This window comes from Amblyomma americanum, chromosome 10 (genome assembly GCF_052857255.1).
Source record: "Amblyomma americanum isolate KBUSLIRL-KWMA chromosome 10, ASM5285725v1, whole genome shotgun sequence".
Taxonomy (NCBI): domain Eukaryota; kingdom Metazoa; phylum Arthropoda; class Arachnida; order Ixodida; family Ixodidae; genus Amblyomma; species Amblyomma americanum.
The window spans coordinates 103,145,448-103,289,626 of record NC_135506.1 but is presented as its reverse complement, the minus strand read 5'-3'; the positions used below and the strand labels follow the sequence as shown (position 1 = coordinate 103,289,626).

Here is a 144,179-nt window from a genome sequence, read left to right as displayed (position 1 = left end):
TAATCTCATCCGCCCACCTAACCTTCTGCCGCCCCTGCTACTTTTGCCTTCTCTTGGAATCCACTCGGTTACCCTCAAGGACTAGCGGTTATCTTGCCTTGGCATTACATGCTTTACTGAAGCCCATCTCTTCCCGTTGATTTCAACTAGGATGTCATTAACACGCGTCTGTTCCCTCACCCGCTAGGCCCGCTTCCAATCTGCTAACGTTGCACCTATCATCTTTTTTTTTCCATAGCTCGTTGTGTTGTCCTTAAGTTGAACCCTTTTCGTTAGCCTCGACGTATCTGCCCTGTAGGCGAGGACCAGTAAGATACAGTTGTATACTTTTCTCTTGAGGGATACTGGTAAATTTGATCTGAGAGAACCTGCCATATGCACTTCACTCCATTCTTATTCCAGTTATTTCCTTCTCATGATCATGAGCGGCCACTACCTGCCAAAAGTAGACGTATTCCTTTACCACTTCCAGCACCTTACTACCAATTGTGAGCTGCTCTTCCCTTGCTACACTGGTGAACATTACTTTGGTTATCTCCATGTTAGCTTTAAGAGGTACCATTGTGCTGTAATTGAACAAACCATTTTGTTTATTTTCAATGCCCTCATGTGCCAAGGCATTACAGAGGGTAGTGGGGAACAACAACAAAAATGTTCAAAAGTGGCAAAACTAAGTAGGTAAAATAAATGTAAGATAGTACAACATTCTAAGACAGCAAGGAAATAAACCACAGAAACAACAGCAAAAAAGTATACAACATTCCAAGAAAGCACAGAAACAACAAAAAGTATACATTACAAGAAAGCAAAGAAATAAAGCACAGAAACAGCAAAAAAGTAACGCATAATACTGAAGGACAACAGCACTGGAAAAAAAAATGAGAAATGATGAAGTGAAAATAACTAGTGGTGTCACGCATCAGCCTCATCAGAGACTGAAGATAAACAACATAGTCATTTATGCCAGCCACGGCTGCAGGAAGGTGGTTCCACTGTTTTGATGTGTGAGTTAGTACGAACAGCCCTATTTAAATCACAACATGATAGTCGTGATCACCAGCTTCTGTTGGACAGGAAAGCCTGGCAGCTAGGTCATTCCTGAATTGTGAGGAATTCTGTTCATTAGACGTTTCGTTTACATCATCATCTGGGGTGTCTGGCTCCGTATCATAGTCTGAGAGCTCGTCTGGAGCTTCATCATGCATTCTCATGCACACATTGTGCATTGCAGCGCAGGCAGCCACAACATCTGGCACCTTTCGCACCGAGACTTCCAGTGCCTTGGTGAATACGGATCTCCAGCGACCCTTCAATAAACCAAAAGCCCGCTCAACAATGCAGCGTGCTTTTGCATGAGCCTTGTTGAAGCGGATCTCAACAGGGCTGCGTGTGTCTTTGAAGGGTGTTGTAATGGTGATGGGTGCAGTTAAATTCGGATAACCAGAGTCTCCCAAGATGGCATATCCCACAGGTGGGTAAAGGCTGCCAACGTATATCGGACTGTTTCTGAGTACTCTGGCATCATGGACACTGCCAGGGTACCCAGTGAAAATATCTAAGAATATGCCACGATGGTCACACACTGCCTGTAGCTGAATAGAATAAAACTGTTTCCGGCAGAAATAATCTTGGGACAATGACTCGGGTGCTTGGATTCTCACGTGACAGCCGTCAGTTGCTCCCACAAAGCCGTCAAAGCGGTCATTCCCGGAGAGGGCTTTAAATCCTGCCTCAATTTGTGGGAGTTCATTTTGTTTTGGAAAGTAGACCATTTTGTCCAGCTGCCTGATCATGAAGTTGAGTGCAGAGGTGACCATTCGGAAAGTGGTGGTCCTTGGTACGTTAAAACAGGCCCCCACCACACGGTACGAAGTTCTGCACGCAAGCCAGAACAAGAAGACCAGGAGGTGCGCCTCTCTACTCCATCCGTGGGTCCTTGCAGGTTGGTCGGCCCAAAGCTGATTCATCAGTTCCCGGAAGGACTCTATTGTGATCCAAAAGTTATGCTTGAAATCAAGCTCCTGACTGTGGAGGTACTCAAGGAGTATTGAACGCTGTGTCAGGCAGCAGTAGGGACCTCTGCCCTGTAAAATAAAGCTGCCACAATGCTGAATTACAAAGACAACTTTCACAACAACATTGTCAAGCAAAGTTTCAAACCAAGTGCACAATTGCATTTTAATAATTCAGTAAGATGTGTTGCTCGTGATTATCATTCTCACAAGTACACTGGACAAACCTTTATATTTTAGCTATCTGTACGGCAGGAACAACTGGTACTAGTCTCTCCATGTCGGCTACCGCTAAGCAAGCAGCCAAAAATACTGTACTTGCACAAGTTGCGATCCCTCGTAATGTCTGTACAGCAATATTTCCATATGTGCTCCGGCACCGAAACTCAAATTCCTCTTTTCCTCACCAGTATTGCATCTAACTTCCCCAACGGCGGAGGGAACAGTTAACTGGAGCACGGAAAAGCGCACGCACGTCGAACGAATACCACCAGCCACTTAACGCAGGAAAAGAAGTACTTACCCCTCGGTTGCTTCGAGATAGGACCATCTGGACGAGCATGTTCGAGGAGAATGATACATTTAGCATCAATAATAGAAGCAGAATCGCGTCGTCTTCGGATAGCGGGAACATTGCGCGGGACAAGCAGACTGCAGCGATGTGCGCGCGAAACGGTCTGCAGCGTCTACAGAGGCACTGCCACCTATCATGTAATTTGCACAATTGAAATAAAACGCACACATTTAATGCAGTAAAAATAACCAAACTGTTAAAAACGCGTTTTTAACTTGTTCTGTTGACAAACCTTATAAATATAACAGTGAAACTATTCGTAAGTTTTAGTTTAATTTGTAGGCCGCAAGGCGGCGCATGGAGTAGCCTTGTTCCAATATGTAGACAGGTAGACGGCTTCCTAGATGTCACACTAGACGTCTAGAGTATTGGAACGCAGCCAAGATCACGACGTCGTGCGCACAGACCGAGTCTTTCTGTAAGGGCTTCACCCTACAGTGGAAAGCAGTGGGGCTGATTTATCCAAGACATTGAGGTTTAAAGACAGTGAAGAGAAAGTAGATTTAAAGCAGGTAGAAGTAACCAAGCGAAGGTTATCTGGTTGGTGGCTAAAATAAAGACAAGAGTAAAATTTCATAAGTCAAGGCTAGTTGGCTTGAGCCACTGCCCGATTTAAAGGGTTCAGCCGTGATACGGCTATGGATAAATCCATCCATCCTGCCCCCCCCCCCCCCCCCCCCTTTCCTCTTTTTTTGCGCAGACTCGGGGCTGCGGCGCGTGTAATGAAATATGGTGCGAATGATGTTTGTCTTGTTATTGTTCCTGATTACTGTCCTTTTTGTGCTCCGCTGCACCTTTCGATGCTTTTTCTGGGTGCTGTTAATACTAACGAACCATAAAATGGCTTATGTTCAGAGAGAGGCATCCCTGCGGTGCCTTCGAACCTTCCCTTGCAATGAGCATCATTTCGGTAAGTGCAGCAAGACAATTGGCAATCTTGCCAGTTTTGCGGAAGGTAGTGTTTGTTAATACTGATTTCTCGAATCTCAACGTGCTTGAGTGCCATTGTGGCAAGTACGGTGCATGCGCTAGAAGGTACCGTACATGCGGTCACGTTTCGTCCGCAAATCGCTGTGTGAAAATAAGCCGGAACGATTTGCTTCGAAACGTTGAACTCCACGTAACTTAGCAACTAAAAAAATATTTTGTGGGTGCATATGAGCTTGTTTGCGCGAAACTTATGCCAGAGATGCTTTGACTTGAATTTAGTGCGAACATGATGCACGCGGCTTTCAGTGGCAGTTCTAGGATCATCGAAACCAACAGCTGGTTTACACTCGCAACTGACTACAGAGGCAACCTTTTATGCTCGTATTGTTAGTTTACTGCGTGGTCAATTTATGGTAATAGCTTGCCGACTAATTGAAAGTGTATGTTTGAAATCTGCTGGCCACTTTCCTTTGTGGGGTGGAATACTAGTTGGACTAGGAAGGAAGCTTTTGCACAAATGGGAAGCTTTGCTTAAGTGCTGCACTGTAGAGCAAAAAAGGAAAGAATGATTACTTGTTAGCTGATGGGGTTACATACTAGTTAATGTGAGTTTTTAGGGAAAGCACTGAAACATTACTGAAAGAGATGGCATGGGGTCTTCCTCTGTTCCTGCTCAAGTCTAAAGGCACTAAATTTCATTTGGCAACTAGATTTTAGCTTAATTCACTTGCTTAAGAATATAGTGAATAGCCATTTGGCTTCCCAGTGCTTGTCCCTCTGCCTGTTAAGAGCTATGTTGGTGGACGAGAGCATGGAGGAAGCCTCTTCGTCTATCTAATCCGCTGATAGCTGCCTGCCCCGTGGAAATTCTCAATTCCGCTTTCCTTATAACGACTATGGCTAGCGGGGCCTGAGAAACACTGCTGTTGAAGGCTCGGAACAATCTTCCCCAAGGTATTGTGCCTACATTTTATAAATTAAACACAACAGCATCGAAGAAATACTTTTGGCACAGGTTTCTTGATCATTGTGTTAAAATGCAATGATTAAAATAAATCTACGTGGTCACAGGTTATGTCGACACAGTTGTTAACACATGCGCAATGTATTTTATTCTTATTGTTGTTGCTCTAAGAAGTTTATTATTGTTGCTTATAGTTGTGAAAATGTTATCTTTGCAAATGATTTGCATGAAATATGTAATATTTTTCTTTTTTTTCTTATTTGTGTTTATTTGTTCGTACATGCTAGCACCTCTTCTGCCCCACTTAATACTCAGGCGAATTGGATCCGAAACTAGCCTTCAGCTATGGATCCGTTCGACATAGATGTACCTTCAGATGACAATAAATTGAAACGATGCATGGTTTAAAGTTTAGTTTATTTCTTAAAATAAATGAGAAATGCATGCATACACTGATCGGTCATACAGACAGAGGTCCCAGAGCAATATGATGCAATGGGTCCCTCCACCATCATGTACGAGTCATCACATGTTGCTTTTATGCAGTCCAGCTTCATGCACTTTGATGCAATACTCTTTCATGCTTCTCAGAAAGGGCAGTATCTATTCTGTTCTGGCATCTTTTATGGAGATCACTCTTGCATTTTTGTGTTGTTCAGATTATAGATATCTGAAAACTGTAAGGAATCTCCAGGATTCATGCAATGCATTCAACTCACGGTGCAGTGTGTATGCAGTCAGTAAAAGTACCGTTATTTTTGAGTGTACAAAATAAATTTCTACCTTTTGCATGTTGGCTTTTATTGTCCAGAACGTATTAACTGCTGCTAGGAAAGGCTGCAGTTTAGAAGAGGCTTTTGAATGCCTCTTTGCTGTTTTATGTGCCTGGTTATTACTGTCTGGCATGCTAAACTTTGCAGCTGTGTGCAAGATATGAGAACATATTTACTTATCACCAGAAAAAAAAAACAGGAAAACGATGCGCTTCAGTCCGCCAAGATGTCTAATTCTGTACACCAGTGTGATACGTCGCTTCTCTGCTTCTTAATATAAAACTGAACTAAACCAAGCTAAGGAATCATTTTTCAATCACACTTTGCCATTGATGCTAATTAATAACCAACAATTTCAGACCATTGATAAAGAAACCAATAAATTTACAAATAGTCTAAAAACGTGAGGTGGCCAGGTAATTCCGAATTAAATGTACGCGGGTGTTCTTAACGATGATGAAGGCTGCTTTTACAAACAATTTAAATATCACATATCCTTGTTATCCACCCTTATAGACCCCATTCTTATAGATCCTGCTGGGGTCGGAAAAATCGAGATGTCACCTCCATTTGGTGTGGAAAACATCAACTCTAAACTTCTAATATGAAAGCTTAGAGTACTGTCATTCTTTTCTAAACTATTTGAGGAATCTCTTGAGCCTGGTTGTGTCCCTAATGAGTGGAAGGTGGGCAAGATGGTTTCCTTGCACAAGTCTGGAGACATTCTTCTAATAACTGCTGACTCATTTCATTCACTACCATCCCCTGTAAGATATCTGCTCTCTCCTTGCAAGCTTTTTAAAGTCAAATTCCTTTCTCATTCATTGCCAGCAAGGGTTTCACAAAATATTTTCATGTAAGATACAGCTTTTTTGTGCTACACACAAAGGGCATTTTATCTTGGCCAGTGGCACACTGCATATTCCTTGATTTCTCAAAGGTCTTTGACAAAGTTTCGCAACAATTACTTCTTTTCAAATTAACTAATCTCAATCTTGACACTAAAGTTATTTCATGGCTACAGTCTTTCCTCACTAATCATTCTCAATTTGTGACTGCAGATCAAACTACCTCCTGTTCCTCTCCTGTGGGCTCAGGCATTCCCAGGGTTCAGTCTTGGGCCCTTACTTTTTGTCATTTATATAAATGACTTTGCTAATAGCGTTGCTTCTTTGTCCTTTTGATGTTTACTGTGTTATTTACCGTGAAATTAATAGTGACTCTTACACTTCTGTTCTACAATCTGATATTAACTAAGTTTTGAAATGCTTAACACATGGCACTAAACATGAATAAGTGTAAACACATGTTTCTCAATGTCGCATCATAACAGCCACCTAAACTTCATATTACACCCCTGGAAACTGTCTTTGTACAAATACCTCAGTAAGCATATAACTCCTCACTTCTCTGAGAAATTGCATTTTGGATTTACTGCTAACAATGCTGCCTCACTGTATGTTAGGTTATCTACATCGGAATGTTGCCTTTCCTCTAGTTCAGTAAAATTGCTTCTTTATAAAACATTTGTTCGATCTAACTTGGAATATACACCTTCAGTCTGGGGCAGATCACTATCATTTGAATTTGTACAAAACCAAGTGTTGCAATTCATACTTTCCAGTTATCACTACAGCTGCAGTGTTACCACTACGAAGACAACATTGTTATTGCCACTGCTTTCATACCACAGAAAAATTTCTCGCTTATATCTGTTTCACAAGATCTACTATACCAGTCCTCTCCTTAAGAGGTGCCACTGCTGAAGCTCAGTGGTTAAGGCACTCGGCTGCTGAACCGAAAGACGCGAGTTCGATCTTGGCCGTGGCGGTCGAATTTCGAGGCGAAATTCTGGAGGCCCGTGTACTGTGTGATGTCACTGTATGTTAAGTACCCCAGGTGATCAAAATTTCTGGAGCCCTTCACCACAGCGTCCCTCATAGCCTGGTTCACTTTGGGACGTTGAACCCCCATAATCCGTAAACCATCCTAAAAACTGGCTGCGAACGACCGCCACACGTTTTAGACAGCAGCGATCATCTCCACAAAATAGGTGTTTCTTCATGTTGTACTGACCATTTTTTTATTCATTTGTCCCCAGTGCCTCTGCAAGCTGGAACCACCTCCCCACCATGTAGTTGACATTACTGACTTTAATACTGCTGCATGTAGTTTGCCTCTAGAAATTTGTCTATTTTCTTTGAATTTGTTTCACTGTCTTATTTTCCACAACAATTATCTCTCTGTCACATTTGTTCTTGCTGTTTTCTTTTTTGCCACCTCAAACCACCTTTTTTCTTTTGCTGCACTTTATGGTATTTACTGTATGTTGTCCCCCCCCTGTAATGCCTTCAGGCCCTGAGGGTAAATAAATAACATGAATAACGGTGGCGCACACAGGCTGTTGTTTTTGGTAAGCTTTCATCAGCGTCATACTTGATATGTGGTTTTAGGCAAGGTTCAATCTAGTTATGTGCCAATATTACTACTCGATGTAAAGAGCCCGTATCCACGTTTAGAACTTCGCTCATGAACAGTGGTTATGTGGTGTCCATTTTCAGCTAATGTATTCTATTTCAGCATGGCCATGTTACTGCTACGAGTTCTGCCATGTTTATATTTTAACAGTGTTGTTTACTGCCACCAGCGGACAGCCTTATCCAGTTTTTTTCACCACGATGCAAGAGCTGTCTGGCATGCGTATGGCTGTTAAACAATACCGGATGGTTTGCGAAGATTTGCGATCATGTGTGGCCAGTTATGCACCATTTAGGCCTCCTCATGAAGATGCGTGCCTGTCACCAGAAAGGTTCTCAATTGTGCTTAACTAAAGTATGGCTGACAGACTAAGCCATTTCATTCCTGACAACTGTTTTACAATACAGCTGTTTTCAATTCTTTGTGAACAATCATCCCACCAAAGAACTTGAGTTCTGTACTTCCTGCATGCTCGTCATCTCTGTTGGTGTCCCTGCCTCTTGCTATGTGATGGCATGTTTGCCAAGGACACTTGCACATGTTGTCAAGCTTAATTTAAGAAACCATATGCTGTATTTTTTCCGGAGGGGAAAAGAAAACCTGCTGTGAAGATCCCATATTCACTGTAATCTCTGGCTTAATAAACAATGAAGGAGTCAGGAACCAGAAGTCTTAATGAACTAATATTGGTTCATGCACTTTATAGTTACTGGTCTTGAGGCCAAAAATGCAATGGTAGGTACAAAGGAGGTTAACTTGACCACCTTACGTGATCTTTAACCATTCTTGATATATTTGTCAGCAGTCTTGAAATGCATTTTTTTCTGCCATTCATGAAAGAAGGGACGAGGAGAATGACACACAATGTATACCAGACCAGTCACCGTCTAGTGTAGTGACATGTATTAAAGGAGTGGAGGCACCAAATTTTTCTGTGTATGCTTTTGCCCTCGAATGATGTACTAGACATTAGTAAACACTGATCATCGCATGGATTTCAGTACTGAATAAATAATTTAACTTCTTCCACTATAGTTTCAGTTGCCAGATGAGTCGCCACATCACAGGTAGGTATGAGATCATGTAAGGCATACAGAAACTGCAAAATAACCACTGCTCTATAGTTGTAATTATTTCATGCTCCTGCACTAAACTGTTTCCGATGCCGGTATGGCCGCAAATGAACAAGAGCTATTATATTTCACATTTTGTATGCCTTGTGTGATCCGATGCTTACTTGTAATGTCGCTGCTGAAACCGAAACTGCATGGAAGAATAAATTAAATAAGTAGAGGTTGGACTTGTCGGTTTAAACAAAAAAAAGTACACTGAATTCAGCTTTCAAAATTTGGTTTTAACCGAAAAAGGATGGTCAGTAATCCTTAATATACACGCCACAACTAGCTGGCTATCGATGGGAGTTACACACACTCGGGCAAAGAAGAAAACTGATGCGCAGTCATGCGTTTCGACGTATTGCTCCGCTATTTTACACACCCCTGCGAATCGGGAGGCTCGAAGCAGTCTAAAATGGTGGACTGTAGTGCAGATGGTCATAAAGCAGCCAATACCTGGACGTCGTTAGCTTGTTGTTATACAATAGATGGCGGGCATAATTTCTCGGTTTGGTTTAGTTTATGGGAGTTTAACGTCTCAAATCGACCCAGGCATAATTTTTCAAAAACAAAAAAACAACGGCATAGAACGGCAAAGTGTTAGAGCATGAGAGAGAACACAAAAGACATCAGATACTGATGGGCAATGAATAGATGCAGAGATTATACAAACAAAAGCGGAAACAAGTCAAAATAATCAAGGTGAGGAACAATTTGACTGTTTACTATTGGAGTGGGAAACAGAAAATGAGATTATGGCATGCAGCTTAATGAGTCTATAAACGTGTTGGTTTGACAGCTAGCGGTAATGAATTCCAAGTTTTTATGGAAAAGAAAAAGGCAGTTTGTGTTCCATAATTTGTGTTAACTTTTTGTGGTTGCATATCGTTTTGTTCAGAGAATCGAGTGTTACTATTAGCGAGGAAAAGATGCAGAGAAATAGAGAAGTTGATTATTATCATTGCGAGTGCAGGAAATTAGGAGCCCTAGCCTAAGATTAAGGAGGCATTTTAACGGTAGAATGTGTAGGTGAGAGTAAAGAGGTGAACCAGAGGTTGTGTAGGGGCTGAAAGGTACATTTTGAAGCACTTGATTTTAAAGATGAGAAAAAAACAGTACTTGACAAATGGGGTGAATAGGTATTACCCATGATGGTATGCAACAATTAAGTGTGACTGTTAATGAACTCATAATAGAGAGATAAGAGAACATGGCATTGAAAGAAATGTCTAGTTTTTATTAACACCCTTATTCCAAATGAAATTTTTTTACTCATATATTTGGAGTGTAGATTAAATTTTAGATGACAGTCAAGCGTGATGCCGAGAAATGTAACGGATTTCGAAGGCAGGGATATTATGATCTCCCAGATAAATGTGCGAGCTTGTGATAATTGCTTTTGGTGAGAGCAGAATATCGTCAAAGTGGTTTTGTCGGGTTAAGTTGTAGCAAATTATTTTCACACCATAAAACAGTACTCTGTAAATCCATGTTTAATTTGTTTATTAGGCATGCGAAATTGCTATCCTGAGTGAATATTGTCATCTCATATGTGTAAAGTATACATCTTGTGTTAGGTAGAGACAAAGGTGTAAATCGAAATTGGATGTAAATGAGAAAAAGAAGTGGACCTAAAATGGAACCTTGGGGCATTCCTAAATTTATAGCAAAAGGGCAAGAGAGCGTTTCGTGTAACTGAACAACTTGTATACGGTTAGTGAGTTAACTGCGTAAAAAGCTAACACAGGTCCACAAATGCCGAGGGATTCTAATTTAGTGTAAAATATAGTGTGGCTTCAAATGCTTTCTTGATATCTAAGAAAACAGCACCAGCAAAAGCCAATTATCTATGTATTGTTCAATTCTGTCTGTGAATTCAATTAACTCTAGCTCTGGATTAATTAAGGCAGAATCCAAATAGCTCGTCTGCTAGCAGTTGATTTTAAGGAGGTAGTTAATTATATGATTAACTATTAGCTTTTCTATTTTTACTAAAGAAAGGTAATATAGTTATTGGACGGTACTTGGTTAGGTACTCTTTGTCGCCTTTCTTGGTTGGTATCACCTTGCCCATATAAAGTTCAGTGGGAAAAACACCAGCCCTAAATACTAAATTAGTAATGTGACTAAGAACATTGAACAGCTCACAACCAACCAGCTTTATTTTAAAACAAGTAATTTCATCGATCCCAGAAGCGATATATTTTAGACTATAAATTACCTGAAAGACTTCGTCTGGAGAAGTAGGGCGTAAGTAAATGTAAAAAGAATGAGGACATCATCAAGGGCCACAGAAACTGCTTGGAGGCAAGAAACCAGAGCGAGAAAAAGGAATTAAATGCATTAGCAATGTCGATTTGATTAGTTAAAGTACTCCTGCCATCAGAAACTTTTGTTATCCTTGTTTTATTTTCACCTAGACTCAAGAATTCCTTAATTGTTACCCAATTCTTACGAGTGTGATTTCCATTTCTAAGTATTTCATTTTGGTAGTACTCTTGTTTAGAGCGTTTAAGTACTGCGGAGAAAATATCAGAGTAATTTTAAAAGTGCTATTTTAGGCGAACATTAAATGGCTGTGTTCTAACCTTTATGGAAGGTTATTTTTTTATTTATGCAGTTTAGAAGGATTGTGGTGATCCATGGGATCCAGGGAACTGAATATCAATGAGTCATCGGATTTACTGATGCGCATGAGCTAAATATTTCTTTGAGCTTCGCAGAAAATTTACTGAACGCAATATTGGCGTATGTTTCTTTTAGTATACTATCCCAGTTAGTCTCAGTTACTGTCTCAACAAACCAGTTTCTATCAGTAGTAGTAGTGGTGGTTTACTAAAAAATAATGAAAAGGAAGGAAAAGATTTTTGCTAGCCCCGGCATCTGCCATCGATACTGAAGCACCTGAGCTGGGGCATCAGAAATAAAGTATAGCAGGCAGAATGGAGAAATGAAATGAAAGAGGTGAGGGGACAGGAAGAGAGGATAGGGGGAGAAGTAATATGTACAAACTATTTACACAATAAGAAATGTGTCCAGGTTGGGCGCGTGATTAGTTAATAAATGGTTGCTTATAGCGTTTTTTGGGGATCACATTGTTAGGGCGTCTGATTAACAGGAAAATGGAGTAATGGTCCGTCATATCAAAATTGATGACTCCTGCAATCAGAGGCGTAATAACATTAGATAATACATGATCAATGAGGGTGCTAGAACCTTGATGAACAATTCGTGTAGGTGACACTAATAGTGACTCCAATCTGTAGCCGAGCAAGCAGTTTGTGCATAACGAACAAGAGCTATCACAAATGTCTGTTATGTAAGTATTAATGTCATCTAAGACGACGATGTTCTTATTTTCACGATTCAAAATTTGGAAGATGACTTCTAGTTCATGAAAAAAGTGCTTGTAAGATGCGGAAGGTGAGCGATAGATAGTACCAATGATAGTTTTTCTGTTTGAAGCAAAATGGATTTGTCAAATTCGAGCTAGACTGATTCGCACTTTTTTTGTTTTGAAATGTGATATCGCGTTTGTATGATGTAGCATTAGAAATAAAGATTGCAGATCCACCATGTCAATAAGTTGACCTATAACAGCATCTATTTTTGATAGCCAGGTAAAGCAAATAGCCTATCATAATCAAATGACAGCCATGTCTCTAAAAGACAAATAGTGAAAAGGCATGATCAGTTAACTAAAAAGTTAGTTAAAAAGTTAACTAAGTCATCGTGATGCCTTGGTAAACAGCGAGAATTAAAATTGATAATAGACGTACGGGTATCAGCTGAATTAAAAAGGGGGCTTTAAGGTGATCTAGTGACTAGTGCATGATGATTATCGATGTGTGGTGCTTGGTTTACGTGAAAACAGACAGACCATCAGCTCCGGAGATACAGTAAATGTCGCTTTCCTTAATCTTCCTTGCCTTGATATGGCCATTGTCTACCCACACAAAATCCCCGGTCAAACCTGTGACGCAGTGGAAGGTGCTAGAATCTGGCTCTGGACAGGTCGCCATTGGAGAACTGCAAAACACGGTCAATGAGTTAAGCAAATGGAGCATTTCGTGGGTCTAAAAATTAATATGCAGAAACAGTCTCTGAAGGCAACAGTAGTTTACTGTTGGTAGCGAGATGCTGGAAGTGGTAAGGGAATACGTCTACATAGGGCAAGTAGTGACCGCAGATCCGAATCACGAGAGTGAAATAACTAGAAGGATAAGATTAGGGTGGAACGCATTTGGCAGCTCCTCTCAGGTCATGAATGGCAGTTTACCAATATTCCTCAGGAGAAAAGTATACAACAGCAGTATCTTACCAGTACCTATGGGGCAGAAATGTGGAGGATTATGAAAAGGGTTCAGCTTAAGAACAACGCAGCGAGCTGTGGAAAGAAAAATGATAAGTGTAATGTTAAGTGAGTGGAAGAGGGTGGAGTGGACAAGGAATCAAATATAGGTTAATGACATCCTCGTCGAAATCAAGAGGAAGAAATGGGCTTGGGCAGGGTATGTAATGTGTAGGCAAGATAACTGATGGTCCTTAAGAGTAACGCACTGAATTCCAAGAGAAGGCAAGCATAGCAGGGGTCAGCGGAAAGTTGGGTGGATGAGATAAGAAGCTTGTGGGGATAGGGTGGCCGCAGCTGGTACAGGACAGGGTTAATTGGAGAAGCCTTTGTCCTGCAGTGGGCGTAGTCAGGTGGATGATGATGATGATGAAAACTCACCGAGACATATGCGAGTGTGCTGTACTGTTTTTCAAAGCAGAGAGGCAAATTGATGCTGCAATGATCCAAGTATTGTCTGGATGGCTAGGGCTGCATCGGTTTCTGATTCCTCAGTTTTGCCAGTGTGCAATTGCTACTGCATTCATCATTCATTGCTTCCAAGATTGGGGTACGAATGGAGAGAGTGTGCGGTGATCAAAAATTTACCCGTAATATGCTATGATTCTAACAAAACCATTGTCGAATCGGGCATCTTATACACTAAAGATTACATTGCGCCAAAAAATCTGTATCTCACGTTCAGTCCGCAGTCCTTCTAAAGAAACAGAATTAGGTGGTTGAAGAAAACAAAGACACTCATTATTAATGCTGTGCAATGAAATATGGCTGTGACAGCTCTTAAATGGACAAGGAAGACAAACTGAATGGCCTGTATCGATGGATTTAGCACACTAACAAAGACGCTAGTTTCACTGAAAACTGAAAAGAGGCTAAAAGACGAAATACCGGTGTCACTATCACCGACCAATTTTGAAAGCAACCTGCATGCATCGACACCCAATTTTCCGTAGATCCCGGAGGCGAGGCTACAGCTCCATTTACTTGAAAACAGCAGCAACCAGTCCTCCACGGTGCAAATGTTGCAAATTTTAACTGAGTGGCGGCAACTTTCTCAGCAATGAATACGTATTTTGCTGCTGGACAAACATCAACATACGAGAAAAATTAAATCAGCCAAAAGAGACACACACAGGAAAACTGAGAAAAAGAGGGGGCCTCTTAATTCCCTGCCTTCCCCTTCTTCTCAGTTTTCCTGTGCAAGTATTGTTGGCTGGTTTAATTTCTTGATGCAGTGTACCAACTAGCCCAACAGCGTGTTTTACTGAATACAAGGAAAATCGATGTATCCATCTTAAAAGGCTTAATGTGTCGAGTCTCTAGTTGAGCCCTGTGCCTTGCTCTCCCACTCCTCCTGAAACCAGAAAGAAGGCAGGTGTCGTCCAGTCAGAAAACAGCGGAACTGTTCTGAGGGGATTGTTGACGGCACTCTTTTCTTCAGTGTCCTAGGATCCACTGAAACACTATAAAGTGGCCTTTTTTAGTATTAATCCAGAAAAATAAAAGAAAACAGTGCAGAAGTGATGTGAACGGAGAGTGAGACAAAAATTTAAGGGCGACTGGGCAGTGCCGAGACTATGTTTGGTGAGAATGTGGAACCTCCTAATGTGCACTGGCCAATCTTGTACATATTACAGAAAATAAGTAACTGATTGCAATTACTCTATTTGAAATGTAACTGATTACAGTGGTTAATTACAGCCCCAGAAAAGTAATCAATTACTATTGCATTATTTGCCTTCCAGCTTTTATTGACATAATACAAATTTAATCAGAGTACAATAAACTGCAGCCTTTTATTACTTGATGTTTTGTTTCATGCTGTTAATTTGCAAGAGGACTTGTTCCAAGTTGTCACCAAAGATCAGCGACGACAGTTAACACTCTCTCAATGTATGCGCTGGAGGGAAGGGCAGCATTATAATGGATGAAAATCTTGCGCACCAGCACATAGTTGCGTAACCATGCCAGCCACTGGCACTTTCATGCCCCGTAGCTTGTACCGCAACAGACAGCAACCTGCTTATTAAGAGCTGCACCAGCGTGCCGGGTTTATTTTGTCACTTCACGAGGTGAAACCAGCTCACCGAGTTTAACTGAAGCTTGACCTTGAAGGTGACCTTGGACAAACCAAAAATAAATACTGCCTCAACTGAGATTCGAGCCTGCGGTGGCACGAACAGATCAGCTTCGCTGGCCACTGCACGAGAGCACCACGCTATCGCCGCAGCAGAACACGCCTCGTGTTAAACTGCAACAGACTCTCGCGCTGTGCATTGCACATCGTCATCTTCATTAACTAATACTACTTGCATGTCGTCATCTTCATTAACTAATACTACTAGAACGAAGAAGGTGATCATGCGCTGACACAAATGACAATAAAGCTCATGGTTGAGAACTGCTCCTTGTGACCCTGCCTATCACCCTGCTGCTTCATCGATTACTTCTGGAAGAGTTTTTGTCACCGGCACTTCTCAAGTCCCAATAAAACACCCTTCACTATTATCAACTAATATTGTCGCCAGACATGCCGACGACCCAGCAAAGCAAAACAAAAGTGTCTAGCCAACCAGGCTAGACGCTTTGGCAAGTCTGCTTGATTTAACTATATTAAAACCCTACCACATTTTTTTCTTGCTTAACTGCCACTACCGCCACTGACACTGCAGGGTACTCAATGTTGCCATAATGCCGCCTGCCAACGTCCCTTTGCACCTGTGTTCACCTGGGTTTGGATGATTGTGGTAGATTGTGGGCATGTGCTTCACGTGTTTTAATGGTGTGGGCTGCGGCCAACATGCCCTGAACTTGTGAAGGAGCTTGCAATATTAGTGCGCTAGCACTAGATGCCTCGCTAGCGAAAAAGCTGTCCAGTCTGCGAATGAAGCCTGAGAAGCAAGCAGATGGCCAACCTGCCACCTAGGTCACAAGACCTTGTGCACAACCTGCCCATCGTGGAAGGTGGGAAACTGCCTATCAGATTTCAAGCAAACTACTCACTGTGGCAGGCGAATGTTAAATTAATGACTGCACGCGAGAGGTTGCTAGGGGGGGCAACCTGGGTCGCGCAAGCCCCGCCAGTGGCTGTGTTCGAAATAGTCACCTCCCTGGGAAGGGGCGCATCGCTTAACTGCTGCACCACTGCACCAGGAGTGGTACAATGACCCCCTGGAATCTATGAATGTAAAGTAGAGAATAACCGATTCCGCTTATATGGGCATGTTGGCAGAACCTAGGCGAATTTACACACGGAAATGGCTAAACTAAGCTAAACAAAGGAAAACGTGCTCGTACATCTAAGTCCTGCTAACCTTACCCACGTAAATCGGAAGCCAATTTTTTCTTAAAATAGTTGCGTGAAATGTGATATTTTGCAGCTGAGTTCCCCTCTGCAAGCCAAACACCCATACACATAGTTGCTAAATATTACCTAGAGGGAAAGCTGGCGCCAACCTCTATGAGTTTCTGAAGGAGCCACGAAAGAGCACTTCATCCACCGTGGGAATGCCGCGAAGACAGCAAGGTGCACTTGGCTTGGCCCTAAAACATGAATATGACTGCAGAAATACAAATTTTTGCAACTTATATATTGCAAGAAAACGTTGGTTTGCAATCAATATGTCCTATAATAAAATATGCTTACTGTACATTGCAATAAATGAGCAGGAAAGCAAACGATAACCAAATTTTCTCATGGCTTGATCATGACTTTCTCTTCATGCCGCCAAATGTAGCTAAGCATGCAAAATAATTTTTTCGTTTAAGAGACGCACTTTTCAGAGTCAGTATTCTTTCAAAAAAAAATTGCTAGCACTTAAAATACTATGTTCTAGAATCTTCTGTTTTTGTATTGTGAAAAATTGAAACGTTTCATTGGTGAAGTATGCTTTTGCTGGACGTGCCCTACGTCCATGCATAGGATATGTTCGTTCCGCGAGAAACTTACCCGAGCCCCCACTTTTCTACGGCAGACTAGTTTGCACGCACTAATAAAGTGCCGGTTCTCGGCATGTCCTGGCCGCTGCATTTACGGATTTGCCAAGAAAAACATGAATTAGGAACCGAAACCTCTCTTATGACAAGTAAGTGACGGCCGTATTCATGCTAAGTGCAACATGCGAGTAGTTCATCATCATCATCATCATCAGCCTTACCACGCCCACTGCAGGGCAAAGGCCTCTCCCATGTCTCTCCAATTAACCCTGTCCTTTGCCAGCCGCATCCACCCTTTGCCTACAAACTTCTTAATCTCATCCGCCCACCTAACCTTCTGCCGACCCCTGCTATGCTTACTTTCTCTTGGAATCCACTCCGTTACCCTTAAGGACCAGCAGTTATCTTGCCTTCGCATTACATGGCCTGCCCAAGCCCAATTCTTCCTCTTGATTTCGACTAGGATGTCATTAACGTGCGTTTGTTCCCTCACCCACTCTGGCCGCTTCCGGTCTCTTAACGTTCCACCTATCAATTTTCTTTCCATTGCTCGCTACGTTGTCCTTAACTTAAGCTGAACTCTTTCCGTTAGCCTCCACGTTTCTGCCCCGTAGGTGAGTACCGGTAAGATGCAGCTGTTGTACACTCTTCTCTTGAGGGAAATTGGTAAACTGCCATTCATGATCTGAGTGAACCTGCTATATGCGCTCCACCCCATTGTTATCCTTGTAGTTATTTCCCTCTCCTGATCAGGACCAGCTGTCACTACCTGCCCTAAGTAGATGTATTCCTTTACCACTTAGAGGCCCTCGCTGCTAATTGTGAACTGCTGTTCCTTTGCTAGACTGTTGAACATTACTTTGGTTTTCTGCATGTTAATTTTTAGACCCAACATTCTGCTCTGCCTAACTCATTGATCATGATTTGCAGTTCACCTCCTGAGTGACTCAGCAAGGCAATGTCATCAGCAAATCGCAGATTATTTAGGTATTCTCCATTTACTCTTATTCCCAACTGTTCCCAATTCAGGCCTTGGAATACCTCCTGTAAACAGGCGGTGAATAGCATTGGCGAGATCGTGTCTGCTAACTAACGCCTGCCACCCTTTCTTATTGGAATTTTATTTCTGAATTTATGGAGAACTATGGTAGATGTGCAGTTGCTATATATATCTTCCTGTATTTTTACATGGGGTTCTTCTACACCCTGATTATGCATTGCCTGTATGACTCGTATCAATGAAGGCTATATATAGAGGTTGGTTATAATCTGCACATTTCTCTATCACCTGATTGACAGTGTGAATATGATCTATTAAGAAATATCCTTTACGAAAACCTGCCTGATCATTTAGTTGATTAAAGTCTAAGGTTGCCTTGACTCTATTAGCGATTACCTTAGTAGATACTTTGTACGCAATAGATAGCTGATCGGCCTGTAATTTTTCAAGTCCTTGGTGTCTCCCTCCTTATGAATTAAGATAATGCTCGCATTCTTCCAAGCTTCCGATACGGTCAAGGTCATAAGGCATTGCATATACAGGGTGGCTAGTTTTTCTAGCACGATCTCCCCTCCATTCTTCAACAGATCTGCTATTACCTGATCTCCTCCCCAGCTGCTTTTCCCCTTTCCATTGCTCCTAAGGCTTTCTTGACTTCTTTCGTTACTGGCGGGATGACGCAATGCTCTGCGCTACTGTCCCTCTCATTAACGCTATGATTACATTGGCTACTGTACAGATTTGTGTAGAACTCTTCGGCTACTTTAACTATCTTATCCATATTGCTAATGACATTGCCCTCCTTGTCTCTTAATGCATACATCTGGTTTTTACCTATGCCTGGTTTCCTCTTCATCGCTTTTAGGCTACCTCCGTTCTTTAGAGCATGCTCGATTCTCTCCATAATATTCTGTCGGTAGGGTTAGATGCCCTCATGTTTTGATGTCTCTTAATGAGATCTTTCGTCACCTGAGATAGCTTTCCGGTATCCTGTCGAACTGTCCTACCGCCTACTTCTATTGCACACTCCGTAATGATGGCTGCCAGATTATCGTTCTGTATGAACATCAAGATAGTCTTCCTCAGTTAAAGCCGAATATCTGTTTCGCAGCAATATCCTGAATTCCTGTACTTCCCCTCTTACCGCTAACTAACTCATTAATGGACTTCCTCTTCACTAGCTTCTTCCGTTCCCTCTTCAAGTCTAAGCTAATTCGAGACCTTACGATTCTGTGGTTGCTACAGCACACCTTTCCGAGGACGGCCACATCCTGAACGATGCCAGGCTGAGCGCATAATATGAAGTCGATTTCATTTTTAGTCTCACCATTGGGGCTCTTCCAGGTCCACTTCTTGCTCTCTCGTTTGCGGAAGAAGGTTTTCATGATCCGTAAATTATTTCTATCTGCGAATTCTACTAATAACTCTCCCCTGCTATTTCTAGAACCTATCCCATAGTTGCCTACCGCATGTTCGTCAGCCTGCTTCTCGCCAACCTTCGCATTGAAGTCGCCCATCAGTACAGTGTACCGAGATTTTACTTTATTCATTGCCGATTCTACGTCCTCATAGAAACTTTCAACGGTCTGGTCATCATGGCTTGATGTAGGCGCATAGGCCTGTACCACTTTCAGCTTATACCTCCTATTGTGTCTAATTACAATAGCTGCTACCCTCTTGTTAATGCAATCGAGCTCCTCTACGCTGCCAGCTATATCCCGGTTAATAAGGAATCCCACACCTAGTTCTCGTCTATCCACTAATCCGCGATACCACAGTATGTGTCCGTCCTTTAGTACTGTATACACCTCACCTGTCCTAATATTCACTAAGCCCTATGACATCTTATTTAATTCCCGCTCGTTCTTTGAACAGCACTGCTAAGCTAGCCTCACTGGATAAAGTTCTCGCGTTAAGCGTTGCCAGGTTCAGAATCCAATGGCGGCCTGTTCGGAGCCAGAAATTCTTAGCACCCTCCGCTGCGTCACAGGTCTGACCGCTGCCGTGGTCAGTTGCTCCGCAGCCGCTAAGGACTGAGGGTCGAGGGTTAATTGGTTTGTTCATAGAAGGTTGTGGCCAGGTACTAAACCAGGGTGGCCTAATCTTGTTCTGGTGAGGGAGTGCGCTGTCGGTTCTGGTCACCGAGATCAGGCTGCACCTCAGGCCTGGTTATGCAATTCCGTTGACACGCGGATTTTTTTTTTCAGACCTGATGAAGAATTGCGCGGCGCCAGGATTCGAACCCCAGTCCTCTTGCACGTGAGGCGGATGCTCTACCTCTATGCCATCGCTGCTCCTATTTGTGTGAATTAATTCATGAAATGGAAGTCGTTCCTGCATGTAATGCGCGGCCACCGCCAGTCTTGGAAATGAATCAAACGCAATCCTCTGTGAGTACGGTTATCATTGTGCTGGTGAAAGTACTTAATTTTGCGCTTTTCAATTGTCTCTGAAACTTCTACGAGAAATGTGCAGAGCGATTACAGCAGCGGACTGTTGCGCTGTCAGTTCACACAAAACAAACTTGTTCCCTTCTTTCACATTTCAATGCACAGCTAGCACAGGTTTCCGCTGAGCAAAACTCAGCTTGCTGCATAAATGGCTCCCAGTGAGGGGGCAAATGGACTTTAGCCGTAGCAGGCACCAGACACTGTGCTCAGCTCACTTCGAGTCAAGTGCCTTCGGATGTTTGATTTCAAATGAACTGCGTGAGTAGCTGCAGTACACAACCACAAAGCTCACAAAACATCAGCGAAAACTACAGTAGTGACAGCGAGACCGAACAAACACAAAAATCCAATGCATAGCACAGTCAACAAGATACTAGATGTCACTCCAGTTTGCTGTCTTCCCAGCTTTGCCTCGGGCGTCCATGGTGGATGAAGTGAAAAGCCGCCAGCTTTCCCTCTAGAGTACCCTAAGGAACTCTATGCCCATACACTACTGCGACTCCAGCCCAATCAGATGTTTGATAGGACATGTTGAGAAGCAGACATTGAGCCAGCAACTGAAACATCCATGAGGCACGAGGCTCACTCACAGTGGCGGGATTTGAAGGCACAGGCTACTTTCCCAAGCTTTGCACCCAAGAAAGCAGAGCACCAGCCCTGGCCATAGCTTGTACCCATTTGATGTATGCCTGGGTCAGTGTAGTGCAGAAGCAGTAGCCTAATGGCAAGGGCACCAGCCTTGCATTTGAGAGGTGCTGGCCTCAATCACCAGTGCCGGCGGGTACCCACCAGTTTTCTGATGGGTACAAGGTTTTCCCTGACGTGGTGCTCGGCTCTTTTGGGCTGAAACGTTTGGAAAAAGGTTCTTAGGCCAACTCACGCTCAGTGGCAAAATCTAATAATGTTACCTCTCTCCATGAAACTGAGGCACGAGTACCAAATGCCTCAGATTTAAAAGGTCCAGTTGTGGCTCGTTAATATGAACACTTTGGTTCCCAAGTAAATGTGTCCATAAAGCGAGTCATCCGTATTAATGAATGATCAAGAAAAAATATTTTAAAAAACATTTTATGACTACAGATTGCTTCTGTGCATAATGGCGGGTGGTGAAGCAGAAATCGGGCAATCTTAGCAGCTCAAGGTGCATTATTCTGGTCACCATAATCTTGAAAACCATACGGTGTAAGTTGAAGCATGCTTGAAGCATGCTTCAACGACAGTGATTCCTGATACGATTTAATATCTCCTACTACGCACATCCCAAAAAAAATTGGCGGTGGTTTAGCTCTGGTTAAACCTGGAACGACGCGCTAAGTACAGCTGGCCAAGTGGAACTTAGTCACTTCACCGACCACGTGACGAACCACGTGATCGGCCATGGCGTTGTGCCGCCGGCAGCTGCTCCGCACCACGTGACCAACCACATGACAATGTGGCGGCGCAGCCACAGGGTGGCAGCGCAGCCACCGCAACGGCGCCGCCACGCTGAAGGTCCGAAATGCTACCGTAATGTAGCTACTACTACAAAACTCTGTACTCAATAGACGGACAGTGCTGAATATGGTTTTAAATAAAGAGTTTTTTTCACAGCCAACCATACAATGCAGTAAACTGTAAGTTGCTTTGACCGGTCACCTTGCCACTGTAAAGCATGAACCCATGCACACGCAAAAAGTCCATCACTATGGCATTTGCATTCACACTGCCTACCGCAGGTGTTATGCACACAAATTATAAGGAGCAGAACATCTGGTAGTGGCATTCGGGATTTTGTTTTCGCCATTGTTCATATTAAAGGGTCTTTGAAAGAGGCTCTAATAAAGTTGCAGTGTGCCTGGGATGTTAAAGCACGCTGCTTCATGAATATTGTCTAACAAGAATTTTTTAATGCACTTCGTAGAAACTGAGTTATCTGTAGTCAAAATTTGAATTTCAGCGCATTCGCACCTTTTCTTCTCCTCTCGTCACTTTTTGAACGCTCAAGTTTTCATGACAACACAATGCAATGATTGAGCAAGCTGATGAACTCTCCTCAGAAGGTGTTTCAGCATTCCTTTAATGGTTTGACAAAAATACAGGGATCCCAATTGGCTCCATGCATTTTCACTTAGCGCATTGTCTGGACAGCGAGTTTCCATGTTAACGAAGCCTGAATACAGTGAAAAAGTGTGGTCCCCAGGAAAACTGTCCATAATTCAAGTTGTCCATATTAACCGAGGTTGTATTAACGGGGCACGACTGTATTCTCAAATCACTACCACTGATGTTTGTTCCGCATATTTATGGGTATTAGCCACAAGAGAAATAGGCGCGCCATGGAAGCAGATTAAAAATTTTCTTCCTTGCAACTTGATATCATAATGCAAGTTCATGCTGTCAGTAGGCATTTGGTTGTTTGGCAAACAGTCATTTCTGTGCTCCTGATTTCTTGGTTGCATTGTTAGGTGCCTCTACAATACAACCTTTAAGGCACAGAGTGTCAAACTTCAATCTGGTTAGTTGTAAATACTGAGGAAAAAAATAGAACAATGCCAGAAATGCACGAACAGAAAGACACCTACATAGCACCTGTCTTTCAGTCCTTGCTGCGCTGTTACTTTATCCACAATAGAAGCCGACATGGTGCACATACTTTTCCTTCTGATAATACTAAACACTGTAGCACCAGTACCGGTATAAGCGAACAGGTATAAAAATGCCGGTATAAGCGAAGGGACTTTCCGTCCGCCATGTTACATCAGGCAGCCCTTGAGCCATTGGCTGGAAGAAGAAAGGCTGCCCGGCTGCGTTTTTTTCACTCTTTTTATTTTCAAAAACTAGGCATTCAGCCACAGGACTACTTCGAAAGGGACGCAACCAGACCTTCACGACACAGTCATAGCATCAAGCCAATATTTACCCACACGAATTTCTACAAATATTCATTTTTCCTTAAAACAATATCCGACTAGAATTCCCTGCCTCATGATTCACCTCTCCTTTCTTCAACCTTTGGAGAGCCTATATATCTGACTGTATGGTTAGAAATGATTATTTATTAACAGTGCACAGTGTGCTTCTTTGTCTATGTGCCTGTGTTTGGGGCACGTACTCTCAACAAGTGTATTTGCTTTGTAACCTTGTTTATTTTTGTTTTATATTTTCTTGTTGTAAATTGTAACGTCACCATTGTTGCTGACCCTAAGCATAGTGCTACTAACAAGTGTATGCACCCTCTCCTGCTTGGACCAATTTCGTCTGCAGTATTCTAAAATTAAATAAATAAAATAGTGCTGGTTTCAATAGACTCCTTGCTTTACACGCCTTCTTGAGCTATATCCCAGCCTCCATACTCTGCGTGGAAGCTCGGTGTAGAGGTAAGTTGCGGCACCATCTGACAGGATGGGGGGGGGGCAGCCATACAGAGTGGTCATGACATTTCTAGGGACGAGAACTGCCGTAAAAGATGGCAGCGACCCGGTTGTGGTCCAGACACGATTGCGCGTGATGCTTTTCGGCCGTCGGTCCATTGTCGCTCTGCCACGAAGGAAACATTCCCGCTAGCTCTACCCTCAGTTTTATATATAGTGTGCAGCACCGTGAAAGGTGCGGGAGTAGTCTGCATGAAAAAAATAAGGGATGCACGTTACTTCGCGCTTGTTTTGTGGTCCACTGGTCTAAGGCATAAGAAAGTGGCAGCGTGCTACCAGCATTAAAAATGCATTTAGTCAAGCTCATGGCAAATGTATCGTGTAATAAGCTAGCAGGCAAAGCATTACGTATCACTCACCACAAGGAACGCACGTTTTGATCGCAGATATAGGCAGCACAAACAAGATATCCACAAGAGAAGGGAGTAATGTAGGAGTGAAAGAGCAAATAGAGAAAGGAATGCGATAGCTTTCCATTAAGTAGAGGTTCTCAAAGCTGTACCGTTGGTCACGAGTTGTTTTTGGCAAAACAGTAACTAATTACCAGTAATAAATTACAGAAAAAAGTAACTGAATTACCCAGAACGTTACCACTTCAAAAAAGAAGCTGATTAATTACGATATTACAAGTAACCAATTACCTTTAACACGTTACGTACAAGTCTGGCACCAGCTCCCTGTGTCTGTGTTTGAGGTTGTGGTGCACGGTGTCAAAATTTACAACGGTGCTTTTCAATCCAACAATCCCATACTCTCTACACACCCATGGCTTTTGCATTTCCTTCTCTCTCGGGATTCCATGTAAATGGTACCCAATAGCTGGCATCCATGTCAATATTCTGATGCGACCATTTTCAATTAAAATTAATTTTAAAAATGTATTTGGCGTACTGTTATAAACTACTTCTGCTCTTCACTGAAAAGCCAACCTCTAACTATGAGCGACCAAGTTCTTCCTTGGAGTTCTATTCTCAAGTTCATGAACTCTATCGCAAAGTGTTAACTGCATGAGGTGATGATTTGAAGCAGTGAGCTGAGGGCCGCTAAACCTCTCAGGTTCTCGATTTGCAGAAAACTTCGTCCATCGCCCAAAAACGGTCCGTGAAAGTAGCCTACAGAAAAAGGTGTTGCGGGTACATACGTGACTTCTGATCTACTTTGTATCATATCTACTTGCGCTGGCACACACATGCGCACCAAGCATGGGCTCCAGCAATTAGGAGCATGCCGCTGTCGGATGCACGATAACACACTCACTCTTTTTCATATTGAGTGCGCTATAAGTACCTGCTGCAAGACTGGACACGGGGTTTAGAATCTTCAGAGGCTGGCGCTCAACGAAGACGACGACGAGAAGCGCCGAACACTCCGAAGCTCGAGCGCTGAACGCTCGGTCACTCATGCGTGCTCTGGACTGAACACGGTTCCGCTGGTTGTTCGTGTCGCTATGCTTATTACTGTGGTGTGCTGTGTGTGCTGTATTAGTAGTGTTCTGTGTTCTTATTACAAGTGGTGGAGGTGCCAACGATCCCTCGCCATGGAGCTTCGCACCCGCACATTGCCTACCACCTCTGCAATGCCTGAGACCGGTCTGTCACCCAAACCGCTTCACCGCTTCCGTCGGCTGTCTTCTGTTCCAGCGCCGCGCGGCAGCGTGACCCGACCATCTTCAGCAGCACAGATGACACGGATGTGGAGGATTGGTTGGCCTCCTATGAACGTGTAAGCGCATACAACAAGTGGGACAATAGCGTCAAGCTCACCAACGTTATCTTTTATCTGAGCGACGTAGCCAATCTCTGGTTTCGAAACCACGAGGCTGACATCTCAAGCTGGGCAGCTCTAAAACCAGTATGACAGAAGTCTTTGGCTGTCCCGCGGTGCGAAAGCTTCGCGCCGAGCAACGCTTGCGAAGTCGGGCCCAGCAAACCAATGACAACTTCACCAGTTATATAGAAGATGTCATCGACCTCTGCAAGCGTGTAAACCCTTCTATGAGCGAGGCCGACAAGATCAGACACATTATGAAAGGCATTGAGGATGATGCCTTCCAGGCGCTCGTCGCCAAAGATCCCCAGACTGTCTCCGGTGTCATCGGATACTGCCAAAGCTTCGATGAGCTGCGCAAACAGCGCCTTTCTACCCGGCATGCAGGCTTTCAGGAGGCCACACTTTGCAGCTTGGCTCTCCCAGGGGACGGTGCTCTGGACCAACAGTCGCTCCTCCAGAGCATCCAGCAGTTTGTACGTGAGGAAGTCGCACGCTAGCTATCTTTGTCTACCTGCCCGCCTACGCCTGCACCGTCGCTCACTCCCAGCCTACACCGTGTTATCGAGGAGCAGGTCGCTCCTCTGACGTACGCCGATGCCGTGGTGCGGTCGCGGCCCTCACCTGATGCCCCTGTCTACAGGCCACCCACCCGGCAGTTAGAACCCCAGCGACCTGCAACCCCACCTTACTGCCCCAATCGGAGTCTCATTCCCGGCTAAAATCGAAAGTAACAACAAAAATAAAGTGGAATGAGAAGTTGCCTGTACCTGCAAAAAGCATCACCAGGCTTAAACCAATTAAATAAAAATGAACAGGGCCCAAGCGGCCAAAGGTTTAATTTGGTGGAAAAGCCAATTAGAAAAAAAAGTGGTGGGCACGGTAACCGAAACGATGTCCTAAGGGCGCAGTGAGCACAGAGGGATGAAAATCCCCGCGAGAGCTGTTTTATTCATGAATGATGAATTGTTTTAATAGAAGATGAAGGTGCCCGAAAAAAAAGGGAAAAGAAGAAAAAAAAAACACACACACACACACAAAAAACACTCATACAAAAAAAACAAAAGAAAAAATAAAAGAAAAGAAAGCGTGAAACTGAAAATATGAAGTGGAAAGCAGTGAAGAGAAGGCAGACGATGAACACGTGAAGAAGGTCCTCAGTCCCAGGACACCATGAGCAGTGAAAGCCTGGGCGGAGAGAGCACGAGCCCGAGGACGGAGCCAGGGAGATGGGCAGGAGCCCGCTGGCACACGTCCGACCAGTTCGAGAGCGCTCTTCGAACTCAGAAGGCAAGGGCACAGAAGAAATAAATAAATAGAAAGTGCAAAAAATTTTTTAAAAAAACAAGAAAAAATTGCCGGAAAAGAATATGATTTAGAAAATAATGCAAAAGAAAACACACACACATACAAAACACGTTAAAAACACATTCCTGTACACAAGCACACACACAGACAAAACCGCAGCATGCTGTCTTCAGAGGGGCAGACGACTAAAGCGTCCACCTCAAGTGGCCAGAAAGACCCCCCTGAGAGACCGCAATACCACGGGAAAACAAATGGAACGAAAGAAAAATAAATAAATAAATAAATGAATAAATAAAAAAGGAAGCAAAGTAAAATGAATCAATGGAAGAATATGACAAATGGAACACACAAAGGAAAGACAAATGAAAGAGAACTGGCAAAGCCAACACACACAAAAAGAAAAACAGAAAAGAGCACACAACACATGCGAAGAGAAAAAAAACACGCACAAACAAAAAACAACAAGAGAAATGCTTACACACATACAAAAAAAAATAAAAAGGAAGGCCAAGAAGGCCCAAAAGAGAAAGCCAGGGCGTCTGAACAATGAGCCCTCAAAGGAGGCGGCAACAAGAGAAAGCGTCCCAGGGACGCGCCAGTGACGCTCCTAGAGGCGGGGCAAAACAATGAAGCCCTGGCTGAAGATTGAAGAGTTGAGGGCGCCTCGAGGACGCGCCCTCAACAGAAACGAATATTAATGAAGCCCTTGTGGGGCGAAAGCAGAGAGGGCGCCTCGAGGACGCGCCATCAAACAAAAATCTCAGCACAGCCCTAGAGGGCTGAAAGAGGGTGGCTCGGCCGAAAGGGTGGAAGGTTGAACATATTGAAAGCTCGAAGGCCTGGCCCGCGGTAAAACGCTGTAGGTAAAAACTGGGTTCGTCAAATCAGACGCGGCCCCGAACGTAGTCGGGGAGAAGTGCACTCACCGCGGCCACCACCCGGCAAAGGATGGCACAATAACGGGGGTTATCGAGCCATCCGCGCCAGTGACGGGTGGAATGAGTTTCCCCGTGACCGGGCAATGCGGCCACAATTGCGCGCGTGAGAGGGCAGGTTGTTATGTAATGATGTACCGTTCCAACCGGGGCCCCGCATGGGCAAACCGATGACGGAGCTATGCGGAATCTGTGCAGGTAGGCCGGAAACCTGCCATGCCCGGTCAACAGGGAAACCAGAGGGCGCGACGGTGGAAACGAGAGTGGCAAGGTGGAAACGTCAGGGACCCAGGAATAAATCCCAGTTCCCCCGTTGTATTCGCGCCACCATGCAGCCCACCTGGCACGCACGACGGCGCGAAACGCCACCCGAACCGAGACTCTCGAGCGCAGTACACTCCGCACCCGCGGCGACAAGCTGGCGCGAGAGCCCACTAAGTCTGCAATTTCGTTGCCGAGGACACCAGAGTGTCCTGGCACATGAAATAGTTGGAAATTTTTGGTGGTCTGCAAAGCGGAGAGGTCTAATTTAATTTTATCAATCTTGGAATCGTGTGTGGCATAGGAAGCCAAGGCCGAAAGGATTGCCTGGCAATCGGTATAAAAGAATACCGGCGCCGCACCCGGAAGTGTACGCGCAAAGGTGACCGCCTCCGCAAAGGCGACCAGCTCCACGGCGTATGGAGATGTAGCACCCTCAACCCGAAAACGGCCGACCGCCCGCAGGTCACCGCGCACGCCAAACGCCACAAAAGCAGCGCCCGCAGATAGAGAGGTGTAAGCCCCGTCGGTGTAGATGTGGTGCGCCGGCAGCAACACCGCAGCCGCCGCCGCCTCAACATCCAATCGGCGGTGCTCGAAAGCGACAACCTCTGAAGGATGTCTATCGGTAGGGAGGAACGCCTCCTCGACCTCGACAGCACGGAAGGACCTCGTCCCGAAAGCAACGTCTTGCCGACGGGAGAAGAGGTCAAACTCGGCGTTCAACCTGTCGAGGTCTATCGCCAAGGGAGGAGCGTGCAGAAGTATCTGCAACGCCCGCGTGCTCGTTGTGGTATAGGCCCCCGCCAACACCAAAAGCGGGGACCGCTGCACCGAGACGAGGCGAGAGCAAAGACCCGAGTGAGGAGACGCAGTCCACCAAACGGGCGATGCGTAGGCGAGCGTCGGGAGCACGACCTGGCGGTAAAGCGCCCTCAGACGAGCAGGCGCCGGCGTGCCGCTAATGCGGAAGAAAGTCGCCAGGCGAGTGGACAGCGTCTCGGCACGCTCCTTGAGTCTCTCCGCGTGGGGAATAAATGAGAGGGTGCGATCGAAGACGACGCCGAGGACCTTGACGGCAGGCCTGAAAGACAGGCGGGCACCGTCAAGGCGAACGGCAGGCATTGTGCGACCCATTCCCCTCCGACGAGGAGAAATGAGCAGGCACACCGTCTTGTCGCGAGAGATGGTAATTCTCGCCCCCCTCGCCCACGCGGCGACTCGGCCGAGCGCATCGTCCGACAAACGCTCAAGCTCCTTCCTGCTCGCCCCAGGCACCAGAACGACAACGTCGTCCGCATACGCCTGGAGCGACACGCCCTCCGGCATCCGCACCGCCAGAAGGCCACGCACTATTACATTCCACAGCAGGGGAGACAGCGGGGATCCCTGCGGGCTGCCCAAGGTGGGACGCGCTACCGCGTCTCCCGCAAAGGCGCGGAAACCACCTCTCGGTCGGATAGAAATGACCGGAGCAACGCGCAGAGGTTCCTCGGGCATCCCCAGTCACCGAGAGAACTCAGGACCAGGGGGTGCCACACGCTGTCAAATGCCCCCTGAAAGTCTGGAAATCAACAGCACCTGCAGGCCAGAGTCCCGCAGCTGCCTCAATTTTGTTACGAGAGCGTAAAGGGCCTGAACAGCCCCCCGCCCTCTCGTGAAACCAAATTGTGCCTCGTGGTGCAGGCCGCAACGAAACAAGAAATGGTAAAGGCGATCGTACAAGAGGCGCTCCAACACCTTTCCGACGAGGGAGTTTATGACAATGGGGCGGTACGACGCAGGGGCCTCGGGCGACCGACCGGGCTTCAAAAGGAAGATTATCCTTCCCCGCCGCCAGATTCGGGGAAAGTGGCCGAGGCGGAGCGCGGTATTGAACACAAACATGAAAAAGTCGGAGCGAACGGCCCAAAGGGCACGCAGCATGCGCGGGCTGATGCCGTCGAGGCCCGAGGCCGTCCCCAGTTTGGCGCGGGAGACCGCCAACTCGACCTCGCCAAACGTGAAGGGAACGTCTTCGGGGCCTCCCAAATAAGGACGGGCCGCCAAAGCGCGCAGCGCCACGTGCTCGGGGGTGTCCGACGCCGTCGAGTCGCTGGGAACTTGGGCTTCCAGGAGGACCGCGGCCGTCGCCAACACGGACTCCGTGAACGCTCCGTCCGGCCTCAATACCGGAGGGAGCAGAGGGGGTCCCCGCAGACGACCGAACGCCCTCCTGAAAGGCCGCCCATATAGGTTTTGTAACGTGGCCTCGCGCGCAAGCTCGCGCGCGGCCGCCTCCCGCGCGGCCGCAACCCGGTTCCGGAACCTGGCCAGGGCCCCGCTGAAATCAGCGCGGTGGAATGAGCGGATCGAAGCGTCGCGCGCGCGCTGGTAACGCCGCCTCAGCGCGCGCACGCGTCTGCGCTCGAGTGCCAACTCATCCGTCCACCACGACGCGCCCTCCCTGCGCGAAGTGGTTGGCCACCGGGCAGAAGAGAAACGGCGGCGCTCGCGTTCGTAGATGTTACGAAAACGGCTCACGATTAAATCGAGCGCGACGAAAATGTGGTTAACCGTGAGTTCATCTCCACATTCTTGGCAAACAGGTTTGTCTTGTTTTGTTAGTAGGAAGTTGTGCGTAAGCTCGTGTGGCCTATTCGGAGACGGCATAAGATCATTTCCTTGAAACGTTCTTGGTGCACACACGACTTAAATTCACCTAAAACTGGTTTTACCAAGTGTAGTTTATTTTTGACCTCAATGTTCCAAGCCGACTGCCATTTTTTTCTTAGTTTCCTTGCTACTAATTTCATGCAATCATTAAACGGCATATTTACTTTCGTTATTTCCTTGCCACGAGATTTACCAGCACACACATCTGCTCTCTCATTGCCTTTTATTCCCGCATGACTCGGGACCCAGCACAGTTTTATATTTTGTCCTTGAGCTGTGGCAGTTACTATGTTGTGTATGATGTTACCAAGCAGAGGGGAGCTTGCATTTTCAGAATGGAGAGCTCTAAGTACACTTAAGGAGTCTGTGTAAACAACAGCATTTTTGAGGTTTTCACTTAGTAATTTTTCTATGGTCATCCATACTGCGTAGCACTACGCGGTGACGATGGAGGAACTTTGTGGTAGTCTTACTATTTGCTCCGAATTTCCTCGCACCACTGCGCTTCCTACGCAACTATCTGTTTTTGATCCATCAGTATAAAATTCTGTAAAACTACTGTATTTTTCTTCAAGGGCAAGGAATTCTTGTAATATATGTTGCTGTGGAGTTCGCTTTTTATGGAAATGTGCCAGAGTGAGGTCACAGATTACAGGAAAATTGAACCATGGAGGCAGTGGACCATGTCTTCAAGCAACGCCAGGTAATGCATCCATTACGCCGAGGTTTTTGCACATATCTTCAAAACGCAGGGGAAGTGGCCTAATAGCTAATGGTTTGTTGTTAAATAGTGTTCTAGATGGGCACTTTGCGACGATTTGGCGACAGATATGTTTAGGTAGTGAACGGATTTTTAAAACGTATGAGCAAGTGAGCTTGGTTCTTCTCTCTGTAAGCGACGGCTCGTTGGCTTCCACATAAAGACTGTTTATCGGTGACGTCCTGTATGCACCGGTGGAAAGACGCAAGCCTAAATTGTGTACTGGGTCTAGCCGTTTAAGGTACGATTGCCTCGCTGATCCATAAACTATGCATCCGTAATCTAATGTAGAACGTACTACAGAGCAATTAATCCGTAAAAGACAGGTCCTATCGGAACACCAATGTTTTCGTGAAAGTACTTTTAGTATATTCAGAGATTTAGAAGCTTTCTTTTTGAGTATGTTTATGTGTGGTAGGAATGTGAGCTTTTTGTCATAAGTCATTCCTAGAAATTTGTGCTCATCTTTAATTGGTAGTGGGACTTCATTTAAATAAAGGGAGGAATCAGTGTGCAGTCCTCTTCTAAGCGAAAAAAGAACAGCTACTGACTTTTGCGTGGAAAACTTGAAACCGTTTCTGTCTGCCCATGTTGTTAGTTTATTTACTGTCATCTGTATTTGCCTCTCACATGATGTAATGCTAGAGGATGTGCAAGTAATCTGGAGATCATCGACGTAGACAGAATACGTGATAGACTTTGGGATTATTTTTGCTAGGGAATTCATTTTTACTATAAAAAGCGTGGTGCTTAAAATGCACCCCTGAGGCACGCCGTTCTCTTGAATGAAATTCTTAGAAAGAGTGGTTGGTCAAAAAGTCACTCAAGCATTTTAGCATTCTACCACGGATTCCGAGGTCTCCAAGGTCCCGCAGTATGCCAAATCTCCATGTGGTGTCATAGGCTTTCTCTAAATCGAAAAAGACCGCAAGGCAGTGTTGCTTGTGTATAAATGCTTCTCGGACTATGTTCTCTAGGCGGACTAGATGGTCGGTTGTAGACCACGCCTTTTTAAACCCACACTGATGGATGTCAAGAAGATCACGGGATTGTAATATAAACATTAATCTAATGTTAAGGATGCTTTCGATAGATTTGGCAAGTACGCTTGTTAGGGCTATAGGTCTGTAATTGCCAGGGGAGGTAGGTACTTTTCCCGGCTTCAACAACAGTACAATTATGGCTTTTTTCCATGCCTCTGGAATCTCTCCTGATAACCATATTTTGTTAAAAAATTTCAGAACCGAGTCTACAGCATGTTCGGACAAGTGGGCAAGCATTTCGTAATGGACTTCATCTGGTCCTGGTGCAGTCTGTCTACCCGAAGAAAGTACACTGTTAATTTCTTGTAGTGTAAATGGGCTATTATATGCTTCGTGAGCACTGCCCTTTATCGGCAGTCTTTCTTTTTCGGCTGTGTTTTTATATTTTAAAAATGATTCTGTATAGTTAGAGGAACTAGATGCAGTCGAAAAATGTTCGCCTAATATGTCTGCTTGTTCTTTTATATTTGTTTGTACACCAGGGGCGGTCAAAAGAGGAATTGTGAATGGAGAGTAGCGACCATCCATTTTGTGTACTGCCGCCCACATTATTGTCGAAGAGACTTGGCTGTTTATCGAGGAAATAAAACGCTGCCAGGATGATTTTTCGGCATTACGACGTATGTACCGCGCTTTTGCTCTTGCTTTTTTAAAGTTTATAAGGTTCTCCTGTGTGGGGTATCGGCGAAATATACCCCAAGCTTTATTTTGTTGTTTTTTTCCCTTCTTTGCAATCTCGTGTCCACCACATTTTATGGTTGCGTTGTGCTATTCCTGAAGATTGGGGGATAGCCAAGCGTGCGGCAGAAAGATTGCAATTTGTCAACTTTTCATTTATTTCATTTTCATTAAGATTTTCTAACGCAATATTTTCTAACGTGGCTGCTGTTCTAAACAGCTGCCAGTCTGCTAAATTTAGCTTCCAACACCGTGGTTTTGTCTGGGTGACTGATGGTGGGGATGACAGGCAGATTTTAACAGGGAGATGATCGCTTCCGTACAGGTTGTCTAAGACATCCCATTTAAAATCGTTAAAAACTGAAGGAGAGCTAAAAGACAAATCTAAAACACTCATTTTTCCTGAACTAGGGGAGCAATAAGTAGGTTTACCGGTGTTAAATAAACAAATATTGTTGGATAGTATAAAATCCTCAATAACCTGACCGCTGCTATCGGTTTTCTCACTGCCCCAGAAACAAGAGTGTGCATTAAAATCGCCAACTATCAAGTATGGCTCCGGTAACTGTTGTAAAAGGCCCCCTAATTCATGCTGTCTTACTTCGAGATGTGGTTGAAGATGAACGCTACAAATTGTAATGGTTTTGTAACCAACCACGGTGGCTGCTACGGCTTCGAACCTAGTTTTGAGTTGGATCTCGCTATCTGCTACGCCAGGTTGCACAATGATTCCTACGCCTCCCGGGAGTCTGCTCGGCCCCTCTCGGTCTCGGCGGAAGACAGTATACTTCTTTAGCACCTTTGTGTGCTAACGGCCTAGATTGGTTTCGTGCACACATAAAGCAATAGGAGAAATTGTGTTTAAAATGTCTTTTATGTCGTTATAGTTATTTACGAGACCTCTGCAGTTCCAGTGTATTATGAAAGACATTTTAATGTTGTGTGCATGTGTAGATTTACTTTGATTTGGCCCCTTGACTCGGAGCCTCACATTTTTTTGATCGATCCAAAGACCTCCACCGTCCGTCCAATGTGGACGGCACGGGGCTGCCCTGGGTCGTGTCCATCGCCTCAGCAGAGGCGCTGGACGACCGTGCAGGATGCACGCTGACTTTTGAGTTAGACCTCGACCTGTGGGAAGAGGTCTTGAGGCCCGCTGACCCGGGGGTCTGCGCAGCCTGCTTTGGGGTTGGCGGAGTAGTATCAGCTACTCCTCCAGGGGGCACGGATGGCCCTGCCATAGGCCCACTGCGTGCGGCCTGGACAGGTGCCGAAGCCTGGTGTGATGCGCCGCACCCACGCACCACATCGGCGAAGATTGTTTTCGCAGTGAAGGAGAATCGGTTGGTTTCGGCATATCGCCTTCTCGCTTCCTTGAAAGAAATGTTTTCGGTGGTTTTCAGAGTAATTATTTCTTTTTCTTTTTTCCAGGACGGACAAGCCCTGGGGTATGCAGCATGGTCTCCCTCACAATTTGTGCACCGCGGGGCAGCAACACATTCATCTGACTGGTGGTCCTTCGAGGAGCATTTCGCGCAAGTTTTGCGGCCGCGACAACTCTGTGAGCCGTGGCCGAACCTCTGCAAATTGAAACATCTGCGTGGGTTGGGTATATATGGCCTTACATTTATTTTCAAGTACCCGACTTCAATGCTTTCAGGTAGTGTGCGGGGGTTGAAAGTGAGGATCATGTGTTTCGTATCTATTTCCTTGTTATCTTTCCGGATCTTTATCCGCTGAACATTTATGACATCTTGGTCGGCAAAGCCTTCAAGCATTTCTTTTTCAGAGAGGTTAACAAAATCAATTCCTGATAAGACGCCTCGGACTGTGTTCAAAGATCGGTGTGACGTGATGGAGACAGGAATCTCCCCTATCGATACAATGTTTGCAAGTTTCGAGTGCTGGACAGTGTCACGTATTTCGAGCAGTAAGTCGCCACTAGCCATTTTTGATACCTTGTACCCAAACCCCAAGGTATCTGTCAGGCACTTTGCTACCAAGAATGGGGAAATTAGTCTTGCTTGTTGTTCTTCAGCTTTGCTGTGAATGACATGAAATTTTGGGAATGACACTTTTCTTTTTTGAAAAAATCTTCATCGTTCCGCCAGGTTCGTGGATGCTGCTGAATACCAGGGAGACCACACGGCGTTCGTAGCTACTGTCATCGATGCGTCATCAGGAGCGACGAGGGCAGCGGCAAGCTTACGGGTACCAGAGGCATGTCAGGCGGAGGAGGTATAGCCATTGCCTTGGCCATTGCCGACCCCGGATGCCAAACGGTGCTGTGTGATTCCCGAAGTGCAGTGCGGAATTATGCCAAGGGCAAAGTGTGCGGTGAGGCTGTGCGCGTTCTGTGCTCGACTGACCTACAACGGGAAGAAAGGTATGTCAGACTCAGGTGGTTCCCGGCGCATGCGGGCAACGATGCGTCGGAGAAGCACGCTAACCACAACGAGACGGCACAGCAGTGGCGCGAGCGCTAACCAACCACGCCGCTGCAACCGACCGTCCAACGTGGTGTAGTGCCAAAGACCACATGACAACATTCAATGAACTTACGCAGTTTTACCGCCTCGCTCGAAGGACTTTCCCACCCCCACACCCGGGACTGAGCCGAGCGTAGCTGTTCAGACAACTACAAACTGGTTCTTTACCAACCCCGGTGTTAATGACTCATCTATACCCAAACTTATATGAAAGTGATGTGTGTCAAGTGTGCCAGCGGGAGAGGGCAACTCTGACGCACATCCTATGGGACTGCACAAAATTCCCCGACGAGGCTTCTAAAAGCATAACGATACCGCCGCGACTCGCAGCTGCGGCGGAATGCTCTGACCGTGACGTGCAAACCTGGGCCGTCCAGCAGGTCTCGGCGGCTCTTGAGCGACAAAGGCCTCAGATCCTCCGCTGAGTTGCCGCCTGGGCCCCCGTCAAGGCGCCATTAGGTCATGATGCCATTAGGCCATGACGTAAATAAAGTTGTTCCTCCTCCTCCTCCTCATCGTTCCGCCCTCTTTTTAGAGAGCGATCAGGTTGGGAATGGAGGGGAGCCGTAAAAAAATTTAGTTTTTCAGCCATGGTGCCAGCCACCCACCACAGAGCCCAACAAGGGGACGGGACAGCAACTTGCACGCAAGTCCTGCCCACGCCAGCTGTACACCTCAACTATAACCAAATATGACGAAACCCAGGGTAGTTCGCCACACAAGGTTAACCCTAGCCGCCCATCAAGAAAGGAAAAAAACCAAGAAACGACGAGGAGACAGGACAGTAGTCAGAAAGAAGATAGGAAAGTAAAAGATGTAGAGGAGGACAGGAAAAGGCGACTGCCGATTTCCCCCGGTTGGGTCAGGCCGGAGGTGCCATCTACAGGAAGCTGGGGCCAAAGTGGTGTGTTGCCTCCGCCGAGGGGCCTTAAAGGTCCAAACGCTCGGCATCGGCTCAACCACCAGTATCCCCTTTTCCCCGGACACAGCGATGCCACGCACGGCGAGGTGCGGGTGCTCGGGTCCGTGGTGATGCACTGTTCACCATCATCCCCTGCGGGGATGTCCCTGCGGATGCTCGGGAACCCATGGTGTCGCCACTCACCAACGCCTGCAAGTTGCAGACGGCCCCCTGCGGGGAACTCTGCCACGTCGCCCGATCTTGTTGCTCCAATATCTTGTTTGCCGGACTTAAGTGATCATTGTACGCTTCATTTTTCATTGAACGTCGTGTCACCACGCCAAAATTACGATTCTAAATACATCCGTGACTACAAAAATGCTAACTTTGAGGCCATAAATCGTGAACTCGCTGCTTTTATCAATGTGTACTTACCGTCTTTTCACGAGCGTCCAATCGAAATTAACTGGAACCTTTTTAAGCAGAAAATTGCGTCCCTGACAGATTCGTATGTGCCCCTGAGAAAAGTATTAACTAACAAATGTTCGCCCTGGTTTAGTTCTTCACTAAAAAGGCTATCAAACAAAAAGAAACGTCTGTTTTGTTTCGCCAAACTGTCCAATTCTGTGCCCCAGTGGGATGCTTATTACTCCTCTGCGTCTGAATATAAGTCAGCACTAAAACAAGCTAAAGAGTCATTTTTAGTCATACTCTTCCGTCGATGCTATTAAATAATCCCAAACAATTTTGGAACGTAGTTAATAAAACTGATCCATCTACAATTAATCTTAAAACTTTAGACGATCAAGTAATTCCCAGTGACATGTGTGCTTGTGTCCTTAATGATGTGTTTAGAGCTTCTTTTACTAACAATTTAATTACCGCAATTCCTCTTTACCCACCCCACGACTTCTTGACTATGAACCCCATTATAATGAATTCTGTTGGCATCGAAAAAATAATTGATCAGCTGAAGACGTCATAATCATGCGGAGTGGATAGCATAAACACGAAAATTTTGAAAAATACCAAGGTGTATAGTGCTGTTATTCTTGCTGAACTCTTTCAACAATCTCTTGTGTCTGGCTGTATTCCTAGCAACTGGAAGGCAGGCAAGGTGGTTCCTCTGCACAAGGCTGGTGTCAAACATTCTCCTAATAATTATCGGCCCATTTCACTTCTTAGCATCCCTTGTAAGATCATGGAACATGTAATCTGCTCTCACCTTGCCAATTTTCTTGAGTCGCATTTTTTTTTCAGTCATTGCCAACATGAGTTTCATAAATTATTCTCATGCGAGATGCAACTTCTATGCTTTGCACAGGATCTCCATTTCATTCTTGACCGGAGTTCCATAGCTGACTGTATATTCCTCGATTTCTCCAAAGCCTTTGACAAAGTTTCTCACCAATTACTACTTTTGAAATTAAATAATCTCAATCTCGACCCTAACATCATCTCGTGGCTTCAGTCTTTCCTCACTAATCGTTCTCAATATGTGACTGCTAAAAAGTCCAACTCTTGTTCCTCTCCAGTGGGCTCAGGCGTTCCCCAGGGTTCTGTCCTAGGGGCCCTACTTTTTCTCATTTATATTATAGACTTGCCTAACAACATTGCTTCTTCCATATGTCTTTTTGCCGACAATTGCGTTATTTACCGTGAAATTAACAGTTACTTCTGTCCTTCGATCTGATATTAACCAAGTTTCAGAATGGTGCAAATTATGGCACATGGAACTTAACATTTAACATTAATAAATGTAAATATTTGCGTGTTTCTCGACGTAACACTGGAATAGTCACATACGACCTTAATATCCCTCTTGAAACTGTGTCTTCATATAAGTACCTTGGTGAGCACATAACTTCTAATCTTTCTTGGAATCAGCACGTGGAATTTATTACTAACAATGCTAACCACATGTTGGGGTACCTGCGCAGAAATTCCTCGCCTTCTTCTACTTCAATAAAATTGCTCCTTTATAAAACACTTGTTCGGCCTAAATTGGAATATGCAGCATCTATCTGGGACCCTGACCTGTCATCATTAGCAACTGAAATCGAATCTGTTCAAAACCGCGCGTCATGTTTCATACTTTCCAATTATCACCGTATCTCCAGTGTTACTGCTATGAAAACTACCTTATCATTGCCACCTCTTTCACTCCGCAGAAAAATTTCGCGCTTATGCCTATTTCATAAGATCTATTACTACAATCCTGTCCTTAAGAGCCGGCTATTATAACTAGCCCTACATATGTTTCAGGCCGCATTGATCATTTTTGCAAAGTAGGTTTTCCATCATGCCATACTAAACACGCTTTTTTTTCTTTTGCCCCCGAAACTTCTGACAGTTGGAACCACCTTCCCAGGCGCATTGTCGATATTTCTATCCCACGTTCTTTTAAGACTGCCCTATGTAAACTTTATTTGTAGATTTTAGTCAGTTTTATTTTGCGTTCGTTTTCGTTGTCTTAATGCTGTCTGCCGGAAATGTTCTCCTTTTTGGGAATTGTTTTTTCCCCTTTGCCCTCTCTTGCCTCATTTTGTGTTATGTTTTGTTCATTTTTCACCACGTTTTCATTTCTTCTATTTTCTTTTTCTGCTGCACTGCATCTGACCCAATGTATGTCCTTCCCACTCCCCTCTTTAATGCCTTCGGGCCCTGAGGGTATTTGAACAAATAAATAAGTAAATAAATAAATAAATAAATAAAATAAATAAATAAATGGTGTTTCCCCAACTTCACTCTCTGCAATTCATGCAGCTGAAAGTGCTCAGAACAAAATTCAAACAGCAGCATACCAGGTAATGCATAATGCCAAAATACACATTCCACAATAAAATTAAATGTGGATAAGGTTTTAAAAATTACAAACTGTTTAAACTTCACCAGGGCCACACTCTGAACCTGTTGAAACAGTGAGAGTATGCACATCATCGTACCAATCCCAGCTCACTGTGGTCAAGGTAGAATAGAGCTGGGAACTTGCACATAGGCACCAAGAGCTCACTGCCTTTGCACAGGCAAATAAAAAACAGAGGCAAGAAAGAAGGACACTGCAGATCAGAGTAATGCTACAACTGCAGCTAGTTTACACAGATAAACTCAACAACCCCACTCCCAGAATGAGTAAAACAAGTGAGGGCTCATGCAGCAGCCGCTACTTGTAAACACACGCATGAACATCTAGCGCATTTACAAGACAATTAATCAGCAACAAACAAAAACAGTGCAGTGGATACATCGATACGTTAAGCGCCGTATATGTTGCTTGCATGGAACTGCACTGGAAAGTGGTTATAGTAGCAGCTGCCTTGTTGCATGATTGCCACGTGAGGCCCATGCAGCGGCCACTAGCACTCCTCGCACTGTCTGTTACTAATGGATGCATTATTTTTCCTGAAAATCTTTCCCGCAGCTTCCTCAAATGCATTGCAGCATGCAGAACAAATGTTGAGAAACTGTGGTAGGGACAGGCACCCCAAATGTTAAACCAAGGTGCTTAAACAAGCTCAAGGAGTCATACCAATGCGGTTATTTTGGTTGTAAAGTCACAAATATTTCCACGGAACTCAAATCTGATGCCAGCTGAAGGCTAATGAAGTCATATCTGTATGCAAGATGACTTCCTTGTGGCGTCCATCGCCTTACAGATGAGTTACTTGGTAGTGACAGGCCTGAGCGAGTAGCACAAACCTTACTGCAATCTCATGCTGCACAGGTTGGTGCCACTACGAGGTACGCCAGTTTTATTTCACAATGATCCAACTTATATTTAAACTTCGGCTCCCCGCTGGCCAGCAACCCCTTCTTTCGCCCTTCTGCAGTGCCACAAAGAAGCTGATTTTCTGCACTGTACCACGGCGTGAAAAATAAAAAACACGAGTGGTCCATACAGGTAAGCGCCACCCACCTGTCGCGAAGCCCGACGGTTTCATAGCGCAAGTCGCGTACCCCATCTCCTGAAGCTACGAGAAGCTCTTCGCGCGCCTTCACCCGGAGGGTGTCGCGAAATTGTTACATCCGAACGCGTCGCATTATTAATCGAGTCCACCGCACACTTGTGCTGTCGTGCAGCAGCTCTGCCAACAAGATGCTGGGCGATGAGGGAGCGACGAACACTATCTAGGGTTGGCGGGCAAGTACGCAACAACATCGCGTGTGCTCAACGAAGTATTCGCACAGCACTCACCTCAGTCTGGAGAAGGCTGAAGGTAGCACTGCCTAAACCATGAACTGAAAGCAAAATTCACCGAGCTCGCATAGCGCACACAAACAAGGCGCTGCGCTGGCGCATACAACCGTTCCCTGAAATGCGCGCCATCCTCGACCTGGGCAAATATTATTATTATTATTATTATTAGCCTATCAAAAGATGGCACATACCCACACTGGGGGATCGGCCAAGAATCGGGTGGCTATTCACCTGAACGCAGTTAACAAAAAGGAAATGCACGTGGGAGCATAACAGCGGTGAATTTTTCGTCATGAACAGAAAAGGAATGAGTGTTTTGATTTTAAAATTTTAAGAATAATAATAAGGAGAGTGATTAAATAATAATGATTTAGTCAAAATGTAATAATTGATAGAAAAGAAAAGGTTGGAACACTTAGCAAGGCAGTCGGTGAGATTCTATCAGGAAATTTTGAACAGCGGTGCAAACAGATCTGTGGCTGAACCCAAATGTGGTGGCGCCAAATGATAGCAAGAGCGGGCTGCTCAAACTCAGGCCAAGATGCTGCAAGGGCTCCTCCAGCAACCTTTTTCTCAGTGAGTTGAATCGGCGACAATACAGCCAAAAATGTTCAATAGATTCTGGCTCACGGCAAAATGCACAAAGGGGAGAGAGCGCCAAACCCGACTTGTGTAAATAGAAATTTAGAGGAGGGATGCGGCAGCGTAGCCTCGTCAGTGATACTTCAAGCTGCCGAGAGCAACAAATTTTCCTGTTCCAATAATATTTAAGGTGCTCATAATCCGCCGATGTTAAAAGTGATGTGTCTTGCGTGCTTAAAAACGCACGTCGCCGAAATCTAGATGCTGTAATGTAGGCTGTAGCCGGGATGATTGGCAACACGGGGCCGCTGAGGGAAGCCTTTGCGAGATTATCAGCAATCTCATTTACTGTCACACTGCTGTAGCCGGGAACCCATACTAAATGAACAAGGCTCAAATGCGGAGGAAGTAGGGATAAGAAAGTTGATAAAATGGGACCGTCAACCTGTGCAGCGAGGGACGAACACAAAGATATTAGCGCGTCTGGGTTTGAGAGCTTTAGTTTCATCCTTTTTTCGGATTTTGAACAACATTTAGTTTGTTAACAACAAAAATTATGTTTTTAGATGTCTCAAAGTGCAGAAAATTTTTAAAAAGTTTAAGTTGACTTTCACATATTACTGAAATAGGATCATAAGTTTCGGTTTGGAATCTAAAAGCGTGTGCACGCCGTTCTATCATGCCGTTAGGACCTTTTGTCTGCTGCATAACGAGTAACTTTTGGACGGTTTACAACAAAAGGAACATGTTCGAAACATCCGTATTGCAGCACGTGCTTGAAGTGGCTAGAAATGCCGCAAAATAAGTATTTAGAGGCATGATGCATGGTTGTATATATGGTACTGTTGCCAATGGCAAGAAACTACTTCGGACAAGCAAAAAGGGAAACTAGTCCATGAGATAGAATAAGGACAACAGGAAGTCCAGAATTACCTGAGCTCTCAACTGCAGCCAGGTGACCTGTGGCAGAAGAGGACAGCATATGGCGCTCCATGGACGGAAGCCGCGGAGACGTCGCGGTAACTTAATTTGCAGTCGCATATAGCACGCAGTGGCACATCCCTCATATCTAAAGTCAGAAGAGCTACTACTACTGGACCCGCCGCGGTGACTCAGTGGTTAGGGCGCTCGGCTACTGATCCGGAGTGCCCGGGTTCGAACCCAACCGCGGCGGCTGCGTTTTTATGGAGGCAAAACGCTAAGGCGCCCGTGTGCTGTGCGATGTCAGTGCACGTTAAAGACCCCTAGGAGGTTGAAATTATTCCGGAGCCCTCCACTACGGCACCTCTTTCTTCCTTTCTTTCACTCGCCCTCCTTCATCCCTTCCTTTACGGCGCGGTTCAAGTGTCCAACGATATACGAGACATACTGCGCCATTTCCTTTCCCCCAGAACCTATTATTATTATTATTATTATTATTATTATTATTATTATTATTATTATTATTATAAAAGAGTTACTACGGGGGGCTAGTTGGAAATGCATTCTTGAAGGTATTGGTGAGCGCTATCAAAAATACGGAAAGGTTTTCTGTGTGTGCGTGCCTTTCCGTATTTTGATAGCGCCCCGCCGCGGTGGCTCAGTGGTTAGTGCGCTCGGCTACTGATCCGGAGTTCCCGGATTCGAACCCGACCGCGGCGGCTGCGTTTTTATGGAGGAAAAACGCTAAGGCGCCCGTGTGCTAGCTGTGCGATGTCAGTGCACGTTAAAGATCCCCAGGTGGCCGAAATTATTCCGGAGCCCTCCACTACGGCATCTCTTTCTTCCTTTCTTCTTTCACTCTCTCCTTTATCCCTTCCATTACGGCGCGGTTCAGGTGTCCAGCGATATATGAGACAGATACTGCGCCGTTTCCTTTCCCCAAAACCCAATTATATAGTGCTCAATATACATTCGAGAACCTCATATCTAATGTTCTTAGAACTTTGTGCGAAGCGCGCGTCTGTTACAATCTTGCTGCGGAGCATTGCGAGAGATGTTTCGATCACGTGAAACAGATCTTGGAGGGCAGCCTAGCTCCGCTGTTTGTGGTCATTTTTCCGACGAGCTTTCGCCGCACGGTACCTCGATCCTTGAATAACGTTGACGAATTTCAAATAAGACCATGCCCCTCTTCTTTATTCTTTTCGCTAGAAACGCATCTCACAAGGTTCCTGTGTGATGCACACGCGCACAGTGACTGGGAGTAACACAGCAGCTAGTCCTGACTGACCAGAAATCTCCAAATGACAATCACGTGCGTTAATTGATGAAATGACAACTGGAACAAGGGGAGTATCAGACATGGCGAGCGACGTGTGAATATTAAAAAAAATGCGCTTGACGTTACTGACACGTGCGCACTTACAAGGAAAAATCGCATGCGTTGGTGCGATACGAAGGCGGCGGAATTCGTTTCTTACTGCAGTTTCAAGAATTTTCAGGAAAGAGGTTTCTTGTACATCTTCGCAACTGCGTTCTTGTCTATTATGTCAAGTGCATCGTTTGTTAGCGACGGTTTGATGAACTTCTTGCACATATATGCCGCTATCCTTGTTCTCACAGGTCAAAACAGGCAAACCCGGCCGCGATTTAAATTTATTTACACGTACTAGCTGTAGAGCAAGCATGTGTCCAGTGGCCTTTGAAGATGCGTTCGGTCTGTGATAATGATATCAACGAACCTCTTGAGGCCTTGTGACACTCTTAGATGCGCTGACGTCGGTTAAAAGAGTCCACCCCTGTCTTGGTGGGAAGCAAAATTAAACAGTGTACAGTAGCATTTTTTGGCTGGAAATGCAAGCTACAAACTACAGAATAATTTGATGCTGTGTTTGACTACCAGTTTTTTCTTCGAATTACCTTGAGCCATCTTTCCCGCAGTTCTAAGTCGGCAGGAATTTCATGGAACGAAACGCCGGGCTTCTTGTTTCGCTGACTGGACATGCAAAACGGAACGCGACAGCAACGCGCATTTTCGCATTGCTGATCGCTCCAGAAACTGCAGTAATCGACGTGTCTCTTGTCAAATGGTAACACTAAACACGCCACACAAACAATATGAGAAAAAGCGCACCAGAAAGCGTACTTTTTGCTGCAACGGCAGTTGCAAGAAAATTATGTGCTGTCTGCGTGTCGTCTGCTAGATGGGTGGATGGATGGATACGGCTGAACCATTTAAATCGGGCGGTGGCTAAAGCCACCTATGTCTATCTCATGGTACCTGACTCTATACGTCTTAGTCCGCAAAACTCCAGTCCTGGCCTCAAACAACAAAGAGCTTCCCCTACAATTATCATAGATAATTTATTTGACAATTTCCTGTTTGGAAGGATGGATGGATGGATACGGCTGAACCCTTTAAATCAGGCGGTGGCTCAAGCCACCTAGCCATGACTTGTGAAATTTTACTGTTGTCTTGCTTACCCACCAATCATATAACCTTCGCTTGTTTACTTCTACCCGCTTAAAATCTACATTCTCTTCACTGTCCTTAAACCCTAATGCCTTGGTTAAATCAGGCCCGGTGCTTTCCACTGTAGGGTGAAGCCCTTTACAGAAAAGTATCAAAATTCAGCCGTTTACTCCTCTCCGCACGCGATGCACAACGTGTCTATCCCGTGGTACCTGGCTCTATATGTCCTAGTCCGCAAAACTCCAGTCCTGGCATCAAACAACAAAGAGCTTCCCCTACAATTATCATAGATATTTTCTTTGGCAATTTCCTGTTTAAAGGTCCGGTATGTTCCTAGTGCCGATTTCGTCAGCATCCCTGTTTTCCACAGAGCTGTCTCTGTTTCTTTAACCTTTTTCTTAACCGATAATTGCTGATGTGTCCCCTTACCGCTGTCCAGATACTTGCTTGTCAATTTTCTAGTTCGCTTTCTCCATTTCGTGTCAACATTCTTTATATACAGGTATACCTGAAAACTTTCCTAGCCCACTGCTTTTCCTCCATTTTTCTCACTCGTTCCTCAAATGCTATCTTACTGCTAGCCTCTCTGCTCTCGAAAGACGCCCATCCCATATCACCCTGTACCCCCTGATTTGGTGTATTGCCATGTGCTCCCAAAGCTAACCTCCCTACTCCCCGTTGTTTAATTTCTAACCTTGCTTGAACATCTGGCCTCATACACAGGACCGCATTACCGAAGGTCAGGCTAGGGACCATCACCCCTTTCCAGATCCCTCTTACCACTTCATACCTATTGTAATTCCACAGTGCCCTATTTTTCATGACAGCTGCATTCCTACTAGCTTTACTCGTTACATAATTTTCATGCTCTGTCGGATACTCCGCTATTTATCCACACCCAAAGATATTTGTATTCATCCACTACCTCTAGCGTGATCTCCTGTATTCTATGCTGCCGCCCTCATCATTATAAATATCATGACTGCAGATTTTTCCTTACTAAACTTGAAGCCTAATCTATCTCCCTCTGTACTGCATATGTCTACCAACTTCTTCAAGTCTTCCTTGTTGTCAGCCATTATCACTACATCGTCCGCGTATATTAGTCCCGGTAATGACTGTTAATCCATTCCACTTGCTTGAAAAAAGAGAGTTTGAAGCCTAGTCCGCTCATCTCTAGCTTGGTCTCCAACCCTTGCAGGTACAACATATGAACAACAAAGGGGACAGAGGACATCCTTGCGTAAGCCCCCGCTGTATCTCTACAGGCCCTGATACATTTTGTTTTCCATTTTATGAGTACTCTGTTACCTCTTATATATCTTTTAAAAGATTAATTACTCCATTTTCCATATCCAATGTGCCCAGTATGTCCCACAAATGCTCCTGAGTAACGTTGTCATAGGCTCCCCTAACATCCAGAAATGCTAGCCATAAGGGCCTAATATAATATAATGTTAGTGTTCCTGTATATGCTCCCTGCGCGAGCATATACAGGAACACTATATGGATGGATGGATGGATGGATGGATGGATACGGCTGAACCCTTTAAATCGGGCGGTGGCTCAAGCAACCTAGCCATGTCTTGTGAAATTTTATCCCTGTCTTGCTTTTAGCCACCAATCAGATAACCTTCGCTTGGTTACTTCTAACCTCTTAAAATCCACTTTCCCTTTACTATCCTTAAACCCCAATGCCTTGGGTAAGTCAGCCCCGCTGCCTTCCACTGTAGGGTGAAGCCCTTTACAGAAAAGTATCAAGTGTTCAGCCGTTTCCTCCTCCTCTCCGCATGCAATGCACAAAGTGTCTATCTCCTGGTACCTGACTCTATACGTCTTAGTCCGCAAAACTCCAGTCCTGGCATCAAACAACAAAGAGCTTCCCCTACAATTATCATAGATATTTTCTTTGACAATTTCCTGTTTAAAGGTGTGGTATGTTTCCAGTGCCGATTTCGTCAGCATCCCTGTTTTCCACAAAGCTCTCTCTGTTCCTTTAACCTTTTTCTTAACCGATAATTGCTGATTTGCCCCCTTACTGCTGTCCAGATATTTGCTTGTCAATTTTCTAGTTCGCTTTCTCCATTTCGTGTCAACATTCTTTATATACAGGTATCTGAAAACTTTCCTAGCCCACTGCTTTTCCTCCATCTTTCTCAATCGTTCCTCAAATGCTATCTTACTGCTAGCCTCTCTGCTCTCGAAAGACGCCCATCCCATATCACCATGTACCCCCTGATTTGGTGTATTGCCATGTGCTCCCAAAGCTAACCTCCCTACTCCCCGTTGCCTAATGTTAGTGTTCCTGTATAAAGCTCCCTGCGGGAGCATATACAGGAACACTGCCTGGATGGATACGGCTGAACCCTTTACATAGGGCGGTGGCCCGGTATGGTCCGGTATACAGCGCCGCTATATGGCGGACGCGCGCTCTACGGCGGCAGAAAAACCCCTGAAGCTTCAGGCATGTTCTTCAGGAGGCATTGCATCCAGCCACCTAGTGGAATAGCCAAGTGAAGATCGCCTCTTGCACGCTCGTCTCCTCAGTTACTTTCAAACAAAAAAAATAGTCTAAAAACAACAAACGCATTTTTGAAGTTGGTTTTGCAGCAAGCAGTACCTTTTTGCTTGCAACTTATGAAATATATCAGTTCATTATAATTACTTCTTTTTGCACCAGTATCCATTACGCCAGAGGTCCAGAGAAGTGTCATCAGCGTCTCGCGCGCACATACGACGCTGCCTCGTTTGAAGTGCATTTTAGTGTCCGAATTCTGTGTAGACTGTTGGTGTACGTACGTACATACATTGCGGTCAGCACTATCTCGCTATGCCGAAACGCCTAGCAGCATCAGCACGAAAGAAGGAGAGCTGCGTCCGGTAAGCATGTGCTGTTACATTGCGTTGTGTATAACAGCTGTGCTTTTATCTGTTGTACGATCTCTTTTGGAGACGTGGTAGTCATTAGTTTAATCAGCATTACGCTGCTTACATGTTTAGCCCGTACGAATGATTTCTGGCCGAACCACAAGGCAGCGTTTCTTCGGTGCCAGCGTCTCGTCCCCGTCTCGATTACCGCCGTTGTCGCTCGACGCCTGTGGTGATATGTGGTGATATTTGTACGTCGACTGTACCTCGCTTGTTAGCGTCATAAATATGGTTCAGGTATTTACAAAAAGCTAATTTCATTTGCTTTCAAAAGATGCATGTGGTTTAACGATAGCTGAAAATTTGTTTCAACTGTAAAAGAAAACGCAAATATGAAAAATGGCAGTTGCGCTCAACTTGTCTCGGGAAATGCAAAGTTGTGAAAAACCTATTGCACATAGAAAAAATCTTTCGAGATACTTTGAGATCTGATGCCAATGAGCATGTTTAAGGATTTAGAAATATGTGTATAGGTTAGTTTATTAGCCACACATGTTTGAAAAACGTAGAAAACAACAATGTAATCTGCAATAACTTGTCAGATATGCATTGTCCTGCGGCGACTTTTTGCACAGTTTGAGGTCATGTAATCGTCTTTCCTTTCTGAAAATATCATTCATCTGCCTCATTTAGTTTAAAAGTTATTCCTGATCAAAGTTAGCGTTTTTTTGAAATAGTTGGAAACAAGATGCTATAGTGTTCAGGTAACCAGCACTTGGCAGTTCTGAGATTTTGCGTGAAGAAACTTATTACTTCGCTCTACATGGCTAAGCATCACTTTTACACTAGGGCTTTTGAGGAATGTGCACTATATAGTTTATTTTCGCTACCTTTTTCGTTACGCTTATGAAGGGCACAAGCTCTTGAAACGTTCCACGGCTTCTTTTTTTCTGGTAAATACGCTCTTAAAATATCGGGCTCTCATCCGTTTAATCAACTTGTAACAATTACCAACTACGAAGTCCACAAAATACAAAAAATAATAGCAATAACGCAGAGACATGCAATGGATGGATGGATACAGCTGAACCCTTTAAATTGGGCAGTGGCTCAAGCCACCTGGCCATGACATGAAATTTTACTCTTGTCTTGATTTTAGCCACCAGTCAGATAAGCTTCGCTTGGTTACTTCTACCCGCTTAAAATCCATTTTCTCTTCACTGTCCTTAAACCCAATGCCTTGGATCAATCAGCCCCGTTGCTTTACACTGTAGGGTGAAGCCCTTTACAGAAAAGTATCAAGTGTTCAGCCGTTTTCCTCCTCCTGTCTGCACGCAGCACACGTGTCTATCTCATGGTACCTGGCTCTCTATGTCTTAGTCTGCAAAACTCCCGTCCTGGCCTCAAACAACAAAGAGCTTCCCCTACAATTATCTTAGATATTTTCTTTGGCAGTTTCCTGCTTAAAATTCCTGTATGTTCCCAGTGCTGATTTCGTCAGCATCCCTATTTTCCGCAGAGCTCTCTCTGTTTCTTTAAACTTTTTCTTAACCGATAATTGCTGATTTGCCCCCCTACTGCTGTCCAGATATTTGCTTGTCAATTTTCTAGTTCGCTTTCTCCATTTCGTATCAACATTCCTTATATACAGGTATCTGAAAACTTTCCTAGCCCACTGCTTTACCCGGATTTTTCCCAATCTCTCCTCAAATGCTATCTTACTGCTAGCTTCTCTGCTTTCGAACGACACCCATCTCATATCACCCTCTACACCCTGATTTGGTGAATTGCCATGTGCTCCCAAAGCTAGCCTCCCTACGCCGCCACGTTGTTTGATTTCTAACATTGCTTGAACATCTAGTCTCATGCACAGGACCGCATTACCGAAAGTCAGGCTAGGAATCATCACCCCTTTCCAGATCCCTCTTACCACTTCATACCTATTGTAATTCCAGAGTGCCCTATTTTTCATGACAGTTGCATTCCTGCTAGCTTTATTCATTACATATTTTTCATGCTCTGCCAGATACTCAGCACTGTTATTTATCCACACCCCAATATACTTGTACTCATCTACTACTTCTAGCGTGAACTCCTGTATTCTATGCTCGCCGCCCTCATCATTAAATATCATCACTGCAGATTTTTTCTTACTAAACTTGAGACCTAATCTATCTCCCTCTGTACCACATATGTCTATCAACTTCTGTAAATCTTCCTTGTTGTCAGCCATTAGCACTATATCATCGGCATATATTAGTCCCGGTAATGACTGTTTAATCAATTCTCCTTGCTTGAAAAAAGAAAGGTTGAAGCCTAATCCGCTCCCCCCTAGCTTGGTCTCTAACCCTTGCAGGTACATGAACAATAAAGGAGACAGAGGACATCCTTTCCTAAACCTCCGCTTTATCTCTACAGGCTCTGATACATTTTTTTCCCCATTTTATAAGCACTCTGTTACATTTATATATATCTTTTAAAAGATTAATTACTCCATCTTCCACATGCAATGTGCCCAGTATGTCCCACAGATACTCTTGAATAGCGTTGTCGTAGGCTCCCTTAATTTAATATCCAGAAATGCTAGCCATAGGGGCCTGTGTTCCTTTTCAGCAATCTCTATACACTGTGTCAATGAAAACAGATTGTCCCCCAACCTCCTTTGTTTCCAAAACCCATTTTGTAGCACCCCTAGCACCCCTCATTCTCCACCCAAGCCTGCAATCTGTCCTTTATAATCGGCATCACCACCTTGCAAACCACAGATGTCACTGTAATAGGACGATAGTTACTTATGTCAGCTTTGTCCCCCTTTCCCTTATATATAATGTTCATTCTACTTAATCGCCATTCATTGGGGACTTTCCCATCCACTATCATTTTATTCACTACCTGTATTAATGTTTGCTTGGATTTTGGTCCTAGCTTCTTTATTAACATAATAGGAATACCACCTGGTCCTGTTGATGTGCCACTAGGAACCTTCTTCTCTGCCCTTTCTCACTCTCCTTGCTCAAGTGAAGCTACTGCAGTAACCGGTCTATCCTCCTTCGATAAATTATGTGCAAAATTTCTTTCTTAAATTTTTCTGTCAATATTGTTTCTATGTGTTTTATCACTTCATCCCCTTCTAGTCGAATACCCTGATCATTAACAATAAACGTTTGCTCTAGCCTAGTCTTATTACTTATTGCATTTACATGCTTCCAGAATTTTTGAGCTGCTTTTCTATCCTTTTGATTTACTTTTGACATTCATTGGGCACCCTTTCTTCTAATTTTCTCTTTAATCAAATAGGATGCTTCCCTTCTACACTTCATGAAGGTATCCCATTTTCTGTCTACTTCAACTTCAGGGTCCCCCCTCTTCTTGGAATATCCGTGTTCCATGGACGCTTCCTGACGTTTCTTTATAGCCCTCTTGACCTCCTCATCCTACCAACTCTTGGGTTTGCGTCTTTTCCCTTTTAGCTTTACTCGCACCTTAGCTAGCTCTAGCTCTAGTAATCGAGTTAATTTGGTATAAGTCCATTCTGTTCCACTATCCTCAAAAATTACTTTCTCAATTTGTTTGGCTGCTGCTTCCAATTGCTTTTCTGAGCAAAAATTCCCCTCTGATTTTTCATCTCGCTTCAGTCCTACATTGGTTTCTTTTCTGAAACTCAACTTGATACGCTTGTGGTCACTACCTAGACTTCTGGAACCATGTTCATCTATGCTCATTGCCCCTAATCTATTATGCATCCTCTGTGACATTAGCGCATAATCTATCGTCGAGTGCAGACTCCCTGCCTCCCATGTTATGAGCTCTTCACACTTCTCGGTACTGTTGCATACAACTAAATCATGCCTGTCACACACGTCCTGCAGCATGCTTCCTGTCGAATCTGTGTACCCATCCAGGTCTTCTATATGTGCATTCATGTCGCCTAATATATTGATACGTGCCACTGTGGAAGAAGAAGAAAAAGCGCCTGCATCCGTGGAGAAAGAAGATTTTTCTCTCCCGCTCGCGCGCTTGGACCACTTTGGGACCGCCACAGTTTTGCGTCTCGTCTCTGCAGGTTCTCCTTCGAATTGCTCGTAACAATATAATTATCTCACCCTGTCCTCCTAGCTCATCAATATTGCTTGCAATACATTCTAACATTTTCCTGTTTTCCTCCTTGGCATTAGCTCCTGTCCACAGGTATACAAAGCCAAGGAGTGTTTGCTCCCCTGCCACTTTTCCTTTTAGCCATAAATGTTCCTTGCATCCCAGTTTAACCCTTTGAAAATTCTTACTTATATGAATGAATGCCCCAATTCCGCCCTCCTTTCTGCTGCCCTCTGTTCTATTGCAATATTCCCATGTGTAGTCTGGGTTACAGGGTGGTTGCTACATGTCTCTAAGATGCGTTTCCACTAAACCATATACCATTAATTCCTCCTGTCTTAACTGTTCTTCTATTTCCTCCCATTTCAGTCTATTCCTGCCACCTTGCATGTTAATGAAACCTATATCTGAATTAACTTGGCCCTGGCGCTTGCGTCTCTTTTTTCCCCTATGGTTCCATTGTCCGTTTGATCTTAATTCTTTCTTCTCTACACTGGTTCCATCAGAGCTCTGGGTCCCCCCAAAAAAGCTGTTGCCTGGCGACCTATCCTACTACCCACCTTCTTGCCAGTGGCACCACCGTAGTGGATGCCATCCTGTGCAAAAGGGTGGGGCCTAACCTCGTACACTTCCCTGTTGACCTCCATCACCTCGTATCTTAGTCGTCGACTCAATAGCCTAATTACCCGATTAGTCTCCACGACCCTCCTTTCCGTTTCGCGAGCCTGTCTCTGGACCTCTGGGACTGTGCATATGGTCACATGCACACTCCCAGAGGCCTCTCTAAGCCTACGCATCCCCACCTCCAACTGCGTCTCAAGATTCTGGCTCCTCCCCTGCAGTACATCATTGAGACCAGCATGGATGACCACAAGGTGTTTGCCATCCATGTTGCCCCCCACCACCTCCTGGGCTTTGGCCATTGCATCTACCATACACTTCCTTGACTAGGCCTCCACCTGCACCCGCCTGTCCACGTTCACTGTCGTCAAAACGCCTCCCTCAACCCTCGCTACGTTCGAGTCACCGACTACCAGAACATGCCTCCTGCGCTCTAACCGTTCGCTTCCCAACTGCGACTGTTGCCCTCCGGATTGCACTAGCTGTCTCTCCCGCCGCCGTACGCTACTGTCGCGAGTCTCCGTGCCCGTTTTTACCTCTTTGTCTTCCCCACTCAAAGCCTGCTGTGCTATAGCACTGTAGGATTGACGAGCCTCGTCCCCCACCTGACACTGCTCCGAACAGGGGTGCCCTGCCAGCCGCGACCTGAGCGCTTCTACCTGCTCTTCTAGCTGGGCTCGCTTTTCCCGCTCCTCTTTCAGCTCGCCCACAATTCGCTCCACCAGGTCGGCATTAGCCTCCTCCCTCTAAAGCACTCGGCGACCTGAGTTTCTAGCTTAATCCGTTCCTGTCGTTCCACCTTCAGGTCCCCTTTGAGTTCCTTAATCCTAGCTGCCCATTCCCCCTTTCAACGTCTGAACGGCCTCCTCAAAACGCTTACATATCTTGCATGCGAAGCTAGCCCCATCTGCCTCGGCTAAGCTCCTGAACTTGGTCTCTTCTAAATAGCACCAACGGTCGCATTCCTGGCACTGCACTAACTCCCCGTCCCTGTCCAGCTTGACTTTCCAAGCTTGCCAACCCATCGTCCGGCCGACTACGCAATGTAAAAACCCGCCAAAATTCCTACACAAAAACCTTTGGCACTACGCAACGTAAAAGCCTGCCAAAATTCGTACACAAAAACCTTCGGCACACACACTTCCGCTAGCCTTCTTACCCTTAACTGGGTTTAAAACTACCGCCCGACAGCATGTACAAGCGCAAATACCAAAAAAGCACTTAGCTTCGGACGTAGTCGCTGGAGCTCCGAAAAAAAGCGTCCTCCTCCGATGGCGTCACAAGCCGAAACCATAGCCAAAACCATGGTGTTAGAATAGAATAGGTGTACGAACGAGTCTCGCTGGCGCGGCGCGCCGCAGATCGTAGTGTGCCCGTCCTACGGCAGGCGGTGCCCCAAACTTGGGGCCTTCGACGCAGCGTCCATGAACAATCGGCTAGGTTGAACGTGCGCACTGCTGGCTCCTTGCAATATATTAGGAGGGCCAATTTAGCCTTAGTTGTAATAAACCTAACAACTCGTGGTGCTTTATATTAAATGCTCCTCGTGAAAATCGCAGGCCACAAAAGAGCTGTTCACTCTCGTTCGTACTGAAAGTTAGAATTGGTGCGGGCTGTAACAGCAGCTATTCTGTGGTACGTCTCAGTGTTCCTAATATTTTGTCCTTATATTTAGTTATAATGTGTGCGATGTTGCGTCTAATTATGCAAAACACTGTCTGTAAAACTGCCGACAGAGGACTTCTGGAAGTTGGCGTCCGGAAACGAGTGTCTTGTGTTTTCTTTTGCAGCTGTTATGTGCGCAAGTTTCCGCGTAGGTTTCGGGCGCTGAATGTTGCTTTCATGCTTTGAAAAAAAAAAAAAAAACACAATGCTGCATCACCATTTATTTCACACACACATCTGCAGTCACAAAAGAGGCCAGCTATTACAGGTTTTGCGTAAAATTTGGGAGAGCTTCCGCAGCCGCTTTGTCGCATCAGATACGGCTACATTGCGCTATCTTCCGTTTAGTTCACACAAAAATGTGTGGCATAAAAAATAGAGACGAGTAAAAAATCATGTGTTAAACAAGTTTAGCAAGCTTCCGCAGCTGCTGTGTTTTGTTTTTCTCATCAGCTTTTCTTTGCTTGCAGACCTGCCGCATTCTTATTGCTATATAGTGATGCAGAAGACATGCCATCATTTCTTCTTTGTGTTCCAAACAAGGAAAAGAAAAATGGTAGCTTTCTAGCATGCTTTCTACTGTCAATTCATAGACATTTCTGTGAAAGGTGTGCTTCTGAAATTCAGTCTCGGCTGCTTGCAGTAGGTGGAAAATGTTCCTACTGGGGCGTAATAATCCACCTCGAGTTTTGCACTTAACTAGGGCACTTTCCTTTAAAGACTGTGCTGCAGCTTCTCCAATAAGGCACTCTCTACATTTGAGCATGTTGTACTTTTCATAAGTTTTCGACACATAAAACCAGCCAGGTAATAAATTATACAGTCAATAACCTCTGGCTCTGTACATACATGATCAAAAACTTCTTCACACTCAACTTCGCGTCCACTAAGCCATCCAGTTTTTGTTTTAGTAGCTGAAGTTGTGTCTTTTCTTCATTGTCAACCTTAAACGCAAGCTTAACGTCAGTCAGTGTTAGTGTATGTGTATTATCGGCGGTTTGCACTTCGCAATTGCCAAACTTTGGCGGCTTGAGCAAACTATACACTGAGAGCATGTTATATAATTGCAAGAAAGTGGGCATAGAGGGGTGGTCATTTTGGCCACCTGCCTGTCGGATAATACCGAAGAAGCGTTCAAGCACATACTGATTGAACTTCCCCTGAAGACATACCTGAACCCACACTCCTTGAGCAGGTACCGAGAGAGTTCCAGTGCCGAAAAAATTGACACGCGCAGTCCCTCTGCGGTCTGCTCGGTGAGGCAATTTTTACGAGAAATCTTTTCAGATAGTACATCTTGCTCCCACCTGTTTAGCCATTACAAGTGAAGAAGCTAGAACTCGTAGATCTTTGCTCCCTACAGTAATGCCTTCTCGCGGGCAGTTTCGATTAAGGGCGTCAAAGAGGTCATTGAGTTTCATGGTAACTCCACCGTACCTTTCACATTTTCTAATCCTTGCATGCCTCTCCTCGAATAAAACTCCAGACCTTTTGCTACGCTCCGGCTGAACAACTGGGTCGCCAGCTTAACACGCATTTTTTCAGTGTTTGTTTGATTAATATGGGAAAATGTTAATTTAGGACAGACACGCGCCAGGCCGGGTTGCTTCGAATCTTCTACAAACAATCTGTCATAGTGCGCCCAGTGAACCCGTTCACCATTGACAACCAAAATCTTTTGTCGATGCAAGTGGTTCCGCACACATTTCAGGAGGTGAGGCACACCAGAAAAAACAAAAGCATTGCGCTTGTTGTCAACAGGATGAGTAAAGGAGTGTTTAGTGTGCCGAAGAGCCCCACTCACTCCGAACTCTTTCCACATTAAGCGATTTGTAGCTGCTCCATCACACACAATCCCATCGACTAACGCGCCAGCTTCCTCCAGGAGAAAAATCGCTTTTAGTATGAGCTGTGCAAGTTTGGTGCCTTTTGTAGGACCCTTGCTTGCAAAGGCAGCAACTGGCTGCGAGTAATGATCCCCAAATGCTCGAAATGTGAACACCAGTCCATGGTCGGCGAAGTCATCGCTGGTCGTCGCACTGTCACCAAAATCGCTGAATCCACAATAAGTCATTGACTTTGAGTGCACTCTCATCTCTTTCCTTACCTGCATTTCATCGAACACTAAAATCCCGTGTCGCTAAAACTCGTCCTTGGTGGCCATTTTTTTTTAAATGCCACAAAAAATCGCGTGTCATATCCGCACTTCACTCTCACCAAACTTAAATACTTTCGAACTGTTGTGACACAAGGAAGCGGTAAAACATCATTTTCTCGGAGGAAGGAATACGCCGATGGGCTGCGAATGTGCAGCAACAGACACAGCAAAAGCCAGTCTTCTGTGTAGCGCCGGCTCTTTTTATTTACGAGTTTGGCAGCTGCCAAGCACTCTTTCACTGCCGTCAGCTGTATTCCTGGTAGCTCAGCTTCGGAAAGCTTCGCTTCAATGTCTTCCCCAGAAATTGTCTGCAGGTGCTCACGAGCTTGCTTAAGCTCAGCAGTGAGCATCTTCAACCGGTTGCAAAGGTGATTCTTCGATCTTTTGAGGGCATAGTTAGCATGCCTGAGCACTGCAAGTTTTTCACGGTTTTGCAAGTTTTTCGCGGAGAAACGAGCACCACTGGAATTCAACTTCCAATGCTTCTCCATTAGCCTCTTCTCGCGAATTCGGAATGTGTCTGAGAGGCTGAAGCACTTCTGGCAGACCGATCCACCGGCACTGAGGATTAGTGGACATTTCTTGTGCTGCCATTTATTATCAGAATCGAGGAACGCACTTTGCGGCTCAGCCTTAGGATACTCTTTGATGCTAGGTCGTCCAGTACAAAGCCTTACTTTGTCTACACGCCAGGCAGTGCCAAATTGCGCTCAAACTGCCGGAACTAGCGCTCCACACTCGCGGCACCACTGCAGAAATTTGCCGAACTGGTGCAGTGAGTGCAGGCAAATCGAGCACTCTCCAACTTCCCCTCCACACCGCTAGCCGGAACAACGAACAACCGACGGCACGAAGCAAAAGCCTGTCTCCTTCCCTTTCCTGTCTCTTTAGCGATGCCAAAGCTTTCCTCGAAAAATAAGATGCCCAGAATGCGCTTCATAGCGCCAGGTGAAAAAGTAATCCAGCAAAGCAATGTGGCGGAAATCTGCTTGGAAGTTCAACACATGTTCAACACACAGTACAGAGGGCAAAATGGACGGCAACGTGAAACATCGTAGAGACATGAGATGTTTTTAGCATACCGGAGACGTACCACCGGAGACGTATACCGGTTAACCGGACGCCGGCGCTCCGCACGTGCAGTGGCTACGCCTCGCACCAACAATGCCACTGCCCATGCGCAAGAGGGGTCCGGTAAACCGGTATACCTCCCCGGTAGTATGCCTCCGGTATGTTCGTGAACACCACCCGATTTTAGATCATTTTGGCTGTTTGGCAGCGCCACATTCGTCATTTTTCTGAGCTGTGACCATTTAGTACACGTGCACTAATGTAGATGGCGCTACATTTATCGCTCGGTTTTGGCTATGGTGTTAGAATAGGTTAGGTGTGTGAACGGGCCGTCCCGCGACGGAGAGCAAGTGGCGACAGCGAGGAACAAATTTCCGCCGGCCACCGAGAGATGGCACGAGGCGGTTGAGGGCTTGGCTTTAAGTGGCAAGGCTGGCGGGTGGCCGCAAGGAACGTGTCAGTTCTTGTCTTCTGTCGTCCGCGTCGTTTTTCTCTCGTGCACGTGCTCGGTGCTTTTCGCTGATATTCACGCTCCATCATTTTCTTCGTTTTTGGTGCATTCTACGTTCGCGTGATGGGGAAAAAGTGTATTGTGCCACGCTGCAATACGGGCTACAAATCCTGCAAGGAAAAGTTTTCGCTCTTTTCGGCGCCGGAAGAAGACGAACGGCTGCAGCTGTGGCGGCGGGCCATACCAAGAAAGGACCGAACTCTACAAACAATGACTACGTTTGCGAGAGACATTTTGAGCCCAGTTTTGCGTCCAAAACCTGGACGGCAGAGTACAATGGGCATTCAAGGCGGAAAGCTGGGCTAGTTGGTGTTTCATCATGAATTAAAAGACTAGCGCATATAACAGAGACACAAAGAAGTAGACAGGACGAGCGCTAAACATCAACTGAGTTGTTTACTGAACATAAAGGAACATATAAGCAATTCGGTGGTGCATGCGCACACTGGGTTAACAATACATAGACAATCTAATCAAGGTGTGGCAAACTGTTCTTTAGGTACATTTTTTCTTTTTTGGTCAAGGTAAGTGAACTAGTGCTTACACAGTTATCACCTTCTCTGTCAATGTGATAGGCCTCACAAATCTCGCGACCTAACTTTGTGCCTCCCCTACCAAGCACACACGTGGCACCAAACGCCGGCACGCACCCGCACCGCTTACAATGATTGGCCAAATGACCGCCCCCCCGCCAATGAATCTACCAGCGTGCTGTGCTCTCGTAGCCGCTCGTTCAGGCACCGTCCAGACTGCCCCACGTAGCATCTACCGCAGGAGAGGGGTATGCGGTATACGATGCCAGTAGTGCAAGGCACAAACTTGCAAACGTGTTTTGTGGTGCAGACCGGTTTCCTTTCTTCATTGACCGCTTTGCACATGCGCACCAGCTTTTCGGGGGCAGTGAACATCACGTCCACACCGCACCTCTCTCCAACTTTCTTCAGCCGGTGCGATAACTGGTGCACGTACGGAATAGCGGTACGCCTCAGCCTCCTGCAGCTAGTTTCCGCTGCCACGCCAGGGCGGCCACCTGCCCTGATTTCTTTCAGGAGGCACTGCGCTACAGCCGTCACGGTATCCATAGGAAACCCCGGCGTTCTGCAACCGGTGCACTTGCGTCTGCAAACTGATTTCAATTTTATGCTGGCAAGACTTCTCGAGAGCACCACGCAGGCAATTTTTTGCAATGCCCCGTTTTACCAATTTCGAATGAGCCGAATTGTACGCTAAAATTTCCTTTTTTGTGCGTGGCTGGTACGACCAGCAGATGTGCCCCGTGCCAAAGAACAAACAAATCTCGAGGAATTGGAGACACCCGTTGATCGGAACTTCATGCGTGAATCTCAACTTGACAGAACATTCACCGAAAATATCTAAAACACTTTTTACAACCTGCGGTTTGTCACTCTCGTTCTCAACATTCACAAACACAATAAAATCATCCACATATCTAAAACACCTCACTACACCTTTTTCCCTTTTCATGCACGCTGCAACGCGTTTGTCAAATTGACCTAAAAATATTTCGCTAAGTATTGGAGCTATGCATGAGCCTATGCAAATACCGTCTTTTTGCACGAACAACTTGTCGTTAAAACAAATAAAGGTGGATGAGATGTAACACTTAACTAACGCTACAAAGTCATTTACAGAAACTCCGCTGCTATTTTGGAACTTAACAGCCCCCCAGCTTTCAATTCGCTCTTTTACTGCGTCTAGTAACTCTATTTGGGGAATGGAATAAAAGAGCTCCTCAATATCTACTGAAAAGGCGAAATTAGCTCCTGAAGCACCACCTTGCTCACCCAAAAATTCAATTACATCCTTAGAGTTGCTCACACGAAAAGGGTCTTCTACAACTAGCTGGCTAAGGTGCTTTTGAAGGTATTTTGATACCAGGCCTTGCCAGGCTTCATTCTCGGATACAATCGCTCTGAGTGGCATGCCTTCTTTGTGGGTTTTGGCGGAAAAGAATACGTTCAGACCCAGCGTCTTCGCTGTTTTTACAGACTGATACAGTCCTGTCAAATTGAGCCGTTCACACATTTTTAATGCCTCTGCTTTTACTTTTCTGCCAGATATTTTCAGGGGAATAAAATTCTTGTCAATAGCTTGCTTAGCCTTTTCAAGATACGTCGTTTTGGGCAACACGACGAATCCACCCTCTTTATCAGCGGTCAGCAAAGAAAGGTTATTATTCTTGAGGTAATGAATTGTATTGCTCACCGCTAGCGTTACCCCACGCGAACACGGCTTTCTACTCGACAAGCAGTCAACACCTTCGGAAATACATCTAGCCTTGTCTTCCACGTCTGCCCATTGCCCTACTTTCCTAACCATGGTAATGAGTCCGAGAGGTGTTTCGTTAACCTCATTACAAAATTTAGGCCCGCAGCTCAAAACCTTTTGAACTTTATCTGGGAGACCACATTCTGCTAAACACAACACTTTTTTCATAGGGACATGTTGGGAATCCTCTTTTGCTTTTTTCCAAGCACACAATGATGGCAGGCCACAAGACCAAAGAAACTCGGTAACATTCGCTGCCTCTCTGGCCCAAGTCCTGATAAAGGCATCACAGGTTACCTGGCAGCTTGTCCTGGTCGCAGCATGCACACGTAAGCACAACTGCAAATACCGAATGCTTCTCCAGAGTTCGGCACGGAGATCTTGGTGCCTGAACGAGCGGCTACGAGAGCACAGCACGCTGGTAGATTCATTGGCGGGGGGCGGTCATTTGGCCAATCATTGTAAGCGGTGCGGGTGCGTGCCGGCGTTTGGTGCCACGTGTGTGCTTGGTAGGGGAGGCACAAAGTTAGGTCGCGAGATTTGTGAGGCCTATCACATTGACAGAGAAGGTGATAACTGTGTAAGCACTAGTTCACTTACCTTGACCAAAAAAGAAAAAATGTACCTAAAGAACAGTTTGCCACACCTTGATTAGATTGTCTATGTATTGTTAACCCAGTGTGCGCATGCACCACCGAATTGCTTATATGTTCCTTTATGTTCAGTAAACAACTCAGTTGATGTTTAGCGCTCGTCCTGTCTACTTCTTTGTGTCTCTGTTATATGCGCTAGTCTTTTAATTCATGATGAAACACCAACTAGCCCAGCTTTCCGCCTTGAATGCCCATTGTACTCTGCCGTCCAGGTTTTGGACGCAAAACTGGGCTCAAAATGTCTCTCGCAAACGTAGTCATTGTTTGTAGAGTTCGGTCCTTTCTTGGTATGGCCCGCCGCCACAGCTGCAGCCGTTCGTCTTCTTCCGGCGCCGAAAAGAGCGAAAACTTTTCCTTGCAGGATTTGTAGCCCGTATTGCAGCGTGGCACAATACACTTTTTCCCCATCACGCGAACGTAGAATGCACCAAAAACGAAGAAAATGATGGAGCGTGAATATCAGCGAAAAGCACCGAGCACGTGCACGAGAGAAAAACGACGCGGACGACAGAAGACAAGAACTGACACGTTCCTTGCGGCCACCCGCCAGCCTTGCCACTTAAAGCCAAGCCCTCAACCGCCTCGTGCCATCTCTCGGTGGCCGGCGGAAATTTGTTCCTCGCTGTCGCCACTTGCTCTCCGTCGCGGGACGGCCCGTTCACACACCTAACCTATTCTAACACCATAGCCAAAACCGAGCGATAAATGTAGCGCCATCTACATTAGTGCACGTGTACTAAATGGTCACAGCTCAGAAAAATGACGAATGTGGCGCTGCCAAACAGCCAAAATGATCTAAAATCGGGTGGTGTTCACGAACATACCGGAGGCATACTACCAGGGGAGGTATACCGGTTTACCGGACCCCTCTTGCGCATGGGCAGTGGCATTGTTGGTGCGAGGCGTAGCCACTGCATGTGCGGAGCGCCGGCGTCCGGTTAACCGGTATACGTCTCCGGTGGTACGTCTCCGGTATGCTAAAAACATCTCATGTCTCTACGATGTTTCACGTTGCCGTCCATTTTGCCCTCTGTACTGTGTGTTGAACATGTGTTGAACTTCCAAGCAGATTTCCGCCACATTGCTTTGCTGGATTACTTTTTCACCTGGCGCTATGAAGCGCATTCTGGGCATCTTATTTTTCGAGGAAAGCTTTGGCATCGCTAAAGAGACAGGAAAGGGAAGGAGACAGGCTTTTGCTTCGTGCCGTCGGTTGTTCGTTGTTCCGGCTAGCGGTGTGGAGGGGAAGTTGGAGAGTGCTCGATTTGCCTGCACTCACTGCACCAGTTCGGCAAATTTCTGCAGTGGTGCCGCGAGTGTGGAGCGCTAGTTCCGGCAGTTTGAGCGCAATTTGGCACTGCCTGCTTCCAAAACGGATGGTCGAGTGCAGGCCTGGTCGACTGCTAGCCTTGGCGACGCCAATGAATTGCAGCCAGCTGTTTACAGCCCACATCAGCGGTGGTCAACATCTCGTATATCGTGCAGAAATGTTCAAACAGCACATCACAATAAAATGTTGCCGTGAACCAGCCTTTATGTGTGTATGTCCATCTCGTCACGTCTTTGCTTTTTACAGTGGTGTCAATTACACGTAGCCATTTCTTTAGAGAACTTGAGCAGCGTTCTTGCTTGTCGATGAGTGGAATTACTTGAGTCTCCACCATTTATCACAATGTGCAAACCATCATCTGCCTCCATGGCGGCTGCAACTGCACTATTTCGGCACTAACCACCGAGAAGGTGCGCAGTTTTCCTGAACTAGACTTGCACTTCTTTGAAACAAATGAATCCATGTGAGGTGCAGCGCCGCGAGAACCAGTTCATGTGGTGCAGGTGAATCGAACGGGCCTATAAGTCGGGTTCAACTCAAGAACAAAGCAGCACATGTCTATCAAAGCACGTCGACCGAACAGTTTTCTGTTTGGTGTCCACTGTTGCGCCCCGACGGCACCGGTGGGGACTGAAGCCGCCATGCCGACTAATGCCGAACACGACCCCGTCGATAACATTCAGCGCTTTTGTGCAAAAAAGGCTCTCGCGCGGACATGTGCGAAAGGTGAGCGCCCCTCTCCCTCCCCTGGCCAGTGCAGCTGAGACAATAGACGGGGCGCCACACCTACTACTATCCTCTCCTTTCTCCGTCTTTTCACATTTTTATTTGCCTCCTATCTGCCAGCTCGCTGTCAGCTGCCCCAGCTTAGGTGCTCCTAGAGATGTCAGATGTCGGGGTAGCAAAAATTTTTTCCTTTCATTTTGTGTTATTATTCTTTTAATAAACTACTACTGGCTATGGAGCTAAGGCTATACGCAGACTTATCCCGAACAAAGAGCATTCCACTCTCGACGACATGGGGACAAAGCGCCATCTCCTTCCCTCTCTTTCGCAGACTTGGCTGCATGCATAGCCACAGAAATCGACGTGATTGGCTGGAGGGCTCCCTCTGAGTTGCATGTGCTGCTTCGTTCCTTAATTGAACAGACTATACTGCTGAGATGTCTCCTGCCCCAGAACTGGCACAAAGGACCGCCTCCTTCCCTTTCCAGCTTAGCCAAGATCTGTGCGCCCCTCCTGCAGGCGGGGTAGACTGGTAGCGCCAGGTACAAAAAGCACAGATTGGAGATGCCTTGCTTCTTGATGCCTGTTTCATCTCTATCGTGCAGCTACCGAAGAGGTCGTCAGGCGGTGCGTTTCGCAAATGAATCGGGCCCGTATCTGAACCAAGAACGGTTTCGGGCAATCCGGGTGCCTGACCCATTCGTCGTGCCTGCGCCCATTTTGTTCCACTTTCATTTGAAGCTTGCTCTTGCGTGTCACCTTGCTTTGTTCTGAAAGGTGTCGTCTAACCATGCTAGCAAGGCTTCAGGTGTGAGAGCTTTGGCGGATGTTCGTTTATCTGTTTGTCCGCATATGGCATGCATAGCCGCTGTACTGCTTTTGTGTGGAGAAATTGAAAAATTGGCACACTCCAGATTTGACAGAATGCGATTCGGTCGATGCGTCTAATAATTTAGTAGTTACAGAAAAAAAAAAATTGCTTCGCAAGCAATGGACGGTGTTGTACGGAATAAAAATCGGAAGCCACTTGTTTTGCTACGAATTTTTGCATGGCAACTGCCCCATCTCAAAATAATTTGCTACCAACCCATGAAGCCAAAGGGCGGGCTAAACACGATAGTACACGTTTCTTGCGGGCTCCCTGTGCAATAAATATGACAATACACTCTGGTTACATTCAAATAATGAACAGTTGTCCACCCAGTATATTGGTTCAAAGACTACCAAGTCATGCACTCTGCCTTTAGTGGGTGCATTGTCACGGGAAGCTGAAGCAAGACGGGAGCAGCTGCCAGCGTTCTTCAATAGCGTGCTACTCTTGACATCGCGCTTCAGTATCAAATAAAATACCGTGGGGAAAAAAAATAACGGAAAATGGTTACAAGCATGTTATAGTTTCCTGACAACAGACGGTGTGAAAATAACAGCTGTTCCTTCAGTTTCCAGGTATGCGCACACGAACACGCACGCACACACACACGTGTGCACGCTTTTTCCATCTTTGATCCAACCCAAATCGGGGCAAACCAACGCAAGGCGAGTAAGATATACATTTCAGCACGCAATGGAAAATTCTAGAGGCAATAAGCAACCTAATGATGCTGTATGCAAGAAAAATGTACGTCTAACATAAATAAGAGCACACAGTTGAGGGTCCAAGCGGGAGAACGGAGGGGGACGCCCTAAGTGCCTACAGAACTATCCCTTTGTAGCTGACACCTTTTTTGGCAACATTCCTGCACACCGTGCCCCCCCCCCCCCCCCCCCACCCTCGTACAATGTTTAGTCTGAGTCCGCCTCGTGAATGATATGCGTCTATACTGCATTTTTGTGAACCTTGGCAGAATTCTGTCTATGTTGATTGGAATTGGTGGCAAAATGACACCGCATGTACAACGAATATTTTTTTCTGAGGTGAACACATTCTGACACCCTGCGGTGCTAACCCTCTCAGCAGCGATTTCACGTCTCTTGCGCAATGTTGATTCATCTCAAGGGTAATGAGAAATTGATGATTTCCCACTTCTCTATACCTTGTTCTTCACCAACCCTTGTTTCTAAGGTTGGACAGGCATCCATCAAGTGTTGACTGAAGTTGTCAAGCTGTCTTTGTTATAGTTGTATTATCATAGCTGTAATATCATTTCATAAAAAAAGTCATTTTTTTGATCGCTAGAGTTGGCAGGTTACACTCTAGACCAGGAGTGTTCGGAATACTAATAATATTACTATGCATCAACAGTGACTAAGTGATTGTACGCGCAAAAGACGAGGGCAGAAGGAAGGACACAAGAAAGGCACCGACTTCAACTATAAGGTTAACTGAAAAAAAAAAATGCCAGAATATATACATGGGACATAAACAAAACAAATAATTTGCATGATATCACACTTTTCCTTTTTTTGGCGTCCGCTTTCTCTTTTCGCTTACTTAGTAATTTACGTTGTGCAATTATGTTGACAATGTATCACTAACTCTCCCAAGTTTCCACCGTATCGACGTTGTGCCTCAGACGGTGCCGGCGGAGCAGCATTATTTTTCTTTCTTTTTATTTGCCCACACTAATATATGTACAACTCAAGAACGAAGCGGCACACACCTTCAAAGGAGGCCCTCCAGACACTAACGTCGACCGTACAGCTTTCTGTGGCTATGCAGCCAGGGCTAAACAAGAGAGGGAAGGAAACGGTCATTTGTTCCCGTGCTGTGCATCCTTGTCCCGAACAGAGATCACCCCCACCTCTGATGCCTTTTGGACAAAGATAGTACCCTTTTTGTCCCGGCTCTCTAACTTTTTTCCTTCACCCTTCCACAACCATAGCCCGAATAAAGGAAGCCCCAGTCGCAACAAACAACAAGAACAAAAGGGCCTTGTTCCTTCTAAAGCTTAGCCTTGGCTGCATAGCCACCGAAAGATGTTTGGTCGATGCGCTTGGCTGGAGGGCTGCTTTTGAGGGGAATATGCTGCTTCGTTCTTTAGTTGTACCAGACTATAGTTGGTGGTCCACGTCCTTTATTTGTGTCACGCGCATTAGACAAGCTAGCAAGCCACAGTTCAGCTACCGTGTGGGGTTGTCGAAAACCGAGCAAGGGGCAGGCAGAGAAAGAAGCATGCCGAACCACACCAGCAACCACCTCCCCCCACGCACGATGGGGACAAGCAGCCGGGTTTGCCATGGTTTGTTTAATCCTCTGAAGGCATGCGCAGCAGCAAAATAAAAGCCTTCACACAGCGTGGGTCAAAAAAGGACCGGACACACATCTCAACCAAAACCAGTCTCGGGTCGCTCGGGCGCAAGACAGGAAGACACTTGATGCCCCCCCTTGATGCCAGCAGGGGCCAGTAAGCCATTTACGGATGATGTTTGGCTTGTAGGCGGCAGTCATGGATCAATGTCGTAGCCTAGGAGCAGAATCTGAACTGTTCGCAAGATGGCAGCAGTGGAACCGCCGCCACCTTAAGGGAGGAAAACCAGAAGGCAGCGTTTTTTCTGCTTCGCATCTGCGTCTCGGCCACTGGTGTCGCCGGAGGCAAAATTTCGACGTTTGGAAGGTTTTTGTCTGTATGAGTCAAACACCTTCCAAACGCCGGAATTTCGCCTCCGGTGACGCCAGTAGCCGAGACGCTGACGTGACGCCAAAGAAACGCTGCCTTGTGGTTCAGCCTTTAGGGTATACGAACTGGCGTCTCTAGACGGTGGTTTGGAAATATCGTGAATGAATGAATGAGCTGTTTATTTAGAAAGGGAGGCTCAAGGCCGTTTGTTGGGGAATTGGGTTGTTAAGGAAGGGAAAAGTTGGGGTCTATTGATACATGAAGGGATATCATGGGTAGTCTAGCTACGCCTTACACTGCTTTGTAGAGGCCGCTTAGCATATTTGCCAATATCTTCATAGATACCATTCGCTCCGGCTCTGGTCAATGCATGAAATTCCTCGCCATCGGTGGGAAAACGATGCTTGGTGACGAGGTCATCGCGTCCCTTGCGGAACTCTGAACAATGCCAAACTAGGTGATATGGGTCAGCAAGACACATACAATCACAGTATGGGCACTTCACAACGTCAGTATTGCCCCCTTGATGCCAGCGGCGGTTGGTAAGCCATTTACGGATGATGTTTGGCGTGCAGGTGGCATCGGTGATTATCTTATTAATGAAGATCTGCTCATGCCGTGTGAGAGCAGTTGAGGTATCAAGGTAATTCGGTGGTGTAATGTCCGTATATCATGCACGTCTCCTCTGTTTGGCACACTCTAGTCTGCACGTTAGGATAGCCAAGTTGTTGGACATATGAGCAGGGTCGTCGGTAACAGCGGGATATTCCAGCGGAGGAAGGAACGAGACACTCTCCCGAGCCAAGTTGTGAGCGGACTGGTTCCCGTCGTCATCGCCCGTGTGTCCAGGGATCGACGTGAGGCGGATGCACACGTTGCGTGTTGAGAGGGTTCTGATTATAGAAGTAATCTGCTGTGTAATTGGGTGGGCCGAGAATGGTTTGTGGAGCTCGCGTACAGCTTCATGTGAGTCAGAGAGTATTCGGATTTTGTGCGACGTATCAGTTTGTAGCAATTGATTGCCGACCAGAATGCTTTCCACAGTAGAGCGCTGTATATAGCGAGCAGCTCCCCTTCCTTTATGCACCCATCGGGTTCGCAAATAGTACGGCAGCCATTGAAATTGAGATTTTCACGGCTGCGCCACGCCATTGATATGGCGCCGTCTTTCAGGGATGCATCTACATATATGTCCTCCTCATCTTGTTCTCTATCAGCGGCCGTGTGTCGAGCTAGGTGGAGCCGTGCCGCCGTATGTGCTCTGGGCGGAGCCGTGCGTCTGTAGCGGCGGAAGTGTGGATGAAACCAGGGTGGAGCCGGCCGGCCTTCATAATCAACCGGTGCTGAGAGTTGGCGGTCCCAGCATTCCAAAGCGCATCCCTGTTTTGTGCAAGTTCTGTGTGTTTCGTGCCGAGTTACAGCTTCCTCGATTTTGTGTATAGGAGGAAGGGCCACCGCTTCCTCTAGAGATGTGATGCACGTATGTCGTGGTAGACCTGTTATGGTGTGTAATGTGGCCCTGTGCAGACGAGCTAGGTCTTCGTGGATTTTCGTGGTTAGTTTGTACAAGGGGGCGCCGTGGGGAATCTTGCCAACTGCTACCGCGCGAGCCAGCGTCTAACAAGCCTCCTGCCTTGCACCACCGTACTTGTTTGACATACGAGCGATTATATGTAGGGTACTCTTCCAGGTGCTCTTGATGCGTTTGATCCAAGTACAAGGACTGTTACAGCTGCTGACGGGCACACCGAGAAGCTTGATTGATCCCTTATGAGATGTGAGCACCTGGCTTGCCATGAGAAGATCCAAACTTGTTACGGGTTAGTACGTGTCCTGCCGTCAAGGCTGAGAAATTCAGTCTTGTCAGGTGCCAGTTCAAGGTCCAGCTCTGTTAGTGAGGTCTCCAGGCTATGCACCGCTGCCTGCAGCGCTGCTTGCATGTGATCAACGGACTCAGAATCATTGGCCTCGACCCGCACTGTTACGTCGTCTGCGTAGATCGGGAATCTTGCTGCACTGTCTTGTTCTAGGCGTCTTGCTGCCTTCGCCATCACCAAGTTAATTAGTAAAGGACCGAGGATAGAGCCCTGAGGAACTCCCCTGTCGAGGTAGTATGTGCGAGGGGTCCATTCTTGGGCACTACAGTTGAGACATATGGGTCTGCTCTGGAGAAAGTTTCGTATCCAGTTCAGTGCCCGTTGACTGGGGTAGTCCTGGGCAAGCTCTGCAAGGGTGACGTTTTGATCGACGTTCTCAAAAGCTTTTTTCATGTCGACCGCAAGGACGCAATCAGGCACGAGGTGTCGGGAAGTTCGATTAATGACTCGCTGAAGCATCCATCAGCAATCTTGTGTACTCGAATTGGAGCAAAAGCCAGTTTTCGCAGGGTGGTACCAAGTTGTGACGTATTCCAGGTAATATTGAATCCTATTGTTGATTAGTCGCTCAATCAATTTGCAGACGATGGAAGTGAGAGCAATTGGTCTTAGGTTGGAAATGGTAGAAGGATCTTTCCCAGACTTTGGTATGCGGTTAACCAGTGTTAGCTTGTGCTGCTCTGGCACATCCCCTGTCTCCTATGAGCTATATACTGTTTCTAGGAGCTGCGCTTTGGCAACATCTTTAAGATTTCTAAGCATCTGCCAGGTGAGGCCGTCATGCCCTGGGGCCGAGTGGCTCTTTCCTTGAGTGAGCACCGCCGGCAGTTTCCCTATTGTGAATGGCTTGTCAAGTTCGGGGTCTAGCGTAGACACAGTAACAGCAAGAAGGTTATCGGGAGGTTGGTCTGCAGCGTGCGGAAAGAAGGTTCGGATAAGTTGCTCCTCTACCGAGGATATCAATTGTTGTAAGGACTGCTCTGTGAAAATGGAAGTCCACTTTTTCTCTTTTCCAGCCGTGCTTCTGTAAAGGGCCCATAGTTTATGGAGCCCTTTTTTTTATCCATCTCGGCGCAGACATGGTGCCAGTTTTTTCCATATTGGCGAAGTGTGTAATCGTGTATGGTATTGCAGTGGCGACAAAGTTTTAGAAGATACTTGTGGCGCTTACCGCGTGTACGGTTGCGGTTTGTGAGGACAGAGGCACGTTTCCACAGGTTGACTAAGTGGTTGTCGAGATGAGTGGTTGTGTCGCTACATTTCTTTTGTCATCATCGCTTTAGCTGTGGTAACCTCATGGACAAATTGTTGGAAGCTATGGCATTTAAAACGTTGTGACAATTCAAGAAAGTGCTGCCAGTCAAGTGAGGGCAACGTCTTCTTGGCTCGAAGCCATTTGTTGTTGACACTGATGGCAATGGGGAAGTGATCACTGTTCCATGTAGTATCTAAAATTTCCCAGTGTTTTACCGCGCCAGGGGTTGTAAGAGTGAGGTAAGTTAGAAAACTCCATGGCTTCTTCGAGACGACACCCCCTGCAGTCGGTCATGGAGTAACCCCAAAGAACGTTTTTGGCATTAAAGTCACCGCCAACAATAACTGGACTGTGGTGATCGGTTGCAATCAGTTGTTGAAGCCATTCATATTTCTCCACCCTGAGCTGTGTGGTAAGAGGCCTTTAGTAAACAGGCACCAAAATTATGGGTTTAAGGCCTGGAGACCATCTTTACAATGACATCCTCTCGATATTTATTACTGGCTCCAGAAAGGCAGACCTGCATCGCCTCGCAATCTGTGCATATGAGGACTGAAGCCTGATTAGTTACTATAACCTCACTCGTGTCCTTTGCCTTATGTTCTGTAGCAGGATCTGTGAACACCCGTACCCTGGAAGGGTACATGGTCCTCGCGTTTCTTGAAGCAGGATGGCTAATGGTTTGCACATTCTAATCCGATATTTGATGATAAGGCTGTTTTGGCGAAAGCGCCGGCAATTCCACTGTAGAACGGTAGTCTCCCTGTGCCCCGTTATGAAGAGGGTTGTTGAGCTTGGGCCGGTCGTTGAGATTGGGCCTTTTTGCATGGATTTTCCCACTGGTTCTGATAGAGGAGAATTTCAACGTGTGATGCCAAAAACTTCATGACTTGCTCGAGTGTGGCAAACTGAGACTTCAAGTCTTGTTGGAGGACCTTGATTTCTATTTGAATCTCATGTGTGGTGTCGTATTTGCTGGTTGTGAGAGCTGAGTCGCAATATCCAATAGTGCTTTGCTTGCCGCATTTTTTTTGGTTGGCGCTTCTACGCACGCTTTTAGATCGGCTCGGTCTTGTGACGGAGCTGCGTAACGATGAAAGCGATCGATCACTTCTCCTGGTTGACTGGGATTTTAGAGACTGAATTTCTGCGCGCAGCTGCGCTATCTCCTGCCGAAGAGCGCTGATGAGGTTACTCTCTTGTACAACGTGAACTTGACTATTACGGGCCAATTTTGGGTGTTTCCCAGCTGCTACTTGTGCCCCCCGAATGCCTGCTTTTTGCGATGCTGCTCCGGACGCAGGCGTCTCTGGAGCAGTTGCTGGCGTCTCTGGAGCAGTTGGCGGCACTCTGCTGGGGCAAGCGCGGCTCACTGCAATGTGCCCTGATGTTTTGCACGAGACGTAAAATGGCTCCTCATCGCACTCCTCCTCGGGTGTGTGACTGCGGCCGCTGTCTCTGCACGCACTATCCTCGGGGCAGTGCTTTGCCATATGACAATGTTATGACAGTTATGGCAAACCATACGTTTCGGCCAATATTCCTCTACCCTTGTAATCTTCATGTAGTACTTGACTACTTTAGCAGTGCAGCTGCATTAAATGTGATGATAGCTTTCAGTTCTGCCTATCTTTTCTACTTTGATGATTTCTGCTTGTTCGCAGCGAAGCCATTGAAATATCGTTTTACTGTCGTCTTGCGGGTCGATGCAGATGACACTGCGCACGGCGTTCATCTTGGAAGTTATGCGTTGTACCTTAATTGGAACGACGATGATATGGTTTCTATCTTTGTAAGTAAGATGAGTTAGACCCATCATCTTATCTGCATGCTCTTCATAAACTGACAACGATGCTGTTGGCGATGTCGTCACAGCGCGCCGTTGCCAACTCAGCTAACTCGTCTTTTGGTGCCATCATTCTTATAGCTTGGGCTATTGCATTGCGAGGAATATTTCTTGCCTTAAACTTTTGTGTGGGCCTCATTATCAGTGCAAAGCGGGGCTGACTCACCCTGTCTTCACGGGTCATCTTGGGGCACTTGCTGGGGTGTCGACGCCCCCAAGTTGATATGCTGTCTTCGTCACCCATGGTCAGGTCGTATTTGGCTGGTTGATCCAACTCGTTCCCCGGGACGCTGGAGTGAAGCATAATTTGCGCCTTTGACATTGCATTTGCTGGTCCCAAGTGGCTGTATACAGATTGGGAGGTGGCGGAAGCGTACGACTGTGCCATGCTCAACGCCGAGCACTGGCGTTCCAGGCACTGGCTCGTAGACTGCAGTCTAGAGTTAGGCCTAGGTCACCACCATCACAAATTCTGCTAAATGTCCACTAAAAACAGAGCTGAGCCTCCAAAAAACTGCTCAGCACACACCAGAACCACTAAGGAGAGTATCCAGTCATCCTCAGTACCTTGGCGCACACTTAACCCTTGAAAAAAAGGAACAGTTCGCGGAGTGCACGCAACGCGTGTACCTTCGCTGCGTCCGGAACGCTTCCCCAGGTCGTGAATAAAGCTTCTAGATTATTGCGAGCATGTTGTTGTCGGCAGTAGCCACATGCAGTGGCTGGGCCGGTTAGCTTGGCTGCGCTGCTGCGCGCTCGCTTGAGGCTTCCGGTAGCTGGCACACGCCTCGTGCTCGTGCTGGTATTCGCCTGGCTGGAATAAACTTGCCCAGTTGGCATCACAACGTGGTGTCAGAAGTAACGCAATTTCCCACAGTAAGCACAGCTGGGGCTGCGTCCTCTCGCTCGATCGGATACCCATCTACGGTGGTACACGTCACAGCAGCGTCAACGGCCGGGACTACGCGGTCAGAACATGGCGTCCTTCGTCATTCAACTGCCCGAGGCCTTCTGCTTCACGAGTCACGACTCCTGCCGACTGGCCGAAATGGAGGAAGCAGTTCGAACGTTTCTACACGGCTTCCGGTCTCTGTGAAAAGTCAGGGTCACACCAAGTCGATATGCTCCTTTATTGATGGGCAACCAGGCCGAGGACGTCTTTGGAACCTTCAAACTCTCCGTAGAGAACGCCCAGAACTTATAAGTTGTCCTGAAGCAGTTCAACGGCTACTTCATACTGCGGCGCAACGTCATTTTTGCGCGCGAAGAGCGTTCTTGTGAAAATGAGCGAGGTTGTGTTTTGATACTCCTAGAATTGGCCAGTTGTGGAGGTCGCTAAGCCTAGCGGACCTACGCAGTTACGAAGATGTGAGGAAATGGGCAAGGACCACTTGTACTTCTAACATAACGTAAGAGAAGAGGAAGAAGTAATACGTTATTCACATTTTCAAGGATATTCATTCAGGACTGATTCAAGTCTCCACGTCCGGAGGAAGTGCCGAGGAGGACATTACCGCCATTTTGTGCAATCTGTTACTGCGCAGACAAGGAGGGAGGAGGACCGTAGGCCGCCATTTGCTCTAACTGGCAATCATGAAGACCGGGAGGCCGCCAACTGTCATGTTCAGTATCCAATGAAGAAGGACCGCTAGTAGTGCATTGTACTGGGGCAACATCTTTGTTAACAGTGATTCAGGAGGCTGCTGTTTTTTTGTAACCGGCCAGTGAGGAGGCCAAGAGGCCGCAGCCATTTTCGTAACCAGCCATTGGAGGAGCCGGGAGGCTGCCGCCATTTTTGTAATTGACGGCCAGGGAACCTGATCACCGAGAGGCTGCCGCTATTTTCGTAACCAGCTATTGAGGATGCCAGCCGCCATATTGAGTATTGCTTGGGGAGGCTAATGCATCATTTTTGGCCATGACGTTTGAATGGTTGTACTACACAAATACAAGCTGTGAGCAAGATAATCAACTGGAATTGAAAGAAAAAAAAGTCGAACGCAGTGCTAGGGTTCTCTGGCGTTCATGTGCCTGAGCCTCTCCTTCAGAGTCCGGGACGCCCGGCGGTGCCTTGGCCACAATGGATACAATCATTTGAACTTGTCTAGTGGTTTGTTCTTCAGCATCGCCTGAAAGCAAAAAATCATTGTTAATATACAATTTAGGGGACGAAGGGCGCAGAATTTATTTTGCACATACTACGACGCAACCAGAGGTTGCTTTGCATCCAGCAGCAGTAACGTCCGCAGAGACGGGAGATGCTGCCCCAGTGTATCAGGCTGCAGTATCAGGCTACAAAACACAACTTCGTTTCAATAATCATATCCGCAGCAGTACGCCATACATTCACAACAAGGTCCACAAATTCTTTCAAGACGGTCGGCGCAACAGCCCATCGTGGTACTGCCTACAGGCAGATGCAATTTCAGAAACGTTGCTGCTGCAGCGTCTTATCAATGAATGCGAACAGACGCACAATGTATAGTACGTTCGGGCAACAATCATGCAATGAACGTTCACAAGCACAATCATTAAGAACTTCAGCATACTGCTACAGATGTGGATCGAGCCTGCACATAGTGTCGAAACCTACATGTTCCGTGCAAAAGAGAACTTGTTTTTATTGTGGAAAAAAAAAGGACATTTTCTGTCAGTCTGCAATCGTCATCGAACTTCTGAGAGAAGTGCAAGACTACGCGTTGCAGGAGGAGATTTTTCCAGCTATACAGTTCATGACGTAAAAACGGCGAAGACATCTGCACCTCCATTGCAGCCTGATCCTTTTCCAGAGAAGCCTTGGCAAAAGTTGGCAATTGACATAGCCCTTCTGAGCGAGCACCTCGACATTGTCAATATGGCATCACATTAGTTGACTATTTTTCTAAATGGCCTGAGGTGAAGATGGCAGATCGTGTAACAGTTACAGATATTACAGACTTCTTGCTTGGAAGTCCTTGCCCATGAAGGCTATCCATAAAGGATAGTATCTGATCAAGGCCCTCAGTTCATGTCAAAGGAATTTCTGAGGAACAGGGCTAACAAGTTAACTCATTCTTCATTATATATCACCCACAGGCCAACGGACAAATCGAAAGATTCAACAGAAATTTTATACCTTTTGTTCAACTGACATCGTTTGAACGTCGTCCTTTGAAAACTACAGTTGCACAGTATTTGGGAATATATAAATTACTCCTCATGCCGCACCAGGTGCGGCAGTTCTTCATCACAGATGCCATTGTACAAACCTAGATTGAAAGTGACTACGTTATTAACTACTTAGAGGAAAAGTAGCTTGAAAACAGTTACACTTGTCACACATATTACGTGATAGCATAAGGAGCTTGTCGGACCATTTGTCATTGTCACTGCCTCATGCCATCATGGACAAGACTTCATAGCCTGTGTTATCGCATACCAAGCTAGGTGTCAGTACCAAGCTAGCTGCCTGTATATTCTTAGAGCTGTAGAGCATTCCCAGTAATGGTGTTGCATGTTTTGTTATTGTAAAATAACCTCTACTCACACTTACAATATTTATTATGCCTTGTTGTCTCCTTGCAGCAGGTACAGCTTCTAGCACAGAGTGAAATCCCTAGTCACATACCATCAAGCTAAAAGCTTAGCTTTGGTATTTAGACATCTTATGTGTGCCAAAATGTTTTCTAATTCATAAAATGCATTATGTAGACTGTACCATGCAGTATTTATTGTACAGGTAGCCTCTGTATTAAAGAAAACTGGCACTTTGAAGTCAATTTTTCAAAATTTGTTTTCTTAACTGCACTTGGAAATGCCATATGGTAATTGTACATCAATTAACATATGCGTTTTCTGCTATAGAAACACTCGTGTCAAATGCTGTGCCTAAAAAAAATAAATGCACTTACTGAATGTATGATGCAATAAAAAAAAAGCTTTGGTGCTTTTTGATTCCAACAAGCATGACAAATATTTCGTGCCTTGCTCCAGCACTACATTTTCGGTTTATGCATGTTTGTCACACGGGTAATGACCACAGGCACTCCACCAAGCTTTAGTGATAGCATGGAAGGGCCAGGTGGGTTGATATAAGCATTGGCAAGAGAGAGTGCACAATGAGGCTTTTCACATAATGGGCGAGCTGTTTCAACACCTTTTCCGCCTTCAGGAAGAGACTGTGCAACACGTTGCTGAGTGACTGGGAGGTATACTGACAAACACACGGTCAATGAAATGGCAGCCGATGGGGGCACTTGTTTATCACTGCAGGCTTCTGGCCACACATAGGTTGGCCAAGAGCACAACCTTATCACACACTTGCACATGTGTGTTGTGCACTGACATGAGGCAATGACAGTGGCAACAGGAATAGTGACTGATATGACTCTCCACACCAGCATGGTGAGTGGTTGCTAGACGCTAGTTTCCACCGCAGCTGTCACTGCACCATCCCCAGGTACGCCCGCCTCTGGAGAGGGGTCATCCTACAGAGGCTGAAAATACAGTAGCGCATTGCTCTTCCCAGGAGGTTGGTGAGGAGGGATCCTGTCTCTACGAGGCAGCCACCATTTAGAGGTGGCCCGTTGTTATCTGGGTCAGTGGTTTGGATTGGGTTTGGTCTTGTTTATGTAGATCTGTGCTTCATATTGGCTTAGATTTTCACATGATTGTTTCCTATAAAAACCTACCCCGGCTTGAATAAAACGTCATTCGTCATGTCATGCTGAGTGTTGACCCACTGCTTGGGTGGCCGTCCAGGCCGATACTACACGTACGTCAGCAGCAAGCAGAGCTTCACCTTGAAACGCTGACCGTCAACAAAGTTGCATCAGGCAGAGAGCAAGTCAGGCACCCCACGAGCGCTACGCACGTCAACGAAGGCTGAGAGCATTTTAAATCAAGGCCACATCCGCATCCAGCTGACACCGTTCCGGCATTGTGGCGTTGGTGTGGAAAAGAACGACACCCGCGTTCACTATGCCCAGCGCGGACACCGACATGTATGCAAGGGCTGCCACAAAAAAGGGCCACTATGAGTCTGTCTGCATGTCATGCAGGGTTGACATCGTTGAATCATCAGGACCTGACAGCGAAGGGGGATTTCTCTGATTCGTTTCATCCTTCAATATGTCAACATGGGAGAGAACCATCCTCGTGCATGGCCAACCTGTCAAATTCAAGATCAACACAAACGCCGACGAACCTGTCCTTCCACCTGCGACTTTCAGCATGCTCCGCCATCAGCCTCCGTTGTCGTGTGCTGCTCGGCAACTCTACAGTCCTGATGGGAGACCTCTTGCAGCCAAAGGCGTAGTGCATCTTCAAATCTCGTACCATGTACGTGAAATGCTTCAAGACGTCTACGTACTGGAAGATGACCACAGTCCCTTACTCGGCAAGCCCGCCATCAAAGACTTGCAGCCGCTAACCTTTGTCAGCGCCGTCGCAAAGATGGTGAGCCCAAGAGATGAATTTTCTTCATTGTTTCAAGGCCTCGGCAAGCTACTAAGAGAACAAACACCACATTCACCTGCGCGAAGGTGCTAAACCGTTTGCTTTGAGCTCTCCTCGCCACACACTGATTCCACTCTACAAGAAAACAAGGCTTGAACTGCAGCGAATGGAAAATATTGGTGTCATTTCACCTGTTTATGAGCCAACTGAATGGTGTGCACCTTTGGTGGTAGCCCAAAAACCAAACGGTGATGTTAGAATCTGTGTGGACTGCACTGAACTCAGCTGTTACGTCCTGAGAGAGTGGCATCAGATTTCATCCGTCGAGCATACACTTGGGCTGCTTCATGGGACCAAGGTGTTTTCGAAGCTCGATGCCAATCCAGGATTCTGGCAGATACCACTCAGTGAATACAGCAAGAAGCTTACTACCTTCATCACGCCATTCTGGAGGTTTTCCTTTAGCAGGCTTCCATTTGGCATCGCGTCCACTCCCGAGCACTTCCAGAAGCAGATGTCCAAAGTACTGGAAGGTGTCAACAGTTTTGCGTCATATGGACGACATCCTCACCTGGAGCTCAGACGAAACAGCACAATGAGACACTTCACACCGTTCTTTGACTAACTGAGGCAGGTGTCACGCTAAACGAGAACAAGTTCCTGTTTTAGCTCGACCAGCTCACATTCCTGGGTCACAAGCTTGACCAGCACGGAATCAAACCTGACGAAAAAAAAAGGCTGAAGCCATCTTAAAAATGGCCAGTCCCACCAGTGGAAGCGAGTTGCAAAGGCTGCTCGGAACAGCTACATATCTTTCCCGCTTTGTACCCAACCTTGTGGACCTGCTCCAGCCGCTTACTTGTTTGGTGTCAAAAAAGCAGGAATTCGTTTGGGACATTCCTCAACAGCAAGCGTTTGACAAATAGAGGCAGCTACTTTCATCTCGCTCAGTGCTAGGGGTCTACGATCCTGCTAAGGAGACAGTGGTCAGTGCAGACGCTTTTTCCTTTGGACTGGGTGCAGTGATTCGACAGAAACGGACCAGTGGCAAGTTTTTTGTCATCGCTTATGCCTGCCGGCTTCTGTCTGACACGAAGAAACGCTATGCACAAATAGAGAAAGAGGCTCTTCCTTTGGTTTGGGCTTGCGGACAATTTAGTGGCCACCTGATTGGCAAGCAATTCGCAATCGAAACAGACCACAAGGCGTTGGTACCTATCTTTATGTCAAGAAGTCTTGATGACCTTTCACCGCAGCTAAAAATACTTAAAATACGAATGATGAGGTACCAGTGCAAAGTGGTATATGTACCTGGCAAAGAACTGCTTGCGGCCAACATGCTTTCCAGAGCGCCCCTGCAGGAAACTGGTGGCATATAGCTAAAAAGCGACATCGAGGCTTTTTTGCAGTGCATGAGGACAACCTTTCCCATCAAGCAGCACTGCTTTGAGTGGCTGAAAGAATCTCAAAAATCGGATCATGTGTGCTTGTATCTCTGAGAACTCTGCATCAAAGAATGGCTTTCCCAACAAGATTTACCCTTGAAGTGAGATCCTTCTGTGAGCATCGTCAACAGCTAACCGTAGAGGACAATCTGCTACTCTACGCAGCCCGTGTGGTTGTCTGACTCATGTGCAGGAAAGAAATATAGCGCCTTTTGCACGAAGGTCACTTCGGCATCACGAAGACCCCCAGGCCCGCACTAAGGACTTCGTTTGGTGGTCTGAAGTGGCCAAAGACATCACAACCACCGTAAAACATTGTCCAGAATGTCTCAAGATGTCCAGCAACCAAAAAATGCCCCTTGAAAGCACTGAATTTCCTTCAAGACCATGGGAGAGAGTTGGAATGGGCCTGTTCTTCAATAGCCACTAGGGGTTAATTGTGACTGATTATCTCCAGATATCCGGAACTGACTCATCTAGACAAGCTATCATCTAGTACAGTGATCAATCACTGCAAATCAGTTTTCACCTGAAACAGCATTCGAGAGGTGGTGGTCTCCGATAATGGTCCGCAGTTCTTGTCCTCTGACTTTACTAAGTTTGCTCAAGGATACGGGTTCAAACATCAAGCGCACACTACCCTCAGAGCAACAGACTCGCTGAGGCCGCTGTGAAAATCATCAAAACTTCAATGAAGAAGACCTGACCCTCTTATCCTACAGGTCAACTCCACTGAAAAATGGTTACAGCCCCTCTGAACTATTGGTGGGGAGGCGGTTACAGACAGATTCCTCTGACTCTCGGAAGGCTTGTTTCCTGTTTGCCAAACACTAGTAAACTTCGCAATTTCGAAACCCAATATCGCGAACAGCAGTGAAGAAACTACGATAGACGACATGGTGTATGGCTACTTCCGACACTTCTAAAAGGAGATGTAGTCTGGGTTACAGACTTGAAAGCGCAAAGGGAACATGGTGGCGCTCGCAAGCAAGCCTAGATCATATATAGTTGACACGGGGACCGCCACTATATGGCGAAATCGAACCCATCTTATCCCTTTTCTCAAGCCTGTGGAAGAGGAGAGAGACAACCAAGATATCGTATAGGAGGAATCAATGTATGGCGACATACATGAAGACAAGGCACTAACACTACCTGGGACTTCAGTTTCTTCAGCAGATTCACAAACAGCCTGCGGTGACGCCTCCCACCGTCACCAAGTGTGGACAATGCATCATTCCTCACAAGAGTTTGCTTTTTGTCAGGGGAGATGTTGTAGGCAGTAGCCATATGCAATGGCTAAGCTGGTTAGCTTTGCTCCGTGCTCAATTGAGGTTCGTGGTGGCTGGCACGTGTCTCATGCTCGTGCCGGTATTCACCTGGCTGGAATAAACATGTCCAGTTGGCATCACATTAACTGTAGCTAATTGTCCTGTTCAGTTGTGATGGGAGGATTCTGCGGGGGCAAGGGGGACAGAAGGGATGCTGTGCTATCGCAGTGGCGTGGATTAATCCGGATGTCGCGGCCACTACGCGGCTAGTCATTGTTCCCCAGCAGTCCTCACCTACGAGGTATTTCCGCGCCGAGACTTGGCCTCTCCATCCTAGTGTCGCTTCGCTCCAAGCGCCAAAATTTTGCCTCCGGTGACGCCAGTAGCCGAGACGCTGATGTGACGCTGAAGAAACCCTGTCATGTGGCTAGGCATTTACGGCTGTCGCAGTAATGCAATCTCAAAGAAATTAGGTGCAACCCTCTCTGAGCTTGAATTACAGTGACAGCCTTTAAAAATCATTCCTAATGGCTAGACAAGTGAGCAGCATGAGAGATGTTATTGATGAGGAAGCAGTGTGTTAGAAAAATTAATTGCTTATGATGAAAGGAAAGGCGTAGTGGCTGTCTCACTCTAGGTGGATATACTAGCCGCCCCTTGAGGGAAAGGATGAAGAGAGTGAAATAGAAAAGAAGCCGTAGGGAAAGGCTCCGATTTAATTTCAACCACCTGGAGTTCTTTAACTTGCAGTGATGTCGCACAGCACACGGTCTTCTTTTGCACTTCGCCACCATCGAAATATTGCCCCTGAGAAGTTATAGGTCTGTTTGATCCGCCTACACGACCTGGACTAGTTCCCTTCGGGCTGCTTTTACCATTTTAGTAGCCTGTGTGCCATTAAACACTACACACACACACATGCATTTTGAAATTGTTTCCGGAGTGCAGCCTAGCATCTTCTGCATGACGCCATTCTTTTCAAGCAAGTGCAGATGTCGTGCAGACCTAGGTCAGCGAAACTCTATACTTCCTCGACTGCCAGTGCCGCTTTCTTGCAATAGCAGAGTGCATCATGGAAGTAGACGGCAGCAGACGACGGACTCCCTGAATACAAGTATACACGAGTGACACCATAGAGTTTTCATTACCTAAAGGTAATGAAAACTCTTGTCTATGGGAGTTTGCATGGAGCTTCCCCAAGACCACTTCAGCTACCATGGGTGCTCTTAGCATCATGGGTCGATGCGGAACCACAACTTTTTCCCAAAAAATAAAGGAAAAATAAACATTGTCAACTTTTGGCCAAAAAATAAAGCAAAAATAAACATTGTTAGATAATCAAGAATGCCCTAACATTCAGTGTCCTGTCTATAAATTGCAACAAACGAGCAGAAAAGCATGTAAATGCAAAGTTTGCCCAAAATAAGAGATGGCTTGCTCTCCTATTGGCCAAGTATTGCACACCACAGAAACCAATATTTCGTGCTTACTAGCTGCACTTGTCAAAAGAAATATGTAAAAAAAAACGCTGTTGCTTAAACACTTTAAGAGGATTTTAATGGCATTTTGGAAAACAAACTTTTTATTGGCATTGTGTGCTGTTGCGTTTTCGCTAATGTGGCTTTTGCACACTACGTTCGCGCCAAAGTTGTCTGCGCACCCCTTGTGGCTCTTACCATGTCTTGGCGCTGTGCGTATGACTTTGCAAAGAGAATCATAAAGTACAGTACAAAGCGGAAACCTGTCCTACCAAAAGTAAGTGTGTGTGTATGTTGACAGTTGCGCAGCATGTGGGTATTTCCGTGAATTCATGAAGTTGTGTCTGTGTGCAATTGGCGGCCACTGCCCGGCTTTGAAATCAGTGATACTGCGTGCTATAACAGACCTATGATCAATAATATACATTTCTTCATACGCCATCAATGACGACCATGTCCACTGATGCATGCAACCTTTTCTGACCCAGGCTAAAATGAAGCATGCGAATAACAGTGCAGAAGTCAACCGTGAACTTGCGCTTACCATCTGCCTTTCCCTCTCAACCACATTTAAGATATTGTAGCGATAGCTACACTGCGCTAGCACTTCGAGCCTTCAGCGTGGCACCCCTTGAGCTGCGTGGCTGCCCTTGAGCTCCATGGCAGTGCCGTGGCTGATCACGTGGTGCGGAGCAACTGCCGGTGGCATGGCGCACCGACGAAACCGATTGGGGGGAGAGCGGAGGGGGGGGGGGGGGGGGGGGGAGTGTGAATCCACATACAGGAATGAAGATGAAGAATGAACGCCCAGCGAAACGGTGCTGTGAAAGACTGACTTTGCATTTCGACTGAGTGAGTTCCACTCAGCCAGATGTAGCTATCGCATCACTCCAGGTTTAACCGGAGTTAAACCACAGCCATTTTTTTTTCCGACACGATCCTGAAGAGCAGCTGATATATCTACACGAAGAACAGCGTTTTCAGAATGGGACATCTTAGTAACACCACTCTGTGTTCCTGAAAAAATCCGACTGTCTCGCACCAGGTAGCTCACCAGCCTGTGATGCTTTGAGCATCCATGGTGGCTGAAGTGCAGTGCTGCCAGCTTCTCCTCTGGGTAATAGTAAGAAACTCTATGGGTGACACCGACACATTGAAGAGGCCAGCCAGCAAATACATGCTGCACTGGGTCCCAAGGTAGCAGATAACAAGGCATGTCTTCTCTGCACTCGCCTCTGAACAGTCACCCTTGGCATATGGGCAAAGATGCTTGAAATCAAAATTCCTTTATGGCCATTGGCAATAAGCTGCCAATGGCCATAGAGGTTTGCACAACTTCTGCATTTTGTGTTTGTTCTTTTCGGCACAAGTGTAGTACTGTGCCTGCATCACTGAACTGGCATTGCATGAGTGCAAACTTTTTTGCATCACCATGAACTAGCCCACATCGTGCAGAGTGAATCAACCGGACCTTACGTTGACTCCTTGACCTCCGCGGCTTGTTGGAGAGTGCAGCTTCCAATGCTTTTAATAGGCCACGTGGGGCTTGCGCTTTCTTCAAGATGGTGCCGCGAAAAGAACTTTATAGTGTCGACTGTCTAATTTTAGTGAAACTCTTCAGTTATCATAAGGCTCTTGTTTGTGCTAGGCAGAAATAAATTATGAATAACTCTGGAGGATGTATTCTAGCAGTGTGACTGTTTATAGGGCGTATGTGCGTGAAACCACTGCCTTTGCTTGAGCGCCTAGTGCCATTGGCACAGAAAACCACTGGAAAATTGGCAATGATCATGCCTTTCTTTTTCAAGATTTCAGAGCAGCTGTGGTCACTTTATGCTACTCATTCAAGTGTATTTAGGGGGATTTTCAAGAAGCTGGCTTCTGTTTCTTAGTCTGACAGCAGGTATTATGAACAATAGTACAGTACACAAAGTAATTCTCCTTTTGTCGATGAGACCCGCCGCCACTCTTGATCAAGCCCATTTGATGACTCCAGGACTACAAAATGACATGTGGCATGACATTATGCTGCAAAGCATGCAGTGCCTTGGTTGTTGCTGCTGTTCTTTTACACGATACAGCAAGGTGCTGGGAATTTTTATCCTTACATTGTTGGGTGTCTGCATGTCCTATTTACTGATCTGTTGCTTAGTACTAAAAGATTTGTTTCTCTTCCTTGCTCTTACCTCCCTCTTATTGCTTTTTTTTGTCTCTATGAAGGAAGAAGAAAGTGGAGGAAGTTATTGTGATTGACTCAGAGTCTGATGACATCATTGACGGCGGCGATGCACCTGTGATATGCATTGAGTCTGATGATGACGACAACACTGCTACGGTCATTGTGGATTCCGGTCATCCCAGTCATCAGAACGATGATGCTGTTGTCCAAAAGAATCCTCATGATAGTGACGACAACGATGAGCTTCCTTCATTTGAATCCATTATGTGCACCTCACTGACTGGAAAAAAGCCAAGTAAGTTTCACAATGATGCATTTGAAAGAAAGATGAAGTGCATGCAAATGTACTTGGACTAGGATGGTAACACAACACAGACGCTAGCATTTCCACATTTCACTAAGTAACAAAATCATTCTCGGATACTATTTCTACTACGCTCAATATTTTGGCTCACATTAGCTTGAGCTGTGCAGCTTCTGACCTTGAAAAGCTCGTTGTGACATTGTTCTTTTCTTGCATGTTTGCTGCATTCCTTGTTCTTCTCTACTTTTTATAGTGATATAAGCATATCCTCCATTGAAGTCAAGTTTATGGAACCTAGTGATGCGACGTGAATGCCAGGCCAAACTTATCCAAGCTCCTGAGAGCCTTGTTTCAAGCCAGGCTATGATGCTCATCTTTATCAACCAAAAGAAAACTGTCGTGCCTACTTTTTCAAATTCCAACTTGCACCCAGTGCAGTCTATTTTGGAAAGCGAAAAAAATAGCACTGGTAATGAAAGCAATAGGTTGTCAATTTGCGACTGGCCCCCGATTGCCCTCATTTGGAAGCAAGAGGAGACTTGCTTGCAGTGCATTATAGCACAACATTACCTGAGCTGGCTGACTCATTTGACGCTCCTAATTATGTTGATAGTACTGAATAATCAAAGATAAATTTGTTTCGATTCTCAGATAGTTCAAATATTTGTTACTAGGTGGTTTCAGCGAGGGGCTGTGCAGCCATAGCTATGCTTGCCATGCTATCAGTTTAATGCCTGATGGAAGTTGTTGTAATTGATTCCTGTTTCTTATCACATCACTGATGATGGCAATGCACCTGTGATATGCATCGAGTCTGATTCTACCAGTGATGATGATGACACACATATGTTCATTGTGGATTCTGATCATCCCAGTCATTAGAGCGATGATGCTGTTGCCCAACATAATTCTCATGATAGCGAGACAGGGATGAATCAGTTATGTACACCTTATTGACTGGAAAAAAGGGAAGCAAGTTTCACAATGATGCATGTGAAAGAAAGATGAAGTGCTTGAAAATGTGCTTGGAATAGGATAGTAGCACACAAACGCTCTCAATCACAACATACTGTTGTCATGAACACCTGAGTCAAATAATATAATTCTACATGCAGCAGAGAACTCGCAACCACGCACGAAAGTTGGAGAGTCCTTTTCGTCGACATTTTCATGCTCGCACACTTTTCCGTCTCACACTCTTGCGTATTTCTTTTAGAGATGGCTGTTTGTTGAATTACTAATCGATAGGGACGGTGGAGGAGCGCTAACATTTGAGTGTGCAAAAAGTGACGAGAGGAGAGCAAAAGGTGCGAAAACACTGAAATTCAAATTTTGGCTACAGATAACTCAGCTTCTACGAAATGCATAAAAAAATTCTTGCGGGAGGATATTAGTAAAGGGGCGCTTTAATTTCCCAGGAATATCACACCTTTTCTGGGAGCCCCTTTCAGAGTCCCTCTAAAGTCCTCAATCATATGCTGCAATTCGGCCCCTGCATTAAATGCCTAGGCAATATCATCAACAAAGTATCCCCACTCATCCCGACTAAATTCTCTGAGTATTCCCCTGATAAACACAATGAAGAATTGGTGTCTCCTTGTCTGACCCTTCCCGATTGCCATTTTATCACTTTTCCTGTGGTGTACTAGGGTCATTGTGCAGTTCCTGTAAGTATTTTCTAGCACCTTTACTTATGTCTCCTTCATATCCTGGTTATGCAATGGCTGCTGATGTTATACACTTGTCACATGGGCACTGCAAAAGCCTTTGAGAATCAGGTCCTTATACCCAAAGGCGTAAAGAGTGCAGCTACACGGCACAAATGTTGCGACTTTGCCGCTAGAGGCCTTGGAGACGAAGGCGCCCGTCAGGGACCTGTGTAGCCCAAAGGCGTGGCCTTCAAGAACCAGCAATTGCAGTGCTGTGTAATGTAAAAAAATAAAAGCAATGAAAAAAAGATGCAGCCAACTATGTTTGAAGACATATTTAAAAAGATACGAAAGGTGCATCCGGCTTTGCATTTTGCAAGGGTATTTATATTTTATGCCCAGCTTTCAAGACAGTAAAAGTGTTGCGCGCCCCTGGTGGCCAAGGCAATGCACAAAACCTGCCGGTGCTTTTGAGAATAGCTGTTGCAGTTCTTTTAAGGAAGCAGTTAGAATAAAAAAATTGTCTGAGCTCAACGAATGGACAGGATACACCACCTTAATTTTAAAACTCTCAGTTCAGCCGCCTTAAGCACAGCAGCGGGTGCTAAGCCTAAACAACTGTTTTGCCTTTGGGCTGTGCCGTGTAGCTTTATTGCTGCTCCTTTGAGCTTTTGGTCCTTTCGTGAAGAGGTGCCTTTGCTGGAAAGGCCTTCGAGGAATGCCATTTAACAGGGGTATTAGCCATTGGTTGAGTGATTGGCTGGAAGGGCTGATTATATTCTGGTTACATATGTGGAAGCAGATTATATTTTTTGCATTTCTCTGTAACCTGGTTGACGGTGTGAATATGGTCCATTGTCAAGTACCCTTTTCTGGAAACCCCTTGGAGCATGATCCTTTGGTTGACTGAAGTCTAAGGTTGAGCTAATTCTATTAGTGATTACATTTGTGAATGCCTTATATGCAACAGAAAACAAGCTAGTCAGCCTAGCTTCCTCTACACCCCCTTTTTTATAGGATAAAATAATGCTTCCATTCTTCCATGCTTCCTGCAAACTTGAGGTCATGAAGAATTGTATATACAGGGTGGCAGGTTTTTGTAGCCTGATGTCTCTTCCATTCTTCAACAAATATGTAGTTACTTGATCCTTTCCTGTTGCTTTTCCCCTCTTCATTGCTTCTAAGGCTTTCCCTACCTCCTCCTTTGTTACCCATGGGATATCTGTTTCCTTGGCCCTAGTGTCTTTTTCATTAGCGTCATAATTATTTCAATTTCTGTGCAAATCTGTGTAGAATCGTTTGGCTACATTTAACTATTGTGTCCATATTGCAAATGTACATCTGATTTTTGCCCATGCCCAATTTTCTCATTGTCGCTGTTAGGTTTCCTCATTTCTTTAGAGCTTGCTCAATCCTCTCCATGTTGTGGTACTTTAGGTTCTTACCTTACTCTAATTGATTAGCGTTGACAGTCCTGCTAGCTCCATTGTATCTATGGGGATCATGACCTTCATGCTCTGGCATTTCTTAACCGGATTATTTGTCTCCTTGGAGAGTTTGCCAGTATCCTTTCTAGCTTCCTTACCGTGTAATTTTGTAGCCTACTACACAATTATATGGGCACAGAGGTAGTGCATTCATTTTGTGTGCAAAAGGCTTGTGGTTAAGATGCTTATGCCGTCGCAGTTCTCCACTGGTTAAAACAAGAAAAATTACAGTGTTAATAGAATTCACCTACTAAACTTAGGGTGCTTGCTGCCTGATCCCGGCAGCAATTAACAGAGCCAAGGACCAGGGATGCTATGGTAGCCAAGGTTCATCCACGTTAGTAAAGCCGCGTTTATACTCCGACTTCCTCGGGGCGCGGGCGAGTGCCAGCAGTGGTCAGTCATGTCAGGCTGGCGATGCCATTCCAGGCGCGAATTCGGCCCTCCTACAGTCCAACTACTCTGACGCGGCGCAGCGGCTGCGCCAGGAGTAGTGCATGCGCAGAACGTTAGACGCGCCATCTCTCGTATACTTATGAAGCAGCGCCGCCCAGACGAGAGGCGGAACCGGCCTGGCATACGCGGCTGGCACACTCGGCGCGAAATAAAGACATGCTCCAAGTCTCCCTCCACCAGTGCGGTCAGAGTGCGCCAAAGGCACCGAATGCGTCGGCGGTTAAGCGCAGTTGGAGTATAGAGGGTCTCGCTTTGGCCGACGTGACGTCGCCGTGTCGCGCATGTTTTGTCAGAGTATAAACGCGCCTTAAGGTTCCCCGAGAGAACAACAACCTGCCCTCACATGAGAATAGTATTTGGACACCCTCGTGTATGCAGTACTTGGCAACTCTGGTGTAGTGCTGCGTAAGCACCTTTAATTTCAATACAGCAACTAACCTCCGGCCCTCATTTCCCCAGTGGCTGCAGAGCAACTGACCAAGGAAGTGGCCAGGCCTGTTAAGCGTAGCGTGTTAAGCATCTCTGGGTCCAGACAGGGCAACGCTAGAAGCTGAACCTGAAAACGTTTAATGCAAGAAAATTATCCCTGGAGGCTAGCCTAGCAGCGCTCTTCAAGGAGCTATTGAGCATTAAATCGGATATCATAGGTGTTAGTGAGGTTAGGAGGACAAATGTGTCATATAACAGTGTTAAAGGGTGGGTGCATATTCTGCTTACAGTGGTTTAGTAGCGAGGCAAGAACTGCAGATGTAGGATTTTTGACACAAAGGATATATCTGGTAACATCAACAAATTGTCCAACATTAACAAAAGGGTGGCAGTTTATGTAATTACGCTTAATAAGAGCTAAGCTTAATAATAATTGATTTAATATGCTAATAATTGTTATTAAGTTAATAATTACACTTAATAAGTTGAAGATTGTTCACTCTTACACACACCTACATTCAGTCATGATGACAAGATGGTCTAGAGGTTCTATTCAAAACATAAAAACGGCTGTGAACAAAGAATGCAGTACACAGTACTGGTGGGTGACTTCAATCCGCCTTTTTCACGACGCGACTGCGCATGCGCCCATCCCCTGGCGGCGGTGTCGCGAAACATATTGGAAGGGTCGCGCGCTCCACTCGAGACCGGCCGTGGAAGTGTAAACAAACCGGCTTCTTACGCGGGGTTCAGCGTCGGGCGCTCAGCGCGACGCATTTGACGATGCATACGACATGTGTTACATACGGCTGCAATGCCCAATGTGTAAAGGGAAGCACTCGGATTTTTTTTGCTTTCCGAACGCTTCCCGGGACCGCCTTCGACGCAAAGCGTGGATAAAAGCAGTTCGTCGGCTCGACGATCGTGGCCGCCCTTGGGCACCGTCAAGTACGTCAAGACTGTGCGAGAATCACTTTGTGGCAGGTACGGACAAGATATTGTGGTTAAATTCGTATGCAGTCTATCACGAAATGGTTTATCCATGGGCAGGAAGGCCTCGAATGTCACCGCGGCATTTAGACTTCGTTCCGACGCTTTTTGCTTTCTCAAGCAAGAAGGCCGACTGGGCAAGTGCTGTGAGCTGCTTTCAACGCGCGATGGAGCGGACAGCGAAAAAAAAGCTACGAGAGCATTCACACATGGTGCTAGATTTTGTCATAATCTCCTATTGAAATTTCCTTGCTTATGCCACTACACCCTGGCCAATCCTCCGGTGTGGGTATGTGCCATGTATTAAGAGGCAGAAGAAGAAGGTGCGTTATGCGTGTGTTCGCATCATATCCATGATGAAGAGCGCTGCGTGGTATCGCTGGAATGACTCAATGTGCGCCCCTCGCGCTCATGTTTATGGACGCGCATGCTTGTTTAACCTATGCAGCGGTGTGCCGTGGGAAAATAGCGAAATTCTAGCAGAGCTGCCATGTTGCGAGTACGCTTGTGCTTTTGTAGTTCGTGTAGCTATTCGGCAGCGCTTGAGCACAACGATTGCTCATGAAAACTGTTGTCTCCTGTCGTTTTCTGCACTACGGTGTGCACTATGTAGTATCCACCTTTTAATGGATGGCAGGCTACACAGCGGAAAACACCAACCTCACTGATCGGGCATATTTCATTGAACATTATGTTCCGAATGTAGCCTTCATATCTGAAGTGGCGGCCCTTGCTCAGCTGGCGTTCACATCGCATGCCGGTTGATCGGAGATACTGAAGAATTTGCTCTTCGGTGGGCACAGCAGCCTGCTTCGGACTTCGCACCCAGCCATCAGTCAATCCTAGAAATCCTCCAGGTATCAGGTGCTGCCCAGGACACGCCATCGTTGACAGATTCCAACAAAACGTGCTCCGCAGCGGCACTCAGTCCAGCCGAGTTTGGCGCACAGTACCCTTCCAGTGAGCTTCCAACGTTGTACGTGAGGTGGCAGCACAGGAATATGAAAAAGGCGGATTCCCAGGAAGTCAAAAAGCAGGCAGACGACGAGGTAGTAGTAGGGGCACATGTTCTAGGAATAGCAGCTTGGATCTATTAGTAGCATTTGCGAACTGAAATGGTTTGTATCAATTGTAAATGCCTTCTACAAATGTGAGAACAGGAAATGAGCATGGAAGGGTCTGAATGGGGATACCAAAATTGAAATAGACCTTGTAGTATGCATTCATGCTGGCATCGTGCAGGATGTGGAGGTGCTAGGCAAGGTGAGATATAGCATCCGTAAGGTAGTGAGAGCTAGAATTAGTCTAGATTTGAACAGTGAGTGCAAATAACTACTGAGGAAGAAGCAGGTAAACTAGTTCACGGTAAGTGGGAAAGTGCAGGAATACAGGATCTCACTTGAGAACAAATATTTTGCTTTAACCAAGGGAGATGACCTTGACCTTCCAGTACTAGCAGTGAAAGCCCGTTGTACTTAAAGGGGCTCTGAAACACCTTTTGAGGAGAGCACATCAACTTGCATTGTGTTGTCATAAACACCTGAGCCAAATAATACACTTCTACATGCAGCAGAGATCCCACTATTGCGTGTGAAAGTTCTCAAGCCCTTTCCGGTGACTTTTTCATGTTCACACCCTCCTCCGTCACTCATGTAATAGTCAAGGGATTGCTATTGGTTAGATCCTTTTTAGACGTCGGGCAGCTACCATGGCCATTGCCAGTCAGCATTGCTCCGGGAGGTCGGGAAGCTCCGCCTGCCGGAGAATTTTGTCACGTGTTGGCGGTGGGACCAGCGAAAGAGTGCCGACCTTTCAGCGTGCAAAAAGTGACGAGGGGAAAGGGAAGCCAACAGACACTAAAATTCAAATTTTGACTGCAGATAACTCAGTGTATTAAAAAAAATTTTGGCTGGAGAATATTCATCAATTGGTGTCCTTTTACATTCCATGCGCACCACAACTTTATTGAGAGCCACTTTCAGAGCTCGTTTAAAAGGCTTGGGCTGGGATGCTTTATTTTTCATTTTTTTAGTAAAGTACCACTATATTGAATGAATGAATGTACAAGCAACAGATGACAACCTTACCATTATAATCCGTGTGAACATTAATTTCTCTGTAAAAATTAATGCACGTTTTGTGGTAAATGTGCACACAAGTCGGCGCTATTTTTGTATGGGGTCGGCACACTGTCTATTACTGTTATATGTTCAGAGAGATCCTCCTGTATAACCATTTGCACCTAGAATTAAACTAGTTAAATTATATCTGCACTGCACTGAGACGAATTCTAAAAAGAGCCTGCACTCTATCAGGTTCGAGTCATTCACCCAGTGGAGCTTTATCAGCCCAGCCATCAGCAGTATTTGCTCAAAATGTTTATTTCCAAAACTTTAAATTGCTTCAGCAAGGCAAGAAGTGGAGCTGCTTAGTGCATTATCTACAAGTGAAACCGCTTACACAGGATGGAACAGAAGAGTCATCACACCTTGTTGTCTCTCTTCTTTTGCTTGTGCTGTCTCTCTTCTGTACCAGTGCTGTGGTCACCTGTAGGTGTTATGTTGCTTCATGGTGCCACTGCCGTGATTTCTTTTATGTTCATCAGCTAATTTTGTCTCCTGTTTTTGTTTTGTTGTCTTTATTTTTAACCGGCAGAGAAAGAGCCCGAGGGGAGACCTGCTGCTGAAGATGTAAAAAAAAAGCCACTAGGGGTACTCCCGCCTGTTGACCCCTTGTGCACTGTTATAGGACCAGCCTTTGTCTATTCAAACAGCAAAGGATTCTACAATGTCATGCTTACTCAAACATGCTTGGAAAAAAATATGAACAAATTCTATGCAATGCAGCTTCTCGTAAACTCACATGATCGCAGCTATTACCTTTGGTGCCGCTGGGGTCGTGTCGGAGAAAAGGGAGTTTTCTCACTGATCCCCTGTGGTGATAACCTCATCAAGGCACAAGTACTATTTGAGAAAAAGTTAGTCACTTTTTTATTTGTCTTACTGAGAAATTTTAGTGAAGAAGTGATCTTATGTTTTAACTGCTGTGTCTGCTTTCTTGTGTTATAGATTTCTTCAAAAAACAAAGAATGAGTGGTCCAAACAACACAGCTTTATTAAGTACAGTGGAAAGTATGATATGCTCAAGATGGACTACACAGGAGAAGTGAGTACATGCGTGTAATTACTAGAAAGTGGAATACTTGTGCTAATGGCTCATGTTGATTTTCAAGGATACTGACAGTGAGAATATAGAAAAGCAGGTTGTTGATCTTACCAACAATACTGTCAAAAGCAGACTTGAGCCAAGCGTGAAGGTAAGTACTAGTGTTAAAGTTCCTCTTTCAAGAAGCTTGAGTCGGTCTCTGCATTATTGATTTTCCAGGATCTCATGATATTTATATCTGATGTCAAGGAAGTGCAAAAGTTTGTCATTGATATGAAGTTTGATGTGGTCAAAATGCCATTGGGTAAGTTTTTTTCAACTTAATTCAGACTGAATGAAGGCATACTAGTAGTTGGACATCTTGTAGTGTAGTGACGTGTGTGATTATTTGCAGGCAAGCTTACGAGGGAGCAGATCCGTGAAGGCTACAAGGCACTCCGCAAGGTTGAAGCTTCCATTAACAAGAGTAGTAGCCAAAAGGAGTTGATGGATGCATGCAGCGAGTTCTATACCTGCATTCCTCATTCATATCCGTAAGAGAAAGTGCTTGCTGGAACTGCATGTGGGTGATTTCAGTTTGTTCTGCAATGGGCAGCTAGTTGTCGTCTTTAATTTAGTTATTTTATTACAAAGTTAGCAGAAAATTATGTGTGCCGAGTTTTAGAAAAAGAAATAAACTCGAAGAAATAAACTCCACAAGAACAACTAGGTGCACTCATGAGCATTTGTAAATTCGCTGCAAAAGTTGAGACACCTCACAAAATAATTTGTTTATTCACAACCAAAGTGTGCAGAACCAGCAATATGCACGAGTGTAGAAGTCTGCCTTTTCACAATAGTTTCTTGGCATTTTAGTTATTTTTTTCTCTGCAAAACTAGTGTATACATTTGTGCTGCCTCCTCCCCCAACTTGGCAGCCAATATTTGAGCAAAAGAGTCTGCAAAGAGTAATTGCATGTCACATGTGTATAATTTTTATTGTACAGCACGTTCTCTGGGGAACTACTGGACACTGACCCAGTGAAGCCCAGTATGATCGTGTCCTTGAAGTGTCATTCTGTTCACACTCTGCTGAAAACCTTTATCGCACAAAGGCTTCACCATTATGCAGCAATGCCTTCCTGTAGGCCGTCATATCATCTAGACTTGCAGTTGTTTACTTTTATGAAACATTCGCCAGACTCGGGCTAATTGGTCATACAATATGTGCTGTCGTGCAAATGGAGAATTCATTATCTCGAAAAATAAGTTGCGCCCTTTACATGAGTGTATACAGAATTGCAGATCTTTTTTTTTTGTTCGAGGTGTTTGCCATTGGGCATAATGAGGAATGGAGAGAATGTTTGAAGGAGTGTAAATAAGCTCGCTTAAAAAGTGGAAAAAGTTCTCGATAAAGCGATCATCGAGAGAAAAAGGAATTAACTCCTCAAGAACAACTAGGTGCAGATCTGTTATCCCCTAGTCATCATGCGCCCTCATATAAAGATGTTAAGTAATGATGTTGACTAGCCACCCTATGGTTGTTTTTATCTGCAATAACCTATGTGCTGTGCTTCAGCAACACATGTAGCATTTAGAGCATTTATATTTTCAGACGATCACGGAGACCTGAGATGATCCAGACAAATGAAGAGGTTCAGATGAAGATGAGACTTCTGGAGGTGGGCTCACAAGATAGAATAATGTACAGCTGCAGCCAAAAGTCTGTGGGGCACAATATTAGTGAAACACATTTCACTGCCATCTTTGCTCACAGGCTGGAATTCTTACGTGCATTCTAATTTCCAGCTTGTCAGTTACACAGTGCAACATTAAAGATACACTAAAAAGGAATCTGAACTTGTCTTATTACTGCAGGAACTCTATCTACACGTTCCGTGCATTCTTAGAAAACTTTGAATTATTGTCATTGTCCTGTGCGGCCGATTTCCTAATTAAATTGAATTAAACAACCCAGCTCAGGCCTTTTTTTTTAACTCAACGCGGTTGGTAGGGGGAGTCAACCAACGCATGTAGTGCCTTTCAGCCAGTTCAGTGGCGACTTCGCTTTCGCATTTATTTAGTTTTTTAGGTTTCTGTGAATAAACAGTCTCAGCCACAGACAATATAGCCGCAAAGTAGGCCCACGGAAATAAAAATACACGTGGACTCTGATTTACGATCACTCCACCGATGGCAGAGCGGCAAGCCGCCACAGGACTGGCTGACGCGTTGGTCGACTCCTCCAACCTACCGTGTTGAGTTAAAAAAAAAAAAGATGGGAGCCGGGACATTTAACTCGATTTAATTAGGGCAATCGGCTTCACAGGACAATAATTATAGGTTTCTAAGAATGCCCGGAATGTGCAGATAGTTCCCGCGGTTAGAAAAGTAGTTCAGATTCCTCTTTAGTACACCTTTAAATTATAGAATATGTGGGAACTGGACGTAAAGAAATTCAATTTCTTTTGCAAATTTGTGTTCCTTAAATATGTGGTGGTGGGTGTACAGTCTTGGCCATAATATTGTGGCGCATGCTTTAGTGATCAAATTGCTCTTGTGCTTTACTTGGCAAGAATTCGGAGGAACTTAATACATATTCTAGCAAATGCTACTGGTGAGCTCATGAATATATCCAAAAAACCATATTTTTTTTGTAGAGCATGTGAAAAAAGTTTAAATACTGAATCATGCTCTGTATTATTTTGGCTGTTCTTGTACGAGGCGTAGCGACTTGGTACCATGGCGGGCTTTCACAAATTAGTAAATCGGTGCAGCAGTTTCAAACTATTTGTTTACTGTTCAAAAGCAACATTTTAGGTTATTGGAATTCAAAAGTGTAAGTCAATGGAAAATGAAATCTGCTGCACAAATTACATTTGTCATGTAGAGAGTGTTTCAGGCCATATCAGAAATTTTTCTCTTTAGAGAAGAATTTTTTTTCGTTTTTATTTACTGACACTGTTATCGGTAATGAGGCATCTTGAGAAAACGAAGCAGCACGGAAAAACGGGGGTGAAAAAGACACATACGACAGGACGAATGCTGCACTTCCAGCTGATTTTTATTTAGAATACCAAAGCTTAAGTACAGCACTACTATCCCCTTGTGGCAATCAAGGGCAATGATCCAAAAATGCCATTTCATTATCAAGAAGAGACAAGGAAGCGGTGCTGACACACTGACCACCTGCTTTTCTGATGTGATATGCTTCAATAATCTCTCCATCCGATCCCTTCCACATCCAAAAATTTTAGCTTTCCGAGATATGGGTTTACACTTACAATCCCGGCAGTGGATAGCAAGATGACCACTTTTCCCTTCTTTCACCAGATTATAATGCTCCCTAGCTCTCTCATTAAAACAGCGTCCCGTTTCACCAATGTACACTCTATTGCAAGTGAGCGGAATGCTGTACACTACCTTAGTAGTGCAACGGGTGAAAACGAGTTGGTGGTTTATAGTGCAAATCGGCCTTACTAACTACTTCTTACTAACCATCATTGGGCAAACTTCTGATAGCTTGCTTGGGGCAGAGAAGAGCACGTTAACACCGTATCTGCTTGCAACTTTCTTAAGATTATGAGAAACTCTGTGAAGGTATGGAATTACTTGCGTTGACAGCTCCTGGTCTTGCTTATCCGTCTTTTTGATGTGCTTTTTCTTTTGTAGCAGCGTCTCTGCAACAGCTGACAATAAATCTGGAGGAAAGCCGGACATGCGCAATCGCTCAGTTTGCATTTGAACACTTTCAAACATTTGATGCGGACATGATTTTTCCAAAGCGGAATTGAGGCAATTAATGGCTATTGCTCTTTTGATTATTTTTGAATGAGGACTACTGTAAGGGAGGAGTGCCTTTTGTGACCTAGGATTATACATCCAGCATATATGCCTGTCCAAGAAATGAATTCTCAGGTCAAGGAGCTGTATACAATTTCCACTAGGGAGTTCAAAGGTAAACTTTAAGCCTTTTGCAACCTTTTGCAAGGAGTGCCTTTTGCAAAAGCACTCCTCTCTTACAGTAGTGCTCATTCAAAAATAATCAAAAGAGCAATAGCCACAAATTGCCTCAATTCCGCTTTGGAAAAATCATGTCTGCATCAGATGTTTGAAAGTGTTCAAATGCAAACTGAGTGATTGCGCATGTCTGGCTTTCCTCCAGATTTATTGTCAGCTGTTGCAGAGACACTGCTACAAAAGAAAAAGCACATCAAAAAGACGGATAAGCAAGACCAGGGGCTGTCAACGCAAGTAATTCCATACCTTCACAGAGTTTCTCATAATCTTAAGAAAGCTTCAAGTAAATACGGTGTTAACGTGCCCTTCTCCGCCCCAAGCAAGCTATCAAAAGTTTGCCCAATGATGGTTAGCAAGAAAAAGCCGGTTTGCACTACAAACCACCAACTCGTTGTCACCCGTTGCACTACTAAGGTAGTGTACAGCATTCCGCTCACATAGTGTGTACATTGGTGAAACGGGACGCTGTTTTAATGAGAGAGCTAGGGAGCATTATAATCTGGTGAAAGAAAGGAAAAGTGGTCATCTTGCTATCCACTGCCGGGATTGTAAGTGTAAACCCATATTTCGGAAAACTAAAATTCTTGGGCGTGGAAGGGATCGGATGGAAAGAGATTATTGAAGCATATCACATCAGAAAAGCAGGTGGTCAGTGTGTCAGCACCGCTTCCTTGTCTCTTCTTGATAATGAAATGGCATTTTTGGATCATTGCGGTTGATTGCCACGAGGCGATAGTAGCGCTGTATTTAAGCTTTGGTATTCTGAATAAAAATCAGTTGGAAGTGCAGCATTCGTCCTGTCGGTATTTGTGTCTTTTTCGTCCCCGTTTTTTCGTGCTGCTTCGTTTTCTCAAAATGGATCAATACCAACTGGCCCAAACTTCGGTGCTTTTGTATCGGTAATGAGTTGTTCTTAGTAGTTCATAACAAAGGCATTGTAAATAAAGTATTTGTGAATTATTTTACCATAATAACACAGTTTGCTGCATTAATGCCATAGAACCTGTGGGTGCTTTTTGTCAGACAAGATTTTTTATTACAGGCACTTTTGGGTGCATTTGTGATGTGACATACATTCACTTTGGTAATCTGGGAAATTTCACAAACTCAAAATATCATCTAAGATGATGGCCACTTATGAACCTTATTTCAGAAACTGCACTTTACTACTTTTCCTGAACTTCTGCACAGATATGCTTCAACAGCCAAGGCCTTTTCTTCAGGAAACACTATATTGCCTGAGTGCTGCTGACTGCTGTTGCATTGCTGTCTCTGTAGAAATTAGAACAGATTCCACTTCTATAAGTATTCTTTCTTTGTAAATTGCTTTCTGTGGGCTGCGTGCACAAGCATCTTACTGGTTGCTGTGCCTTGAAAGGCTACAAAGTTAGGGTTTGCTTGGTGTTGGACTTGCTTGCGCTGCCTATGCCTAATTGGCAAGGAGAACGTGGTCAGGTTTAGATTATTTCGCACGCTGCCTACTAGAGGTTTTCTCACTGAATTCAATCCTAGTGCCACTGAACATAATCTGAGTGCTGACTGATATAATCTGCACGCCATGTAATTTAATCTGAGTGCAAAGCACTTATAATCTAAGAGCCAGCATATTTAATCTAAATGCCAACTCGAATAATGCCAGCGCCTACCAGTTTAATCCGAGTGTCAACTCAATTAATACGAGTGCCAGCTGTTTTAATCTAGGTGCCAACCAATGTAATCCACTTAAGGGCACAGGGTAAGCCCTATACTTCCCATGCATTTTAGGCCATGTTGAGGTACATGTTTCTCACTAACTAATAACAGTAGCCTAATAATACATATATCATTGTTTGCCAAATTTTGTGCTCTTTTTACTGAACTAGAATATTTGAATTGTGTTGAAAATTCGATTTTTAATAAAATTTTTTCCGGTAGTACACAAATCTGGCCTTTCTTTGCGCATTTCAAAATTCATAACAGAATAACTGCTCAGTGAAATTGCTTAATTCTAGTTCAGTAGTTGGCAACACTTATGTAGATGATTGCAAAAAAAAATCAGCCGTCTGTCTTGAAAGGCATTGGAAATAATGGTACCTTTGTAAAAAAAAACTGTTTTGAGATAATAGAGCGTAAAGAGAAAAAAGATGTGAAAAACCATTTTTTATTCGCAGAAACGCCTCCATAGTAATTGGTTTAATAGCCCCCTGCTTCGTAGTCACTGTCGCCGTCATTTTTTCGCTTTTCGGCTTGTCGTTTTGACTGTCGGGCCTCTTTTGTAAGCTGTCGTGTTGCTCGGTCCGCAAAGTACATGCGCTTATGGTCAGCTTCCCTTAGCCACTTGATGGTGTTGCTCCCTGGGTTCAATCCACACGCCTTCAAAACGTTGGCCCGTGCGATGCTACCATCATTAAATGAAAGAACAGCATCCAGTGTTGCCATCCGTAGGGTCCGAAGCCTAACAAACACATTCTTTGGCGCGCGTTCCCAAACAACATGGTTGAACGACTCATTTGCATTTTCAGTTTGCCCATGCAGGCACTTCTCTAGGAGCTCAGCCTTCGATAGCTCCCTATAAATGGGTTTGATAGCCTCCAAGACAGATGCAGGCAAACTCTCCTTGTGGAAAAATGGCTTGCCCTCTTACTGACTTCTGTTGAAGGCACACCACGTATCAGGTCCCTTTGGGCAAAGTCCATGGCATGGGTCATCGTCTGTGGCCGATAAGTGGAAGAAGGTTGCCCAAACGGCCTTTCGCATTTCATCCAGGTTTCCTACATTTCTTCTGATGGCCAAACCATAGTACATCTGGAGCTTGTCTATTACTGCATCAGTCAGTCGGCCTCGGCCCGAGAGGCTCTTTCCATCAGAGAGTTTTGCTGCTTTGTTTCCTTTTTTTAGCCTTCGTAACCTTGTGCCCATCCTTTTTTGCACGTGCCCTATGCACTCAACCTTGGATATTTCAACGGAATCACCATATGGCATTCGTGCCTTCACAGCCATAACAGCCTTGCTGTCACCATCCCCAAGGTATTTGACGTATCGAACGCCGTGAAGCTCCTCACTCCTGCCGAAAATTTTCAGTGCTCCTGCGACTTCCATTCCACCGTTGGTGCCTTGGTAGTTGCTTTGGCACACCTCTCTGTGAAGGGGGTCACTGTTTGTACCCTTGATGCTGCACTTTGGACAACGTTTAGACAAAACCTCCACATCCAGCACTTTCCCAGAGTCTACACTGGTCGCAGAGACTATGCCGTTATTGGAAGTATGGCCTCGCTTCTGCCAGCTTCTATCAAGAGCAACTGCGATGTCTTTATCCCCCTCATTCAGCTGCACAGCTTCCTCAGCTGCCCTTTTCATCGACTCCTGAGCAGCAGCTTCGATGTGACCTAGAAGCTCTTGATTGTATTTCGCAAACTTTGTCGGCGGCTTAGGAAGGTTTAGCATAGCACAGAGTATATTTCCTGCAGCCATTCCCTTACCAATGGACCTCAAGGCATACACTAACCTGAGGTTGGCTTCATAGAGGCCAGAAGTAGTTTTCTTCGACGTCTCAAATCGTTGTGCGGCACTACACACTTCACAGTTCAAACTGTAAACGCTTGCAACACCTACCCGTTTTGTCACAATTTCGATGAGCTCAACACTTCCACCGCACTCTCTGCACACACAAATCTGTGTAATTGCGGCACAAATGCCGTCCATGTCCATTAAGGCATATTGGCTGCTGCTCTGTAGCACATCCTCTTCCTGGAAGCACAGAGAAAATCTTGAAAGCTTCGATGTCGAGGAGCTGGCGCGTTCGGCGTTCGGGATCTCATTCGGTCGTGGACATCCTTTTGCTTTTTCACGATGAGCGTAGCGGTTGCCGTGAAATTCACGCCTGACGAAGGCCTTCTTTGCACTGGGCATCTCAACTTATCAGCAGCAACCAACACCGGCACAATTTACAATACTGATCGAAAGGGATAGCACTCGGACGCAGCTGCATGAAGGTTGCAGAAACGTGGAAAAAACGTGCAAAGCGTCTCAGGATTGTCTTGGCTAAAAAAGAGGAGCTGTACAATAGTTGCCAGACAATTTTTTATATGTAGCTGATTTTAGACAAGTTTTGAAATCAGGTGGTGGACTTTTTGGTTGAAAAAATTGACGTTAATCCTGAAAGGGGGCGTGGCCGCTCACTACTTGGTTTCGGAAAAAGCGTTTTTCAGCCGTAAATATGGCTTTCTGAGGAAAGTGCGATCATGGAACATGTGTAGAAAGAATTGAACTTCTAAAATTCCAAAAGAAAAAAAAAATGATTTTTTTCTAATTTTACCTTACCCTGTGCCCTTAGAGAAAATGAATGAGCAGAGGACTCTAAAGCAAAGAACATGAATGCCAGGCCTAATGCGAAGTTGAGATTATTTTTGAGACTATATGATGCCTAAGTGTCAGACCCACATGCACTATTTCGCTTTCTTCATGCATCTTGCAGCAACCAAGAGTCACGCACAGCTGTAAAACCTCAGTATTTGACACAGCTCTTGTGGCTTTCAGCTTAGACGCATGACTGGTAAATAAATATGGCTGTTGTGTTCTATTGGCTGGTTAAGCACAGCTGATTATGGGTAGTTAGATGCATTGGATCTGCATGCTGATTCCTTGTATGGCCTTGACACAACAGCTGGCTGTTTTCATGAAATCTCAACCAATGCAGAACGTATTTTTGAGGTTCTAATACTACTAGCAGAAACGAGGGTATAGTGTAATGCAGAGTTGATCCAGGTGGGGATACTCATAGAACATTTCTTCACTTTACCACTTTTCATTTTTACACAGCAAAGTGAGCAGAGCTTCACCAAAGCTTACAACCTTGGTCAAGAATGGCTACTGGTCTTTCAGTATTATCACATTAGCAGCAGTGCCTAATTTGCCAGGTCGGCTATCCTAAAAGTATAAGTCACTAACAATCTAGGCTTATATAGCACAGAAGAGCCAGTCTTTGAAATGCAGTTTTATTTTCTGGAGCACATTAGGTGGCTGAAAGCAGCGTGACCTCACACTTTTTGCACATCATTGTCACACAAAGGTGTCAGCATAAAAGTAGAGTTATGGCAGTCGAAAGCAGCGCACTCTACCCACTATATTTGCTGCATAGAGTGTCTAGCAGTGCTGAGCCACAAACTGCGCCTATGCTCTCTTTTGGTCATTCTGGGTGGAGTGATGAGTGCCAAGTCCCTCCGCTCTCTAAGGAAAGCTCTGAATTCAGACTTGAACTTCAAAAATATTTCCTCTGCAGGGTTAAAAAATGGGCTGTAAAAAGACGGCCACTGGATTGTGTGCACCTGACTAGTCAAGCTTGCCTATTCCGCATGGCTGTGAGTGGGAGCATTGTCAAAAATAAAAAGAGCTTCTGAACCAAGTTCTTTTGACAGGGGCTGATATGTCGCTTAAACATTCATTGAACATGAGCCACTGGACCTTGTTGACAGCCGTCCAACATACAACCTTTGTCCGTAAAGTTCCAAGACTGATTCTATTAAAAAAAAAATGCGTTTAACATTGAAATCATTTGTGCAGCACCTCTTCGAAATAGTCTCCCTTGTAGTCTATACACCGCTTGCAACAATTCTTGAGGTTTTGGAAACAGTTGGAAAACGCTTCTTTTGGCAGGGCTGTCAGCTCCTTCGTCATGGCGTCTTGAATGGCCTCCATGCTCCCCATCCAGCGACCTTTTAGGGCTCTCTTCGCACGAGGAAACAGGAAAAAAATCACATGGGGAAAGGTCAGGCGAGTATGGTGGATGGGGAAGTACAGTAATGCTATGCTTGGCAAGAAATTTTGTCACGCTGAGAGCGGTGTGCGGCCTTGTGTTATCGTGGAGTAGGCTCCATTGTCCAGATGACCGTAGGTCAGGGCGACGGCGTCGCAGTGCATCATGCATGTGTTGGAGCACGCGGATATAAAACTCCTGATTCACCATCTGCCCTCGTGGGATGAACTCGTGATGTATGACACCTCTGGCGTCGAAAAAAACTATCAGCATCGTGCTTGTTTGGGTCTTCTGCCTCCGCACCTTTCTTGACGACGGAAAGCTTGTGGAGTGCCATTCAGTGCTCTGCCTCTTTGTTTGAGGATCGTATTGGAAACAACATGTTTCGTCTTCAGCAATGATGCCGTTGACGAATGCAGCATTCTTCTCTGCCTCGGAGTGCAAATCAGCGCTCAATGATGCCCTCGTGTCCTTCTGGTCCTGTGTGAGGGAGTGCGGCACAAGTCTGCTGCACGAAATTGTGCGGTATTGCTGCACGATTTCCCTGATCCGAGCCACGTTGTTTTCATTCCGTGAGGTTGAAGGGTGTTCCTGCCTTGTGTAGTCTTTCACCAACGTTCTCCCCGAAACAAGCCTCTTGTGCCACTCGAAAACTTGCTCCCGCGATAACTTCTCATTGCCGTAAGCGTCACAAAGGAGCTCATTCGTCTGTGTGGCTGTCTTGCCAAGCTTCACATAAAATTTTATGTTTACACGCTGTTCGAGGTGGACGTCCATCTCTCCACATTCACTCGCAATAGAATGCTCAGACGACTAGTGACAACGTATTTTTCTACATGTGCCATCTAGCGGCTGCGACAACAGTAACATAAATTGCTCAGGTTAGCCTGAAAAGATAGCGCTACACATATGCACCAACAATTGTTTTGGGCAATCATTTCCAGAGAAGAAAATAAATCAGCCTCGAAACTTTACGGACGAAAGTTGTATGACACCATTTGCTGACATGCAGGCAGCAATGTTATATTATAGACACCAAATTTTTGCTTGCTTGTTTTCTTATTTCAAACGATGCGTTATACATTGGTATACAATGAGCACCCCATGGTATTCATCTGTGACCGCTAAATAATTAAAAATAGAGGGCGCCCAAACTACGGCAGACATTGCGTCATGGCGAAGCTCCATCACGTCAATTTAGAATTCCGGGTCGTTCCTGCGGTTTCGTTTGTATAGGCACTGCTTGCAGACGTGTAGTTTCCACCTTTCTTTCATTAATACCAACACTCACACCGCTGAAAAAATGATGCTGTGCACTGCCTCAAACTGCAGCAACTTCACTGCAACAAACAAAATGAAACATGTTCCGAGTGCCGTCAAGTAGTGAATGGCGAAAACAGTACAGCGTTGTGATCCGCTGGCAGACTGCCTGCTACGAGCTGCACGGACAACACTTGTCTTTACTTCGAGCATTTTGTTGATCGTAAATGTTTTAGAGCATTATGGAAGTTTGGGAATTTGGTTAAGTAGTCTGTTGCTCTCTTTTGAGGAGCACCAATTTCTGTCTCAAACAACTTCGGCCACCGCCGGTCTCGCATGACGGCGGCAGAACCGCGCTGTCATAGGTGTGCATGCAGATATGTGTTATTCGGCCTCCGTCACTACAGCTTGACAAGATGTTAAAGGACAGAACGATTTATTCCTCAGAAATTTGTGCTGCATGCGAGTTGCTAGAATTCAAAACTAACACTTCAGGCCTATGCGATCACAACCGTCAACTGCTGAAACGGCGACACCGGTTACGGCGGGGCCCCGTTGCCTGAGACTGCTGGTCACAGTATGTGTTTACAAGCGCGTTTTTAGGATTTATTAATTGTTGTATGAGAATATATTTGCTAACTTCATGTCCAAAGTGAAACACACGTTTTCACCAGCAGACCAGTCGACATGTGTACGTAGCAGGTATGGAAAAATTATAAGCGAGCTGTTACGTTAAAGTTCCCCGTTTCCGTAGACCCACAGTTATGTTTCTTCATTCCTGTGTGCAGAGAGGGAGGGTGACAGACAAGATGATCGCATTACAAAGTAATAAGAATTACTCACCACCACTCTTTTCATAGTCTGAGGTAGTAAGTTATGAAAAGCTTCACTTCAGGATAACCGAACTTTAAAAAATATAGCAGCCAACATAGTCTAGTTGTTTATCACCTTTCATTGTACCGCACATAGGAGAATCTGGGACAAATGTTATAATACTGAGCTGTCCCTGTGCAGCAAAGCATCATTTGAAATCTGTCTAGGTGCTGAACATGCATGTGAAGTAGATAAATGTCTGTGTCTCTAGCTTATGTGTGATGCATTGCATGCTTGGATGTCGGAATATTGCACTGAATGGTTGACTTATTGACTCTGACGTTAGTGATTTCAAGAAGTGCAGAATGCTGCAAGGACGGCAAAGTCTGGTCTGGTGGTTGGTCGGATCCATTATCTGTAAGCATAAAGAGTAATAAACGTGCTATAACTGCTTGTTTTAAAGGGCCAAGGAACACATTGTGTTCATGGACATTCCATACTTTTTTACCAAAGTACTTTTACCATACTTTAATTCCATACTTTTTACCAAAGTCAGTTCACATACAAGCTATGCCGCAGTGTTTACGCCAAAACTAAAACTGGGTGGGAATGCCTTTTGTTCAACATTGCAGAAGACTTGGTCAAAGGAACTTGTAGTAAATGCTTAAAGCAACTCGAATCAAGCTTCTGTGCGTGCTGGAAAAGTTGAAGCATGATTTTTTTATGCTCTACCATACTAATTATTGTAATTTACTATTTGTTGCTCAGATCTCCTGCATTAAACTCGTTTATTACGTGCTGTGCTGTATAAAACGTGCCTGCAAGAGTTTTTGCAAGACAAAGGTTATATCAGATGTTATTACCCACTTGACAAGAAGTTTCCAATTAACAGCCGATGAACTTTCTCATTTTGCAGGTCAACAGTAAAGCTGCCTATGTGAATAGTTAGTTCTGCTTTTGGCTGCGGTCTGCTTTCTGTTTTGTCTTTTTGCCTGACTTCGTTTATGTTGTGGTGCCTGTAGCTAAGCTGTGCAGCAGGCTTTGATGCTTTGCTTTGGCTTGAGGTTTTCATTAAAAAAAACACAAGGCAAGCTGATCTTCTGCCTAGCTGCTTGTGTTATTCCTTGCATACCTTACCCTGAACATTTTGCATACAATCAACAGCTGAGGTGCTCACCATTGAGTATATCTGTGAAATCAAGAGTTGGACAAAAACTCGTTCGGTCGGGTTGAATCATAAAACATGACATTGATGACGCAGACCACAACAAAGAAATAAAACACACAAAAGAAGTTTCGGCTTGTTCGCAGTTAAAAACGAGGAGCGAGTGCGCGAGTTTATGTATGCTTGAAAAGGGGGTGCGTAAGCAGTTGTCAGATTTCTGCAGTTTCGGTTCAAAGCGTGACAGGTCGTTTGTATAATCAAAGATTCCAGGTGAAGGTGAGGGAATTTCCTCTTTTCTGCCACAAGAACTTGTGCCTTGCCCAGTCGATAATGTGCTGTTTCGATATGCAGTGTTTGGCGATAGCACTGGAATCTACTTTCCTGTTTTTAGCGTCGTTTTTGTGATCTCTTAGGCTCCTTTCAAAGTTGCCAGTTTCGCCAATGTAGATGCAGTCGCAGACTGAGCAGGGAATGCTGTTAGCCATGCCGGGATATTTTTCTTTTGGAAGAACATCCTTTACGTTGACCAAAGCATGTCACAGTTTTCTGGTCAGAACGTGGGCAATGTCAACATTGAAGGTGTGCAGAATGCGTGCCAACGCCTCGCTGATTCCATGAGTGTAGGGAACAGCGGCATGTTTCAGGGGGGAAGACACAGCTGTTTCACGTTCTGGTCGACATGGCTGTTTTTCACGGATGCCACGAAAGATGTTGGGTAGTCATTGCGTGAAAGTTCTTGCCGCACCATATCAAAGTTGTTTGCCCTGTCTTCGGGAGAACTGCAGGTGCGTTGGCTCCTTTTTAATAACGTGGCAGCAACCGATCTCTTATGTGAGGTGGGGTGGACGGATCTAAAGTTGAGATAACGTCCCGTGTGGGTAGGTTTCCTAAAAACGCTGAATGATAGTTTGCCACTATCGCGTTCTACCAAGACGTCTAGAAAGGGCAATGCACCATTGCGTCGACCTCGGGGGTGAATTCAATGATGTCCTCTGTGGGGTTCAAATGTGATGAAAAAGCAGGCAAAGCGTCTTTTTGAATAATGCATAAACAGTCGTCAACATATCTGAGGAAAACTTTTGGCGTGTGAGCAAATGTTGCATGGGCCAGCGTTCGGCAGACTACATGGTGAGGTTCGCGACGGTAACAGAGATAGAGGCACCTATAGGAGTACCTTGAAGTTGACGCTAAAACAGGCCTTGGAATACAAAATACGTGTTGCTGTGGAAGAACTGTAGGTGTCTGTAGAGGTCAGGAACGTCAACAGGGGTCCTTTCAGGTAAGGATCTGTCAGACTCGAGGGCAGAAGAGCAGGGTTGTACGGCAAGATCAACAGGGACACGCATGAAAGGCGACTTGATGTCAAAACGAGACTAGCAGCTTGTTGTCGTCCGGTGGTATGTCACTTACCTTCTTGATAAAATAAGTCGAATTTTGTACGTGTGCCTAGCCACAACCCACAAGAGGCGAGATGATGCGATGAAGGTAACCAGTTAAGCTGTGGAGTTGGGAACGACTGTAGTCCACAATTGGACGCATCGGCATACCAGTCTTGTGCACTTTAAGAAGGCCGTAGAGGGTGGGGGCCGAACCATTGGTGCACAGGAGTTTGAAGTAAAGTGGTTTGTAGGTAAGAGGGATGAAACTGAAGACGTTGGTGAAAATTTTTTGTAAATCGCGCTGCACCTTAGCAGTTGGGTCCCTGTCCAGTCGGCAGTAGGTGGTGACATCATCAAGCAGGTTTTGCATCCGGCCTACATAGTCTGTCCGGTCCAAAAGGACAGTGGTGTTGCCTTCGTCAGTGGGAACTATGACTAGTTCCTTATTGTTGCGAAGGCTCTTAACAGCTTGGCGCTATTCCGTAGTAATAGGGGGCAGGAATCGCCCCGGGCGGTACTTGGAGAGTACGCTGATAGCATGATTCCTTGCTTCATCTTGACATGCCGCATCCACTTGATTAGCAGCGTTCTCCAGAGCACAAACCAGATTTTTGGCGTCCAGGGTGGGTCCACAGTTGAAATTGAGGCCAAGGTTTAAAACGGGGAGTTCAGTGTCCGAAGCTTGTGCAGACAGGACGAATCGGGTGAAGCGAACGAGGAATAAGGGCAGGAGACTTGCACGTGAGATTGAACTGAAGGTGGCCTTTGAACGATGCCGCACGAGTTGTTAGGGACACGTATTGACGAATGCTTGTATCGATGGGTTGGCCGTACGCCTGGCGAAGGCTAATGAAATCAAGAGTTGGACGATAACTCATCTGGTCGGGTTGAATAGTAAAACGTGAGATTGAAGACACCGACCACAACAAAGAAAAGAACACACAAAAGACGTTTCGGCTCCCATACGGGAGCCTTGTTCACAGCAAAAAACGAGAAGTGTGTGCGCGAGCTTATGTATGCTTGAAAAGGGGGCGCAGGGAGCGTGCGTAAGCAGTTGTCAGGTTTCCGCAGTTTCGGTTCAAGGTGTGACAGGTCGTTTGTATAATAAAAGATTCCAGGTGAAGGTGAGGGAATTTCCTCTTTTCTGCCGCAAGAGCGTGTGCCTTGCCCCAGTCGATAATGTGCTGTTTCGATATGCAGTGTTCGGCGATAGCACTGGAATCCATTACACGTCATAGCCATCGTTAGGTTGGTAAAACCGAAACAGCATGATAGAAGATATTCGATTCTAAATTATTTAGCGGTCATGGGCGAATTGCACGGAGTAATCCATGCATTCTAATATCTAACGCATCATTTGAAGGAAGAAAAAACGCAACAAAATTAGGTGCCGATAGTTCTGTAAGGTTTGCTTCTTTGGTGCCAGTCGTCTGCACAACAGGCTGTCCCTTAACCGCGCAGTCGACGCTCCTCGAACACCATATATTATAGTTAGTCTCATTTACATAAAACCTGAACAAGTGGGGTCCTTCACACTGCAACTGTTGTGGCATATGCTTTGCGGCTGCGTCTTCTATGTTGCGGTTGGCTGGGCTATGAGTCTTAACTAACTTCATGTAGCGGCCGTGCGCATCCAATAGGCGATCAGTGCTACTTGTGCTGATGGCAGTGATGAGCAATTTTTCTTCCATTGCCTGCTTTATTTAATTTAGCGTGTAAACAGGGGTGTTGTCCACAATATATTTTAGAGCCACTGCAACCTCATTTTCGAATTTTTTCGAAGCTCCACCTTTCTTCAACTCCTCTCGGTCACTACAATGGATATTGCTGTCTTTAAATTGATACCGAGCGTGTCTGCCATTTTTTTTCGCATCTCCTTCATGCCTGGATGCATTGAGAATTCTGACCCTGTCATGTTTGGAGACTGCTGTTTTTTCTTCATGGTGCATCTGGAGGCTTCAGATAGGACATCAGAGCACGGCTCATTTGCTTCCATGGAAGAAAATACCGCACGTTAATGTACCTGTGAGATGAACGAAAAGGCGCAAACTACCGCCTGCTTATAGGCACCGTGTGCATCTAACTCCGGAATGATGTGTGCCAGTAGCGGCAGCGCGCATGTCCAGAGCGAGAAGGCAGCGCGAACTCGCTGGAGAGGCAGTGAGTGAAGCAGAATTTTGCGGCACGCCGGTGAGGTTATTTCGGGCCCTAATGAACTTTGTGAAGAGTATAAGAAATTATGTTGGCTGCAACAGGTCTTACCAGAATTCATCGGGGACCATGTTTTACGTATAGTTCCTGACCGAAAAGGGACGCGGAAACATCCTTTTCATTCTAGGCCGCAGGTTGAGCTTTTACTTCCATTGCGATTCCATATCGCACATCTGGCCCTGTGAAATATCTCGCGAGAACAAGATTTTGCTCTGTGTTGAAAATTTGTGGTCGCCAGGAAAATTGTGTGCCTAAAAAAAAAAAAAAGACATTCTCTACGGTACTCAGTAATGAATCATATTGAAGCCCTTCTACTGAGCACAATATCTGCGCCTTACTGTGCGGCTGCTGAAAAACGAATACTTTCTCATTTTGGCTTTTTTTCAAAGCAGTCCATGCTATCTTGAATGTACTTTACATTTTCGGCTTTTCAGATAAAAGTGAAATGGGGGGAGCAGGAAGTTTGTAGTTGTCGCGCGTCATGCTACTGCATTATGTCACGTACGTCATACCACAGTAATCTTCGATTAATTCTTAGTTTAGGACTGCCCACCTTAGTTCCAGATATGCGTGGAACCCTTTCTTCTTTCCAATGAACTTTATTCTTCTGGGTGCTTATGGAGAAGCGCGGCCAGGTTCTCTGGAGCTACTGTGATATGTTTCTGATATATTTCTGCTTCTGTATCTGAGAGACCGAGACATATTCAGGAGATATATTTTCATGCATATCAGCGTTCAAATCCAACTTCCTCCGATAAACTGAATGTACACAAACCTTGCGAAAAAATCTAGTTTCTTCAGTATCAAAGTTGCGCAATTTGGCACTGTTTCATAGCAGAGACATTTGCGTCATGATCGCTTGTCCCATTCAAACAGTTCTATTGTGCCTTCTTGATTTTTTTCACTAGTAGAAAGGTCATTGCACACTCTTAATTCTTTGGCTTGCAAGAGGTCATTCAGGTGGTATTTAATGCCTTGCTTTGCAGTCTTAGCAGGCTTTGCAGTCTCCAAAAAGAACAAACATTAAACACAGCGCCTACAAAAATATCTTGGAACCATCGCTCTTTGCATTTTGTCTTAGCACGGAATGTAGAATACCATGAGGTAAATTAACCTCCTACACATGAAATGAAAAACTTGTCACTGTTTGCCAGAAGAGGATTTCATAGGTGTTTTTAAAAAAAATACCTTCTAGTTTGTCTGATTTGCCTCCTGAAAATTTTTTGGCTACACTTTCCTGCAGCTCGGCATCCCCCATGCTTGAGGGTGGCTAGTGACAGTGTGTCGCTTCGTTCCAGAAAGCTGCCACAGCAGCGGCACGTTTGCATTTTCCTGCAATGCCTGCCTTGCAGCTGCAGGTTGCTTCGACCAGGTGCCTGGTCGGTGGCAGCTGTGTAAGAAAGAGAAACTATTAAAACTTGCCTTAGCAAACAAACGAATATTCCTTCAAGTTGATTGGTTTCGAGGGTGCAGAAGCGCATGTCTGCTCGATGCACCAGGCCCACACTCCACGTCCGTCTTCCGTCAAAATTTCATTCACATCGTGAACATGGCAGGATTAAAAAAACCTCGATGCCTTTAGCCAAGCTCTCTCTTAGAAAAGTTTGCCAGCCCAAAGGGAGGCTGGAACTCGGCATCTATAAGCAGCGGCGCGCAGGTGCCTTTTGTCATATAGTCATGGAAAATCATCTGCTACGGCGCGGAGCGATCTCACTCGGGACATCAAACTGGCCATTGGTGGCACTGAATGCAGCGCAGCCAGTGGAGGCGCCTGGTGGGTGCACGGTGCTTATATGCTATATACGTACCACCACTGTTTGGCTCTACTCTTTGGTACAAAGGCAGACGACAATGCGGCACACTCAACAGAAGCGCGTAACTTACCGTCTGCTTTAGAACTTTCTTGTCATTGGCTGTGCATCTTTTTTCTGAATAAATTGCATAGGACTAAATTAGGTAGTCTTTAAATATTTTTTTTACTTGTCTGACAAAACAATTGTATCTTTTACCGAAGACAGTTTAATTAAATGTTCTGTAATAAACAGTGCGCACATTAGTGAAATCCACTTGCATCAAGGCAGTGTTGCTTATAATATTGACATCAGCTGTGCAATATGTTGATGCTTCGCTTAGGTGTCCCATGGTCACAAAAACTATCTCAACTTCTCTTTATTCCTGGCATTCATGTTCTGTGCTTCAGAGTCCTCTCCTGTATTCAATTTCCACATGTGGATTAAACTGGTTGGCACCCAGATTAAATCTACTGGCGCTTGTATTATTTGCATTGGCACTGGCATTTTTCAAGTAGGGGTTTGGATTAAATATAGATACGCTGGTGCTTGGATTGAGTGCTTAGCACTCCGATTAAATTATATGATGTGCAGATTTTATCACTCGGCGCTCAGATTATTTCCGCTGGCATGAGAACTACATTCAGTGGGAAAACCTTAGTAGCATGAAGATGCGAATAGAGGACATTAGGCAGTAAACTCAGTAGCATGTATTTTTTCACTTCAGTGAATTTTGATATTGTTAAGCACTTTTCTCAGAGAGCGATTCCTGTGCAGCTGTAGCTCTAAAACACTAGGTATATGAGTATGAAATGCTGGGGAATTCAGACAGCTGCTTTAAGTGGAGCTGTAAATGAAAGCAAGGCATGTTTATAATAGCAACAATCGTTTAGAGGGAAGTTTTTCTTTGTCAAATGTGTAGGTGGTATTTAGAATTGTTTGACCATTGGTATAGAAAGCTTGAGCAGTTGTTGGTGCACTTATTTATTTTGAAAAACACTGCTTGTGTGCCTGTGAAAGCTGCTTGTTAGAACTTTGAAATTGAACTTAGTTAAATGTGAATTTCAGGCTTTAGAAGACATCGAGACAGCCCTGAAACTACTGAAGAAGGACATTCAAAACTACGTGCATCCTCTTGACAACTTTTACAGCTCACTTGGTTGTGACATCAGGGAACTGGATAGCAGCGACAGCGATTTGCCCGTAAGTGAATTGTTGAAACGTGGCTAGGATGTGCTTTGATGCAAAGCATGACGGCAATGATGTTCTGACTCCGGGAGTGTAGAACTATGTCTTAGCATAGATAGCCACCGCAACAGCAGTCAAAACAGAGTTTAACTGGCTGTTGCACTCTATGTCTACAACTTTGCAGTCTGTTAAGGGCTTCACAAGGGAGTCTTTAACGGACTGTAAAGGAGGACGCTGGATCTGTTCTGGCCTTGGGGCTTCTTTAAAAGTACTGAAATCTCAGTAAGAAAGGTTTTACATTTTGCCTCTCAATATATACTAGCTGCTACAGCTGAGATTTACAGCAGAACACCATAGCCATTGAGCCACCATGGCGACTCCTCATTCATGCTGTACACTTAGCGCTTTGCGCACAGGGCTGCCTAGCATGAGCTCTGTATCATCTTGCTCCTTATTTTTATATGCACTATTTATTGCTGGAAATAAACTTAATGCATATTTATTGACAAACTCCTTGCAATCTGTGTCAAAGTGCATATATCAAATCTCACTTAATCGGAATATTTATTCTTACATCTTTAAACCTGGTCAATCTTTCTGCGAATTTGCAGTGAATATACTTAGATTAGGTATATACAACTAATTATCCAACTTAAACTGTTGCTTGTTTAATCTTTGTCAGCAGTTCGACTTCTCTTTAAAACCCTAGCTAAGAAAACTCTCACACAGCTGAGCAGCATTCCTCAAATTAGAAATTTCTTTTTTGTCCGGAGTATGAGCCTGATGGAACGAAGGAAAGCATTGAAGATTGATGTTTATTCTTTTTCAGAAGTGTATAGGTCACTGTGTACATAACTTAGCAACCGCCAGGCATTGTAGCACTCTTGCCTTTTAAAAGTTCAGAAGAGTCCTCTTCAATGTCGGACGTTTGCTGCCAGGAGTACTAGTGGAGCTCTGTCACAAAGGGCGCAATGGCAGCACTGGCCATGCAAATGGCAACATATTTACTTTTGTTGAAAACTGTCCATTCTTTTCTTCATTATCTCGTTACTGTACACTATCTTTTGAATTTTCTGCATGTATGTAGCTTGAGGTTCATACCTTAGAGACAACAAAAATGTTAAGTATTGTCTGTATGCCTTGCAGCATGAAACCATGTTTTTTGTTTGTTTTTTTCCCCTGGCCTACTAGAGCACATTGAGTGAAAAAAATGTTGGATGATAAGTACAGAATGTGTTTAAGAGTACATACTCTTAAGTCTGTGTGTTAGACTGTTGACTTAGTTGTTACTTTTGCTCCAATCTTATGTACAAAGATCTGGTGGTAATCAGAATCTGAACATAATGACGCGATAGCGTTAAGGGCCCCGTGTCGCAGAAAAGCCGGTGTCGGCGACATTGGCCATGAGTAAAAAATCCCCGAAGCAATAATAAATAAAACCGAATAGGAAATTGGTCGAGTTGGGGAATCGAACCAGGGCCTCCGGAGTGAGACAAGTGTGCTAAACAACGCTAAACACTCCGCCACGCAAGCTCGATGGTTTGGAATGAACAAAGGCGCATCTAGTGGATACGTTGTCTTAGAAGGGTAATTTAGAGACATGTACTGTGGTGTATATCAGTAATTATGAGCATGGAGATTACAGAAGTCGCAGTTAAGCAAGTAACAAAGTACGTTGCCGCTACTTTTCCTCTTCGCTTGGCGCACTTGTAGCGCCATCAGGAGGTACCCACTAAAACCACTCCCTCCTCCTCCTCGCAATGTATGCCACTGCCCCAACAGATAGCGTGCGATGGCAGTGCCTCCCGCTCATATCTCATTCGGGTGCAGCGGGGCCATGCGGGGACGCAGGAATCACGCGGTTGGCGGTGAACAACACAGTGCACATCCAAGGCGTGTTCAACATGAATGAAGCTTGCGGCTTGCTGCCTGTTCGTTTGGCATGGAAGCTATGCTGGCGTTCGTGGCATAGGGTTTGTCGAGAACGATGTGCCGACGAACTACGACTGCAACTTGAGTCCCGCGCGTTTCGGCAAGGCGCCTGGCAGCGCTTCTACGTGGTTTGCTTCTCTGCGCGTCTGTTTCACCATACAATAGCGTCAGCATCATCAGGTTTACGCCGCGTCGAAGGCGTTGACTGTGAGCGAAGAATCACGGAAGGATTAATAAATATAAAAGAGTAGCAAGTTGGTCTAGGTAGGGAATCTACAACCCATTACACTATAGCGTTATACCCTCAAGGTGGAGCTTGAGTGTCCCCTCCAATTTTTTTTATTTCGCTCAGAGGGCAAAAGGGAGGGCGGAGAAAAGGTGTTTAAATAGACCTTCACAATGCTCCATCCACCCCCCCCCCCCCCCCCCCCACCACCAGGGGCGACAGTAACAGCTTACATATTTTGGATTATGAAACAAAGAAGTAACATTGGGAATGTCTTCGTTCCCTGGATGAGTTTGAACTACATGTGCAAACTCATTCACACACTAGCTGCCGTGGTGAACCAGTGGTTATGGTCCTTGGCTGCTGATCTGAAAGACGCGGGCTCAGTTTTGGTCGTGGCGGTCGTTTTTAATGGAGGCGAAATGCTAGAGGCAAATGTACTGTGCAGTGTCGATGCATGTTATAGAACCCTAGGTAATCTAAATTTTTTGCAGCCCTTATACTCTAGGGTTTTATTGTGGAGATAAATAGTTTCTCCCCGCTTAATCGTGGCTGACAGTTCAAAACCGCCAGACCCCACCCCGTGATCGCGTACGCTACCAACAGCTCGCCGACCACGGCGAGCCTTGCTCTGAGTGAACAAAGGAACAACACGTTGGCTGACACAAACATGCATTTATTGCTACAGCAACAATAACGCCAGCTAGCAACAAGATATGCTAATGAATCAAGGTCGTCCGACTCACCAACAAGGTTGCGAGCGAATGTTCGCCCACGCTAGGGCAAGGGATGCTCCAAAGGCTGGACGGGACGAGATACGGGAGCGAGTCTCCCCGTCGTTTCCTCGCCCCACTGGCGAAGAGCGGAGCCGCTAGCGACATGTCCGCTTGCGCAGACGATCCCAGCCGAAGACCCTTTGCCCTCTCCCGCGTGCGAGCAGTCTCTCGCGCTGCGATGCTGGCGCCCTCTCTCGTTAGGTAACTAACAAGGGAACGTTCTCCTCCTCGAGGCGAGGCTGCTGCTGCACAGTGCATCACGGGAAAGTCTACACAGGCGACTGCAGGGCAGATCCCCACATCCCCCCAGCCTTAAATAGACCCACGCGCCTGAAAGTGCGTGCTATGGAGGAGTCTCCTGGTCTTCAAGCACTTTAGACACGTCTTGCAGCGGAGGTCACGCCGTCAGCGTCCACGCAGGCTTCCGCAGTGTTCCGAAGGCGGCGTGAAGGTCTCAGCTGGGACGACTCGTATGGCCCGCGGACTACCATGTCCGCAGGCCCGTGAATAGAAGGCTGGTGGGAAAACTGCAGGCCAGGATTCCGCAGTAGTCGCCAGAGCAGCAGCAGCTGGAGGAGACTGGTGACTGGTCTCGCCACAGCTGCCCCGGAAGGGTGCGGCGAACAGGATACAGGCCGCTCCATCGCAGCAGGTGGCAGTGAGACAATGTGCACCAGACAGCAAGCCTGGGTGGCTCCACCGGATCTGCAAAATTGCCGAAGCGCTCTCGGCGTGCCTTTAACGTAGGTCATGGGAGGGGAAATGGCATCCGCAAGGGCCTCGTGGCACAATGCCTAATTCACTAGCAAAACGTGTCGGGCGGCTGTGCAAACGCAAAGTTCGAGTGAACAAGCCCTTTCTTGAGTTGAACAAGACTGCTCAGTTAGTGCGAGGTTAAAAAAACCTAGGCTAAAAAAACCGAGTGTGCAGCAAAGTGCGCCCCCTCTCAACAGCACGGTCCGGTGGTCGTGTCTCTTCTGACGTGGTGCAGGCAGCTCCGAAAAGCCTCATTCCTAACTACCAATCCGACAACAAACGTAAACACAACAAGGACCTGAAAGAGGTAACATGTGCGCAGCCGCGAGGAGACATCAGCTTTGTGGGGCGGTCCTACCCCGCTCACTGCATGAAGCAGCTCCTGAGCAGTCGGCGCCCACCGTATCGGACAGTGTTGGAGCTCGCGGTGCCGAGCTGCAATACCAGCGAGCTTGTAGCTGCACCCGTGGCCCCAGGCCACCCGGCTACCGGAGCCGCGACTCCCAGAGTCGAAAAAGAGGCAGCAGAGAAAATATATACAGAAACACCGGACCACCCACACGGCTTTGGTACTCACTGGCTTTGGGCTCGGCAACTCCGCAGGCGCTAGGCCTCGCGCTCCGTGGATGCGGACCAAGTGGTTCTCGTGAAGAAACTCCAGGGAAAACTTAATCAAAAATGCGCTGAGGATATCGAAAAGTTCACACATGTGGCAGTGCAATACACCTCTCACTCAAGAAAGCATGCCGCAGGTCCTAGTGATCAAAATTCACTCTAGGCCTAGCACTTATCAAGTCCGGACAAAGAGTGTTCCTCGAACCGAACCGACAGTCGACCAGTGTTCCAAGAGCGGGCCCCATGTTGGGCTGCTAGATGTGGGGTTGAAATTGGGGAGATAGTTTCTCCCCGCTTAATCGCGGCTGACACAGTTGAAAACCGCCAGACCCAGCCCCGTGATCGCGTACGCTACCGAGCGCTCACCGACCATGGTGGGCCTTGCTCTGAGGGAACAAAGGAATGACACATTGGCAGACACAAACATGCATTTATTGCTACAGCATCAATAACACCAGCTAGCAACAAGATATACTAATGAATCGAGGTCGTCCTACTCACCAGCAAAGTTGCGAGCGAATGTTCGCCCACGCTAGGGCAAGGGATACTCTGAAGGCTGGACGGGACGAGATATGGGAGTGTGTCTCCGTCGCTTCCTCGCCCTGCTGGCGAAGAGCGGAGCCGTGAGCGACACGTCCGCTCGCACCGACGTTCCCAGCCGAAGACTCATGCCCTGTCCCGCGCGTGGGCTGCAAGCAGTCTCTCACGCTGCGATGCTGGCGCCCTCTCTTGCTAGTTGATGTAACTGACAAGGAAATGTGTTCCTCCTCGAGGCGAGGCTGCTGCTGCACGGTGCCTCGCGGGAAAGCAAACGGGACTGCAGGGCAGGTCCCCACAACTCTGGCTTGCTTTGGAACGTTAAACCTGATAAACCCCCTCATTCATAACTACCTACTTGCTACTGTTTATATAAATTATAAATTTCACATACTAACATACCTGCAATTTCAAACATACTCATAAAATGAAATGAAACCTTATTTACGCAGATTAGATACTTTAGCATGATAAATGTTTTTTATGATACAAGAACAGCTCTAAAATGCGGCTGTTTTAATCGTTTTCACATCTACATCTTCCAAATGAGTGTGCTTGGCAATGTGTGCACGATACTTTGTTGTCCATAGTATGTACGTGATTAAGGAATGTGCCATGGTACCTGATGAATATAATAGTAAAAGTTGCATGGTTTAAGGATTTATCTAGTTTTGGTTTGTTCACTGGTAGCATTTTTTAAAATTGTAAGTACTATATCAATAGCTTTTAATACTGTTTTTGACGAAAAGTGGGTGTGTTTCAAGTATAGGCATCTGCGAATATTCGATCATTTCGAATATTCACTCAAATAGTAATGTATTAGAATTTTGATTCGATCCGAATCTTTGGTATTCGAAATCTCAATGGATCCATCTCGAGCAAATAACGTTTTTGGAACTCTATAGCTGCGGGTGGTTTCAGTTCAGCATACCTTCTCCGGTATGGTTGTAACCGGCACGGCCGCATGCATCAGTAGAGAGATTTAGCATAGTATGATCAGATTCCACGCACTGTTAGCGTGCGCACGCTGATTGGTCCCGACAAGGCAGATGTGCAAACAGCTATCCGGTGCCAGGTTGCTTGTGACGTCCGCAGTAAGTACTGTGCATGCTCAGTGGCTCCCCACGGAAGCGGATTGCGCTATGCTAAATCTCTAATCGGAGGACATGACTTCCGTGGAATGAGTCAACTAACTGCGGCTGCCACAGCCGCTGTTCACGTAAAATTTGCGAAACAGGTGCAATGGTGCGAGCACGAAGTGGAGCTAGCATAAGAAGTGGAGATGGATGCCCTATTGCACAATGATGCAATCGCAATTAAAAGCATCATTTGGAGGCCCCACATATATCTAGTTCTCACACCCCACAGATATACCGGCACTGCATGTAGGTCTGCTTTCCCCACTTTTGCGATGGCCATTTTTCCAGAAAGTCAACACAAGCTCATTGAGTCTGGCAAAGCTTCAGTGCACTTCCCTTGCCACATGTGCACCAAAAATGGCAGTAAATGCTTAAGGCCTTTAGTTTGTTAATGACATTATTTTCGGAGTTGGTGCTACACACCCAGATTTAATGTCATTATACGAAAGTCAGATATAGACTGCAAGACAGTCAGAAATTTTACCTGAATATAAACAGTCATAATAATCACAATATCTCGGGAATGTTGTTTAAAGTAATGCGAAAATTATTTTGCGGAAAAACAACACTGTTGTTGCTTGACAAGTCTAAAAAGTCACCAAAAACATTGCATGTGAGCACACAAGCCGAGAGCATCTGTCAGAAGTGCCTCAAATGACTGAAAGTTATAAACAAACAATTTGCTACTGGATAGAAAGTTTTTACTAAAAAAGTTGCATGCTTTTCTACATATAGAACGGGGACAAGAGTGCGTGTTGCTCAGGCAGATTAATTGTGGTGAACTAAGTAGGTCACGAATGGCAGTAAGGCCAATTGGCATCAAATACAGGTGTGTGGCACCGCGAGAATGGCATTAAAGATTAAGGTAGTAGGCACTTAATGGCATTAAATTTGTCCATGTGGCACGAGTATTAGTTTTTTTAATGTAATGGTCTGGTGTATTTGAAAAATACATGACTTTTAATGTATATTGTACCGTTCAACCTTTTATGTGTGCCAGGTGTATTTGAAATATTCGCTTTGAAATTATTCGAAGTGAATTACTATTCACTTTGAATTCACTTTGAACCAAAAATCCACTTTTCGCACATGCCTATCCAAGTAGGAGGCCATTTTCAATTGCTCATGTTGCTTTTTATTTTTCTTATAGAACTAAGCTATGTAGATTCTTTGAGGCCGTGTTGCCCCATATCATTGAGCAGTAATCAAGCTGTGAATAGATTAAAGAATTGCAAAGAAGTCTTTTGATACCAGTTGGTAACAAGCGACAGCACTTAGTTAAAATACCAGCTTTCTGCACACTTGTGCAAGGCGTCTTGACGTCTTAATTCCAAGTTTTGTTGTCATCTTATCACAAGATATACTAAATGGCCCTAATTTAAGTTTTGCCACCTCGAAGTAAGTCTCTCTATCTCGGAAAAGCACACATAATTGTTTGTACTTAATTGACTATCAGTCTGTGTTTTTTACCAAACTTTTAGTACATGGCGAACAGAACTTGCTTTTCAGAGCATGTTTAGTGAATCTTGGCCTGCAATACACACAGCACAATTATCGGCATATAGTGTTACAAATTTACAACTTTGAATTGTTTACATAACATTTATGTAGTAGAAAAACAGTATGGGATCAAGGATACTGCCTTGTGGAACTCCAGTTTTAATCAATCGAAGCTTGGATTTATGTTTAATTGGTACGAATTGAGCTTGTAAGCCAAGGTACGATTTGAGGAGCTGAAGGTCATTCCATGCAAACTGATCCAGACTGTGCTCTTGACAATCTTCGATTTCTTTTTGACTTATTGCATTACTATCACAAACTTTATCCCAGCTTATTTTTGGCAAAAAAGTTTTTTTGTGTCATGGCTGCCATTATAAGTTCACAAGCGATAGCAAAAACCTAGTAATCTTACAAAAAAAATTGCTGTGAAACATTTTTTGCAGAATTAAAAGACCTTGCACTTTCATATACAATAAACTGAGCGGAATTTCTTTAATTTCTTTTAAGCCGGGTGTGTTCAGGTAATGGTAATTGAGGTCCCATGGCCATTTTTTTTTTCCATTAAATTTTTATATGTTCTAAGAGGACCTTGGTGTGGGCTAGTTGGTTCATACTGCTACGACACAGACTGACAAAGCGCAACATAACTAGGACGAGTAGAAGAAACACGAAACACAGGACAGGCACTACTCTCGACTTGCATGTGGTGACAGCAACCAGGTTGACCAGGGTTATGGCAGAATTGTGCATAGGTCGTTGACAGAAAAAAAAAATGTCAAGTATTTTTCTGTCAAGTATGAATCAACTAGCCCACACCAAGGTCCTCTTAGAACATATTTCTCCTACATTGGGCTCTTTTTTCTGTCAAGTATGAACCAACTAGCCCACACCAAGGTCCTCTTGGAACATATTTCTCCTACATTGGGCTCTTTTTTTCTGTCAAGTATGAACCAACTAGCCCACACCAAGGTCCTCTTAGAACATATTTCTCCTACATTGGGCTTTTTTCTGTCAACGAACTATGCACAATTCTGCCATAACCCTGGTCAACCTGGTTGCTGTCACCACCTGCAAGTCGAGAGTAGCGCCTGTCCTGTGTTTTATATGTGATGGGCAAATGTGTCGACAACAAGGGAATCATGCTTGGTTTTGCAAGAAACACTGTAGTTTCCTTGGAAAAAATCCTGTATCATACTAGATGAAAATGCTGATTTTGTGATTTTGCAAAGTCGCTAGTTTGGATTCCTGCAGAAATTAAAGTAAAATTTTGTGGAACCTCAAAATTTTTTCAGTAATTGTATGCATACTTCCTTGTTGTAAATAGTGCAAAAATATTTTTTGGCTCCTCTAATTTTGCAGCAAAAAAATTGCGAACATTGCTGGAAAAGTGAGGCATTCCAAAAAGGGCAGTTTTCAGGACAATGATGGGACAAGGAGGAGTAAGAATTGGAGACTGAAATTTTTTCTTGCTGTTAATTCGTTCTTTTTTACTCTCGCTGGACAAAACATGTACTTCGAGAACGGGCAGATGATTTTTAATTAGGCACTGAAACCATTTAGAATTCGAAAAAAGGCAAGCTTTGACGGGGGTTCTAAAAAAAACATCCTCTCTGATCTTTCGTTAAAATTTCCCTGGAACACGTTCAGTACCTGCTAATTCTAGATCGAGAAAAAAGTGTTGCATTATATTGTTTTGAACTATAACATTAAGGGCCTAACATAGACCATATTTCATTATCATTAATGGGTACTGTGTGCATGAATTGTGCGCATGGGTATTGTGTGCAGCAGTGGTCATGAATTCAACTTCAAACTGAGCGGATGTGGTTTAGTTTTAGTTACCACAATGGCAGGGTCTGGGAAGATACCTTGAAAGCAGGTTTTTTCTTGTAATGCGCTTGATGCTTCACGTGGCTCCTTATACGTCTGGCTAATGGGATTCAGTATTTTGCCCTATTGCAAAATTTTATGGCAATTTGGCTTGGAATCAGATTTATGAAATAATTACCTCGAGCTTTCATAGTGTTTAAGACAACGATAGTTCATTTAATTAAACTTTTATAGGTGTGCTTTTTGCTTCTGGTACTCCGAACTGAGCCAGGAAAGCCCTTTTATCCCAGAAACAAGAAGATTCTGTGTTCCTGTTGACAGGCTGGTGCCGCTTGCACCTTCAGTAAAGACAAGCGTTGCCGAAATGAGGCAACTTTCGCCACAAAAAAACACAAACTGAATTTTGTAGTGAGCACGAAACCAAATGGCAACTTCGGAGTCGAATTAGATGATGAAATAGCTGAGACTTCTTTATTGCTAATAAAATAGCTTTTACGGAAGACCAGCGAATTACTACCCACCAGCTCACAAGGTCTATTACAAGAGTATTTATGGATGAAGGAAGGCAGAGCTATAAGTAGAAAATAAAGTTCTGCATTTTTGCTTTGTTTAACGGCATCTGTTTCTGAAAGTTTAAGAACATTTTTTGTTTTAAGCAAGGAAATAATTTTGCAAGTTGAATCCCTGTGTGGCGTTGCTCAGTGCTTGCTCTTCACTCCAGCACACGCTAGAGCCGATGTCAAGGAGACACATAAGCAGTGCTGCACGGTGCTCCAAGTGGTTGCTGTATTTCAGTGCTGAAAGGTTCGTTGGCGTGTTCAGTCACATTTCGTGAATGACCACTCCAACTCTTGGGTCGCCGAGTATGACGTAAGTGCAACATGCACAGTTGAGAGAAAGGCTTGATGCGGTGAAACACGCATACTCCTTTCAGTGGTAGCACTCTTGCAAACCGCCGCATGAGTTTGGCTTCATTTTCGTGAATAATTTCTTGCGGCACCCAGAGTGCTGCAACCATAAGACAGCTCATAGGGGGTCAGTATTTGACCTTTGTGTGGCCTCTGAACACTTGCTTTTGCTGCCAATCACTTCACAGTTCCACCAATACCGCCGCAAGCACTTTTGCCATGCAAGGTGGTGAAAAAATCTTACATTTTGCACCATGGTGCATTCTCCCGGAGTGGTTTTAACCGATTGCTCTGACCGCAAAATAAATTTCCTGGCCAAAGGGCAGCTTTGTACTGTTTACGATGAAAAGCAAGCACCATTCTGCTTGAGCTCAGACCAAAAGTGGCACCTGCATTTGATAGCACTCTTTGCAGCTGTGGAAGGAGTAGCGTGACTGCAGCAGTCATGGTCCGCATCCACAGTTACCGTGTGGAGTGTCCCGATCGTCCAGCCATACGGCCGCTTCATTTTGATTTTTTGTAACAGTGCTCTTAAGCAAATTGCTGTATTGGGGAAGCTGGCAGCGCCCAAGCTTAGCGCACCATTTTATTCAAGCATGGGAGTGCTGGTTCTTTGTATAGTATTTGCAGTCGGCGGCAAAGTGTGCTGCAGTGAAGAACAAGCAGGGTACAACGCCGAGGTTCAGTTGAGTGACTCAACTTGCAAAATTATCTTTTTGCCTGAATTAAAAAATGTTGTAATTAAGCCTCCAGAAATAGATGCCATTAAATGGTACTATGCAACTTCCTATCTTTCGTATTTTTACTAGGACAACCTCACAATCCAATTGATGGCTGAATGTATGCCTCAAAAGGCAAATTTCTTGAACTTGAGAATTTTTTTGCTGACATGCCTAGCATTTTTTCGTCTCTGAAACATTTTTATTGCGTCTTTACTTTCTGGATAACTTAGAAAAATAGTTGGAATGACTACAAAAATTTTATAAGAAATTTAAGAATGGCATATTTTTGTACCTTACCTGCTTTCATATTTTATATTTTAAATATAAAACAAATTCAGTTTAATTACTGCATATGAAAGCACAATGTCTTTTATTTATGTGAAAAACCTCTCGTAGTCATGCATAAAAACACAATTTTTTTTTTTTGTAACACTAGGTTCTGCTGCTACTTCCAAACTTATGGTGGCGTCGGTGACACAAAAAAAAAAAAGGTTTTTTTCACCAAAGACAAGCTGAAATAATGTTTGTCATAGTAACGCAATAAGCCACAATTTTTTTTTTTTCGAAAAGAAATCGAAGATGGTCAAGCGCAAAGTCTGGATCAGTTGCCATGGAACGACCATGAAGTGAAAGTCATCAGATATATCATTCTAGTTTTCGTAACTCTATCAAAAGCTTTGCTGTAATCTAGGTAAATTGCATCATCATTTTTGTTTTTAATTGCCTATAATCCTGTCTTTGTACTAGTAAAGCACCTTTTATGGAAAGGTTTTGTCTATAACCATGCTGACATTGTTATTAAATTATATTTGTGAGAGAAACTGTCAACTCTGGCATTTCTTACGTTTTCGAGCTCTTTGGAAAAAACTGAAGTTTAGAGACCGGGCAATAATTGTGTGGTTCATATTTCCTGCCTTTTTTGTACTAACTTTTACCTGCGTAACCTTCATGTTCTGAGTGAAAACGCGTGTAGACAGTGCAAAGTTGAACTTATGAATTAATGCACGTGTAATGAAATTCAGTGCATGTTTAACTGGTCTGATTCTGATGCCATTGGCACCTCTACTGTGGCTGTTCTTAAAGGGCGACTCTTGCAAATTATGGACCGTAGTCAGTTAATGACTCATTTATATTGCTGAGGGCTTTCTCATCAGAGTACATAAATTCATTTTATATATTCAAAAGATAATTTTGAATTGCCTAAACACATTGAAGCAAAACTTAAACTCCAGCGCACGCCTTTGTGTTACGTCAGTGACACTGCTCTTAACAAGCAAGCAGCATGGGCCCGCTGCTCCAAAAGCGAGCCGGCAGCAGAACAGCAGGTACGAAGGCAGAGCGGAAATCCACAGCTGACAGGGAACGTGGCTGCTCCTTCTAGTAGACACCTTCAGTGTTAAAGACTTGCCATTTATGGATGGCCTGCCACTATGAGAAAGGCCTTGCCAGGATGTTGCTGGACAGGTGCCGCTTGTCACACTTTTTTCTTACTGAACGCTGAACCTTCCTGGTTTAAGCTGCTGCAGTGGTTCACTAGTTATGGTGCTCGGCTGCTGGCCTGAAAGACTTGCGTTTGATGCCAGCCATGGCAGTCATTTCAATGCAGGCAGAATGCTAAAGGCCTGTGTACTGTATAATGTGAGTGCACGTAAAAGAATCCCAGGTGGTCGAAACTATACGGAGCCCTCCACTACGGCGTCCGTCGTATCCCGAGTCACTGTGGGACATTAAATTCTATAAAACTATACGCAGTGTTTCGGGACATTTAACCACACAATTTACAATTTTACTATAGCTGCATTTTATAAATTAATATGGAACTCGGTTTGAGCTCGAAAAAATTTCTTCTATTAACTTTTCTATGAATAATGCAGCACTGCAGATTAAATTGTCTCTTACTCTTTTTTTTTCAGCTTATTCTTCAAGCTGTGACTAACACACAAGGGGAAACGCACAATGCTTATCGGCTGGTGGTACAGAATGTGTTCAAAGTGCACAAGAAATCTCAGGAGGTTTCCTCTTTAGGAAATCGTCGAATGCTGTGGCATGGCTCGCGAGCTTCAAACTTCGCAGGCATTCTCAGTCAAGGACTCCGCATTGCTCCTCCTGAGGTTCCAAGCAATGGCTACATGTTTGGCAAAGGTATATACTTTGCTGACTGCGTCAGCAAGAGTGCCAACTACTGCATCTCTGAACGTAGAACCAAAGAGGGGCTGCTGCTTCTTTGTGAGGTAATTATGCTTTTGGTTGACTTATCCTTCTTTTCCACTGAGCACTGCGCAGCTTATTTCATTTCCTCCACAAAAGGTGCACAGTATTGCATTCGAGAATTATCTTGCACTACATCATTAACACAATTTTTCCACCCCCCCTCTAGTGGAAGAGGCTATGAGTGGAGCATCTTAGAAACCTGTTGAACAATTTTGTTGAAGGATTCTTCTTGTCTCTTGCCTCATTGGAAAGCCCAAAAAATTCTTTTGAAATTTGTCATACTTTGCAGTCTGCCTCTTATATGAAATAACAGGCCACAGGTTGCACGTACACTTTCAGGTCCTTCATATGTAGACAGACGCTCTGACTTAACTGCCACAGTTATTTTTCAATCCTTTTAGGGGAGCCTCAAACTAAAGAATGTCAGATTCAGGGTCACTACACATGATTGTTGATTTGTGTTGCAGCCTGTCTTTACTTGCAGGGTCATTAAAGTGCAGCTTATTCACGGGTATGAAAGGGTTAGAGTGACTCAACTATATTTGTTGTGTTGTGAGTCGTGACACATGGCCAGTGTGTGCATAGTGTGTTAACCTTTTAATGCCCAGTGTCGCAAATTCGTCACATACTACTTGCACGCAGTGTGCTCATAACTGCATGGTGCTTGCATACAAAGTTTCATGGAAAGCCAGCACTTTTCAGTCAACGTTTGCCGTCACTGTGAGGAAGTGGTGTGAAGAAAAAGGGGGCACAAATGTGCGCCTTCCAGCCAGCATTGAACAATTCCTCGTCTCATTTTCTGAGAGCTCTTGTGGGAAAAACAAAGTTATTTGTTGGATGAACAGTTGTTTACTATCTGTGGGCCTTCAGGTTGATTTGAGGCCTTCGACTTCTTCTTTAACCCTTTCATACACGCATTATGTACTACTATTGACAAAAATGTAAAAATGTGTCTGTGTATACTTTGGACACCCTACTTTACAAAATCAACTTAAATGGCTGAAAAACTTGAGAATTTCATGCACTCCGCACATTTTTGATCAGAGGATTTCAGCCCTATTCTTCAAAAGAGCACATTTATGCTCAGTTAATTATTTTTATTATCAGCTGCAGCCATTTCCCAAATGAAAAGCTATCTACATTGTCCTTTAGTAAAGGATTCCACCGTGTGAGAAAAGAAAAAAGTTGCAGCACCAGACAGCAGTTTCTACGCACACTGTAGAACTGTGCGACGTCCATCTTAATTACTTGTTCTTGAAAGATTGATCCTGCTTTCTAGGCATAAAACAAGCCTTGTCATTCTGTCCCGCAGGGATTTCAAATGCAGTCGGCAGCACTGACATTATGAGAACATCTTCTGACGCTTGAAAAAAAAATTATTTCTCTGCCAACACTGCCTCAGTGTTAGACTTAAGAGCGTTAGCTACGGGAGCTTCAAGTGTTTACATCGGTGTGCTCAGCAAACGTGGAGAAGACCAAATCCAAGACACAAGCAGTGCCATCTACCTCATTGATTTTGCACTACTGTTGCAATTTACAGCCACCTTCGCTATATCCGGTATATTTCCTCGTCATATCAGTTAATAAGTTTTATAAACGTGTGCACCACATTACGACGAATTGTTTGACACCATCCGGAACTCACTGTGACAAACGGTTTCGGCCGTAATGGCCGTCTGAAGGTCCTCGGAAAGCTCGTCGTTGGAATCCCACACATTTTGGGCTTTACAGTTAGTAATTTTATCCTCAGGACATACCAAGTAATTTTACACCATGTCGAACATTCAGCGTCAAACGGGTGGCCCCCAAATTTTATGCAAATGGTGGTCCCGGGGGGGGAAGGGGGGGGGGGGGGGGGTCCCACTTCGATCGCTACACGGGCATATATATATATATACACAACAGTTCGAAAGTATAGGTATCAATAGAGGCGCTACACGCCCACTGTTGCCCATGGTAACTGTTTTGGTCAACCGTTTCGGCAGGTATGTTTTTCCATTTCATGTATGTTTTTCCATTTCCATTTCATAGAAAACATTTGAAAAGGTAACAAGCAACTGTCAATCCGAAACCATGCATAAACAGCACAAACATGTCGTGTTCTAGTTTCCACAACAGTTAAGCCACGGCAGTTTCATTGCTGCTTCAGCATGAAGAGCATAGGGTGCACAGAGCTCTAATTTAGCGTCAAGTGCAACCATTATGTGACAATGAAGTTTTGAGAACTAAGCTTCCTCTTATGATTTTGTTTCACGGCCCAATCATTTAACTTAGGCATTATAACTTTTTGTTATGACTGTACGACGTTCTTCTGCAAGACAACTCTTAAGGCAGCTGTTTATGTGGTACATACTGCTACATGAGCGGCTGGTATAGAAAAAAAAAGGATAATGTAAACTGTATGTAGCTTTGACCGCACAGGAACATCATATATCTCACCGATGGCGCAGCCAGATGGCGTCGCAGCGAGTGAAGCAGCCGATTCGAGAGCCTTCTGCCGAACTGCGAGGCAACCAATATCCCTGGTCAGAGCTGGGGTAGGTTTAGCAGCTCCCCAGATGGTGCAGCCTCATGAATTATCTGCCCTGCTCGCTGCGACGAAAATTCAGCCGCAGCCGACTGCAGTTTTATGCCAGTTCCAGACAATCCAGGCAAGTTCAGATTTTAAATTATTTATCGAAAAACTCGGACTGTCATAAGCTACCTTGCGGTTGATGGCTGAGTACAAATAGGCCAGTAGTTTGCGCAGGAGAACTTTTTGCAACCTGGACAGATATATATGGAACACACAATATTTAGCAGTGATGAAAAATGTGTGGAGAAATGTGCTTTGTGAAGCACCTCACCTTATCTTTAGTTGAAAGCTAGATTCAAAAATAAATTGTGCGCTTACTTTGTGACATTTAAGCATTATCATAAGGACTATCATAAGCATGTGACAAGCAGTGACATTTACACTGTACAAGGGCAGGTAGTAACGTTCCATCTTACTCAAGTTCTTATAATAAAATGTGCAGGTGTCTCTGGGAAACATGGAGGGGTTTACGAGTGCTCAACAGAATGCACCTTCACTGCTGCCACGTGGCTACCACAGTGTACATGGGATGGGGAAATACTTTCCAGACCCCCGCAGAAATCTTGACATGTAAGTTATTTCTCTGTTTTGCATAAATTGAGGGGGCACTGGTCGTGGGCCCCCAAAAAATGCCCCGGAAACCAATTTTCGTTGTTCTGGAAATCAGTATTTTGACCGTAATATCAATTTAGATCATCGTGTGGGCTATTTGAGCTAGGGGGGACAATTTAACGGCGTGAAGATTTTGGACACCTGGCTGGCTTAGTATGTCAATATCTCGGCATCTAGGACAGATAGAGATGTTAAATTGTCTGGTTAGATAGTATAGCATTAGCGTGATTGCGGACCTAAGTGAAATTACGTTAGCATGCCGCAAGCAAGCAGTTTCCACAGAGTTCTAGTATAGTGTCCTGAAAACGTTAACCGGCATCTACTTCACATGAAGGCTAAAGGTCCTTTTAAAATGGTCGGTACTGCTGCTAATTCGCAAAAGTAGTGTATTTTAGTCTTTTACAGCCAATTAATGCAGTAACGTTATTTCTGCCTGAAAAATTTCTCGAGCACTTCCTTGGCAATTCTGTGAAATAAGAGAACTAAACACATTGGCGATATGTAGTATAGGCAATTCTAAGTACAAATCATTCGAGCAAGAATACTTTCCATGATGTGATCAGATGTTTAATGCTTGAAAAAAATTTGTATATATATAAATTGCCATGAGAAATTGTTATAATACATAAAACACCATGACAAAGCTTGAAACCAATTTTTGTTGCGGTTCTAGTGGTTGTGTCTCTTCCTAGCAGTTGCAGACATTTGCAGCACAGCTTGAGGCCACGGTAGGCCCAGGAGCGCCAGAATGGAGAGTGTATCTAAAAACTAGGCTGAATTAAAGCTCACACTTTGCCATCAAAGCAAGGTAATACCCCTGTCAAGTGCACAAATTAAGTGCACTTTGCCATCCCAAGTGACACTTTAGGCTACGCGATGCTAAACTCATAGAAAAAAAAAATGCCAACACAAGCGGAATTTTTGAAGAGGTCGACGAAAAAGAAAGAAAAAGCTTTAAACTTGACTGTTTGACTAGACTAGAATCTAGTGCACTGTAGTGTGACATGACAGCGCAAATAAAAGGAGCTTAAACAGTTTCTATGAAAAAAAATAGAAATAGAAGAAAAGCCAAGACTATCCAGAATTTTGTTAACAAACAAGATGGCAGCTATGTGGCATGCAGCCATGGAGGAAAAAAAAACTGAGGAGGGAGCATTTGGCGAGAGCCTTGAAGCCTAGTCATAAAAAGTAAAAACACATTAAAAAGAAGAGTCTGTCCCACGTGATCGCTCCACGTGATAGCGTGCGGTGATATCTAGCTGCGCTGTGCTTGCGCATCCACAGACTAGTGCAGCAGACAGACTGTAGATCAACCTCTTTGCTGTAGACGCCCGCACCACGGGCTGCACAGACGTGCGCACTAAAACATACCAACACCAAAACACTAAGACTGACGGGGAGAGCCGAAAAACGGACGAGGGAGCGGCTTCACGAGCTCTTGGCTTGCAAAGGCTGGCCCCTTGGCATCGTGCTCTCTCCTCAGTTTTTTTCCTCCACGTATGCTGCGAAGTTGCGTTGCATCTGATCGTGTTCCTTGGTTGTGTTGCTTCGCTTATAGCTACAGCGAAAAAATTTTTTAAAAACAGTGTTGCAGCAAATAAGGTTAACTTGTGAGTATTTTTTATGCACCATACATATTGTGCCTTCAAAGTTGCTGCTATCGAGGTTACGCACTCGGTCCTCAAACTGTGTTCCGTGAACACATTCGGAGTGCACTCTTCTGCCAGTGACAGTCCACTTGCAAGTGACACACACTCCACAAGTGCACTTAACTTGCCTGCTTGACAGGGGTATAAGTCATAACAAAAGGCAACAACACCAGCAGTAACCGCTAGGCATGCCAACCAGAACCGCAACGACTGCTTATTCAGCTGAAGTGGGCGGCTCTCTCATAAGGGCGCTGCCATGTTTTCATGTCAAGTGTGCAAATGCCGCAGCAGCCATTGCCTTTACGCGATTGCGTGCTTAGCGGAATAACGGGTCCTCATTGCGCACGTGCAGAATGCTACCTTGGGTATAGCATTAGGGTACGCACACAATTTTCAGAACTTATTAGAGAGCCTTAGTATTGCGGCCTTAGGCTTTGGCGTCCCCGCTTCAGCCGAATAAGCAGTTCTTGCCTTTCCGGTCAGCACATTTGCCAGCACCTACTGCTGTTGTTGCCTTTCGCTATGACTCACCTTGCTTCGACAACAAAGTTTAAGCTGGAAATCATCAGCCCGGTTTTTGAGATAAGTTCTCGATTCTGGCGCTGTCAAGCCTAATGGGACCTCCTGCTGTGCTGCAACCATTTGCAACTGCTCTAAACGCAACAGAAATAGTTGCGCGCTTCGCCGTGGTGTTTTATGTATTTCAATAATTTATTACGATAAATATAATTAAATTTGCATAAATATTTCGAGTATGCTTTTCGGGAAATGACAAATATTCTTGCTTGAGCAGTTTGTATGTAGCATTTTCCTAACTACCTGGTGCCACAGTGTTTACAGTTCTTATTTAGCAGGCTTTGAATTGCCGAGGCATGTTCTTGGGTATTTTGCTGGTGGGAATAAGCGTTTCTGTGTCAGTAGGCTGTAAAAAGCTCCAAAATGTAATATTTTGGTGAATCACCGGCTGTGGCAACCATTATAAAAGCACCTTCGGCCTTTATATAACGTAGATTGTGCGAAACATTTTTGGTACGCTATACTAAATCTTTCAGTGGTGATAAGGTTCTTACGGCACGCTCGCGTAATTTTTCTTAAGTGCGCTATCACGCTAACGTTGTACTAAAACTGTCTATTATTGCACTCTTTATTGTTAAGACTATGTAGCCATGCATAAAAATTTATTGTTATTTAGCCATTTTTTTGCACCATGTTATTAATCAATGACTAATTGAAATAAATTATCATAGGAACTAACTTATCTGTGAAGAAAGCAATTTAAAGGGACTATGCAATAAATTAATTGAGATTACGTAAAGCAGCTGAGAGATAGGCATTTTACCACTCGTCACCCCAACGCAAGAATTTTTGAGCTAGCATCAATAACAACGAAGATATAGACGATTAAGAATTACGCTCCTTCTTTCCCCCCTCAACTCGTACACGCAGGGCACCAGACAAAAATAAAGAAAACAGCTCTGGGACTGCGCCCCGCCCATGAATACGTCATCCGCTGACGTTCCTTTTGCAACTTCCGGTTGTCGCTCCTAGCGCCCCAACAGCAGTGTCGGTGGCGTGGCGGCATCTCTCCGGTCTCTCTTCGCCTTCCTGGATTGCGGCGCGCGTCAGGTTTCTTTGCTTGTCATCTGTTGTAGTTAGCAGTAATAAACCCGGACCTCGAGGCGCGACTGCTCGCTCATACGGCCGCGATGGTCATCGAGCCCTATGCGCGCGCACGAAGAACCGTGCGAGTGGCTCCGGAACTCCCGACAGAAGGAGGCGGCAGAGGAAAATTGAAAGCATATGCGCGAAGGCAATGCCCTGGCTCGCGCTTGCCCGAGAGGGTTGCGTGGCGGCACAAGCAGACGATTTTCACTGCTACCGGAAGTGTGCCCGTGACGTCGTGGCTGCCGTGGCTCCAGCGAATGACAGTGTGTGGTGGCCTGCTGACATCATGGGTATGGTGACGTCTATCTTCACAGATTTTAGTTTCAAAATCGATCACTATGAGCACACCAATAGGCCCGCGAATTCTAAAAAACGCGGTTTTTAAATATTCGTAGTAAATTGCCGGCTCAGTTTTGTAGACTCATACTTAGTGTGAATGCTTCTTAGCATCATTTCTAAGCATTGAAAATATTTACAAGCAACTTTTTATTTGTTGCATAGTCCCTTTAAGATTTTGAATCAGCTTTAAAAACTGAGAAAAGTGATATAGTTTCATCAGGCATGGACTAAAAATAAAGAAAAAAGCAGGCACGTGCAAATAGTGAATTTTCAGTTCAGAGCAAATAGTTTTGCTCGAATAATTCCGAAGCAAAGTGAATATCTTCGAATCAAAGCAAATAGCAGAGAGTTTCTTACTGTACACTAGAGGGAATGCTGGCGGCTGTTCACTTCATCCGCCATGGGCGCCCGAGGCATACCGAGAAAATAACACACCGGATTGACATCTAGAGGCTTGTTGACTGTGGTACGGAATGAATTTTTTTGGTTGTTCAGTTTTGCTTTTACCACTGTAGTTTTTGCTGATGTTTTGTGTGCTTTGTTTTGTGGTTGTGTAGTGCAGCTATGCACACAGTTCATTTGCGATCCAAAGCATCCGAAGGTGCTTGACTCGAAGTGAGCTGAACACAGTGTCTGGTGCCTGCTAGGCCTAAATTCTGTTTGCCCCTCATAAATGGTGCCCAATCTGAATGGGCCACAAGGCATGCTGGGTACTCTGACTTCCGGGTCGTTCGGCGAGATGCATGTACAGCGTGTGTGTACAATGCCGTACATGCATTACTATGTCCCCGCTCGACATTTCGTATTTGAATTACTGGCGAAAAAGTGTTGAAAGTGTGAATGTTTCAGCGTGCGTAGTCTCCGCGCAGAAGTTTAAGACGCTTCATTCACTCGCTAAAAAGTTCTCCTGTTGTTACTATTATCATGCGGCTGCTACATTGATCTCTAATATATGTTAGGGCACATATTTCCGAGAGGTTTCACGATACCAGGTGCTGAATATATAAACTACCAGCAACCGTAGCCTAGCATTATGTACGAGTGCACTGCTGCGCACATTATAGCAGAGTGGCTGCGACAGCGAGGAGCTTGCATCATGAAAATTCCTCAGAGTACTTGCGGTGCTTTTTCTACACCAGCCGTGGTGGCCTAGTGTTTAGGGCAGTCGGCTACCAAATTGGAGGACTCGGGTTAAATCCGGGAAACAGCGGCCGGATTTCGAAGATGGCGAAGCATGAAAGGCGCCTGTGTGCTGTGTGATAGAACCTGTCTTAATCCGGAGCCTTTAACTGCAGCGTCCCTCACTGCACATGTATCGCTTCTAGATGTAGCACCATACAATTTACAATATTTTGTGATTTTATAGCCTTTACAAAGCTTTCACGTGCACTGCATCAGAGGGTTTCTTGCTTTGTGGTAGCACCGGAGCTGTCGTTTCCAGCAAGCGAGGTTTCCAGCGCGTTTTATTTGCTGCGCTAAAATTGGAACATGCGGCGTGTTGGGCTCCTCCCAAAAGTCTGTACTTAACAATGCTTCACAACCTTAGCAAAGGTGCACCATCTGTTTTGATGTCGAATAATGTTGCTGTCAGCTCAACTACTTTTGTCGATTATTTGCCATGGCTTATAATTACTACACAAGCTGGCATGCATAATAACTGTCTTAAGCAACTGAATTTCAGTTCGTCTGTAATGCAAAAATGCAACTGGGTGACAAATGTGTTGTATTTTAAGCCGTACTGTATTCTTTCTGCCAGTACGAATTGCACCGAGCATGCGCCGAGATTTGTGGCTGAAAACCTCTACTAATATGCGTAAAGGGCATGAATAGGCAAGTGACATAGCAGCTATTCCAGCACTGAGAGAGGTGCACTCATTTACGTGCATAAGAACCTCACTCACACACAAAATTAACCATGGATAGTTATGCACTGCAATGCATTTCACAGCCTGCATGGTGGTATGGGACATTACATGCCATTTACGTATAACTTGCAGCTCTGAATGTTAAGAATTCCTGTGCTTGATTTCCCAATGCTGGTTGCTGCATTATGTAGATCAAAAAGAAGTGCTAAAACAATTTTTTTGCAAAAATATTTGCTCTATAAAGTGTGTCTGTTGAATGCAAAAAAATATTTCCCACTGTTCGCTATTTTTGGCGGTATGAAGAGAAAGCCCTCTCTCGCCATGGGCAAATTCGACGGCCATAGGCAAATTCGGCGGTCGTTTACGCCTGTCTGCTTTTCTGCTAATTTACTGGGATGTACAGTTACCATATTATATTACAGGACATACTGATTAAAACAACGCTTCCTTTCAACATATTGTCACCGATAAACGGTCGAAGCACACAGACCAGGTTTTATTAGATGTGCTGGGCGTGCAAGACAGTAGGGCGCTCGGGCGAGGAAGATGACAATCCTCTTGCCCCTAGAGTGCACAAGGCATGGCAAGTCGTCCCATCTCAAACAGTTCGGCCGCGGTATGACACCACCGGATTGATTAGTACTGTGGCATTACTCCCCCTATCTGAAGGGCAACGACTCGGTGCTGCAGCAATGAGACGCAGGAAGACAAGGGACGTTGCATGTGTCTGGCGGCTGGTGCAGACACGCCTGAAGCGCTAGCTGGCATGGCACGGCATCATCCGTGCGACATGGACGACTTGGAGGTCGGCCGTCTAGAGGAGCTAACTGTTCCCTGGGCGAGAACTTCATATTTCACCTCTCCGACTTGGCGAAGTACCTCGCAGGGCCCAAAATATCGGCACAGAAGCTTTTCGGAGCGCCCACACATGCGGATTGGGCTCCAAACCCAGACTTGTTCGCCGGGCTGGTAACTAACAGCTCTGTGGCGGAGGTTATAGCAGTGAGCGTCGGGGACTTGCTGGTGCCGGATGCGCTGTTGAGCGAGTTGGAGGGCGGATGAGGTACTACTAGTCGGAAGCAACATGGCATCCAGCATGGTTGTGGCTTCGCGACCATGCACTAAACGAAATGGAGTGAAGCGCGTCGTTTCCTGTAGATCAGTATTATAGGCAAATGTGGCGTAAGGGAGTATGGTGTCCCAGTTCCGGTGGTCTGGGTCAACATACATGAAAATCATGTCGGCGATCGTCTTGTTGAGCCCTTCGGTGAGTCCATCCGTTTGAGGGGGGTAAGTGGTTGTTTTGCGGTGACTTGTGCCTCTAAGGAACCTAACCTCCTGTGTAAGGGCCAAGGTGAACGCTGTTCCTCTGTCAGTTACAACGATGATGGGTGCACCGTGACGAAGCACAATATTTTGAACGAAACAGTTCACAATTTCCTCAGCGGGACCATGAGGGAGGGCTTTAGTTTCACAGTACTGGCTGAGGTAGTCTGTGGTGACTACAATGTTGCGGTTACCCAGCGAAGACTCCAGAAATGGGCCGACTAAGTCCATGTTGACTTGGTGGAAGGGGACTTGTGGCGGATCAATAGGCTGCAGTAGTCCCGCTGGCTTAGTCGATGGCGTCTTGTGACTTTGGCAGTCGCGGCAAGTTCTGGTGTAACGCTGGACAATTTCAGCAACCCTGGGCCAGTAGTACTTTTGGCGTATCCGCACCAAAGTGCGGAAAAAACCCAGGTGACCAGAAGATGGGTCATCATGGCACGCCTGCAGGACTTCATCGCGCAAGGCCGTAGGTACGACGAGCAGATAGGCAGCTTCCGTCGGCTTGTAGTTTTTCTTATACAGAATGCCGTCGCACAAGCAGAATGACAACAGTACACGCGAGAAGATTCGAGGGGGCGACGCAGCCCTTCCTTAAGATACTCAATGAGAGGCAGTAGTTCACTGTCGTCTCTTTGGTGCTGAGTGAGGACGGACGGGAAGATGGCACCGAGAAAAACAGAATCGTTGTCGGGATCAGCTTGGTTGTCCTTGATAGGAGCACGAGACAGACAGTCGGCATCACTGTGCTTCCTACCGGACTTAAAAACGATAATGACATCGAACTCTTGAAGGCGAAGACTCCAGCGTGCAATCCGTCCCGAGGATCTTTGAGGTTCGCCAGCCAACAAAGTGAATGGTGATCACTGACGGCTCTAAAAGGGCGCCCGTATAAATACAGGCGAAATTTGGTCACTGCCCACACAATTGCTGGGTATTCTTTTTCAGTAGTGGAATAGTTCGCCTCCGAGCCTGACAAGGTGCAGTTTGCGTATGCGATGACGCGTTCGAGACCATCCTGCCACTGCACAAGGACCGCACCGAGGCTGATGTTGCTGGCGTCTGTGTGCAGTTCAGTGTCGGCTGACTCTTTGAAGTGGCCAAGGATGGGCGTACTTTGGAGATGAGTACGGAGGTCTTCGAAGGCCTTGTGTTGCTACTGACCCCAGAGGAACGGTTCGGCATCTTTCGTGAGGCCAGTGAGGGGCTCAGTGATCTGGGAGAAGTTAAGCATAAAATGCCGATGATAGGCGCAGAGACCCAGAAAGCGGCGGACACTTCGCTTATCGGTTGGCACAGGAAAAGCAGCGACGACGGCTGTCTTATCAGGGTCAGGGCTGACTCCCTTAGCGCTCACGATGTGGCCGAGGAACTTCAACTCCTGGAAAGCGAAGTGACACTTTTCGGGCTAGAGGAAAAGACTGGCCTAACTAATTGCTGCGAACACAGCGCGCAGGCACCTTAGGTGCTCTTCGAACGTGACGCAGAAGATGACTACGTCATGCAGATACACGAGGCAGGACTGCCATTTTAGATCGGAGCAGAGCACAGGTCGAAAGGGAGCACCCGGAATTCGTACTCACCATCATCATCATCATCATCAGCCTTACTGAGGTTCAGAACCAAAATTGGTCACCAAAAGTTCGGTTCGGCCCTTGTTCAGTTCAACAATTCCTCGAGCAACACAGACTTGCCGACCAAGGAGCAGCGGCAGGTTGGCTTCAGCGATGCCACGAATTTTGGTGATGTTTTCGCACTCTATGGTAACAAACATGCTGGCTCTTGCCGGGATCAATACGTGGTCGTCACAGATGCATAACTTAGCCCTGCGTGGCTCGGTATCGTCGTCGACAGGGCCTTGCGTGAAAAAAACGACACGATTAGCTCCTGAAGGTTGATAACGGCACTGTACACCTGAAGGAAATCCAAACCGAGTACGAGGTCCTTGGAGCACTCGGGTAACACATCAAAGCAGCCAGGGAAAGTAACACCACGGATCTGGATTCGCGAAGTGCAGACACTGATCGGAGTTACCACATGACCACCAGCTGTCCAGATCTGCAGCCCAGACCAAGGAGTCAATCTTCCTTAAGGCCGTGGCTAACCGCCCGCTGGTTACAGAAAAATCGGCGCCGGTATCCACGAGTGCGGTAACGTGGTTGTCGGCGGATACCAGAATTTCGGCGGAGACCAGTCGGTTGCAGCGCGTAGTCGAGGTTGTCTTGTCAGGTTGTTGTCGGTTGGAGCATCGCGGCAAATCGTCGGTTGGAGGCTCTTGACTCAGTCCAGTAGCGGCAGCCCTACTCCCGGAGGACGCCGTCTTCAGTTTTCCCAACGTGGGTCGTACCTCTGAACTGGCCAGAGGATGACGGGCGGCTGGGCGAAGAGAACCGCCTTGGAGACTGCGATCGGGACTGGCGTCACTGCGAGGTCGAAGATTGCACGTTACCAGCAAAGTACTGCTCGATATCCCGTGGTCTTTCACCGTAGCGTGGTCGAGGTGCGTCAGGTGGAAACCCCCTTAAACCCATTCTGCGGTAGGGGCAGTGGCGGAGGATGTGGCTGTGCTCCCCGCAGTGGTAACAGAGCGGCCGATTGCTTGCCGTACGCCACACGTGTGCTTTGCTCACGAGGGTCCTGGACTCATGCGGCACGGAGGGTACTGTTGCGGTTGGGTACTGCAGAAATGGCACAGCAGCTACGGGGGAAAAGGCTCGCATCGCTGGCCCGGGACTTCGTAGCGCCTCGCTGTACGTCATAACGGAGGGCGCCGGGTGTGGAACTGGGGGTGGCTGCACAACTCGTGGGATTTCTTCATGGACCACGTCCGTTACGGCAGCGACGCTCAGTTTTCAGAGGTTCACCTTGGTGGCAAGTGCTTGCAGGCCCTCCACCTCTTGAGAACTTGGGAGCTAGCTAACTCGCGATTCATTGAAGAGCCACAGCACGTGTTATTTTAATCAGTTGAGCTCTGAATTAAAAAAAAACTATCTTAAATTACAGGACACACACACACAGCTTTTAAACTTTTATTCTTGCAAAGACCTCTATAGACTTAATACTCTAAAATTTGGCTGTCAAAATTGTTCTAGGATCCTCTTTACAATAATGCTTTTGAATTTGAGAACACTGCCTCACCAGTCACCTATTTGATGATTTTTGTGAGTGTGTACAAAGAAATTCATTAATGCGGAAGCGTTAGATGGCTATGTCACGTCAGCAAAACCTTTTCTGCGCGACTGTTTCGTCCCATAAAGATAAATGTGAAGAAGTTTGATTGTGTTACATAGTGCGTGAGGAGATCTTCCTGTGGGAAAAATTTGGTGTATGAATTATATTCAGTAAAATAATTAAATGTGAAACTCACACTTTGGCTATGTCACCTCAGCAAAACCTCCGCATGATTGTGTCGTCCCATAAAGATAAATGTGGAAAAGTTTGATTGTGTTACATAGTGCGGGATGAGATCTTGCCATTCGAAAAATTTGGTTGATGAATTGTAATTAGGTAACTAAACGTGAAAATTGCACTTTGACATCACAATAGTCCCTTGTTTCGTGTCAGCAAAACTTGCTCTGCACGATTACGTCGTTCTGTGAAGATAAATCTGCAAAACTTGGATCATGTTAGTGCGTGATGAGATCTTTTAGTGGGAAAAATTTGGTTGAATTGTAATTACTGAAGTAATTAAAAGTGAAAATTGCACTTGGACACCATAGTAGCCATGGATGTCGACATAGTAGCTGGACATCAAAACTAAGATAAAACGAAATAAAATAAAAAATGAAAAAAATTACCAGGGCACTTGCGTCTTCTTACATGCAGGAATGCGAAAGCATGGAACTTTGTAGAACGCTGGTATTTTCCAGGACACCAGTACGCGATCTATTTTTTTCATTTATTTTCAATTTTTCTTGTTTTTATTATGTTTTTAAAATTTATTTTAGTCTTCACACCCAAGTGCTATGTTGACGTCCGTGGCTGTTTTGACATGCAGGTGCTAATGTTGACGTCCGTGCCTATTGTGGCGTCAAAGTGTAATTAAAGAAGTAATTGATTCATCAACGAAATGTTTCCCCACAACAAGATCTCATTATGCACAATATAACACAATCAAACTTTTGCACATCTTCACAGAACGACTAATCATGCGGAGAAAGTTCTGCTGACACAAAACTCAGGACATAGCCATCTAATGCTTTCACATAATAAAATAATAAATAGAACACATACTGGCGTCGTGGAAAAAATCCACGTTCTAGAAAGTTCCATGCTTTCACATTCCGCCACGTAAGCAGACTTAAGTGCCCTCAGAATTTTCTGAAACCAGCCAGTGGCTATATTCCTTTTTCATTAAAGGTACGGCAAATCCAAGAAAAATAAAGCTTTCTTTTCATCAATCCGCCTGTCCAATTATAATGCAGTTGTAAATGCAAATATATTTGCATATACAGGGTTTGCGACCGTAATATATACACCCAGTGTCAATACTTTATGGACCTGAAACTGAATTTTCTTGTGACCTTATTATGCAGTCCAAGGTGGAAGACGTACTACCCATGTTATGTGGAAACACTGCACTGTTTCAGTCATTTTCAGGCTGCATGCTCAGGTCATAACAAAATGTTTTTCATGGCTGTAACCTTGATGCTGGCTGAGCAAAGCTTTGCTTGATACTTGAATGGTTGTCGCACGGTAGAGGGAGGTGCACAGTAGTGAGGTAAGTGAACAGGAGGTCTTGCATTCCACTAGATTCCTGCCCACTTAGACTATCGTTGCGCTCATTTGGTGTCAAGTGGCATTTTCCTGGGTTTGTTTCAGGTATAAATAGTGCACCTCTGTCTTGATTTTTCAGGGAGAATGGCACCGTATTAGCGTGTGGACGGCTGATCCTGGATCCACATATGAAATCGGTACTCCTGTACAATGAGTACATTGTGTACTCGAACAGCCAGGCCAAGATCGACTATCTTGTCAGGGTGAAATTTGACTGGTCATAGAACCTTGAATTGTACAGCTTACATTAGACTCTCACACAATGCACAGGATGCACCACACACAACAGAAACACTTGAGCATGTGGTTTTGTGGTTCTCGCAGTGCCAGCACACGGCATGCCCACAGCTGGTGTTGCAAGCGCCATCGAACCACGTGCTTAAGTGGTTTTGCCAATTGTGGTCCAGCCTATACATGCAGTAACTGCGTAATCACGACGCATGCTCAGAGTTGCAGTCCACGTGTGGCCGGGCCATTTTACGAATGTAATGGGCATGAAAGAAGAGGAAACTGCCATGACATTAGCTTCTGCTCCCGAGCGTTTGCATGGAAGCAAAAGGAAATGCGCATTTATCCCTTTGCTTCTGAGGTTTTGCATGGAAGGAAAAGGAGAAATTTGCATTCATTGAGACCAAGTGAAAAACGTAAAGATGCAATAATGCCACGGGCAGTACAAGCGTCATGTAAACATTACATGATAAAAGTTTTCATTCCATCTATGTTCAAAGGATATACAGGTTATCATTCTTTTAATGTGCGCTGACTCACTGCAACCACCGTGTTAGCTTTACATGGTTTTTGTTCGATTTGTGTTACAAGTTATCATTGCTCAAATGTATGTTAAGACTAAGTTCATATTGCAACTATTACATGAACTTTCTGTGGTAAAAGTTTAAATTGCATTTGTGTTAAAAGATGATACAAATTATTACTGTTTGTTCCAAGATGCAAGCTCTCATTGTTTGAATTTATGTTGGCTCTACGTATAGTACGAGCATAATGTAAACGTTACGTGTTAGTAGTCTACTTCATTTGTGTTAAATGTCCGTACAAGGTACCATTGTTTGAATTTATGTTCACAGATGCCACACTCATATTGACTCAGTCAGCCTACATGTTCAGTCATTATTATTGTTTGTGTAGCAGTATACCAAGGTGCAGTATACTCTGTGCTTAAGTGATCATACAAGGAGGTACCATTGTTCGAATTTATGTTCACAGATGCCAGACACATATTGACTCAGTCAGCCTACATGTTCAGTCATTATTATTGTTTGTGTAGCAGTATACCAAGGTGCAGTATACTCTGTGCTTAAGTGATCATACAAGGAGGTACCATTGTTCGAATTTATGTTCACAGATGCCAGACACATATTGACTCAGTCAGCCTACATGTTCAGTCATTATTATTGTTTGTGTAGCAGTATACCAAGGTGCAGTATACTCTGTGCTTAAGTGATCATACAAGGAGGTACCATTGTTTGAATTTATGTTCACAGATGCCAGACACATACTGACTCAGTCAGCCTACATGTTCAGTCATTATTATTGTTTGTGTAGCAGTTTACCAAGGTGCAGTATACTCTGTGGTAAATAAAGTCCTACAAATCAGAAAAAGAAGCATTTTATTTTTGTCACATTCAAACATACTTTCTGCACAGTAATTGCTGGTGAGGAACGCACCTCTGAAATGGCAAAGAAAATAATGCATGAAGCAATTCTGTACCGCATTCATTGCTCATGTAGAAAGGAGCACAGACAAGAAATTTTTGCTCATGTGTTTTCTTTCAAATGATGCATTAGGCATTAGTACATATGGATTACAAGTGGTATATTCACCTTTGACTGCTAAGTAATGTATAATTGAGTTTCTTCTTGATGCTGTTTTAGTTTCATCAGCCGAACGATGGCTTTGATGTGTAGCTGTAGTTTCGGTCATGCCAGGCAGGAAAAAAATGGTAATATAACTCCTGATACGTTGTTTGTTGTCATTCCAGGTTTAGAAGCAGGCTGACTTAAGTGTTGTAGTGAATTGAAGCTACGTATCAGCGATTATATTGCAGTTTTTTTCGTGCCTCACATGACAAAGTGCACGTCTCAGCCATCCCGAAATAGAGCATGAGAGAAGAAATCTAAGAACGCATCATTTGAAAGAAGAAAACACACAACTAAAGTTGGGTGTCTGTAGCCCTTTCATGGCATATACTACCAAGAGTTCTCCCCTTTGTACTTAAGCAGTATGATTACAATGAGCTTCCTGGTGAAGTCACTGTGCTATGTGGCTCATCGATATGCTCCTCGCAGTTCTTTCTGCTTGTTGCATCACATTCACATGAGCCTGGCATAAAGCCTATAGACACCAGTGTATTCACGCGATAGTGTTATGGGAAACTGCCGAGAAACTGGCATAGTTGGCGTGTCGAGAAAACGGATTGGTCGAGAGGGCCGTGATGTCGGAACCACATGACCTCGCACGGTAATTCAAATGCCTTAACAATCGCACACAATTCCTCAAAAGGCGGCAGGGTCTTCACCATCAATCCACCACCATTGTGTAGTGCCTTTGAAGAAAGAAAAGCAGTTGTGCTAAAAAGAAATATGGTTGAGCTGGGACTCTAACCGCTGCACTATAGATTGTGAGCCAGGTGCGCTACCCCTCAATCACTAAGGAACATTCATTCGACTTAGTTCGTCTGACTTGATCTTGTGGTAAATGAAAAATAAAATAAAATAACAGTGTTCATGTGAAATGACATGGAAAGAGGACCCTGTGCCGCAGAAGGGACCCATGAACACTCGTATCATACCTCTAAGACGGGGCTCAAGTGTACCTCAAATTTTTTTATGCATCTTATGTCCATTTGATGCATCACCATTCCAAGGCATTCTGCACCTTGAATTATATTCCGGACTAGGCAGTGATGTGAACTTTGCAGTGCAGGGGAAATATGCGGTCTGTTGTATCTAATTATGAACAGACCTGATGAGAATGCATGCAGGCCTTTCTCAGTTATGGCATGGGGACTTGGGCAAGTTTGTAGGTTACTGCAGAAATTGCTAACACAAACACAAGCTGTCTCCTTGATTTGGCTGCACTTTCTGCACTAGTTCACAAAAGTGCCGTGCCAGTGCATCTCCAGTTCTTGCAGCGAGAGAGTGCATAAGTGCAGGAACGTTCGTCTGTTGTGGCCGTGTGTTGGTGTTTGTCGCGGGATTTGACATATGCATGGGATTGTGCTAGCTGTATTGAACCCTGTGCATCTGTTTGAAGTGGTGCATCTTGTGGAGCGGCTATGAAATTTGTTAATTACAAAAGTGGTGAAGAATTTGACACCGTCCTTTCCGTTGCGCTAGGCAAAGTGGCGCAGGCCGGTTGACCATCAGCATTTCAAAGGATACTTGAATAACCTCTCGAATTCAAACTTTGCCGCCTCTTTAGGTTTCCGCTCGAGACGGCTTTTTACAGTTCATACGCGTGATTCAGGCTGTTGATGTTTTATCGAAAAGTGACTGCAGTTGTCTGCCTATTACAGAACAAAAGAGTTGCTTGATGACTTCCGACTATATTTGAACTCATCAACTCGAGTTCACATTTGGCGGATGGTGACGGCGGAGTGACAGAGACTAACTGGCAGGCAAAGGTGTGGGCTGATGGTGACCTCAAGGCCAGTAGCTGCAATAAGCGGAGGTACTGATGTCGCAGCGAGCCATCACGAACGTTGCGATCACTTACGTATTAAAAAAATCTCACCATCTGCCTCTTATGGAAATGCTCCATCGGCGCTACGTGTGATAATAATACTTGCATACAAAATAGAAATGGTGTAAAGCAACATGCGAGGCTGGACAGAAAGATGAGAACCCATACACAGTGCGCCATTCACACACGTACGCGCACTATCATTTCAGCTTTTTGGTGAGGACACAGCGCAGATGCCACATCTATCACGGGTACGCGGCTGTCTCAACCATTTTCTCAATGCCACTCAGTAAATGGCCATTTAGCTATCTGCTATGGAGTGCGCCAAGCACCTTGCACTACTTGCACGAGAAGAGAACTTGCTGGGAGGCTAGTGCAGAAGAACTCGTGTAGCACGGAGTCAGATTGAGTGCGAGAATGCTGAGCCTTTTGAACTTGTGCAGAAAGTGCAGCCAAATCGAGGAGACTTCTGAAATACCAATGGTAACTTTTTGCGTGACAGCTAAATTTGAGGTTCTGAGCACCGCACAAACTGCTCCATCTTTCATAATCAGCTTATTAATGATGGCCACAATACACAAGGTAACCTTCAAAATTATGCTTTGCAGACGCTACTGCAGCTGTGGACATTCTGTGATGTCATGTGGCTCATCATGTGATGGTCAGCAACAACATGCTTCAAGTGCTGAGAATGCATGGTACTGGCAGACTCTAATCAAACAGCAAGCACATGTCCAAGATTTTCCCAAAGCAGCCGTGACCTTGACAAGTTATCACATTCAGACCGCACATTCATAAACATCTCAGTTGCATTACAAGGTCCCAAACAGTGCGTAGTGCTCACAAAACCAACACTGCAGCCAACAATGCCACTTACTATTATAAGCAAGACATGGTGTCTGAAGAGTTGGTTCCAAAGGCTCTTCACAAGCAATTAATTTTCAGTGTGGAATTGAACTGAAAAACTGCCATTAACCTTTAAGAAAAATGCACCACTTTTCCACTTCTGCTCTAAACCATGACGTGAATTGCCTCTATTGGAACTGCTATTTATCTCCAAGGTTCTCTCTTGTTTGGGCATTGCCAGAGCTCTAGAAGCTATGCTGTCACGCTGCTTGTGTGCATGAGGCCACAACGTTTTTCTGTCAAGTGCCTCAAGTTGGGCCACTAAGTTACAAGTCAGTCTTTGCATATTACACAAGAATTATG

General features: G+C 45.2%; 1 protein-coding gene across 1 annotated transcript; it reads left to right on the top strand.

Annotated features, from left to right (window-relative positions):
* The first annotated feature begins 47,650 nt into the window (after positions 1-47,650).
* LOC144106827 (poly [ADP-ribose] polymerase 2-like) lies at positions 47,651-140,865 on the top strand. Its single transcript, XM_077639774.1, has 12 exons — positions 47,651-47,844; positions 83,337-83,590; positions 91,266-91,587; positions 91,679-91,775; positions 91,843-91,926; positions 91,995-92,079; positions 92,170-92,308; positions 93,370-93,436; positions 111,192-111,326; positions 124,166-124,483; positions 127,481-127,608; positions 139,350-140,865. The coding sequence occupies exons 1-12, from the start codon at positions 47,795-47,797 to the stop codon at positions 139,492-139,494; spliced, it is 1,824 nt and encodes a 607-aa protein (XP_077495900.1). The 5' UTR covers positions 47,651-47,794; the 3' UTR covers positions 139,495-140,865.
* The last annotated feature ends 3,314 nt before the right edge of the window (positions 140,866-144,179 follow it).

Coding starts and splice junctions, on each gene's coding strand:
- LOC144106827 (XM_077639774.1), top strand. CDS start 47,795: ATGCCGAAACGCCTAGCAGCATCAGCACGAAAGAAGGAGAGCTGCGTC. Junction 92,309..93,369: donor TGCATTCCTCATTCATATCC/GTAAGAGAAAGT, acceptor TTATATTTTCAG/ACGATCACGGAGACCTGAGA. Junction 124,484..127,480: donor GGCTGCTGCTTCTTTGTGAG/GTAATTATGCTT, acceptor TAAAATGTGCAG/GTGTCTCTGGGAAACATGGA.